Source organism: Carcharodon carcharias, chromosome 17, assembly GCF_017639515.1.
Source record: "Carcharodon carcharias isolate sCarCar2 chromosome 17, sCarCar2.pri, whole genome shotgun sequence".
Lineage (NCBI taxonomy): Eukaryota > Metazoa > Chordata > Chondrichthyes > Lamniformes > Lamnidae > Carcharodon > Carcharodon carcharias.
Window position 1 is genome coordinate 6907882 of NC_054483.1, and position 144179 is coordinate 7052060.

General features: G+C 45.5%; 2 protein-coding genes across 3 annotated transcripts; one reads left to right on the forward strand and one right to left on the reverse strand.

Moving 5' to 3' along the window:
• The first annotated feature begins 21128 nt into the window (after positions 1–21128).
• Positions 21129–100822, forward strand: LOC121290145 (cGMP-dependent protein kinase 1-like). The gene is made up of 18 exons (XM_041210371.1): positions 21129–21436; positions 44042–44208; positions 66240–66353; positions 72797–72902; positions 75954–76017; positions 78053–78130; positions 79892–79986; positions 80717–80782; positions 83110–83184; positions 85944–86040; positions 90512–90651; positions 90942–91031; positions 93014–93155; positions 96995–97158; positions 98285–98407; positions 99485–99547; positions 100247–100313; positions 100724–100822. The coding sequence occupies exons 1-18, from the start codon at positions 21129–21131 to the stop codon at positions 100820–100822; spliced, it is 2058 nt and encodes a 685-aa protein (XP_041066305.1).
• An 8841-nt stretch (positions 100823–109663) lies between these two features.
• Positions 109664–132949, reverse strand: vdac3 (voltage-dependent anion channel 3). Of its 2 annotated transcripts, XM_041210182.1 has the most exons (10): positions 132819–132949; positions 125219–125292; positions 120853–120902; positions 119357–119359; positions 117394–117546; positions 115244–115296; positions 113354–113581; positions 112524–112674; positions 110936–110993; positions 109664–110163 (listed from the first exon to the last, which is right to left on the reverse strand). In XM_041210182.1, exons 2-10 carry the CDS (start codon positions 125283–125285, stop codon positions 110072–110074), a joined length of 855 nt encoding a protein of 284 aa, XP_041066116.1. In that variant the 5' UTR covers positions 125286–125292; positions 132819–132949; the 3' UTR covers positions 109664–110071. The 2 variants fall into 2 exon arrangements, with proteins under 2 accessions (XP_041066116.1, XP_041066117.1); XM_041210183.1 differs by lacking the exon at positions 119357–119359.
• Between the last annotated feature and the right edge of the window lie 11230 nt (positions 132950–144179).

Sequence of the window (144179 nt, forward strand, 5' to 3'; positions counted from 1 at the left end):
TATTTATGGGAATTTGTAAATCTCTATCTTCTTGCCAAGTTCTAAAGAAATCAGTAAGGAACGTCGAACTTTCTTTTCTCTGTGTTTTTTCTTTTTTAATTTTATAAAAGCGATTTAAGAGTGTACGTGTGCAGCAGGCTGCGATCAAAACACAGCAGCAATTTAAATTAATTTTTAAAGTGCACTTAACATAGTAAAATGTCCATAAGACCATTAGACGTAGGAGCAGAAATAGGCCATTCAGCCCATCGAGCCTGTTCTGCCATTCAGTGAGATCATGGCTGACCTGATAATTCTAAACTCCTGCCTTTCCCCATAACTCCTGATTCCCTTACTGATTAAAAATCTGTCTATCTCAGCCTTGAATATACTTTATGACCCAGCCTCTACAGCCCTCTGCTGTAAAGAATTCCACAGATTGACTACTCTCTGAGAGAAGAAATTTCTCCTCATCACTGTTTTAAATGAGCGCCCCTTACTCTGAGATTATGCCCTCTGACCCACAAGGGGTAACAGTTTCTCAACGTCTACCCTGTCAAGCCCCCTAAGAATCTTATATGTTTCAATAAGGCCACCTCTCATTCTTCTAAACTCCAGTGGGTGCAGGCCCAACCTACTCAACCTATCCTTGTAAGAAAATCCCTCCATCCCCGGGATCAACCTTCTCTGGACTGCCTCCAATGCCAGTATATCTTTCCCTTAGATAAGGGGACCAAAACTGTTCACAGTATTCTAGGTGTGGTTTATGCCTTGTATAGTTTTAGCAAGACTTCCCTATTTTTATATTCCATTCCCTTTGAAATAAAGGCCAACATTCCATTTGGCTTCCCTATTATCTGCTGAACTTGTGTTAGCTTTTGGGATTCATGCACAAGGGCTCCCAAATCCCTCTGCGCTGCAGCTTTCTGCAGTCTTTCTCCATTTAAATAATATTCAGCTCCTCTATTCTTCCTGCCGAAGTGCATAACTTCACATTGTCCCACGCTATATTCCATCTGCCAAGTTTTTGCCCGTTCTATACCTCTTACCTGTCTATATCCCTCTAGACTCCTTGTGTCATCCTTACTACTTGCTTTCCCACCTATTTTTGTATCATCCACTTAATGAGTGATATCAATGCAAACGTTTTTGACATTTTTCTGACATTGAGCCCTAGAAGAAGACATCAGGACAGATGACCAAAACAGAGGAAGAATTTTAGAAGCTTTTTAACAGAGGAGAGAGAAGGAGAGGTGGAGACGTTTAGCCAAGCTTAGGACCATGGCAATTAAAGGTATGGCACCAGGGGCAGGAACGTAGGAGCAGGAGTAGGCCATTCGGCCCTTTGAACCTGCTCCATTCGATAAGATTATGGCTGATCTGGTTGTGGTCTCAGCTCCACTTTGCCCCCTGTAACCTTTGACTCCCTTGCCTATCAAAAATCTTACCTAACTCAGCCTTGAACAAATTTAAAGATGCAGCCTCCACTGCCTTTTGGAGACAAGAATTCCACACTCTAATGACCCTCTCAGAGAAAAAACTCATCTCTGTCTCAAGACTTATTCTTAAACTATGTCCTCGAGTTCTAGTTTTCACCTTAAGAGGGAACATCCTCTGCGTATCCACCCTATCCAGTCCCCTCAAGATCTTATATGTTTCAATAAGATCACCTCTCATTTTTCTAAACTCCAATGTGTATAGGCATAATTTGTTCAACCTTTCTTCGTAAAATAAGCCCCTCATCCCAGGAATGAGTCGAGTGAACCTTCTCTGATCTGCTTCGAAAACAATTATATGTTTTTTTAAATAGACCAAACCTGTACACATTATTCCAGATGTGGTCTCACCAAGTCCCTGAACAGCTGCAGTAAAACTTAGCCCCATTTTTATATTCCATTCCTCTTGCAATAAGTAACAATATTCCATTGAGTGATTAAAATCAGAGACGTGCAGCAAACCAGAATTGGAGGAGTGCAAATATCTTGAAGGGTTGTAGGGCTGGAGCAGATTACAGAGATAAGACTGAGGCTTTGTTAAACAGGGCCATAAAGACAGTAGATGGGACTTTGTGCTTGAGCAGTTGGCTGGAATTCCACCTTTGCCAGGTGCTTTTCTGCTTGCTCAGCAATCAGTGCCGTTTTTGAGCTCAACTATGTCAGGAAACTACAGGAGAGGGTCAAAAGCAGACAGGGAGATGTACGTCTTGTGGGAGCACAGCTCACTGCAGTGTTCAACTCAGTGGTACATCTGATTACTTCTGTTGATCAGTACTTCATCTGCCAATTTCATGGGACAGCTTTAGTGATGGTCGGACCAAGTGCTCGCTTGATCCCATCATACATACCACATAGATTTCCATTGTCACAGGCAGTTTTGACTTCTTGACATAGGGTGATCCAGTGTTTATTTACGCAGTATCTCACTGCCTTTTGCATGACTGCCTTGACTACTTTCAAGTCATACACTGGTCCAGCTGTGTGGTTTACGTTGTGCATCAAGTTTGTGTTATTTTTTGCTTCAAGGACAAATGTCACCTCTGCTGAGTCTCAAAACAGTTTTTGTTTCAGGTTCTGCCTTTACTAAAAGTTGATGCTGTGGTTTAATAAATGATTGAACTAGCAACTTCCAAGCTTCACTAATATCACATCGGCGTTTCATGGTAAGCCTATAGCAGGTAGCAATTGCCTGATTACCAATGCAAACTGGTATTTGGCATTATTTCTTCTACCAGAGATGTTGATGCATGGTGGGCCATTGTGTTTGAAGCCGTGAAACTTTCGGGCTTGCCCTTTCACTCGAGTGCTGGCAAAGGAGTGGTCAGTATAGCAATCTGTGCTGTGGTAGGTGATGGGTATGGAGAACACGGCAGAATCACATCTTCCAGTGATTATCAGGTCAGTTGGGTGCCAGTGGCCAAATCTTGGATGTTGCCATGATACTTTATGGTGTTGTAGAATTCAGTCAGGGCATTCTCTGGAGGATAGGATCCATTCTACAGAGCCTTCGTGAAGCAAAAGTCAACACATTAAACAAAAACAAAGGCATCGGATGAAATTGCAACAACTACAGGGGCTTCTTGGTTCTTAGCGTCACTAAGAAGGCCTTCACCAGGGAAATGCTTGAAAAGACTCCATCTTTTTGCAGACCAAAGGTTCCCAGAAGCACAGTGTGGTTTCATTTCTGGCAAATCTACTGTGGACACGATCTTCATACGGCAGCAATAAGACAAGTGTAGTGAACAGGATATACCTCTTTACCTTACTTTTGTAGATCTTACATTTGACACCGTCAGCAGAGCAGGACCCTACAAGACTTTGGAGAAAATTCTGTAGGGGAATAGGCCACACAATGGCAAATGGCATTCAATGTATATAAATGTAGCATTATGCTGGTTGGTCAGGCCGACACAATGTACATATCATTTGCAGGCTACAAAGCAAGAGTGTGGAGAGAAAAAGATCGTGGCTTTAGCATTATTTTTTCATATTGTTCAAGACCCTTTACAAAGGCAACAGGATATTGGGTTTATTAATAGAGCTATTCAGAACAAATCAAAGGTCATCATTTTGTCAATATACAGGTCATTGGTCAGACTGCACAAAGAGTCATGCGTGCAGTTTTGGTTCCCCCGCAACATGATGGGTTATAATGTGGCCTTGGAAAAGTTCCAGAGCAGAGCCACAAGAATGATTCCTAGCTAAAAGAGCCTTAGCTATTTCAGCTTGGTCCACACAATAATGAAAGGACTGGAAACTGTCCAGGTTGATGGATTATTCAAGTTCCAGTTTAACAGATTGAGGAGGAGTGGATGGGGGAAGGGTGCAGCAAGTTTACACAGAATAGTAGGATGAATGTTGGGCAGTTCTTCATTCGCAGAGAGTAGCGAGCCTCTAGAATGGATTGTTGGCGGGTGTGGTAAATGGTGATTCTTTGTACGCACTCAAGAGGGACCTGAGCTGGAAAAGAGATCACATTATACAGAAAGTATGTGTCTCTATGCATAATACTTCATCTGCATGATCTGGACTGGGCTGAGGGAATCGGAGAGGAATTATCAAGCGATTTTCCTTCTTGCTGGAATGTTATTTTTTTCCATATTTTCTTTTCTTGCCTCTCCCAGCTACAGGGGGAACCATTGAAACCATGTTGCTCTGATCATCATGAAAAGCAGCTGGAAGTGACTGTGAAGGAGTTTGATCCAATTGGGATTGTGTGTTCCAGCTCATGCGAGTCATCTGGAGCCAATCCATTGCACAATCCCAACTTTTGAATAATGTCTTGCAGTCAGTGACACCTACTGTTTCTGTAGAAATGCTTATGTTCCGGGGTTTCCAGTTGTTTGACTACATTATTGAATGAAAGGTTAAAGAGGCTCCATGGACAGAGTCAGTTAGTTTTATCAGGGCTTGATTAAAATTCAAATTTGGCTGCAAAATTGTGACAAGTTTCACACTGAACAGGATTAAGTTATATAAATGGTTGGCTCGTGATGAAGTGTGAGTTGGTATTTGTATGAGTGAAGAGTTGTGCAATTTATAGCAAAGGATGAAGATTTTGTCATTACAAATTTTCAGATTTGGTCAGAGTTTAATTGTCCTGGTTTTCATGTTTAAAACATCATGTTCTGAGTAAAAAAGTGCTTAACAGTAATGTTTATCAACTTGAATTTATTGCAGCACCTTCAAGGTAGAAAAATATTTTGTTTCAGAAGCAGAACCCAAAGAAGCAAAATTTTAAAAAGGCACTGTCTGAAGAGGAATGGAATTGGTGGAGGGGAAGGAGGGTGTAGGGGGTCAAAGGCAATAATTGTGGTTTTCCAAATGTTCAACTGGCAGAAATTGTGGCCCATGCAAGACTTGGGGAGGAATTTTTTCTAGGGACAGAGTACATGAATGGTGATGGATGCAAGGAAGTGGTTGGAGATGACCTTGGTTGTGATGGGAGTGGAGAGGTCATGAGACCTGGCATGGCTGAGAGGGTTGCCCATGAATATGGATAGGGGGTGGGGGACGTTTATATGAAGGGAGAGGTCTAAATAGGGAAGTCAATTCAGAGTAGAGAGGGCAGGGGGGGGTTAAGATGGACATTTAAGTCACTAAGGATGAAAGGGGTGACAGTAGGCTTCAGTAAGGAGCAAAGTGTTACTAACCATGAACCGTGTTTCAGTCATAGCTAGGATGTCAATGAATCGATACACGGTAAAGTCAGAGAAGGCAAGGACCTGAATCACAACTTGGCCATTTGCAGGGAAATGTATAAAGAGGCAGTGATTGATCTGGTGGCAGAGTTGAGGAGACAGTGTCTGCTAGAGTGAGCAGAATGAGGTTAGTTCCCAGTAGGTCTATTGGATGGTAAGGATGGCAAAGGAGCAGCATGGGCCAATGGAGACTCTTTTGGCAGGCAGGCAGCCATTACTTCCTTGATGTGTCATCTAGAGTGTGCTAAGAGAGAGACAAACAGGAGCTGTGGGTTTTCCAAAGAGAATTCAAGCCTGGGCAGCAGAATGGAAAAGAAGCATGATAGGCATCGGGGCCAGGGGCAAAGTACCAAAAAGGGATGAATTAAAGCGGGTATGACTGGGCAACAGGAAGTAGAAGAGATCGGAGGGGAAAAGGGAGATAAATAATAGGCTCAGACCTGGAGAGGCAATAAAAAGTGTGCACATGACTAGCTGCTGTGGATTCAGGTTACACAGGCATGATAGAGATTTTAAGAAGAATGCGCTGGGCTTAAATAGAGGACCTCTCTCTCTTTAGTCCAGTGCTTTGTATCAGATGGATCAAAAATTGTTACTTAATCCTGTAATGATACGATAAATGCGATAATATCTGATTAATTGACTGTTAACCGACAAATGCCAAATATCACTGGATTAGCAAAGTCATAAAACTTTATTTTAAGTAAGTGCCCTTTTGGTGATTTTTGCAGACTGAACCTGGTCTATGCTAATTCTCCAATGGTTTGCCTCTGTAGCTTCTCTCCCTTCCCCTAGTCCATCAAGTCTAATTTCCTCTAGGATTCCCCCATGCCCTACCCTGAATCCACAGGATCTAGTCCTGTGCACACTCTCTGAGCTTATGTTATCTGTGGGACCTACATCCTCCTCCCTTGACCCTACTCCCACCAAACTGCTTACCACCCAACTTCCCCTCCTGGCCCTCGAGTACTGTTTCTTCACCCCCCCCCCCCTTCAAATTTGCCATCACCATTCCTCTCTTCCCAACCCTCGACCTCACTGTCCTTGCAAGCCTCTGCCCCACCTCCCTTTCCACCAGTGTGGCCAATATTTATCCCTCGATCCCAAAAACAAACTAGATTATTTAATTATTGTTACATTGCTGTTTGTGGGAGCTTGCTGTGGGGAAATTGGCTGCTACGTTTCCTACATTGCAACAGTGCCTACACTTCAAAAAGCACTTCATTGGCAGGACGGCACTTTTGAGACGTCCAATGATGATGATATGTTATATAAATGCAAGTCTTTCCCTTGTAAGGCCTCAAGCATGTTGTCACCTCCCAAATCTCTATCCATTTTACCTGAAGTTCCAGCCCTCCAATCAGGTTTCTGCTACAGCCACAGCATTAAAACAGCCCTTAGCAAAGTCACAAATGACAGCCTAAGTACACCATCACACTGCCTTCTTAACCTGATTGCAGCCTTCGATATAGCTGATAACAGTCTATGACTCTGGCATTCATTGCCTAAATCAGTGGTTGAGGCTGAAATGCTCAACTCATTTAAAAGCTACTTGGATCTGCATCTGAAGTGCTGTAACCTGCAAGGCTATGGACCAGGTGCTGCAAAATAGGATTGAAATGAGCAGCTAGTTTCTTTTTCATCTTTTTCCGGCCGGCACAGACATGAGGGGCTGAATGGCCTCCTTCTACGCCTTAACTTTTCTATGGCTCTAACTTCACTAGTGCCTCTCCACCCTCGTGCAGCTATGTGGAAGTGCCCGTGTGAATTTCTTTTGAAACCATTGGCCGTCTCTGCTTCCACCAACCTTGTGGGCAGTGAGTTCCACGTCATTAACAATCGCTGCCTTAAAAAGTTCTTCTTCACATCCTCATCATCTCTTGCCCAAAACCTAAATTCGGTGTCCTTTGCCATAGTTAATGGGAATAGTATTTCCTTGTCTATCTTATCCAAACCTGTCATAAGCTTGCACACCTCTGTCAAATCTTCCCTCAATCTGCTTTGCTTCATATTTGATATTTTTTGATACTGAACCACACGAGGAGAAATGGGGAAAGGTAACCAGTAGCTTGATCAAAGAGCTAAGTTTGAGGAGCATCCTAAAGAGTGCCAAATCTTACCCTTTGACCAAGTTTTTGGTCACCTGTCCTAATAAATACCCCTTATGTGAGTTGGTGTTAAATGTTGTTTGATAGCACTCATGTGAAGCACCTTTTGCTTTACTTCTTAAAATTGTGTCCCCCGGCCCCCTCCAAGAACCTAGCAGCAGCAGTGTCTCCCAAGGCCTGCTATTTGTTTTCTCATTTCTGGAAGTTCAAGTGCCCTTGAGTGCTGTGCTCTGATGTACAACTGGAGTGCAGGCAGGCTGCAGTGAAAAAATAGTCGTCAGTGCTGATGCTGACGTTGATGCACAGCTGCCACTACGTCATGCACTGAGACACAAGGACTGCTCTTGGTGCTAATGACTCGGGGTTGGGGGGGTAGTCCTTGATGGGATGAGATAAATGCTGTCATTGGGCTCTGAGACCTGGTTGAGATACAGGTGATGCAGGGGCTTGCTATTCTTATGTGTGCGCGTGCAAGGCTTTTTTTTTCTCTTCAAACTCACCATTCCATTTTCATAAGGGTACCTGGACCATGTTTCACAAGCTGGGTCCTCATGTGTAATGAGAATTTATAGTTTGTACGTTTTAATCCAGAGGAGGTTGAAAATGATTGAGATCACGCAGGGCTCCGGGGCACTGTTAACCCTGAAGGAGGCCCAGATTCGAGAACTGGAGCTTCAGTTTGTCAAGAAGGAGCAAGAGATCCAGAATCTGAGGATTAAGCTCCACAAGTGCCATTCTGTGCTCCCGAAGGTCCAGCTCACACCCAGGACATGGAGAGCTCGGAGCATCTCGGCAGAGCCACTGTGTTGCCTGTCCTCTTCTGACTTGCACACTGCTAAGCTTCAAGCATATAAGAAACCAGATGGGTAAGGGCGCATTTTCACTTCTATGATCAACCTTTGTGTGAAAGGAAACAATGGCTGTGCTAGGTAAGAGTCAACATCCTGGTCAATATTAAGATGCTAATGTTTTCACAAAGTGCTTAGCAAGTTAGACTTTCAGAAAGTAACAGAAAGCTATTTGAGACATGGTGTGAGTATAGAGCTTGATGACATGTAACTCCCAAAGCTCTGCTTTCCTCACCTCATAATCTGGGTTTGTTGTAGGCTAATTGTTAGAGATTGATGGCTGTGATTAGTCTATAACTCCATTGTTGTTGTTTCACACAACTACCAGGTGAACTAGTTGGACTTTTTTTTCCCCTCGCCTAGTAATTCCTATGCTTTTTAATTAAATTCTCAACAGAATACAGGGCTCCCATGTTGTTGAATTGGAGACCAAAGCAAGAAGCCATAAATATAAGATTGTCACTAATAAATCCAATAGAGAATTCAAGAGAAAATTCTTTACCCAGAGGGTTGAGAGAGGTTGGAACTTGCCACCACATGGAGTAGTTGAGGCGTATAGCATCATTGCAATTGTGGGAAAGCTAGATAAACACATGAGGGAGAGAGGGGTAGAAAGTTATGTAGAAGGTTATGCTAATGAGGTTAGAGGTGGGTGGGAGACCATTCATATAGAGCATAAGCACCAGCATAGACCAGTTGAGCCGAATGGCCTGTTTCTATTCCATTCTTGAACCACTACCGTTTTGAAACAATTAGATGACCACTTCAGTTAAGAGTCAACCATGCATCGTGATCGGATTCCCTTTTGGGTCAGTCAGACTGGACAGGGATGGCAGATTTCCTCCTCTAAAAGGAATTGGTGAACCCAGTTGCTTTGTTATTCTGTCCGACAGCTTCATGGTCACTTTTATTAAGAGCGGTTTTTAACTACACATTTTTAAAAAAAAAACTCAACTCTTATGGGTCAAATTTTGTTAAGACTCCCGTGAAGCAGCTTGGAAGGCCTGGCAAAAAAAGTGCTTTACAAATGTAAATTGTTGCAATATAAACACAAAGGGGCCACTGTCACTATGCTGAAGCCCCTGACTTAGTGACATTTTAGATGTAGCATTACACATGTGGCTGCCTTTGGGTGGTGGGACAAGGGTCGAATCTTGAGACAAGTTTCTGAGGGTCGCCAAGAGATTTTTGGGGACTAGTGGAATCTGAACATCCATTTTCTGGATTAGTAGTCCAGTATCGTAACCACTGTGCTCCCACATCAATACATCCATAAGCCTAAAACCCCCTTCTGCATTTCAACAGCCTGAGACCTTCACCTCTCCCGTGAAGCACACCCCTCAACAAGCTTGCCTTCTCCTCCATCAGTCTGTTGCCATGCCTTGTCACCACAAGCAGGAGCACAGGAACGAGGAGAAAGCTGTGCAGCTGGTGGGGAGGCACTTGGCTGTTGCAGTGTTGATGCCAGCAGCAACGATTTTCATTTATTTGGCCCCTTTTCCACAATGACTATACTTCAAAAAGTGATCCATTGACTGTAAAATACTTTGGGATGTGCTGAGATCATGGAAGGCGCCACAGAAATTCAAACCCTATAGTAACAAGGGAAAACAACTCAGTGGCATCTTGCTGGCAGCCGGTTAGCATCATTCCAGCAGGGACCACAGGATGGCGATCAAGCAAAGGACCTGAACCTGAACTTGGTGTCAAACTTGGCCTGCGTGACAAAATTCACCACAGGTCAGTGAGCTTAACAGTTGAACCACCAGAGAATTTGTGGTGTTTTCTTCATCTATTTAACAGACCAGTGGCAAGAAGTTGGGGGAGGGGAAGCTGAAGTTATGGACCTTTCCTCTCCCAGGGGCGATGCCAATTGTTAGCAGCTCCTACTTCTCCCCTCATGATCAGCTCACTCGGCGCACATTGAGGATTGAACTTGTCCCTCTCTTATCACTTACTTGATGCTTTTCGTAGCTGACCTACTAGTTGAGACCTCTAACGTCTCAACGTGAGATTTGCCTTCATTCACTCAAATGAGCCATGAAATTCATTCAGGGTATGAAGCCCTCCCGTTAAAGATTTCTCTGCTAATTACCCTCTGAAACACGACAGCAACTTGCATAAGGCGTAGCAACTGGAGTGATTACTATGGAAACGCAGTGGTATTGGACAATTGTTAAGCACAGTGCCCTGTTAGTGATTGAATGGAGATTGAAAAGGCGCACACTTTTCTTCTCAACAAAAGCCCTCTTAACATGGTCCATAAGTGTCTATTGTGCTTAAATTGGGTCGTTAATAATTCTGAGGTTGTTGCATGAGGTATAATGCTGAGCTGGAGCTGCAACATGTCAATAAGGTTTGAATTCTGCCCACGGTATGACTGCAGACTGAAAAGTAAATCATTTTGCCTCGGGTTACACGTGCTCCACCACTGCTGAAATCCTCAGATGACTGGAGGAGCATCACAGCCTGAAGTGTCAGCGTGTTCATTTGTAAATTTTCACCAGTGTTCTCGTCACACTTCTCTTGTTTGAGACTTGTTGATGAAGGTTATCACAGCACAGTCGGAACCACTGAATGCCTGTGGACCTCTGACAGTCCTATCTCCCATTGGTACCTATTCCTCTGGTTCCCAAAACTCTCTTGGTTGGGGATCACAGAATTGTTATGACGCAGAAGGAGGCCATTTGGCCCATCGTCTCTGCACTGGCTCCCCACATGAGCGTTATGACTGAGTGCCATTCTCCTGACTTTCCTCCTGCACATTGTTCCTATTTAAATAATCATCTAATGCCCTCTCGAATGCCTCGATGGAACCTGCCTCCATCACACTTCCTGGCAGTGCATCCCAGACATGAACCGCTTGCTGTGTGAGTTTTTTTGTGCACTGTGAAGTTCAGACAACAATGGCTTTCATCCTTTTGAAGGAATAATCACTTGTGCTCCCCACAGTAAGATACCTTCCCTGCTGGTTATTTCGTATTGTCTCTGAAAGTACAGTTTCGTTTCGTCAGATTCCTGATTCTTGTGACCAACCATGAAGAACTTGTTCTCATACTTTGGACAAGTCAAGACCCAGTCTTATTCAATCTCTAACCTGCCTAGCGCATATCGGTGATGAATCCAGGAAGTCGAATGATAAAACGAATTCTTGAGAAATTGGAACATCCTCATCATTTACTTGCCTGGGCAAACGATTAAGAGCATCAGAGTTTGCAATTTGATTTCCGGGTCTATGAATAAAAGTATACTCATCCGCTGCCAAGATCAATGCCCAGCTTTATACTCTTGCTGAGGCTATAGGCCATAGACAAGCCTTGTCTTCATTGAACAATCCCAGTAAGGGCTTGTGGTCCGATATCATAGTAAAATGACAACCGTGTACCTACTGGTGAAATTTCTTAACACCAAAGACGATTGACATGCCTTTTTCTATTTTTGAGTACCCTTTTTCTGCTGTATTGAGTGTTCTCGATTGATATCCTATAGGCCGTTCTGATCCATCATCCATTTGATCAGAGAGCACCGCTCCTACTCCTTAGAGAGATTCATCACATGTTAATACTGTCATGACTCACTGGGGATAGTACAATGTACCAACAGATTGCCCCAATTCTACCTAACTGTTTAATTTAGGTTAATGGAATATGAGACTAGGTTCGTAAGCTTAATATGTAAATAACTCTATTGAACAAATTGTCTTTAACTAGTGGCAAAAGAAAGAAATATGAACTCCTGACTTCTAACCCAATAACTTAAACTCTACCCCTTCTTAAACCCCAACGCACACACACACATGACACACAAAACATGGATTTTAAGGGTGAGATAAAACAGTTCAATAGCACCAATCTGGAGTACAGGATTAGCTGGGTTGATTTTGATTGATGTCTTCCAAATTCCTTGCAGTTTGTTGTTGATGACACGAGGTGGTCTCCCAACACTTTCAGTCTGTGGTTCACTGGTTGAAAAACTTGCTTTTCAATGTCTCTTCTGGTGATTTTTTCCCCTTTTCCTCTTGACAGGGGTTTTCAGAGAGAGCAGGTTATGGAGATATGAGGAGAAAAGCCAACTAGCTTTATTGTGGAATTACTGGACTCTTCCACACACACGAGAAAGAGGTTTTAGGTCTTGTTCCTTTCAGGCTAGGAGCTATTCTGCTGCATTCACACAAAATCTGGCCACCTGGTCAGAAGCCAATTAAAATGCTGTTGTCAGGCAGCTTCCTTGGTCCAGGACTTCTCTCCAGCACCATCCTGTCTTTCATGGCGCACTCTGTTCCAGGACAACATTGTATACATATCTCATCCTATTCCAGTGGACATGTCTTTCAACTACAGCCATTGTAATTTTACCACAGTCCAACAGAAAATAAAAAGATATGTTCTTTACAATACCAAGTCTCTTTTTTGGGTCAAAAGGTACTAGCAGGATAGATGATTGTAACAACTGTTTCATTTTTGTGAAAGCTTCTTCCTATGGTATTTGCCAAGACCATTGTTGGTTTCTCTTGAGCAAGCAATACTGTGGTGCCAGTTCTGTCGACAAATTAGGCAAGAAGCATCCATAGTAATTGATCAACCCCAAGAATGATTTGAGTTCGGATGTATTCTTAGGTGCTGGTGCCGTTCTAATGGCTTTCACTTTTTCTTCAACTGGGTGTAGGCCTTGGGAATCTACCTTGTGACTAGGTAGGTTACATCTTTCGATTGAAATGTGCATTTTACTTTTTTCAAACATACCCCCACCTGCGAAAAATGTCTTAAAACTTTTTCCAAGTTTATGAAGTTCTTTTTCAGTGAGTCCTGTCACTGGAACATCATCTAAATAAACTACAACATGGAGCAGTCCCTGCAGTAAACTTTCCACGGTTCTTTGGAATATGATGCAAGCTGAAGATAGGCCAAAAGGTAAACGGGGTATATTGATGCAACCCTTGTATTAATGGTGACTAACTTCCAGGAGGCCTTCTCTAATTCAATTGTCGATAAACGTGACTCGTATCAAGCTTTGTGTAGGCAGTTCCACCTGCCAGTTTGGCGTACATCTTCAGTTTTTGGTATGGGGCGTCTGTCCAACTTAGCCACTTTATTGACTGTTAATTTGTAGTCTCCACAAATTCAAGCGCCTTGGTCAGGTTTGGGAATGGGTACAATTGGTGCTGCCCATTCTGAAAACTGCACCGGTTGTATCACACCAGTTTTTCTAATCTGTCCAGTTCAGCATCTACCTTTTCCTGCATTGCATAAGGTACTGGTCTTGCCTTCATGAACCCCAGTGTTGCCTCTGGATCCGCATGAATTTTTGCTTGTAGCCCCTCAATTTTTCCAAGCTCGTCTTTGAAGACTGAGGCATATTTTTGTAGTAGCTCTAAGCCCATTAGTTCTCAGTTGGAAGATTTCAGCCCATTCCAATTTAATTTCTTTCAGTCAGTTTCATCCAAGGAAGCTAGGTCCTTACTACCACCATCAAGGGTAATTTCACTGTTTGACCTCCGTAGTGTACTGTGACTTTACTTATATCCTTGACTTGTATGTCTTCTCCCCTGTAAGTTTTCAATTTGGCATCTTTTTCTTCCAAATTTAGTTTATGTTCCCCATGATTCAGGTATTTAAAAGTATGCTCACCTTTCACCTTAGGGGCTGCTGCAGTATCCACCTCCATTCTGATTGGCCTCTCATTCACTCTCATGGTTACATAGGCTCTGTTCTTCCTACCTTTAAATTACATGATGAATAAATATCTGAATCTAATTCTTCAGGCTTTTCAGCACTGCAGATGTCTTTGTGTTTTTGCCTTTGTTTGAAAGTCTGCCTGATTCTATCTTTACAATGTCTCATGAGGTGTTCGTTTGGATGTGACAGAAAAAACATTCAATATTTTTAAACTGTGGTTCATTACAAGGTTGTCTGCTTCCCATTATACTATGTTTTTGCTGCTAAGGTATCTCTTATTAGTCTGCTGGCGGTGGCTGCTTCCCACCTCTGAGTAAAGCCTTGCACTTTTGCGCTTTTTGGCTGAGGCGCTCCCTGCCCAACATGGAGGATAGTCCATTTTGCGCTCCCTGTATGGTTTTTGAGTCCCGCACTGTGCCTTCCATTGCCAGAGCAATTTCTAATGTCTTCTGAAAATCCAAATTTGTTTCAGACAGTAATCTCTTCTAAATCACATCTTCATTTATATTGCACACCAAACGATTTCTTCGTATCATCGAAAGATGTACCAAATAGTGGTACATCTATTCTGTTAGTTGTTTCAGACTTGCCACATAACAAGCAACTGTCTCCCCCGCGGCTCTATTCCATGAGTTAAATCTGAACCATTGCATCGTCATCAAAGGCTTGGGCTGGCAATGATTCTTTGAGGTTCACTAAGTCATCCAAACTTTTTGAATCTAGGTGCCAACAAATTTCAAATTAATCCATATGTCTTACTCCCACGCGTAAGAGGATTGCACGCTTCTCCTCCTCCCCCGCAATGTCGTTCACCTGGAAGAAGAACGCGATGCATTCTACATAATTACACCAATCGTCCGAAGCTGGATCGAAAGGTTCAACTCTTCCAAATTGTGGCATGCCCTGAGGGTATTGCTTCGATGATCAGGACAGAAATCTTTCTTTACTTAAAATTACTATGCGAGGTACCTTTGTTCGTTCTTTCTTTTCCTCGTCCTTTCGTGTATTTTACTTGTTTTTTACTCTCGTCGCCAGTTTGTTGGATCCTGCACCCAGCTTTGTTGGGACTTAAGGATCTGGGTTGCACGCTTGTTTGAGTGACCGAATTGGCACCAAAGGTAGAAGATCAGTAGATCGTTCTAAGAAGAAACACATTCTGTTTATTTACAAAGGAACTGAGCAGCTATACGTGTGTGCTTATAACTCAAAACTCTTTTTTTTACTCTTCAGACTCTAACTCTAGACTACAGACTACAGAAGTAGCCCGTGCTACTCTGCTATTTCATACCAAGATCATATGATCTTTCATTACACATTCATCTTAAAGGCATATTACACATCAGGTTACTACACGGTACCACCCTTTCAATCAGTGAGTACAGGCTCCCACCTGCTTGGAAAAAATCTTTGCTCAACTCCCCTCTAATCCTTGTACCAAATTAGCTTAAATCTTTGTCTCTGGCTTTGGACCTCTAGGAAACTAGGTCCTTCTAATCCACTATGTCTAGGCCCCTCATCATTATATACAACAATAAATTCTCTTCTGTTCCAAAGAAAACAAACCCCAGCCTTATCCAAACTTTCCTTATAGCTAATAGTTTCCAGCCATGGCAACATCTTCGTAAAAGAGGGTGCAGGCCCTCTTGAGTGTGATCACATCCTTCCTGTAATGGGCTGGCCAGAACTCTGTGTAGTATTCTAGCTGTGGTCTAGCTGGTGTTGTGTACAGTTCTGGCATAATCTCCAAGATATAAGCAAAACACTGCAGATGTTGGAACTCTGAATTAAAAACAGAATAAGCTGGAAAAACTCAGCAGGTCTGGCAGGATCTGTGGAGAGAGAAACAGAGTTAACATTTCAAGTTCAGCTGACTCTTCCTCGAAGCATAACCTCCCTGCTCTTGTTCTATGCCTTGTCTAATAATGTATCCTGAGTGCTGCCTTAAACCCACCTTAGATAAGCACTCCAACGTCCCTCTGTTTCTCTATTGCTTAGTATCCTACCATTTGTTGTGTATTCCCTTGCCTTTTCCAACCTCACCAAATTTATTACTTCACATTTCTCCCCATTACATTCGCTTTACCACTTTTCTGTCCACCTGATATCTTCCTGCAGTCTACCACTTTCTTCCTCACTGTCAACCACAAAACTAATTTTTGTATCATCTGCATACTTCTAAATTGTGCCCCTTACATTTAAGTCTAAATCATTGATATATATATATACTATGAAAAGCTAGGGACCTAGTGCTGAATCTGCGGGACCCCACTGGAAATGGCCTTCAGTCACAAAAACACCTGTTGGCCATTACTATTTGGTTCCTGTCATTGAGCCTGGCATCTGTGTAACTAAGAGGACCTGTCTGTTCACATATTGCCATTTACCTCACCAACAATGTGTGGCATCTCTATGTAAATCTGCTTGCATAGTTTGCCTCTTTGGATCCAACTCCAATGCACACTGCATTCTGACATAACCTAAAGACATTGTACTCCAGACCTTTGCAGCTCAGAGAGCATTTTTCATCGGAGCATTCTGACTTGGATCTGAGCACAGGCTGTGTTTTCAAGTAATGAATCACTCAAGTTTGAGCAAAAGGAAACAACAGTGTATTTAATGAATTTGGACAGTCTTGCTGGAGACAATGTAATCTGCCTCCACCAAGTTGTGGGGATACGTATTCGATCCATTGTCCAACTTTGTTTATCTGCTCGTGGTAACCTGCAGGTCTGAACTAGGCCTCTAGTTGGTGCTGTGCATTAAGACTTGCTGCTTACCTCAAGCATGGGAATGGTTTGTGTTTGACAGTTCCAGTAAAGCTGGATGAATGAGTTAAGTGTGCTTTGCTTCCAGGATAGGTGATTAGTAGTAGCTGTACATGTGCAAACATCACGAAGAATTAGTGCACAGATACAAAAAATAATTTAATAGTTGAATGAAATGTTGGCCTTTATCGTGCAGAGCTAGAATGTAAAGAAGTGGAAATGATATTACAGTTGTATACATCTCCGAGCACTGTATTCAGTGCTACCCTACCCTCAGGAAGGGTATTTTGGTTTTGGAAAGGGTGCAGTGCAGGTTCACAAGAATGATATGAGGGCAAAAAAACTTGAATTATGAGGACAGTTTGCACATGTGGGCTTGGATTCCCTCGGCTTTTTCAGAAAGGGGAGCGCAAATCTGGAATTCTGTCCAGAACTGGTGAGGCTTAGGGGTCAATTGAAAATTGCAAGATTTGCATTGATGGATTTTGTTGTATTGAAGGTCAAAGAATCAAATTGAGTAATTGAATCTAAGATACAGGTGAGCCATAATCTAACTAAATGGCTCAATGATCACCACCTGTTCCTGTTATTGGATGAATGTGAAACAACAAAGGGACAGGAACCATTGAGAATTCTTGCAAATATATGATAGTATGTACGTTTTGGTGATCTGGTGACATTACATCAGTCAAACTTCAATCTGAGGCAGTCGTACTTTGTATATCATTCCCAGGATCTGTGAGCCTGTGAAATGTGGCCATGTGCCACGCAAACACTAAGATTGCCTGTTTCCACCTCTTTGAGGTCACTACTCTTCCCCTGCCCTGGGACATCTGCTACTGAATCCATGCTTTTGTTACGTCTAGACTTGACTATTCCCAAGTAATCCTGGCCAACCTCCCACATTCTATCCTCTGTAAATTTGAAGTCATCCAAAACTCTGCTGCCTGTGTCCAAATCCCGTTCATCCATCGCTCCTCAGCTACATTGGCTCTCAGTTAAGCAATGCCTCACTTTTGAAATTCTCTCACTTCAAAATTCTTGTTTTCAAATTCCTCCCTGGCCTCCCCATCTCTGTAATTTCCTCCAGCCCCACAACCACCTGCGACCTCTGCACTCCTCCAATTACGCCTCTTGAACATCTTTGATTTTAATTGCTTCACCATTGGTGGCCATGCCTTTAGCTACTCTGGAATTCCCTCCCTAAACCCCTCTGTCTGTCTCTCTCTCTCTCCTCCCTCCTTTAAGACACTCCTCAAATCCTACCCCTTTGACCAAGCTTTTGGTCATCTCTAATATTCCCTTACGTGGCTCAGCATTAAGTTCTGTTTTATAATGCTCTTGTGAAGCACCTTGCAATGTCTCATTACATTAGAGGCACTACACAAATATGAGTTGTTGTAGAATGCTCACTCCCTATCTGTCTTGAAGGTCACATATTTGTTCTTGTGGTTCTTATGTGGTCAATTTCCAGACCAATCTGCATCAGTTGCTGCTGACACCATTAGAAAACATATAAAGAACTGTAATGGTAAACTGCTGGAGCTGTACAGCAGGTCAGTCAGTATCTTAAGAAAATAGGCTAATATTTTGGTTGAGATCCTTGGGCTCCCGTGACATTCTCGTTCACTCCCGCCTCCTGCTTACTAAATGTGTATTTCCTAAAATACATTCTCCATATTTCAGATTGCCAGGATTTGTGAGCTTCCTAATAGTAAGGCATCAAATTTCAGAAATAGAAATTTCCAGAAGCTCAAAGCCCCTTCACTCAACTCCTTGGTAAGGAAATTGGGAATTGAATGAGTAGCATAGTGAGTAGGCAAATAGATAACAATCCTGAACATTGACCTAAAGAAAGTAATGCCCAGCTTAGTGGGTTTGGATGTCTTCTGACCAGCTGAGATTTGTGCTTTAATGTCTTGTCTCTCCCAGCCAGCTGTTTCCCTCTGTATAATCTATACATTTGAGCAGCATGCTCTGTAACCGTGGACCAATGGTTTTTCTGAGAATTTCTAGAATGTAAAGTGGGCGGTTAGTCTCTTGTCGAAATTAAATATTTCTACCTGTGTATTTTTTTTATTGTGGGTTGGGCCATCTCTGGCAAGGTCAGCCTTTGTTGACCAGCCCTAATTGCTCTTGAAAAGATGGCAGTGAGCCGCCTTCTTGAACCGCTGCAGTCCACATGGTGTAGTTGCTGTATGTGCAAGAATGCTGTTAGTCCCACAATGCGGTTAGGAAGGGTTTTGATCTTGTGACGGTGAAGGAATGGTAATATATTTCCAAGTCAAGATGGTGTGTGTATTGGAGGGGAGCTTCCAGGTGGTGGTGTTCCCATGCACCTGCTGCTCTTGTCCTTCTAGGTGATAGAGGTTGTGGGTTTGGGCGGTTTTGTATCCCTTGGTCTTAATTGTAAGTGTTGATATTCAAAGAGATTTGAGTGTGCTTATACAAAGGATGCAGAAAGTTAGCATGCAGGTACAGCAAGCAAATCGGAAGCCAAATGTCATGTTGGCCTTTATTGGTGAGTTGCTGCAGTGCCTCTTGTATACGGTAAACATTGCTGCCACTGCATCAGTGTTGGATGGAGGGAGTGCGTGTTGAAGATGGTGGTTCGAGTGCTGATCAAGTGGGTTGCTTTGTCCTGGATGATGTCAAGCTTCTTGAGTGTTGTGGGGGTTGCACTCATCCAGGCAAGTGGGGACTATTCCACAACATTCCTGACTTGTACCTTGTAGATGGTGGGCAGGCTTTGGGGAGTCAGGAGGTGAGTTACTTGCTGCAGAATTCCCAGCCTCTGACCTACTCTTGTCGCCACACTATTTATATGGATGGTCCAGCTCCGTTTCTGGTCAGTGGTAACCCTCAGGTTGTATGAGGGACCATGGATAAATTTCAGTATTGCCTAGTTTATAAACACTTGGGCAGTTGTGCCGACGTTTTTTTTAAAAAAGTGCAGGGCATCTTGAGTCATTCGAGACTGGTCTTTTTTATGTAGGTCCCTGGGAATCACCTCTAACTCTTGGCACACAGTGAATGACTTTGAAATTGCAGTGACTGCTGACATATTGGCAACTGATTTGCTTTCGAACACGTACCCAGGAATATCTTCAAAATCATTCTTTATATCAGTTTGGAAAGAGCAGGTCGCGAAAGCGCTGTGTGTTTCAGTCAGCATCTCTCAGAATGATTCTGCCGGGAGTGGAACTCCGCTCAGTGAAAAATGCGTTTTTTTTTCAATCGGAAACTCTGAAGTCTCTGGGTCACGACCGCGCTGCTCTGTTGCTTCGAATGCATCGAAGCGAGCCCTGAGCTGGCGTGCGAGAGGACCGGGAGAGATCCAAACCGCACATACTCTCGATGAGGTCCCCCAGACCTCGAAGACGCGATCTGACGAACCGTCGGCGTGAACTTCAAACCGATTCAGCAAATAATTACAGATTTGATCCGTGCATCAGCGTAGGTGGTCAGCTCGCCGATACTCCCCACCGCCCTCACTCCAGTCCACTCCACTCCACTCCAAGTGCGGATTGCCCCCACTTTTCAAGAGCCCAGGAGCTGGAAGGACGTGTTTGGAAGAGGGTGCCCGGACCTGACTTGCACCTCTGGCGGGAGAGGCGGTGGGATGTTGGGGGTGGTTGGTGGTGGTGGTAGGGTGAGAGTGAGGAGAGAGCTCACTGTTTTATCTCTGTGAGGAGAGAGCTGCCTGGGGCGCTGTCCCTCACTCAGTGGTGCTGAATCCGCACTGGTCCCAGCTTCAGAAGTCCTCACTGCGCTGTGTAAACATACACTCTGTGTGTAGCAGCAACACCACACCCTCCTTCGCTTGGCGACCGGAGGCTGCAGCTTCATTCTCAAGATCAGTTCATTCACCCTCTAGTTATTTATATATTTATATGTATTTTTTTTAAAAAAAATAAGCCTCAAAAATGCAACGGCGGTGATGTTCATTCAAAAGCTACTCCCTTTAACCTGTTCTAGTGTCTTGTAATCGGAGCACCTCTGATCCCAAAATGATCATTGTTCTCCCCCCCCCCCCCCTTCCCTTTTTTTTATAATCCCACTGGCCCATATTGTTACTGAGCCGATCTCTTGGGGGTTTGGCAGGAGCCAGGCTTGAGGTTAGAGTGCATGGTGTGCCTTCCAGAAACCATCATCTGACTAAGCTCAGGAGTTAGGCAGGCTCGCAGCTTTGAAGCCTGGGCACTGGAGCCATCTCACTGGACTGGGGTCCACCCACAGCTCCCCCACCACCCCGCACCCCCCTCCTCCGTCATCACAAGAGATTTTTTTTGTTTGTTTTTGTAACCGCATACCGTGGAAGTTTTTGGATTCAGAAACTGGAGAGGAGGACACCCAGTGGGTTGCCAAGGACTGAAGCTGCCTGGAGCTACAAAGGGGGATGGTTAGAGGCGACACTCTGAAGAGACTCGAGATCCAGGTGGAAGGGGGTGAGAATGTTGCGGGATGCTCAGTAATTCGGCGCTAGACCTGCCCAGTGTTTGCGGAGAGTGAGAGGCGAGCCACCCACATCTTGGCGCCAGGAGTTAACGGGAGAGATGGGGACACTGCGTGACCTGCAATATGCCCTCCAGGAGAAGATCGAGGAGCTGAGGCAGAGGGACGCCCTGATCGACGAGCTGGAGCTGGAGCTAGATCAGAAGGACGAGCTAATTCAGAAACTCCAAACCGAACTGGATAAATACAGATCCGTCCGACGCCCGGTCGCTCAGCAACCGAGCCAGAGCGAGTCCAGCACCCAGGAGCAGCAGAGGACCAAGAGACAGGCCATCTCGGCAGAGCCCACCGCTTTGGATATCCAGGACATAAGCCACGTCACCCTGCCCTGCTATTCCAAGAGTGCGCAGTAAGTTACAAAACCCTCACCCGCCACCAATGTCGTCTTCAAACTTCAGTTAAAAAGTGCCTGAGCAAATTTTGCCACGCCGTTTGGTAGGGGAACTGGCACAAACTGTGTCCACCAAGTGCAAATGACACACCATGTTGAGTGTGAAAGAAAATGCTGCATGCTGTAGTGGCCACATAGTGAAGGCCCCCCCCCCTCCAGCACACAAGCGTTTTCCATTGTCTAGCTGAAGCCTTGCTAGCAGCGCCAAGATACACCTGGGCAGAAACCTGTGCACTTCGATGCTGCTTGTGATCTTGGATGCAAATTCAGGATAAACAAAAAGAATCAGTGCACAAGCAATGGAAAATGTGCAGCTGGAATGACTAAGATATTTACCTTAATGTGGAAGGTCATCTTTTGGGTCATCTAACCAGGTTCAGGCTAATCACTGTTTTGGAGGGAGAGGGGTAGGCAGCATACCCTGTGAGCAGATGCCCAACCCATTTCAACAGTTTGTTACGTAGTCCATGTTGATGATTAACTTGTGAGTGTTGATGTTTAAGAGACTTTAGTATACTCATACGAGGAATGCAGAAAGTTAACATGCAGGTACAGCAAGCAATTAGGAAGACAAATGTCATGTTGGCCTTTATTGCAATGGAATTGGAGAACAGGAATAGCAACGTCTTGCTACAGTTGTGCAGGGTTTTGATGAGACTACATCTGGAACACTGCAGTTTTGGTCTCCGCATTTGAGAAAGGAGATATACTTGCATTGAAGGCAGTACAGGAAGGTTCACTAAATTGGTTCCTGGGGTGAGGGAGTTTTCCTATGATGAGAGGCTGAGTACATTGGCTCTGGAGTTCAGGAGAATGAGAGGTGATCTTATTGAGACGTGCAGGATTCTGAAGGAGCTTGATAGTGTAGACACTGAGAGATTGTTTCCGCTTGTCCGGGACTCTGATACACAGGGGCACAGTTTCAGGATAAGGGGCCGATCATTTAGGACTGTGATGAGGAGAATTACTTCATCCAGATGAATCTTTGGAATCCTCTACTCCAGAGGGTTGAGGATGCTCTGTTGTTGAAAGCATTTAAGGCTGGGATAGACAGATCTTTGGTCTTGGGAAATTAAGGGATATGAGGAATGGGCAGGAAAATGGAGTTGGAGCCCAAGATCAGCCATGATCGTATTGAATGTCAGAGCTAGCTCGATGGGCCATGTTGTCTACTCCTGCAGCTATATCTTATGTTCTTGTGTGTTAAGCTTGATTTACATGGGGATGGTGCATTTCCAGCATTGAGGTTATCTGTCAATTCAAGGGGTGGAGTGCGCATAGAAATTCAGCAGACCATCCATGTGGCCAAGCTAACAGGGTGATGGGTGAAGAAGGTCAACATTAGCGTGGAGGTGCAGGAAAAGCCCTCCCCCAATGTTCCCCAACCTGAATTGGGGCCTGTTCTAAGGGGCCTCTAAGGATCCTGTTTAAGAGCCACTTGTTTGGTAACTTAATTGTCAGTGGTCAAAGCCTGCAGAGTCTGGGTACAGTCCATTTTAACTTGAAAATAGCTCCCTTGCCTGATCTACAGCATAGGAATTCTCACCTGTTTCTGCCTAATTTAAGGCTGGGACTCAAAACTGCACTAGACAGGAAAACCAGCAAGAACAGAGTTAATGCTGTCAAGAAACAACTGCTTGAGTTTCTAAAGTGATTGCAAAATAAGGATGCCAAGATTTCGGAGAAGCTGCAGAGGAGATTTACCAGAATGATATCTGGGGTATCAGTCATGTGGAGTGACTAGTGGGGCTGGAGTTGTTTTCCCCGGAGCAGACGAGGTTAAAGGGAGATTTAATTGAGGTGTTCAAAATTAATGGGTTTCGGTAGAGTAGATGAGAATTTTTTTTTTTTATACAGGGTTATGATCTGGAATGCACGGCCTGAAAGGGCGGTGGAAGCAGATTCAATAATAACTTCCAAAGAGAGTTGGAAATGTTTACTTGGAGAAAGAAGTGCTATGGGGGGGGGGGGGGGTGCGCGCGCGGTGGTGCGGTGGTGTGTGTGTGTGTGGGTGGCAGTGGTTGGTGGGGGGGGAGAAGATTGGGGGCAGTGTGGGACGATTTGGATAGCTCTCTCAAAGAGCCAACAGAGGCACGATGGGCTTTTCTTTATTTGAAAAAAAGATCTGATGAGAAAATTGAGCTTTTTGCCTGTTCTAAAAGTTTTTATGTATTTTTGTTCACACAAAGAAACTCCCACACTACAACAGCACGCAAAATTCCCCCTCAGTGTCAAAGCCTGTATTTTTATTCTTTCATGGCCGTGGGTGTCGCTGGCTAGGCCAACATGTTTAGTTCATCCTAATTGCCCTTGAGAAGGCGGTGGTGAGCTGCCTTCTTGAACCGCTGCTCTTCATGTGGTGTAGGTACACCCACAGTGCTGTTAGAGTGGGAGTTCTTGGATTTTGACCTAGGAACAGTGATACGGCTGCAAGTCAGGATGCTGTACGGCTTAGAGAGGAACTTACAGGTGCTGGTGTTCCCATACATTTGCTGCCCTTGGCCTTGTAGGTGCCAGGGCTCATGGATTCGGAAGGTGCTGTCTAAGGAGCCTTGGTGAGTTGCTGAGGGACACTTCTTGGATTCTATTATTTCATCAGGAACTAATATTGCTTTTTGTATCACCTCGCTTTTAAAAAAAAAAACGAGCATTTGAGAGGCCAGTACTGGATTTTTAAAAATATATAATTATTCTTTCAAGGGATGTGGGTGTCACTGGCTAGACCAGCATTTATTGCCCATCCCTAATTGCCCTTGAGAAGGAAGTGGTGAACTGCTGCCTTGAACTGCTGCAGTCCATGTGCTGTAGATAAAGCCACACAGAGAGGGAGTTCCAGGATTTTGACCCAGTAACAGTGAAGGAACAGCGATATAGTTCCAAGTCGGATGGTATGTGCCTTGGATTGGTGTTCCCATGCATCTGGTGCCCTTGTCCTTCAAGATGGTGTGTTTGGAAGGTGCTGTTGAAGGAGCCTTGGCAAGTTGCTGCAGTACATTTTGTGGATGGTACGCATTGCTGCCTTTCTGCATCGGTGGTGGAGGGAGTGAATATTTAAGGTTGTGGATGGGCTGCTGATCAAGCAGGTTGTTTTATCCTGGATGGTATTGAGATTCACAGAATCACAGAATTTTTACAGTGCAGAAGGAGGCCATTCAGCCCATCCAGCCTGAACTAGCCCTCTGAAAGAGCTTTACACCTAGTCTCACTCCCCTGTCTTATCCATTAATCTGCACATTCTTTCTCTTCAGATAGCAATCCATTACCTTTTGAATATCTTGATTGAACCTGCCTCCACCACCCTGTCAGGAAGCCCATTCCTGACTCCAACCACCTTCTGGGTGAAAAATATTTTCTGCACATCACTTTTGCTCCTTTTGCCAATTATTTTGAATCTGTGCCCTCTAGTTCTTCATGGTCTCTTGAGTGGGAATAGTTTCTCACTATTTATCCTGTCCATACCCTTCAGAATCTTGAACACCTCTATCAAGTTTCTCCCAGCCTTCTTTTCTCCAAGGAAAAGAGTCCCAACCTCTCCAATCTATCTTCATATCTACAGTTCTTTATTGCTGGAATCATTCTTGTGAATCTCCTCTGTACTAGCTCCAATGCCTTTACACCTTTCCTCAAGTATGGCGCCCAGAACTGGATGCAGTTCTCCAGATGAGGCCTAACTAGTGTCTTACATAAATTCAACATGACCTCCTTATTCTTATACTCAGTGCCCCTACTAATAAAGCCTAAAATACTATACGCTTTATTAATTCTCTCTCAACATGCCCTGCTATCTTCAATGACTTATGTACATATAGACCGAGGTCCCTCTGTTCCTGCACCTCCTTTAGAGGCTCTCTTTATTTTGTATTGCTTCTTCATCTTCTTCCTGCCAAAATGAACCACCTCACACTTCTCTGCTTTGAACTTCATCTGCCACTTGTCTGCCCAATCCACCAGCATGTCTATGTCCTTTTGAAGTTCAAGATTATCCTCATCACAGTTGACAACATTCCCAATGTCCATAATATTGTGAATTTGAAATCATGCCCTGAACATCAAAGTGTAGCTCATTAATATATGTCAGGAAGAGCAAGGGTCCTAACACTGACCCCTAATCTCCTAACATAGACCTTCCTCCAATCTGAAAAACAACCACTTATCACTGCCCTCTGTTTCTGTCACTCAGCCAAATTCTTATCCAAGTGCCTACTTTCCCTTTTATTCCATGAGCTAGAATTTTGCTCACAAGTCTGTGGTGTGGCACTGCATCAAATGCCTTTTGAAAATCCATATACACCACATCAGCAACGTTGCCCTTAACAACCTTCTCTGTTGCTGCCTCACAAAACTCCAGCAAGTTAAACATGATTTCATGATTTTCCCTTAATGAGCTCATGCTGGCTTTCCTTAATTATCCTGCATTTGTCTAAGTAATTATTGATTTTGTCCTGAACAATAGTTTCCAGAAGGTTTCATACCACTGAAGTCAGACTGACTGGCCTGTATTTGCCAGCTTTATCCTTGCATCTGTTTTCGAAGAAGGGTGTAACATTTGCAGTTCTCTGGCATCACCCCTGTGTTTAAAGAAGACTGGAAGATTATCACTAGTGACTCTGCAAATTTCCACTCTCACATCCCTCAGTACCCTTGGATGCATCTCATCTAGTCCTAGTACCTTATCCGTTTTAAGTAAAGATAGCCTTTCTAACACCACCTCCTTTTCAATTGTAAATTCTTCGAGTCTACCAGTTACCCTCTCTCTCACCTTGGCCTGGGTAGCATCTTCCTCCTTTGTAAAGACAAATGCAAAGTACTCGCTTAATACCTCTGCTATTTCTCCTGCCTCCACATGTTGCCCCCTTTTTTACCCCAGTTGGCCCTACTCTTTCTTTTACCACCTTCTTATTAGTTGTATGCTTATCAAGGACCCATTCTCTTTTATTTTAGCTGCTCAGTTCTTGAGTGTTTTGGGAGTGTTGTTACATGTGGTATAAAAAGTAGATGCATCCCCCAAAGGTGCTTAAGAAACAACATCAGAGTGTCCATGTGAGTGGATGGAGGATTACACATGTTTATAAATTGCTTTTGGGATTTTTTTTATCTTTAGGTGTTTCCTGTAACTCTTCAAACTGACAGCAGATGTGAGCAGGTTATCTGAACATTGAAATTCAGATGTTGCCCATCAAATGCTGAACCGACAGCACACGAGGTGATTCTACAGAGCTCAGCAGCAATAATATGTATAGTGACAGGAGGAAGCCATTCAGCCCCTTGAGCCTGTTTTATCATTCAGTTAGATTATCATTGACCTGCATCTTAACTCTGTCTATCCAGCGTGATTCCATAACCCTTGTCCAACAAAAATCTGATAATCTCCATTTTATTTTTTTCCTGTTGATCTTGCCTCAGTAACCTTTTAGGGGAGAGAGTTCCAGATTTCCATTACCTCTTGTGTAATATTCTATTACATGGGGAAATGAATGACATTAAACCAATCAATGCTTGTGTTCAAGAAACCTTTTCCTTTTTAATCTAAATTTGAATGCTTTCTTGGAGAAATATCAGTAAGAATTGTAAAAAAAAAAATGCATTTCCACTGAAAGGATATCAGAAATGATTTCAAATAATTTTTTTGAATTGAGAAGAGCTTCAAAAACAAATTTTTCCCTTTTCATTTAAAAATCCAGCATAAGTGTTCCAAAAATAATGTGTCAGACATGACTACACTTGTCAGAGACTGAACCATATTTGTGAAATGACTATTACACATCTGACTATATTAGGTCAATCAGCAATGGAGATATTATCTGTGATCATAGTTGACCCTGGTGTTGGTCCATATCTGTCACTTGCTGCACAGATAATCTGTTGGTCACTTACTTTGCGGAAAAATAATACATTTATACACACTACCAAAATGGCTCTAATCAAATCAAGAAATGATATCCTGTGTTATTGTAACAAAGAGTCATAGAGGTCTACAGCACAGAAGAAGGCCCTTCGGCCTATCGAGTCTGCACCGGTCAAACAAGTACCTAACCATTCTAATCCCATTTTCCAGCACTGGGCCCATAGTCTTGTGTGCCATGGCATCACAAGTGCCAATCCAAATACTTCTTAAATGTTATGAAGGTTTCTGCCTCTACCATCCTTTCAGGCAGTGAGTTCCAGATTCCCACCACCCTCTGGGTGGAAAAATTCTTCCTCACATCCCCTCTAAACCTCCTGCCCCTTACCTTAAATCAATGCCCCCTGGTTATTGATCCCTCCACCAAGGGGAAAAGTTCCTTCCTGTCTACCCTATCTATGCCCCTCATAATCTTATACACCTCAATCATGTCCCCCCTCAATCTCCCCTGCTCCAGGGAAAATAACCCCAGTCTATCCATTCTCTCCTCATAATTAAAACTCTCCAGCCCAGGCAACATCCTGGTAAATCTCCTCTGTACTTTCTCTAGCCAATCACATCCTTCCTATAATGCGGATTCCAGAGCTGCACACAATATTGTAGCTGTGGCCTAACCAGCATTTTATACAGTTCCAGCATAACATCCCTGCTCTTATATTCTATGCCTCAACTAATAAAGGCAAGTATCCCATATGCCTTCTTAACCACCGTATCTACCTGTCCCGCTACCTTGAGGGACCGATGGATATGCACACCAAGGTCCCTCTGATCCTTGGTACTTCCGAGGGTCCTACTATTCGCATACCTTGTTTGTCCTGCCCAAGTGCATCACCGCACATTTATCCAGATTAAATTCCATTTGCCACTGATCAGTCCATCTGACCAGCCCGTCTATATCCTCCTGTAACCTAAGGCTCTCCTCCTCACTGTTTACCACCCTACCAATTTCCATGTCATCCGCGAACTTACTGATCAATCCTCAAGTCTAAATCATTTATATATACCTCAAACAGCAAGGGACTGAACACTGATCCATGTGGAACCCCATTGGACACAGGCACCCAGTCACAAAAACGCACCTCGATCATTACCCTCTGCTTCCTGCCACTCAACCAATTCTGGATCCAAAAATGAAAACAAAAAAACTGCGGATGCTGGAAATCCAAAACAAAAACAAAAACAGAATTACCTGGGAAAACTCAGCAGGTCTGGCAGCATCGGCGGAGAAGAAAAGAGTTGACGTTTCGAGTCCTCATGACCCTTCGACAGAACTTGAGTTCGAGTCCAAGAAAGAGTTGAAATATAAGCTGGTTTAAGGTGTCTGTGTGGGGGCGGAGAGAGAGAGAGAGAGAGAGAGAGAAGTGGAGTGGGGGTGTGGTTGTAGGGACAAACAAGCAGTGATAGAAGCAGATCATCAAAAGATGTCAACAACAATAGAACAAAAGAACACAGGTGTTAAAGTTAAAGTTGGTGATATTATCTAAACGAATGTGCTAATTAAGAATGGATGGTAGGGCACTCAAGGTATAGCTCTAGTGGGGGTGGGGAGAGCATAAAAGATTTAAAAAAAAATTTAAAAAATAATGGAAATAGGTGGGAAAAGGAAAATCTATATAATTTATTGGAAAAAAAAAGGAAGGGGGAAACAGAAAGGGGGTGGGGATAGGGGAGGGAGCTCACGACCTAAAGTTGTTGAATTCAATATTCAGTCCGGATGGCTGTAAAGTGCCTAGTCGGAAGATGAGGTGTTGTTCCTCCAGTTTGCGTTGGGCTTCACTGGAACAATGCAGCAAGCCAAGGACAGACACGTGGGCAAGAGAGCAGGGTGGAGTGTTAAAATGGCAAGCGACAGGGAGGTTTGGGTCATTCTTGCGGACAGACCGCAGGTGTTCTGCAAAGCGGTCGCCCAGTTTACGTTTGGTCTCTCCAATGTAGAGGAGACCACATTGGGAGCAACGAATGCAGTAGACTAAGTTGGGGGAAATGCAAGTGAAATGCTGCTTCACTTGAAAGGAGTGTTTGGGTCCTTGGACGGTGAGGAGAGAGGAAGTGAAGGGGCAGGTGTTGCATCTTTTGTGTGGGCATGGGGTGGTGCCATAGGAGGGGGTTGAGGAGTAGGGGGTGATGGGGGAGTGGACCAGGGTGTTCCGGAGGGAGCGATCCCTACGGAATGCTGATAGGGGGGGTGAAGGGAAGATGTGTTTGGTGGTGGCATCATGCTGGAGTTGGCGGAAATGGCGGAGGATGATCCTTTGAATGCGGAGGCTGGTGGGGTGATAAGTGAGGACAAGGGGGACCCTATCATGTTTCTGGGAGGGAGGAGAAGGCGTGAGGGCGGATGCGCGGGAGATGGGCCGGACACGGTTGAGGGCCCTGTCAACGACCGTGGGTGGAAAACCTCGGTTAAGGAAGAAGGAGGACATGTCAGAGGAACTGTTTTTGAAGGTAGCTTCATTGGAACAGATGCGACGGAGGCGAAGGAACTGAGAGAATGGGATGGAGTCTTACAGGAAGCGGGGTGTGAGGAGCTGTAGTCGAGATAGCTGTGGGAGTCGGTGGGTTTGTAATGGATATTGGCGGACAGTCTATCACCAGAGATTGAGACAGAGAGGTCAAGGAAGGGAAGGGAAGTGTCAGAGATGGACCACGTGAAAATGATGGAGGGGTGGAGATTGGAAGCAAAATTAATAAATTTTTCCAAGTCCCGACGAGAGCATGAAGCGGCACCGAAGTAATCAACAACTCTTTCTCCGGTACATCGATGATTACTTCGGTGCCGCTTCATGCTCTCGTCGGGACTTGGAAAAATTCATTAATTTTGCTTCCAATCTCCACCCCTCCACCATTTTCACTTGGTCCATCTCTGACACTTCCCTTCCCTTCCTTGACCTCTCTGTCTCAATCTCTGGTGATAGACTGTCCACCAATATCCATTACAAACCCACCGACTCCCACAGCTATCTCGACTACAGCTCCTCACACCCCGCTTCCTGTAAGACTCCATCCCATTCTCTCAGTTCCTTCGCCTCCGTCGCATCTGTTCGAATGATGCTACCTTCAAAAACAGTTCCTCTGACATGTCCTCCTTCTTCCTTAACCGAGGTTTTCCACCCACGGTCGTTGACAGGGCCCTCAACCGTGTCTGGCCCATCTCCCGCGCATCCGCCCTCACGCCTTCTCCTCCCTCCCAGAAACATGATAGGGTCCCCCTTGTCCTCACTTATCACCCCACCAGCCTCCGCATTCAAAGGATCATCCTCCGCCATTTCCGCCAACTCCAGCATGATGCCACCACCAAACACATCTTCCCTTCACCCCCCCCTATCGGCATTCCGTAGGGATCGCTCCCTCCGGAACACCCTGGTCCACTCCCCCATCACCCCCTACTCCTCAACCCCCTCCTATGGCACCACCCCATGCCCACACAAAAGATGCAACACCTGCCCCTTCACTTCCTCTCTCCTCACCGTCCAAGGACCCAAACACTCCTTTCAAGTGAAGCAGCATTTCACTTGCATTTCCCCCAACTTAGTCTACTGCATTCGTTGCTCCCAATGTGGTCTCCTCTACATTGGAGAGACCAAACGTAAACTGGGCGACCGCTTTGCAGAACACCTGCGGTCTGTCCGCAAGAATGACCCAAACCTCCCTGTCGCTTGCCATTTTAACACTCCACCCTGCTCTCTTGCCCACGTGTCTGTCCTTGGCTTGCTGCATTGTTCCAGTGAAGCCCAACACAAACTGGAGGAACAACACCTCATCTTCCGACTAGGCACTTTACAGCCATCCGGACTGAATATTGAATTCAACAACTTTAGGTCGTGAGCTCCCTCCCCCATCCCCACCCCCTTTCTGTTTCCCCCTTTTTTTTTCCAATAAATTATATAGATTTTCTTTTTCCCACCTATTTCCATTATTTTTAAAAATTTTTTTTAAATCTTTTATGCTCTCCCCACCCCCACTAGAGCTATACCTTGAGTGCCCTACCATCCATTCTTAATTAGCACATTCGTTTAGATAATATCACCAACTTTAACTTTAACACCTATGTGTTCTTTTGTTCTATTGTTGTTGACATCTTTTGATGATCTGCTTCTATCACTGCTTGTTTGTCCCTACAACCACACCCCCACTCCACTTCTCTCTCTCTCTCTCTGTCTCCGCCCCCCACACACACACCTTAAACCAGCTTATATTTCAACTCTTTCTTGGACTCGAACTCAAGTTCTGTCGAAGGGTCATGAGGACTCGAAACGTCAACTCTTCTTCTCCGCCGATGCTGCCAGACCTGCTGAGTTTTTCCAGGTAATTCTGTTTTTGTTTTAATTCTGGATCCAAATTGCCTTGGATCCCATGGGCTCTTACCCTCCCATGCGGGACCTTATCAAAATCCTTGCTGAAGTCCAAGTAGACAACGTCAAATGCATTGCCCTCATCTACACACCTGGTCACCTCTTCGAAAAATTCAATCAAATTGGTCAGACGTGACCTCCCTTTAACTAAACCGTGCTGACTGTCCTTGATTAATCCCTGCCTCTCCAAATGTAGATTAATTATGTCCCTCAGAATTGCTTCCACTGAGGTTAGACTGACTGACCTGTAGTTCCCTGGTTTATCCCTATCTCCCTTCTTGAATAATGGTACCACACTGGCTGTCCTCAAGTCTTCTGGCACCTCTCCTGTGGCCAGAGAGGTATTGAAAATTATTGCCAGCGCCCATGCTATCTCCTCCCTTGCCTCTCTCAACAGCCTGGAATATATTTCATCCGGGCCTGGGGATTTATCTACTTTTAAGCCTGCCAAACCACTTAGAACCTCCTCCTTTCTAAGTAAATTTCTTTAATTACACAGTCCTTCTGCCTGATTTCCATACCCACGTCGTCCTTCTCACTTGTGAACACCGATACAACGTGCTCATTTAGAACCCTACCTACGTCTTCTGGCGCCACACATAAATTACCAGTACGGTCCTTAATGGGCACTACTCTTTCCCTAGTTATCTTCTTACTGTTAATGTACTTGTAAAAGAACTTTGACTTTTACTTCATTTTACCTGCCAGTGTTTTTTCATGCCCCTTTTTGCTCTCCTAATTTCCCTTTTAAGTCCCCCCGAGATCCTATACTCGTCCAAGGCTTCCACTGTTTTGAGCCCTCAGTATCTGCCATAAGCCTCCCTTTTTCTCTTTATCCAATCCTGTATATCCCTCAACATCCAGGGTTCCCTGGATTTGTTGGGCCCACCCTTTGTCTTTACTGGAATATGTTGGCCGTGTACACTCCCTATTTCTTTCTTGAATGAGTCTCACTGCTCTGACGCAGATTTACCTAAAAGTAGCTGCTCCCAGTCCACTCTGGCCAAATCATATCTGATCTTATTAAAATCGTCCTTCCCCCAATTTAGAACTTGGATTTCCGGCCCATCCTTGTCCTTTTCCATAAGAACCTTGAAACTAACAGAGCTATGATCACTATCTGCAAATGCTCCCCCGCTGATACCTCTACCACTTGCCCGGCATCATACCCTAAATTAAGTCCAGGACTGCCCTCTCTCTTGTAGGATCTTCTACATACTGGCTTAAAAAGCTCTTCTGGATGCATTTTAAGAATTCCGCTCCCTCTAAATCTATCACATATGACTTACCCAGTTAATGTTGGGGAAGTTGAAATCCTCCACTATTACTACCCTATTATTTTTACACTTCTCTGAAATTTGCCTCCATATCTGCTCTTTTATTTCTCTCTGACTGTTTAGGGGCCTATAGTACAGTCCCAGCAATGTGATTGCTCCTTTTTTGTTTTTCAGTTCTACCCATATGGCTTCATTTGAGGAGCCTTCTAAGATGTCATCCCTCCTTACTGCTGTAATTGATTCCTTGATCAATATTGCAATAGCCCCTCCTCTTTTACCTCCTTCCCTGTCTCATCTGAAGACCTTATATTGAGCTGCCAATCCTGCCCCTCTCTCAGCCATGTCTCTGTGACAGCAATGACATCATACTACCATGTGTTAATTTGTGCCCTCAATTCATCTGCCTTATTTGTCAGGCTCCTTGCATTAAAATATATACCATCCAACCTTGCCAAACTCCCTTGTGCCTTAACTGGCCTATAATTTCTATGCCTTGCAGACTCACTTGTTCTCCCTGCTAATTTTGGCTGTGCATCTCCCCCTGCTGAACCTCCTCTCAGGATCCCATGCCCCTGCCAAGTTAGTTTAAACCCTCCTCAGTAGCACTAGCAAAGCTCCCCGCAAGGATGTTGGTCCCATTCCGGTTCAGGTGCAACCCGTCCGCCTTGTGGAGGTCCCACCGCCCCCAGAAACAGTCCCAATGTCCCAGAAATCTAAAGCCCTCCCTCCTGCACCATCTCTCCAGCCACACATTCATCTGGACTGACCTCCTATTTCTATACTCACTTGCGCATGGCACCGGAAGTAATCCAGAGGTTACTACCTTTGAGGTCCTGTTTTTTAATCTGTTTCCTAGCTCCCTAAATTCTGCTTGTAGGACCTCATCCCTTTTTCTACCTAGTCGTTAGTACCAATATGTACCACAATCTCTGCCTGTTTGCCCTCCCCCTTCAGAATGCCCTGCAGCTTTTCAGTCACATCCTTGTTCCTGGCACCAGGGAGGCAACATACCACCCTGGAGTCACATCAATGGCCGCAGAAAGGCCTGTCTGTTCCTCTTACTATCGAGTCTCTTACCACTATTGCTCCTCCCCTCTTTTACCTCCCCCCACCCCCACCCCCAGTACAGCTGAGCCACTCACAGTGCCATGAGCGTGGCTGCACTCCCCAGAGGAACCACCACTCTCACCATTTTCTAACACAGAAAAACGGTTCTCGAGCGCGATGCACCCTGGGGATTTCCTGACTACCTGCCTGACACCTTTCTTCTGACCGATGGTCACCTGTTCCCTCTCTGTCCACAAATCCGTAAGCTGTGGAGTGACCATGTCTAAAAACGTGCTATCCACGAAACTCTCAGTCTCACGGATGCACCTCAGTGCCTCCAGCTCTGAAACTCGGAGCTCGAGTAGCTGCTGCAGCTGGTGGCACTTCCTGCACATGTGGTCAGTCAGAGCGCAAGGAGCATCTAGGACTTCCCACATGTTGCAGATGGTACATAACACAGGACTAAGATGCCCTGCCATGCCTCTAGTTGAAAAAAAACCCTTACTTTAAGTTAAGTACAGTGAAAAAGTTATTTATGTACTTTAAATAAAAACTAGAACCCTTACCTTCCCTTAGCTTAATCTATTTTAAACTGGAGAAAAACACTTACCCACTACTCATCAATCAGTTCCCACCTTTGTGTTGATGTCACTTTTTGATGTGACTGCTTCCCAGACTGCTTCACCGCAATGCTGACTGCAGGACACTCTTCCCAGACTGCCTCACCGCAATGCTGACTGTGGGATGCTCTTCCCTAATCTCCTAATCTTTCAATCTATCTGCAGCCTTTGACATGGTTGACCTCACCATCTTCTTCCAACACCTCTCCACTATTGCCTAGGTGGGTGGAACTGCTCTCACCTGGCTCCATTCTTATCTATGCGGTCATAGCCAGAAAATCAGCTGCATAGGATTTTGCTCCCATTCCTGCTCTGTTATCTCTAGTGTCCCCAAAGGCTCCAAACCTTGCGATTTCCACCCCCCCCCCAACCCCCACCATCATTTCTCATCTACACGCTGTCCTCAGTGACACCATCTGAAAACACGGCATGAGTTTTCACATATACACTGACAACACCCAGTTCTACCACCTCTCCTAAACTCTTCCACTGTATATAAATTGTCAGGCCACTTATCTGATGTCCAGTATTGGATGAGCAGGAATTTCCTCAGCTAAATATTGGGAATACCAAAGCCATTATTTTCTGTCTCCACACAAACTCCATTGCCCAGCCACCAATTCCATCTATTTCCCTGGCAACTGGCTGAGGCTGAACCAGACTGTTCACAACCTCGGTGTGATATTTGACCGCCAGATGAGTTTTCGACCACTGTCCCAACCATCACTAAAACAACCTATTTCGACCGGGAATTCCCTCTTCCACTTTTCCACTTCCTTAATGTTTCCTTCTGCCCTTGCTTCAGCTGCTGAAACCTTCATCTGTGTCTTTGTTATTTCTAAACTTGACTACTATACACTCCTGGCCAACCCCCCACTTTCTACCCTTGTTACACCTGAGGTCATTCAAAACTCTGCAGACCATGTCTTAACCAACCTTCCAAGAGGCTAGTGTTCCTCCAATTCTGGCATCCTGTATATCCCTGATAATTGCTCCATTATTGGCAGCAGTGTTTTCAGTTACCCCAGACCCCCAGCTCTGGAATTGTCTCCATAAACCTCCCTGCATCTTCTTCTCTTTCCTCTTTTAAGATGCCCCTTAAAACCTACATCTTTGACCAAGCTTTTTGACATCTGCCCTAATACCTTCTCATGTGGCTCAAAATTTGCTTTATAACACTCCTGTGAAGAGCCAATGATTTATCATATTATAAATATCTTGTTAAACAATTGTCTAGGTGAGACATCAAGGGAACAGTTATCCTGCAGCTTTTAGTTTGCTCTGCATTTGGGGATAACTGCATCCTGCACATGGACACAAATGTGTGCAGGGTTTTTCTCTGGTATCCAAATATTGGTTCAGCTTTAATGTCTGAAATTAAAATCATCTGAGGTTCAGTTCAATAAATGAACTTTCAGCAATAAATTCAGAAATGCTTTGAAGTTCTTCTGCTGTTTTTGATATTTTCCCCATCTGCCCTTTTGCACTGGAGCTTGCAAGGTCCCTGAAACCTCAGCCCAAGTGAACCTGAACAGAAAACATCACTTGTGCCCCTCATCCCATTGGCATCACTGGGTAATGGAAAGGGCAAGAAGTCCTGGAGATCTTACCACTTCTAAAAAAAAAAGGAGGCTGAGGCAATTGCAGCAGCCCACTGTTCTTATCTAAGGTTCATCTGTCTTTGGATTTCAGCATTCTTTGGCCAAAAGCATAGGTGCACAACAGGCTTGTGTTAATGTCACGTCCTCAAATGGTGTTCCAGAATGATGCAGGGAGACGTATATTTCGTCAGTTTCTTTTCTCTCCCCTACTTCCCAGAATGGATTACTTGAGCCCCCGTTTGGCATCTCTGCCCAATGCTATAGCTTGACTAGTTTCTGTTGTCACCGCCCTGCATCCTTCGTAGCAAGGGAGAGCATCACTGTGCTGCTTCTACCTTCAATTTAAGTGACCAGCTGCTTACAGTTGGTTATTTTTACTTAAAGCTAAGTGAAAGACAGATGTCTTTGAGTTGCTTTGTTTCTACCTACGTCAGTTACAGCGCTGTCTCCTGCAGTCAATGTACCGATCCTTGAAAAACCCAGAAGCTGTCAGCTTTGATCTGCTGTGGAATAATTATCCACACTGTGAACACATTTGCTAGAGATGCTGCCATTACTATACAAAATTAACTTTTTTTTTGCCTGCTAGCAGTACCGAGAATACAGTTGCTGTGCTGGAACAAATAGGGCATTTGCAAGGGGCATGAAATGCAGCAGAAAAGCTCTACCTGTAATGGAGCAGAAAATATAACTGTGGATTAAGAAAATACTGGTGAAATGATGAGAAAGTAACCTAGTGATGATTAAATTGAGAATGAAACTCGTGATCCATGGAGAAAGGTATTTCAGCATAGATTTATACCATCTTGGAGGCCATTCAGTTTGTGACAAAAAATGTGTTGTTTCAGGTAGAAGGGAAAAGGCAGGATTATTTGAGTGAAGCAAAAGAATTTGTACAGCTTCTAAGTGCCAGCTTCGCCCAGGAAATACTGAGAAGGGGAAATACTGAGGATTCTGTTGGGTGGAATGACTGGGACTGTATAGAGGAAACAGCTTTTCAGGTGGAAGGTAAGTTATCAGGCTCCAACACAAGCTTTACAAGGGGGCTGCCATCCCATGAGGAACATTGATGGCGAGAAAATGGATCCGAGGGAGTGTTACTAATGAAGCTCCCCTGAGAAGCTAGGATTGTTCAGGTAACTCGCTCAAGGCTGAAACTTGGCTTAAGGCAATGTTGCTTCAAACTCTCGCATTGAATTTTTAAAAGTTCTTTCACAGCATGTGGGTGTCGCTGGCTAGGCCAGTATTTATTGCCCATCCCAAATCCTTCTCGAGAAGGTGGTAGCGAGCCAACTGGAGGCTACATGACTGAGGAGGCCCATTCCAAGAAAGGCTCACTCTGTGGGGGCATATTCCTAGAATGGAGAAATCATTATGGACTTGATTGCCTTGGATTAATAAATTTCATTAAGGCTAATGTATTATTCTCAATTAAGGAGAACATTTGCAGGCACCATAATAGCTGTTGCTAAAATTTTCAAACAGGTTCCATTCATACATACTCATTTTCACTGCTGATTCATTGCTTATTATAATTATTTCTTGGTACAAATTATTCAAAGTCACCATTGCTTCCAAAATGAAATTTTCATTAAGTCCAACCCCTGTATTCCAGATGGCTGACAGCAGCTCCAACTTATAAAAAGTACATTTAAGGTTGGGGAATGTGCCAAGGCACTGTACTAGCTGGAGTGAAACCTTACTCCTATTTACAAAGAATGAGCTTTGAGTTTCATGAAATGTAGCCTGCAAAGCAAGCCTTCTCTTCAGTCTGGATGTGAAAGGTTGAAAAGAAAGACATAGAGCTTTGTGCGGTGTCATAGGGGATTCTTGCCCATCTCTGTTGTCCAGTAATGACTCCATCCAGCACATTTTTTCCACATTTGAGATGTGAGCCAGACTTGAGCAGAAAGGTTATCTGCTGATGCCATCTATTATCTGAATGTGTTCCTTGTGTCAGAAATGGAAATGGACAAAAATTGGTCGATTGGGATTTCACTTCATTGGGATTGAGTAGGAGCCAGTTTAGTCCATTTGGAATTGCGTACAAAAGGATTAAATGGGAAAGAATTTAGTCTGTTTGAATTCTTCAGAACAGCAGTGAAATAGGAGTCAATGGGAAGGGGTTTAACCTGTGCAAATATCCGTTCAGTAGTTAGAAGCGGGAAGGGGTTTGTTCAACTGGAGTTTGACATAGTGAGAGTGAATGGGAAGGGGTTTACTCTTTGGAGAGGCTTTATAATCGGGGGAATAGGAAGTGGTTTGGTCTATTGGACTTCTATTCAAAGGAAGTTGGAATGTTGTGTTCCATTTAATTGAAGGACACCTACAGGAGTTGCCATTGCATACATTTAGCTGCCTCTTCCTTGTGGTGTGTTATGGAGCCGAATGTTTGTCTGTCTTCACCTGACGTCACTATGCCCGTGGTTAAGAAAATAGAAAAACACAAAAATAATTTGGGGTTAATACTGAATGTGTAGAAAGTACCATAAAGTATGCTTTGCTTGTTGTGTGAGAGGAGCCTGGAGCAAGTGCCCACCCCTTCCCAAATTGCTCTTTATTTCACAGAAATTGTGAAATGTCTTCCGTGGGCATAGTTATGTCAGGCGAAGAAAGAAAGACACTTGGTTCCACAACACACCACAAGGAAGAGGCAGCTAAATGTATGCAATGGCAACTCCTGTAGGTATCCTTCAATTAAATGGAACACAACATTCTAGCTTCCTTTGAATAGAAATCCAAACTTTATTCAACATCCAACAGTTAATGAAAGCGAAGAAATAAAAGTTGGTTCAAGAAAGTGCTGGAAGCACTCAGCAGTATCTGTTGAGAGAGGAACAGCGTTAAGGTTTTGGGTCGATGACCTTTCATCAGAGCTTCTTAATTGTCTCAGTACCATCTCCTTTTGCCTTGCTCCATCATTTAATCTCCCATCTTCCACCCTATCATAGACCTTCCTTTTTCTTTTTCCTCCCTCCCCTTTCCCTACCTTTGTACTTGCTGAAAACCTATTATGTCTTGCATTTTATCCAGTTCTGATGACAAGTCATTGATCTGAAACATGAACACACTTTCTCCACAAATGCTGTCTGACTTGCTGGGTATATCCAGCATTTTCTCTCTTTTATTTCAGATTTCCAGCATCCTCAGTAAATTGCTTTTGTTGAGGTAGACCAGTTCTGCTCTGTCCATAAGGCCATAAGATGTAGGAGCAGAAGTAGGCCTTTCAGCCCATCGAGTCTGCTCTGCCATTCAATGAGATCATGGCTAATCTGATAATCCTCAACTTTCCTGCCTTTTCCCCATAACCCTTGATTCCCTTACTGATTAAAAATCTATCTTTCTCAGTGTTGAATATCCTTAATGACCCAACCTCTACAGCCCTCTGAGGTAGAGAATTCCACAGATTCATGGCCCTCTGAGAGAAGAAATTCCTCCTCATCTCTGTCTTGAATGGGTGACCCCTTACTCTGATATTATGCCCTCTGGTCCTAGACACAAGGGAAACAACCTCTCAGCATCTACCCTGTCAAGCCCCCTAAGAATCTTATCTTCTTTGTTTCAATAAGGTCACCTCTCATTCTTCTAAACTCCAATGAGTACAAGCCCAACTACTCAAGCTCTCCTCATAAGAAAATCCCTCCATACCCAGGAGCAACCTAGTGAACCTTCTCTGGACCACTTCCAATGTCAGTATATCTTTCCTTAGATACGGGGACCAAAACTGTTCACAGTATTCTAGGTGTGGTCTAACTAGTGCCTTGTATAGTTTTAGCAAGACTTCCCTACTTTTATACTCCATTCCCTTTGAAATAACGGCCAACATTCCATCTGTCTTCCCAATTACCTGCTGAACTTGTACGCTAGTTTTTTGTGATTTATGCATGAGGGCCCCCAACCCCTCTGTGCCGCAGCTTTCTGCAATCTTTCTCCATTTAAATATTATTCAGCTCCTCTATTCTTCCTGTCAAAGTGCATAACCTCATATTTTCCCACATTATATTCCACCTGCCAAGTTTTTGCCCACTCAATTATCCTGTCTGTGTTCCTCTGTAGACTCTTTGTGTCATCCCCACCACTTGTCTTCCCACCAATTTTGTGTCATCTGCAAACTTGGCGATAGTACATTCACTTCCCTCATCCAAGATATATATTGTAAATAATTGTGGCCCCCAGTGCTAATCCCTGTGGCACTCCACTAGTTACAGGTTGCCATCCTGAAAATGCCCCCCTTATCCCAACTCACTGTCTTCTATTAGTTAGCCAATCCTCTATCCATGCCAATATACTATCCCCAACACCATGGGCTCTTATCTTATTAAGTAGCCTTACGTGCGGTAGCTTATAGAATGCCTTTTGGAAATCAAAATGTATTACATCTACTGGTTCCCCTTTATCTATTCTGCTTGTTACCTCCTCAAAGAATTCTATTAAATTTGTTGGGCATGATTTCCCCTTCATGGAGCCATGCTGACTCTGCTTGATTATATTATGCATTTCTAAATGCTCTGCTATTACATCCTTTATAATAGACTCTAACATTTTCTCAATGATAGATGTTAAGCTAAGTGGCCTAAGGTAACCTGTTTTTTGCCTCCCTCCCTTTTTGAAGAAGGGTGTTACATTGGCAGTTTTCCAATCCTCTGGGACTTTTCCAGAATCTAAGGATTCTTGGAAGATTACTACCACTGCATCCACTATCTCTGTAACTACTTCCTTTAATATCCTAGGATGTAACCCATCAAATCCAGGGGACTTATTAGTCTTTAGTCCCATTAGTTTCCCCAGTACTTTTTCTCTAGTGAAAGTATTGTATTTATTTCCTCCCCCCCTCGCCGACTCCCCGACAACCACCACCCTTTGCCCCTTGATTATTTAGTATTTTTGGCATGCTATGAGGACCATTAAGACTGATGCAAATTATTTATTCAACTCGTCTGCCATTCACTGGTTTCCCATTATTCCCCCAGCATCATTCCCTAGGGGGCCTATGTTCACTTTAGCCTCTCTCTTCCATTTTATATATTTAAAGAATCTCTTACTGTCCATTTTTACATTACTTGCTAGTTTACCCTCAAAGTTTATTTTCTTCCTCTTCTTTAATTTTTTGGTCATCTTTTGTTGTTTGTTTTTTCTTTCAATTTGATAATATCCTTAACTTCCTTAGTTAACCATGGTTAGTTTATCCCCTTCCTAGAAGCCTTCTTCCTCGCTGGGATATATCTTTGTTGTGAGTCATCTAATTCTTCCCCCTATGCAGTATTCTGAGAATTGTAATTTCAAGCAGCAACAGTGCCCAAGAGTCTAAATGTGTAGCCTTTATGTCTACAAAATAAACAAATCTCTAAACAGTGTGCCTTACACTGAAGCTTAGTTACTGCTTCCCATGGGCTGTTAATTTGTTAAAGTGAGATTCTGCTGTTGCAGAAGTAAAAGGGTTGAATATTGACATTAGGTCCAGTCAATACTTGTGCACCATCCCTTTGAGCTGCAGTGTCCAAGGTGAATAGATTGGTGCTTCTTTCATGTTGTATGCACACGGTGATTCAGAGCTTCCCTTGGGGATGATTTGAGTGTTTCAGTCAGCACCCAATACTGTCACAACTCATAGCACAAACTCCATCAAATCAGTCAGACCATCTAATCAGGAGGAAACTGAATCAGAAAGCTCCACAATATACAGACTATTGAACGTAAAGAAAGACTTGCATTTATTTAGCACCTTTCATGTCCTCGGAATGTCCCAAAGTGATTTACAGCTAATTAAGTACTTTTGAAGTGTGACCACTGTTGTCATATAGGAAATGAGGCAGATAGTTCGCGCCCAGCAAAGCCCCACAAACAGCAATGTGATGCTGATGAGATAATCTGATTTACTGATGCTAATTGAGGGATAAATATCAACCAGGATAACCCCACTGCTCTTCTTCAAGAGAATACCAATGGGCTGTTTAACATCCACTCGAGAGAGTACAGAGGCTTGGATTAACATTTCATCTAAAAGATGGCATCTACAACAGTGCAGCACTCTCTCAACACTGGAGCCTCAGCCCAGATTTTAGTCCTCAAGCCTCGTGGAGTGGGAACTTGAACCTACAAACATTCTGACTAAGAAGCAAGAGTGCTACCCACTGAGCCACAGCTGATAACAGAAGCACCAGTTGACTTGTGAATTGGGAGTGCTGCAATTGAGTGAAATTTGTTTACCATTTCTTGGACAGATAGAATATAAACTGACTGGGTTGGGGCAAATTATCCATATTGAACCCAATAATTTTGCTTCTGCCAGTTCTTCCTGTGTTTCACACACCTATACTCCTGCAAGGCAGAAGACCACGTTAAACTGCAGCAACTGTATCAGAAGTTCAATATCCAGAGTATATTTTCAGAAGATGTATCAAGATGAAGGCACAGAGGCAGGTTTCGAGCAGATCAGGAAACTAAACCAACTCTGTCTCTCTCTTTATTTCGTTGCTGCAACAATAATTCATGTATTTCTGAACTTACTTCTGTTCTTCCTCCTTATCCCCAAATATTCCATCTTACACACCCATCCTGCTTCCTGTCACTTCATTGCATTGAAACTCTGGCTCATTTGCACCATCTGTTCCTCCAACTAATCCTTCCTCAGAACCTCAAAATTCTTGGTGCCCACAATCTTAATATTTTTAACCCCTTAGTTTACCAGCACTGGCTCACTTTTCCTTCATTTATGGTATTTTCTCTCTCACTTTTCTCAACAAAGGGATTGGCAAGATAACCAGTGGTGACACAAGGAAAACTTTCCTTACACGGGCCTGGAAAGCACTGTCTAGGAAGGAGTGTGGTGGATGCAGATCGAAACCTGCCTCTGTGCCTTCATCTTAATACATCTTCTGAAATATTACTAAATCACTTGAGCCAAAGAGGATGGTTTTAAAATAGGAGGAATTTGGAGATGCTGAAGGTGTCTAGGGATAATGCCAGAGCTCTGGACCGTGACAGCTGAAGTGCTAAAGGACAAGAGGCCAGAATTGAAGGAACTGAGTTTTCGGAGGGCTTGCAGAGGTTACAGAGATACCACAAGTTCCTGAAAGACTAGAGTGTCAGTTTTGGATGCTTGTTAAATGCACACCAGTTATAGGCAGTCATGTAGCTGGGTAAACCAGCTTTTCCTCAGTTTGTTGAGTCAAGAATTGTGGATCAATTTATTAACCCCCTTCCTCCAACAACATTGGACTACCATTCTGATCTTTATTACTTGGCCACATTTCCATAATAATGTGTGGGGTCCTTTTTTCTCGTATCGAGAAGGTTCAAGGTATACAATGTTGTAATAGCTGAAGATAAATGAGAGGAAGCAGAATAGGATTTGGTGGCATGAAGCTTGGGGCGTAAGAAATTTGAGTTTTCAGGATGAGGAAACCACTGAGTAAAGTTTCAGAGCTTCGGAAGCCCTGGAAATGAATGAATAAATTTGAGTGGCAAGTGTGAGTAAGAATAGGTTGAGCCTCGATTTTGACACTAAGATTTCCATACTGTTATAGGATATGTTGCAGAGGGTGGATAACCAATTGAGAGAAGGTATGTTCAGGGAAGTGCCCCGCCATCACTCAGGGACTCTCAAGACAGTCCACCTGAGATCGGGAGCTCACTGCACAACATCATTGAGCGGAAGCTTGTGTCTCAAATCCGTCAGGTGCCAGTAGGTTAAGTGGATAAATGTGTGCGTACTGCTGATTTCACAATGTCCATCTCTGATGTGCTTCTTGTTCTGTGCAACAGGTCGAAGGAGCTGATCAAGGATGCCATCTTGGAGAATGACTTCATGAAGAATCTGGAGATGTCTCAGATCCAGGAGATTGTGGATTGCATGTACCCGGTGGAGTACACGCAGGACAGTTACGTAATCGAAGAGGGAGACGTGGGCTCGCTGGTGTATGTAATGGAAGGTAGGAATGCAAACTCAATTCTTTCCAATTGCTGGGAGCTGAAAAATCTGCCACTAAGAAATAGGAGCAGGTGTAGGCCATTCAGCCCCTCGAACCGGCACCAGGATTCACTGAAAGCTTGACTGATCATCTTCTTCAGCTACACATTCCCGCACTGTCCTTTGATCTGTTTATTCCCTTAGTATCCCAAAATCTCTGACTTGAATGTACTTAACAACTGAGCATTCACAGCTCTCTCTGGGGTAGTGATCTCCTAAGATCCACAACCCTCTGGGTGCAGAAATTTCTCCTCATCTCAGTACTAAATAGCAGACCCCTTATTCTGAGACTGTGACCCTATGTTCTAATTTCCCCAGCCAGAGAAAATATCCTCCCAACATCTCCCTTGTTAAGCCCCTTAAGAATTTTATATGTTTCAATCAGATCAGCTCTAAATCTTCTAAACTCTAGGGAATTTAGTTCTAGTCTACTCAAAATCTTCTTGGAAGACAATGCCCCTCTCCTAGGAATCAGTACATACTTTTGTTGCACTTTCTCTCAGATAAGTATAACAGTCCTCTAAGTGTGGTCTCACCAAGACCCTATACCATTACAGTAAGGTTTATTTACTTTTCTGCTCGAATTTCTTTGTAATAACACATACAATTTGCATTCCTAATTACTTGCACCTGTATGTTAACTTGCTATGATTCATGTCCAAGGACTCCCAGGTCCCTCTGAATGCTAACATTTCCCAGTCTCTCACCATTTTAAAAAAAAATTATGCTTTTCTATTTTTCCTACCAGGCTGCATAAATGTCATATTCTCCACATTATAGTACATCTGCCATGTTCTTGCCCACTCATTTTGTATCCTCCTCGCAGCTTACCTTCCCTCCCAACTTTGTATTGTCAAGAAACCTGGATTCATTACACCCAGTCCCTGCATCTGTGTCTTTCATATAGATTGTGAATAGCTGGGGCCCAAGCATTGATCCTTGCAGTACTCCACTAGCTACAGTCTGCCAACCTGAAAATGACCTGTGTATTTCTACTCTCTCTTTATATCTGTTAACCAAATTTCTGTCCATGTTGATATATTAATCCCATCCCCAAGAGCTCTAATTTTGTGTACTAACCCCTTGTTAGGCACCTTATCCAATACCTGTTGAAAATGCAAGCACACTAGATCCACTGATTTCCCATTACCCACCCTGCTAGTTCCAACCTCAAAAAACACCAAAAGATCTGTCAAACACAATTTCCCTTTCATAAATTTGTGTTTGTTGCCTAATCATATTATGATTTTCTTAGTGCTCTGTTATCACATCCTGATAATAGATTCTAGCATTTCCCCTCCTCTTGATATTAGGCCAACTGGCCTTTTGTTCCCTGTTTGCTCTCTCCTTCCTTGATCAGAAACCTGACATTTTCCACCTTCCAATCATGGGAATGTTCTCGAATCCGCAGAATTCTGGAATAGTGAATCCAAAGCATTCACTCTATAGCCACCACTTTTAACACCCTAGAACATAGGCCATCACATCCATGCGATATGTCGGGTTTTAGTCCTATTAATTTCTCCAGTACTGTTCCTTTACTATTAATAATATCCTTAAGTGCCTCATTTTCATAAGACCCTTGGTACCCCACAACATCCAGAATGTTGTTTTTTTTGAGTCTTCTACCCTGAAGGCCAATCCCAAGTTTAATGTCTTTGTCATTCCCTTATTTCCATTATAATTTCTCCTGTTTTAGGTGATCCACATTTACTCTCATTAATCTTTTTATATTCTGAAAGCAGTTTTTACTATCTGTTTACGAGGTCTCTAGCCAGTTTACTCTCACATTCTATTTTCTCTTGCTGCACCAATTTCCTTGCCATTCTTTCCTGAATTTTAAAATCCTCCCAGTCCTCAGACTTACTACTCCCTTTGGTAACATGAGTGCCTTCCTTTAATCTAATGCAGTCTTTAACTTCTCTTGTCAGCCATGCTTAGACCACTTTTCCCAAGAGGGTTTTTACTCCATATGGAAATATATGCTTGTTGCGAATTATGAATTAATCCTTTAAGTGTTTTCCATTGCTTATCTGCCGTCATATTTTTTAATCTAGCCCCTTTAGGACTGATTAAAGCTGAGGAGATTGTTGAATGCAACACTTCACCAACTCCATTCAACGCAGTTGAAAGATGTATCTGCTTCAATGCAGCCTGCTACGTGCTGTGAAAAATACATAAGGGTTATTGACATTTATGGGTCATGCCAATTCTAGTTGGAGTTCTCATGTTGCAAACATAGTAACCAGTGTGTAGATGCTGTTTAGACTGCATTTACATACTGTAGGTCACTTCAATATTTCAGCTCATTGTCTATAAACTTGTTTTGGGGCAAAAGGACATTGCAGGTGAGGGTTGAGTTCTTTGGGGATCTCCAACAATGAGACAGCCATAAAGAACATGTTTTTCTTTTGCATTGACTCCCTGGATATGAAAGGGAAAAGAAAGACTTGCATTAATATTGTGCTTTTCAAGGACATCTCAAAATGTTGGACAGTCAATTAAGCACTTTTTGAAGTGTAGTCATTGTTGTAATGTAGAAAACGCAGCAGCCCAATTTGCACACAGCTAGCTTCCACTAACAGCGAAGTGAAGATTTTTTTTGTGATGTTGATTGAGTGACAAATATTGGCCAGGACACCAGAGAGAACTCCCCTGCTCTTCTTCAAAATAGTGACATGGGATTACTTACATCTACCCAAGAGGCAGGTGGGGCCTTGGTTCAACTTCTAATCCGAAAGATGGTACCTCCAACAGTGCACCAATCCCAGAGCACTGCACTGGAGTATTGAGCTTGATTTTTGTACTTGAATCCTGGAGTGAGACTAGAACCCAGAACCTTGTGACTCAAAGGTGAGAATGCTACCCACTGAGCTATAGCTGGCATGAACTTACATATGAGTTTTGCTAGAAAAACAAGCATTAAGTGCCCATCCCTAGTTGCCTTGGAGAAGCTGGTGGTGAGCTGCCTTTCAGAACTGCGGTAGCCTGTGTGGTGAAGGGGCTGCCACAGGGCCGTTAAGGAAGGACTTCCAGGATTTTGACCTGAACGTGATGAAGGAACAGCGATATATGTCCAAGTTTGGATGGTGTGTGACTTAGAGAGAACTTGCAGCGAGTGGTGTTCTCATGCACCTGATGTCCACAACTTCCTGGCGTGCACTGACACCCAGCGTCATTGTCACCTGGGCGGATATCTGGCAGAGTGTATCACCCACCTTTTACAGGACCCACATTTCAGTTGAGATGTGTGGACATGCAGCGAAAATGAGATCAGTAGAACTGCTCTGCTTGTTTTGGTCAAGCACCTTGAGTCCTGGTTCAGATCAAGCCATTCAGTGACCATGAGCAAGGTAGCAGACTGATTGACAGGCTGCTGCCTGTGGAACTGCACCCAGTGCACACAAAGAGGATAACAAGAACTGAAATAAGCAATCCTTTCACCATCTTTGTGCAGTAACTCTCACACATATCAGGTCGAAAGCTGACAGCTGCAGGCTTCTGCAGGTGTTGCTTTCGGGAAGTGTTGCTTTTAGTTTGGAAGAGTCTATGCTGCGTTTGTGTGCAGTACTGGATTCATAGTGAAATAAATCACCAAAGGAAATGCTGACCTCTTTTGTTGAGGCAGCTAAAGTACTGCTGAGAGACGAAGACTTTGAATAGGTTCGCAGAGAGCTGATATCCCTTACCATGTCGTTGCAGCAAGATTATTCATTTCTAGATATTTAGTTGACATCTAAGATGTGACAAAGGTTTGTCTGTCACTATTTTTGTTTTGCATATATTTTGCCCAAGTGTGTTAACCCTTTGCCTTTCTGAATTTCAGTAAGTCACTTTGCTACCCGGGAGTATTCTTTTAGAACAGAAGGAGTGTAAAATTGCCTCTCTCAGGTTTTGTCCTTGTGTATAGGAGCGATGCATTATTTATATAGCTTCTGTTGAAGCTGAGATGGTAGAGAGTCCAGTTGTGATGATGCTGTCATCTCTCCTTTCAAAAACCTTGTCCTGTGCTATGAATAGCAAGTGCAGTAGTCAAATTATAACACCAGAGAACACAAGCTGAGCAAGGGAGCCATGGAGTAAGCGGTACTAGACCGAGGGAATCCATTTGGGGTGTTAGTGCTCGAGTTGGTCAACACTGCAAGTAAGTGAATGGTTATAATCTGAGGCAGTGTCTACAATTCAGCTACAAGGTGAGACCCTCCAGTATGCTTGGACCATACAGGAGGAGGTGAGAATGTGATTGTTGAATTTGCTCTGTTTTACAGCGTTGTGAATAATCTGTAGCACATTATGTGGCTAATTATTACATTTTCTCCTAACTGCAACTTAAATAATCAATGGACTCGTTATGTCTTACCTAATTAAGATTGGTAACTCCTGAATTCTGAGCTGTTTGACTGTTGAGTCAAGTTGTTGGAGGTGTTGCTTTGGGCTGCAACCTACTGGGGAGAAGCTGTGGAGATTGTGGAGATATGCTGTCGATCCACGCAAAGGATATGGAAGTACAGTACTTTCCAGTCCTGATGTATGATGGCCTCCAGCTGCACAGCTGGCATAGCCGAGGTAAGTTTAGTCTGGAATGAAAAGAGAACATTTTGGAAATTCACAGCAGGTCAGGAATCTTCTGTGGTGAGAGAAACATTTAAGTTTGATAGCCTTTCACCGGAGCTTAAAGAAGTTAGACACTTATCAGTTTATAAACAAGTACAGAGGAAGGGGGATGGGGAGGGAAGGGTGGAGGGCAGGAATGATAAAATGACAAAAGAGATGATGGGGCAATGAAAAAGGGATGATAAAGGGGGAAGTAAAGAAACCAAGGTGGGTCTAGAGGAGGTATAAAGTTGTGACCACAGAACCATTACCAGCAACAAATGTCTGAAAAAATTGGACTTTTTAAAAAATGGTTTCATTCTTCTTTATTTCATAACTTTTGGCAGTTTTAAAAGTCTCTCGATGTTTGGTGTTGTCCGCCAGTAAGTCCCCAGTTGTGCCAGGGAGTAAAAATTCATTGTATTTCTGATGGATCCGGTTGTATTTTGCACATCTATGCCTTGCATTATGCCTCGACTCAAAGCATCTCGTGCTTTGTGCTCTATTAAAGAAGTTGCTGTCAGTGGCTCTGTGCTTCTCCAAAAGGTGCACTGTTGATGTCCACCCAGATGCAATCAATGGGAAATCTTTCAACCAACTAGAACTTCTACTCTTACCCTGTTACTCTCGCTGTAAAAACACTTGAAAAAAGTTACATCTTGTTGAATGCAGTGTAACTGGATTTTTAACAGCTTACTAACTTCATAATTCCTGTTAAACACCTACTCTGGCCCTGAAAATCTCAATTTTTTAGTTTGTGGAATGTCATGATTCCTCTATTATGATTTAAAAAAACAACTTTTAATTTTTATCGAAACCTGTTTATTTTTATTTTGGATTATTTTTAAATTCAATTATAATTTATTTTGCTCTCTGAAATTTCAAATTAAAAGTAAAAGGATTCAGTGGTTTTAATTCCCTGATTTGCTGCCTGTAAGGCTACTTCACTGTGATTGGCTGTTCACCCTGCTTGCTGACATCACTGCTGCTGCATGCCAAGATTGGTGCCAGATTTAAATTGTCATCAGAGAAGAAGTCAGCATTGCAGAAATTGCTAGACCTTTGTGGACAGCTTTCTTCGAGGTCAGGGCCCTTGCTTTACCACTGTCTGGCAAATCCAGACCATTGTCATTCTATATAATGGGCATGAATGGGGAAGGTTAACCCTTTGGGATTCTATACAATGGGAGTGAACGAGATGGGGTTTAATCCATTGATTCTGTGGACTGGGAATGGATGAAATGGTGTGATGCCAGGCATGGGGGCCATAAATCCCAAGGATTGGCCAACCAAATCAAACAGCATGTCCCTTTGGTTGTTTGCAATCGGCTGTTTTTTTTTTATTTAATTTTTCTAAATTTATTCAGTGATGTGGACATCACTGGCGACACCAGCATTTATTACCCATCCCTAATTGCCCTTGAGAAGGTGGTGGTGAGCTGTATTTTTGAACCGCTGCAGTCCATGTGGTGTAGGTACACCCACAGTGCTGTTAGAGAGGGAGTTCCAGGATTTTGACCCAGCGACAGTGAAGGAACCGCAATATATTTTCATGTCAGGATGATGTGCGGATCGTACTTGACAAACCCATGCTTGCAAAACCCAAATTAAAACAGCTACTGTTAGATGTGATTCTGTGGCTAGACAGCACTTGCAGAACAACTTGAGTGCACTAATAGCGACACTAACAACCAGTTTAAGATAATCAATCAAGTTCATAACAGGGCTCATTTATGCTTGCTGTAAGTGACATATATTCATATGCAGGAACCCATTCTCTGCAAACAAAAGGAACATGTTCAAGCCTTGTGTCTTGTTTGAATTGCCTGGGAGCTTGGGGACTCTATAGTTCACCATTGCTTCCTCCATGGCAACACCTTGGCAGTTGACTTGCCACCCAGTCAGCACCCTCTTATCCTGTTGTGTAAATTGTTGTGATGGTTTGAAATTTGGTATTCTTGCGTTTGTCTTGAGTGCAAGATGTCTCTTTTCGGTAATATTCAATTTCTCAGCTGGTAGCACACTAGAGTCTTCGGTTGCTGAAGCATCTCACTCGCTATCCTTCCTTTGTTCAGTCCTGTGCTGGGCGCAGATACCCAACCAGTAGATTTATGTCCACTGCTGCTTCACTTCTATTGATTAAAATCTGCTTAGTTTATTTTCCTTGTCTAAGGGATATTTTATTGAGGAGACTAGTCACAGTGGTGATGAGGACCCTCCATTCTTTAACTATCAAGAACGCTTCTTGACTCACTATTCATGCACTCGATGCTTACAGGCTTTTGTCTTCTGAGTCACTTTGATCTCTTCTCTTTCTCTCTCTCTCCCTGAATTATGGATAAATGTTCACACCAGGGACTTGTTACTTTCCTTCCCCTGCTATCATTCCAATCTATCTAATGCTATCTGCAGCCTGACTACAAAAAAAATTCCAGGCTCAATTATGTGTGACTGTGAATTCTAACACAAAAATAAGTAAATCCTCCTGTATTCTGGTCCTGAATTATCCCTCAAATTGTTCATGACACCTGCCAGTAATGGAGCTGGAGGCAAGAGGTCATACTGTCACAGTGAAGCCATTTCTTTCCAGTAACATCTGAAGGCTAGCTGTATGCTGCACAGCATCAGCAATGCTGGTTGACGTTTTCTCTGTGATTACTATAGATCTCTACAGGCATTGCTTGTGCAGAATACATGGCCAAATGAGACTGTAGCCTGTCAACTGTGCTTTTTTCAGAGTGCAACTCCGGTGGTTTTCTTGCCAGCGTTTTCCCCTACTCTCCTGAAGACATTGAGTTTAGATGTTCAGTTGGCATCCACCCTCCATTACTTTGTTCAACTGGTCATTATTCACATCTTGACCATCTGAAGGCAATTGACCTTCAGGGTGAAGGGTGGGATGAGCAAGCCTGATTGTGGCCTTACCCAACTTCCTTGCTGTTCCAGTAAAGACCAGGAGCGGTACCTCTGACCCATGTTCCCTTTCTAGTCTTCCAAGCCCAGGTGGAGATTGGTGCTGGGACCTTCTCTATCTCAACTGCTCACTGAGCATTTGTGGCTTCTGATTCCCATCTTAAGCAGCAAAACATGTAATCCCTCAACTTTTTGCTGAGAGAATTTCATAATTCACAATATCACTGAAGAAAAGTAATCTGTTTCTCTGAATCTCAAATTTGGAAGATCACAAACACTGCAGTTTCCTCTTCCTACTCCTTGAATTCCTTGTGTCCAGTAACCAACTGGGCAGGTGCTCCAAGCTCAGCTTTTTGACAACCCTGTTCTATAACTGGCTTGCAGGAGATGCCTGAATGGGACCCTCTCTCTGGGGAAGGATCTGGCATTCACTCAGCACTCCCTTTCCAAAAATAAAAGCGGCAACAGAAAGCTTACAGGGTGCAGAACTAGAAGTATGGGCCCTCCTTCCCAACCACAACCCCTACTCTCCATATTCATTGATGTTCTAAAGTGGTCTATTAAATCCCCGACCTCTCAAATGCTACACTTGATAAAGATTCATTTGTGAGCATACCTCATTGTGGAGATTATATATAAATCAGAGCTTGACATGCCATGCTACTAATACTACAAGTAAAATTTGTGCCACCCAAGTGCCAGGCAATGACCAACTCCAACAAGAATCTAACCACGCTACCTTGACATTCAATGGCATTACCATCTAACAGCATTAGCATCACTGAATCCCCCACCATCCACACCCTGGGGGTTACCATTGACCAGAAACTAAGCTGGACTAGCCATATAAATGGCTACAAGAGGAGGTACAGTCAGAGGCTTGGAATACTGTGGCAAATAATTTGCCCCCTGACATCTCAAAGCCTGTCCACCATCAAAATCTTGAAACCTCCCCCCACCGCCCCGCAACAACACTGTGGGTGTACCTACACTGCATGAACTGCAGAGGTTCAAGTAAATGGCTCACCACCACCTCCTAAGGGGCAATTAAAAATGGTCAAATTTGAATGAATGAAAATAATAGGAAAACTTGGCATCACTCTGCATGAGGATACAAACAGGCTGACTTATCTAATTGCTGTGGTGTATATTGTCCATCTCAGGCTCCCAAGTACTTCCTTATGGTGATATGGAACCTGTTGTCTCTACAGAGTCACGTTCAGATCCCATCTGAAGTACTTCATTCTATTCTGGGCATCAAAACTCAGGAAAGATGTTTGCAAGGGGTGCAACACAAGCTAACGGGAACAATCCCATAGCTTAAAGGGTTAAAATATGTGGGCAGGTTGCATATACTTGGCATGTACCCCCTTAAGCTCAGAAGATTGAGGGCTGATCTAACTGAGGTGTTCAAAATGAAAAAAAGTATTTGATAGTTTCTGTCTAACTATCCTATTTCTTCTGTTGGAGGAGCTCAGAACAAGGGGACATAACCTTAAAGTGAGTGCTAGACCAGTTAGGATTGAAAACAGGAAGAACCCCTTCACTGAAAGAGTAGTGGATATATGGACATTTCCCTTTCTGTTTGTCTACCTGGGGGTCAACTGAAGCTTTCAAAATTGAGATTGATAGATTTGTCTTCATCAAGGATATCACTGCACAAGTTTGTTACATGGAACTGAAATACAGATTAGCCATGATCTGTTAAATGACAGAACAGGCTTGAGGGGCTAAATGGCCTCCTCCTGTTCCTAGAAACTAGGACCATTTTATTGAAGCTAGCAGTCTGAACACACTGGTTATTCCCTGGTATCTTACTGTTAAGAACATCCAATTAACCTGCACTTCTGTGGGATAATCATTGTCGTCTAGATGGAAATGTGAATGCTTTTGACACAAAGAAACAGGCTGGCTTTTCTTAAATGCAAACCCATGTGATAATGTTACCAGGGCAGCTGAGAAAAGGTGCTTCTTTTAGGCATACATTACACTCCTGGAAATTTTTTTTTAAAGAAAACTCTTCACGAGTGATCTTATAGAATATCATAAAGCAATGGTTCTCAAACTGTTTCATCCGGGTACCACTTAAATGGAGTAAAAGACCCACGGATCACCTACCGGCAATACCCCACCCGCTTTCACATACCACTGCAAAAAAATTAATCAGAGTTAATGGGAACGTGAAGGGACTATAAATATTTTGCTGCTTTTCACTACTAAATATAACACATTGCTGTACATTAATAATTATTATATAAATAAATTATTAATTCATCCAGAAACAGAAGTATAGGGATTTCCATAATATAAACATTAATGGTAAACATTTTATTTGAAGTATTCCAATTTATGTTCTAACATCATCACAATAATCTTCATCTGAGAAACTAATACTTATCTATACTAATCAAAGAAAAGCAGCAGTAATGTAAATCTTGCTTTTAAAACTACATTGTTGGTCATGCTTATGACAATCCATGCTATGCACATGGCAGCCCATTTGCTTATATGACATTAGGAGAGTGGTGGAGATGTGGGTTCTCTTGTAGGGCCTCAGCTACTGTGTTGCATGTCAGTGACTTGCATTTTAGATCAGATTGCAGACTACCTGGCAGGACCCTCTTGGGCCACTAGAGCCGGTGTAGTAAAGGACACAACCTGTGGCTTAAAGTCTGCCCATCCAGCTCATTGGGCACTAATGATGACTACTACTGAGAGAGGAAAGGAGGGGAGGGAATCACAGAATCACACAATGCAGAAGAGGTTCTTCGGCCCATCAAGTCTGCACCGACACGTGAGAAACACCTGACCTACCTACCTACCATTTACCAGCACTTGGCCCATAGCCTTGAATGTTATGAGGTGCCAAGTGCTCATCCAGGTACTTTTTAAAGGATGTGAGGGAACCCGCCTCCACCACCCTCGCAGGCAGCGCATTCCAGACCGTCACCACCCTATGGGTAAAAAAGTTTTTCCTCACATCCCCCCTAAACCTCCTACCCCTCACCTTGAACTTATGTCCCCTTGTGACTGACCCTTCAACTAAAAGGAACAGCTGCTCCCTATCCACCCTGTCCATGCCCCTCATAATCTTGTACACCTCGATCAGATCATCCCTCAGTCTTCTCTGCTCCAACTAAAGCAACCCAGGTCTAACCAACCTCTCTTCATAAGTTAAATGTTTCATCCCAGGCAACATCCTGGTGAATCTCCTCTGCACCCTCTCCAATGCAATCACATCCTTCCTATAATGTGGCGACCAGAACTGCACACAGTACTCCAGCTGTGGCCTCACCAAGGTTCTATACAACTTCAACATGACCTCCCTACTTTTGTAATCTATGCCTCAATTGATAAAGGCCTTTTTCACCACCCTACTAACATGCCTCTCTGCCTTCAGAGATCTATGGATACACACGCCAAGGTCCCTTTGTTCTTCAGAACTTCCTAGTGTCATGCCGTTCATTGAATACTTCCTTGTCAAATTACTCCTTCCAAAGTGTATCACTTCATACAGGGTTCAATTCCATTTGCCCATTTGACCATCCTGTCTATATCTTCCTGTAGTCCAAGGCACTCAGCCTCTATTAACCACCCAGCCAATCTTTGTGTCATCTGCAAACTTACTAATCCTACCCCCCACATAGTCATCTATGTTATTTATATAAATGACAAATAATAGGGGACCCAGCACAGATCCCTGTGGTACGCCACTGGACACTGGCTTCCAGTCACCAAAGCATCCTTCTGTCATCACCCTCTGTCTCCTACAACTAAGCCAATTTTGAATCCACCTTATCAAATTACCCTGTACCCCATGTGCATTTGCCTTCTTTATAAGTCTCCCATGTGGGACCTTGTCAAAGGCTTTGCTGAAGAATGGGAAGGTGGGGAGCAGGGAGAAGGTGGAGAGCAGTGGGGAGAGTGAAGGGAAAGAGCAAGCCAGGAAAGGAGTGGAAGTGTAGGGGAAGAATTGTCAAGACAAAAGTAAGCATGTGTAAATGTTATTTTGCAATGTGTATTCAGCAGTGTTGCATAGTATTCCCTCAGCGGGACAAGATAAATGAGTGCAGAGTCGAAGTCAACAGTTTCTCCTCACTCAGCTCGTTCGTGAATTGACTTCCGCTTTCGTTTGGTATTTGCCAGTGTTATTGAACATTAATCTGAGGCTGAAGGAGAAAGAATTACACAGTATATGCTTCAAACTGGAACAGGTGACAAATGAGATGAACTTCCTTTCCAGGGATCCCAGATATTACAATCTAGATTGGAGCATTAAAAAGTCTAGCGAGGATTCAAAGCAGAGTGTTAGCTGTGGCTCAGATGGGTCTGGATTCAGGACCCACCCCAGGACTTGAGCAACGAAAGCAAAGCTGAGGGAGTGCTACACTGCTAATGGTGCAGCGCAATACTGAAGAGGAGCAGGGGAGGTTAATATTTATATTGAATGTAAATATTTATGTTTATTTATAGTATTTATCCCTTAATCAGCATCAGATTAAGAAACTGGTTATCAGGCCATTAGCTCATTGCTGTTTGTGGGAGCTTGCTGTGCACAATTTGGCTGCTGCATTTCTTGCATTACAATAGTGTCTGTATTTTGTAAGTATTTTATGACTTTGAAATGTCCTGAGATCCTAAGAGGTGCTATATAAATGCAAGTCTTTTCTCTGCGCTGGAGAGGGACTGTGATAGTCAAGTACGTTCAGTCACGACTAATCCACTGAGGTGGATGCAGACCCCGGCAACTACTGTTGTAGCATGAATTGTGAACACTCCAATCCATTAAGATCCTGTGTACCCCCACCTGGATGGGAAGCGATTATAAGTAATGCTGTAACCAAATTAAGGGGTTCAGATAACAGATTTTAGCACAGCAGAATGCTTTAGCCCCAAACATGTTTGCAGCAGAGTATGATGCAATGCTGGATCCTGGGGGTCTTGGTGCAGGTTGTGTTTATGGGTTGGGCCGTCTGTATCTTTGGTAGTCGAAGAATGAACGAGTGATGCAAGTTTTACTCAAAAGCTTTAACTTTGGTCATTTACAGAGCTTGTGCACGACCAGTGGAGCTTTACCAACACTTGTCTTCTGGTCTCCTTCCTGCAGAGGGTTCCGCTTTTGATTGTCCCTCATTTAATTTTACTGAGATCCTTGATGTGAACAGTTTGATTCATTCCTTGATGTGAATAGTTTGACTCATAGTGACACTCAGAAAACGCAATGATGGTAAAAAGCCCTTTGAAGCTTGTCCCTCTAGTATCCTTGCTCTCCCATCAAAGCCCACATTCCTAGTTACTTAGATCTCCTGTCGAAGCTTGTCCTATTGTAAGGGTTTGTTCAATGTCTCACTAAGAGGTCTGGAGGCTTCTGTGGTTGAACCTTGTGTTTATTGGTAACACATAACTATATATCTTTCCAGGGTATAGCCCTGACGAGGTACAATCTCCATGCAGGCTTGTACTAGACTACTACTGTACTCTGTCTACTATCATGTGACTTTCTACACCATACTGTGGACAGTTCTGTTCGACAGCCCCATGTTAACCCTTGCTATGCCAAAAACCTTTTGACTACAACACCCCCAAGTCTTTACCCACACATGTTTACAATACGATCTATCCATGCTACCCCTTCTTCTCACCACCCCACCCCAGGTCTCTGACTTTACAAATTCAGATGGTCTGGAAGCTTTACAACTCTCTTGCTCTCTTCTCACTCAAAGAAGCAACTGACTTTGTTGGCTCAGAGTTGAAATTGCAGTACTTGGTGTTTCAAATACTCTGGTTTCAATATCCGGTTCACTTCTTGCGCTCTTTAGTGTTATGTTTTTCTTTGTCAATCATCCGTTTTCCTTGATTAGAAACCGTGGGCTTATGCCATTCCTTCCGGAGGGAACGTTCACTCCGTTCATTCGTGGAGTGGGCTCGAGGGGTTTTTCTCATGGTGTTCGCTTTGTTCTTCTTACCAGTTGACATTTCAAAAATGGAACCTTTGTTTCCACTTATTTCAAAATTTCACCCAAATATTTATTTACTCTTATTTTCCAATTATTTTTCAAGCTTATGAATTTTTTTGTTCAGCTCCGCAGCCACACTGGTGAGTTCAGTTGTCTTTGTTTCAGTGCTATCTGCAGAATCCTGAGACAAGCTTAACAACTTCACCTGGGCATTCAGGTCCTTTCAGAATCGTTCTCCCATGGGCACTGACTGCTCCTCAGACTCTCTCAATTCACTCATTAGAGCTTCAGTTTGTTCCTTAGAACTTTGCTTTTCTGCTTTTAGTCTGGATTTGCTCTTCTGTACAGCGCATCTCATCTTTCATGTTCTTCAGTTCAGACCGAGGTTCAAGAAATTCATCAGTTTTGATTGTTAATTCTGCATTCAACCAACTGTTCTGATTCATCAGTAATTCCTTTTCCTGTTCCAGGCATTTTTCACAATACTTAATAGAAACTTCTGATACTTCAGTGGGATCTGGGTGTCCTAGTGCATGAATCACAAAAGGCTAGTAAAGAAATTAGGAAAGCTAATAGAATTATTGTTTATTGCGAGGGGAATTGAATACAAAAGTAGAGAGGTTATGCTTCAGTTGTACAGGGCACTGGTGAAACCACATCTGGAGTAGCGTACAGCAGCGATCTCCTTATTTAAGGAAAGGTGTAAATGCATGAGAAGGTTTACTGAGCTAATACCAGGAATGGGCTTATCGTCTTATGAAAAAAAGGTGGTCAGGTTAGGTTTGTATCCACTGGAGTTTACAAGAGTAAGAGGTGACTTGGTCAAAATGATTAAGACCTTGAGGAGCCTTGACAGAGTGGATGTGGAGAGGATGTTTCCTCTTGTGGGAGAATCTAGAACTAAGGGTCACGGTTTAAAAATGGATCGCTTATTTAAGACAGAGATGAAGAGAATTTTTTTCTCTGATAGTTGAGAGTCTTTGGAACTCTTCTTCAAAAGGCAGTGGAAGCAGGGCCTTTGAATATTTTTAAGGCAGAGCTGGATAGATTCTTGATTAATGAGGGGATTAATGAGACAGGAGGGTATCAATCAGATCAGCCACGATCTGAGTGAATGGTGGAGCAGGCATGAAGGACCGGGTGGCCTACTCCTGATCCTGCTCCTAGTTCGTATATTAGAAGTTCATCAAGTTCTCATTCTTCATTAGCAAACTCATCTTCCGTACATAAAAGCTGGTTCTTTGCACTGAAGAGTTTTTCCTTAGCAGAGCCTAATTCCTCTGTGCTATCCTTCAAGATCATATTTTAAAATGTTGTTTCTGCTATTTCTTCACACTCCTTTGTGAGAACTTCTGATTTCTCTTTGCAACTGTTCAACTTTTTCTTGACATTCTTGATTTTCAATTCAGCCATGTCATTTTTCAACAACTCAATGATTCTCAGTGAGATTGAGGCATCCTATGTTTCTCCTTCTGCTTCCTTGATCTTCAGCATCGGATTTCCAATTTTATTTCTGTTTTTTTCATTCTCCGCCTGCAGCAGAGCTTTGTCTTTGTTTTTCACTTTGGTTTTACTGTCCAGGTCTGCCTCTGGCAAAGTCTTAAATTGTTTCAGTTCTGTAATTGTGCTACTCATGGCTTCGCTATCTGCTCACAGCTTGGAAAGTTCTACAGCTTTTCCTTTCAATTCCCCCTGTTTTCCATTCAGCTGGTTCTTTAGCCTAACAACATCCATGTCCATCTCTTTCAATTGGCTATGCTGCAAAAGTGGTACAGAATCCTTTCTCTGACTATCAAATTGGAGCTGTAGGTTTTCTACTTCTTGTTGCTCCAGCACACAAGAATTCTTCATCTTTCCCTTTTCTTCCTGCAGTCTTTTACTTTGCAGTTCGACCTCTGCATACTTCCTCATCACTTTTTCCATGCGCTCATCCTTTTCATGTATGGTATTAATATAACCTGCTTTCCATTTCCTCATATATATCTTTGGAAATTTAATGTTGGAAATCGTCTAAAACTCTGCGTTCGATCAGATCTAGCAATGGAGATTTTTTTTTAGACGATTTCCAGCTGCATCTTCGATTTAGATGCATTTCTCGCAGGTCAGAAGTTCAGCTGTTTTAGTTTTTCATGCCTTGAGATTCTGGGGTCCTACTCCAGCTTTTTTGGTTCTGGGTTCGTTCATTTGTTGTCACCATGTCGTAAGGGTTTGTTTGGTGTTTCACTCAGAGCTCTGGAAGCTTGTGTGGTTCAACAATAAGCGTTTATTGGTAACATATCACTGTATACATCTCCAGGGTATGGTCCTGACTAGGTACTATCTCAATGATGACTTCTGCTATACATCTTCTGTACTCAGCCCACTATCATGTGACCCTCTCCCTCATACTGTGGGCGCTATGTTCTTCAATCCACATTAACCCTTGCTATTCCGAACCCTTTTATGCTACATGCTAGTTATCCTACTGAAACTCATCTCTCTCACTGATGGCCTGCCTTCCAAGTACTTAACTCTACAATTGATAATTCGTCTTTCCAGCACCCAAGCTTTCACAATGATTAGCCCACCCAAGTATGGGAATAGCGGCAGAATGGTTATGTTACCGGGCCAGGGGCCTGGGCTAATAATCAGAGACCTGAGTTCAAATTCTACCTCAGGACTTCATTCCCAGCTGGGGGATTTAAATCTGAAATAAAAAGCTAGCATGAATGATGGTACTTACAATGTCCTTAGCAGATTGTCTTAAAAACCCCATCTGATGCACTAAGGCCCATTAGGAAAGGAAACCTGCTGTCCTTATCCACTCTGGCCTAATTGTGGCTGCAGACCCACAGTAATGTGGTTGACGTTCAACTGCTCTCTGAAATGGCCTAGCAAGTTGTCACCACCATCTTCTCAGTTAGAGATGGGCTAGGGAAATGTAGGCCTTGCTAGCGACAGCAACGTCCTGTGAGTGAATAAATTAAAAAGTCTCTTTTTTTGTTCCCATTTCAAATTTCCTGAAGGGCCTGACTGACTGGGGCCCTGAGCTGTGGGTGCCAGCTTTACAGCCTGCCCTGCTTCTGCCATCACCCAACATTCACCAGCTAAGAACGGCACAGACCTACAGTTAAACAAGGCCTCATTACATTGGGGTGACACGTTTACTGATGAGACCGGTATCTTTTATTTTAATCTTTACGTTAAATATTCTCATGGTGGCTGAAGCTTCAAAATTTTATTTTCCTTTAGTTGGTACTCGTGTGCCATCACCAAGTGCTGGACATTAGGCCCTCTATCATCTCTGTTGCTTTGTCCCATTCAACACGCAATTAAATGAGTGATTTGCCTGACTTTGTGTTGATTTACAGAATGTTTTCTGTTTTCTTCCCAAGTCTGTTGGTCTTGATGCGCTCTCTCTCTCTCTCTCTCTCTCTCAAATTCACATGGCACCCGTCAGCAATCATAACAAGAAATAGGATTAGGTGCCAGGGAAATGTGAAAAGGGTAATGGTTCTGTCTGAAAGGCTGTTGGCTGCTCCCTGATTAGCTGAAATTCAGAGTGACCTATTTTAAATCCAATTAGACTGTGATTACAGGACAGGGCAGTACATTTGTCACCAGAGCCTGTCCCTTCCCCAGTCAGAATGGATTTAATGTGCAGTACCCAGTCAGACTAACTGAATGAAATGTGATGCATCAATCCTTTGCTTGCCTGTCACTCAGACTGAAGAGCTCTGTGTCTCGCTGCTCCTTGTAAACACTTAGACAGTCTCGCCATGCTTGGCCTAAACAAGTGCACATTCACCGTCTAGCCTGACACTGCTGCTAAACATGTACATACCATAAACCTCACAACCCTGAGAGTTTTAAAAAAAATTTCACGGAAACTCACAAGCTTTCCTCACTCGTTGGGGAATCTGGAACACGGGGTCACAGACTCAGAATAAGTGGTCGGCCTGTTAAGACTGAGATGAGGAGAAATTTCTTTACTCAGAGATTTGTGAATCTTTGAGAGTGGCTGTGTATATTAAAAATCGAGGTCGATAAATGTTTGGGAATTAGAAGGGTATGGGGATAGTGCAGATACAGTTGACGTCAAAGATCAACCCTGATCTTATTGAATGACAGAGCAGGTTTTGTTGGTGGGTGGGGGGAGGCGAATGTTCTCCTCCAACTCCAATTTCTTATGTTCTTTGCAAGGTTATTGGTGAGTACGCTAAGCTCCTAATCTAAAAGCATGGGTTGTTTTTCAAATGAATCGCTCCTCTGACTTGCACGTGAAGATTTCTCAGTTCTCGGCACCGCCTCTCGTGGGATTCTTTACACTTAAATTTAATGAAAAGAATTGTGGTCGGTACAGAAGAGGAGGTGCAGGTGGATGTTAAGCCATTTGACAAGGGATGCCCTATTATTAAGAGAAAGGCAACACTGGTAACACTGTAGATGAACAAGTAGCCTTGCTGGCCAATGAGATTGTCAGCCACATGCTGAGGTTTAAAATGGTTTTATAGTTCTGAGGTGTTTTGCAGTTGAGGCAATGCCCAGCTTACCATATGCCAAAGAATCTCACGAGACGTGAGAAATGATTTTGGCAAGCAATGAAGATGACATCATCTGATCTCGATCTCACTGTATGCCATGGCAAGCCCAAGGAGGCAAATCAGAAATGGCCTTTTCTGCTACAGAAGATGACCACTTCGTTCTAAAACGGATACCTCGCCTGGAAGTCCAGTAGTGTCTAGATTTTGTTCGTCATTATTTTGCTGTTCAGCAAAGGAGATCTGCAGCATTGGCCAAAATTCTGGGGGTACAATAAGCTACAAAAACTCTCTCCGAATAATGCAGAGAAGATGCTTGATCTTTTGGTGATGGAGAATCTGTCCTATGGGAGAAAAATAGCTCGGATTTTTGCCTTGAGGTTCTTTAATGAGTTACAGGGCATAGGTGCTATCTGGCCAGGACAACTGGGCAGAGGTGGAAATGTGGATCATAATATTAGCTTCAGCAAGTCTCCCCTCGGGGAGTAATTTGTTTGAATGTTTCCTTAATTCCCTGTTCCTATCATCTATCCAGCTCTGATCTTTCCACTTTTGTTCCCTGCAGGTCTTCCTGCTATATCCTCACTAGGATTTGTGCCATTCCAGTCCTGTGCAGCTCTTCCAGGAACATCAAAACCAGAGGAGACTATTTACTTTGCCCCTCAAGTCTGTTCCGCCATTCAATAAGATTGTGGCTGATCTGTGATCCAACTCCATATACCCAACTTTGCCCATATCCCTTAGATTTTTGTTAGCCAAAGTTATCATCATTCTCAGTTTTAAAATTAACAAATTACCAAGCATCAATTGCCATTTGTAGAAGAGAGTTCCAAATTTCTACCACCCTTTGGGTGTAGGAGTATTTCCCAATTTAACTCCTGAAAGGCCTGGTTCTAATTTTTTGACCATTCCCGGTCCTACACTCCCCAACCAGTGGAAATAGTTCATCTACCCCATCTGTTCAACTTAATATCTTGAAAAATTCAACCAAATCACCCTTGACCTTCAAAATTCTAGGGAATAGCCTATTCTGTTCTGTTCAGGCCTAGATTGTTCACTTTGCCCTCGTAACTTAAACACAAGAGTCCAGGTATCATTCTGGTAAATCTATACTCTTTCCAAGGCCAGTATATCCTTTATAAGGTGTGGTTCCCTGATCTGCACACATTACTCCAGGTGTGATCTAACCAGGGCTTTGTAAAGCTGAAGTTTGACTTCAACCCCTTCCCTCACCCGCTTTTTATTCTAACCCTCTAGATATGAAGCATTCCATTAGCCTTTTCTGTATCTGTGCATGTCACTTTATTGATCTATTGACGTGAAACCCCCAAGCCTCTTTGACTGCCACTGTTTCTAGCTTTTAAAACGATTCCCTGTGACTGCAGCCGGGAGTGATAGCCGCTGAAGAAGGCAGGTAAAGCGCGCTCCTGAGGTGAGGCCTGCAGTGTCCAGAGCCAAGAGTATTCGGAGTCACCCCAGCCCAGCAATCCCCCAGACAAGATTAGCGGAGAGCAGGCAGACACCCGTGCTCTTGTTGCAGACTGCGCCAATTGGTTAAGCCACCTTGGGGATGGCAGTGTTGCTCTGAGTCAGTAGCTTCCATGTCTTCAAAGCTGATAGTAGCAAAAACAGAAAATGTTGGAAAAACTAAGCGGGCCTGACAGCATCTGTGGAGAGACAAACAAAATTAACGTTTCGAGTCCTTATGACCCTCCTTCAGAACTGTGCTGATTTGTATTTAGGAGCACTCTTTACAGTCTCGGAGCGTGACGAGGATGGGAGCACGCAGGCACTGGACTCTTGCAGTTCAAATGTATGGTGTGGGAGTCCAGGTTGCAGCTGTTTGTGACGGCCTCTCTCTTCTCACACAGTCTTTGTGGAGAAGCGCCTGACAGCTAAAGTTTCATTCTTCTTCACGCTGCATGTGGCCGCAGAAGGATGAGACATATTTTGTTTTTAATGTTACTGAACGTACTTGATTCTGCCCCTATTTTACTCACTACAACAACTATTTATATAGCGCCTTTAACATCCCAAGGTGGGATGGAGCAAAATATGACACCGAGCCACATAAGGAAATACTGGACCAGATGATCAAAAGCTTGGTCAAAGAGGTTGATTTTAAGGAGCAAAGCGAGGTGGAGAGGTGCAGGGGAGGGTATTTCAGAGATTGGGAAACAAAAGTCACAGCCACCAATAGTGAAATGATTAAAATCAGAGCTGCCCAAATGGCTGGAATTAGAAGAGCAGAAACGTCTCTGAGGATGTGGAGCTGGAGAAGATTACAGCGATAAGGAGGAATTTACAAACAAGGATGAGAAATGTAAAATCCAGGCATTGCTTAACCAGGAGTCCATTATAAGTCAGTGAGTGGAGGGGTGATGGGTGAACAGGGTTCGATGCAAGTTAGGGCATGAGCAGCTAAGTTTTGGATGAAATCAGGTTTGCAGAGGGTAGAAAGTGGAAGTCCAACCAGGATTGTTTGAATAGTCAAGTCTAGGTAAAGTAAAGGACGAAAGAGGGCTTCAGCATTGGGTGAGCTGAGACATGGCAGAATCGGGCAATGTCACAGAGGTGGCAGTAGGCTGCTATAGTGATGGTGCGGATATGAGGTCATTACCTCACCTCAGGGTCAAACATGACCCCAAGATTTCAGACAGTCTGGTTCAGCGGCAGATGGTTGCCAGGGAGAGGGATGGAGGCCAGTTGCTAGGGAACAGAGTTTGCTAGTGGAAACTGAAGACAGTGGCTTCAACCCTTCCAATATTTAATTGGAGGAAATTTCTGCTCATCCATACGGGATGTTGGATAATCAGTCTGATAAATTAACAATAGTGGAGGAGCCAAGAGAGAGGTGACAGTGAGGTAGAGCTAGGTGTTGTCAGAATACATATGAAAACTGACACTGATGTTGCTAAGAGGCAGCATGTAGATGAGAAATAGAAGGGAGACTAAGGATAAATCCTTGGAGGATTCCAGAGGTAACAGTGAGGGAGCAGGAAGAGAAGCCATTGCAAGTGATTCTCTGGCTACGATTAGCTGAGAATGGAACCAGGTGAGAGCAGCCCCACCCAGCTGGAAGACAGTGGAGAGGCATTGGAGGAGGATGGTGTGATCAGCTGAGTTAAAGGCTTCAGACAGGTCAAGAAGGATGAGGAGGGATAGTTTACCTTTGTCACAGACACATAGGATGTAATTTGTTAATTTGGTGAGAGCCGTTTCAGTACTGTGGCCAGGGCAGAAACCTAATTGGAGGAATTCAGAATATGGATGACGATGGATTTGGGTGGCAAAAACATATTCAGGGACTTTGGAGACGACGGGAGGTTGCAGATGGGGCAGTAGTTTGCAAGGACGAAGGGGGTCAATGGTCTTTTATTTTGAGGAGAGAGGTGATGACAAAAGATTTGAAGGAAAGAGGGACAGATCCTGAGCAAAAACCGCAAACAATATCAGCTAACAAAGGAGCCAGGAAGGGAATTTGGGTGGTCAGCAGTTTTGGGTGGAGGGAGCGGGACGTGGGTCTCATGGGCAAGGTGAGCTGGGAGAGGGCATGAGGGAAAATAAGAGATTAACGCATGTTCAGGGCTAGGGCATGGGGGGGCCTAGGAGTTTGGCTTTGTGAGCTAGGGGAAGGAAGGAGGGTAGCTTAAAGTGCTTTGCTTTTTGAAGTATGGAGGGTGAGTTTGTAAAAGGGGTCCTGTATGTGTGTGTGTGGTGCTGTTCATACCTACTATGGTTTGTCCACATAAGGACAAACCCAATGGGTGGTAGGTTCCTGTGAGGAGACGAGCTGAGTGTCTGAATTTTGTACTGAGTTTCCAAGCTGAGATCAAGTTGCCGCTTTGCTGCAACATAACTATTTCTCTCCCCCTACCCCCACCTCTAACCCGCAGTGTTATTGTCTTGGCCACTGAAAGCAGTCTAGTTCCCTTGAACTGTCTCTTCCCTACATTGCCTGGCATGTCAGTCTTGGTTGGGTGAGTGACTACCTCTGTTTGCCTCCACAGAGGGAAAGGTGGAGGTGACGAAAGACAATGTGAAGCTCTGTACAATGGCGCCAGGCAAAGTGTTTGGAGAGCTGGCGATCCTCTACAACTGTACCAGGACAGCAACGGTCAAAGGTATGTGGTAACTGGGGAGTTGGGGAAATGGCTGGTGAGGGTTTCAGCAACTATCCTGTTGAGGATTGGTGTCAAAGGGACCTTACTTGTAAGTGATGAGAAGAATATGAAGTAGTTGGTGTCTGCAGGAGCCAGGGTCACAAAGCAGAGGGCACCCAAGGCAAAGGTGCATAGGGCACCAGCGTTAAGTGGATGGGGATGCCAGGGTCACCATGGATAGAGAAGATGGAGACTGGGCTCAGAGGATGGATAGAGGAACTTGGACTGAAATAATTAGCGAGCAGCACCACATTAACATTTGAAGATTAAGAGTAGGCTGCAAGGACTTACTCATCACAACAAGGCCACCAATCAACTACTGACTTTCTAGACTAGTTTATCACACCAAGGCTTCTAGTCACAAGCAATCTCATTAGTTACTTTAGAATTTAAATGTCCAGTCATGTTCCAAGGATCCTAAATCAAACATTTTAAATGACAATCTTAGATTCGGATGTCCAGTTTGTAATTTGATAGAATTGTTTAATGTTAAAACACAGTTGTTCACAGCAGCTTTCCTCAGTTTTTGGCCTGAGAGTGCTACATTTTAGCTGTGGTAATGAGATGACATGTGCTAATCAGGATGAAGGTTTGGGGAATGCCCAAGAATTAAACTGACTCTTGGCATCAAGCAGTCCCAGGTTACTGTGTACAGGGATTACTTTGCAGTGACGTCCCAACTACAGCAATGAGAAAAATGATTGTGCAGCCCCACAGTTGACATTTCCCTTCCTGTTGACAGATTGAGAATGATGACCCATTTGTGCAGAGCACAAAAAAACAATTTTAAGTCATTTTAGAGAAATACAACACATCACCGGAAGAGTTTCATCAGAGGGGATCCTGACGGTGAGAAACACTCTTCACTGTCTGATATTTTTCCCACTGAATAACCCATGTACCCCTCATTATTCCCCATCACCGTATCCAGCAGCTGGATTTTCCCCTTGCACCTGGCCCTAATGATGCTGAGTTTTTTCTAAGCTGGTGTGACTTTATCTGAGACTCCACTTGTGTAAAGCTTTCACCATAAATAGACATCGTGGGTTTCCATGGGAACAATTCTTTTAGCATGCTGATAAGCACTGAATGTTTGGGCTGGGAAATTTTTGGAAGTTATATTCCATTACATGTAACGTCTTTAATAGCAACTGATTGAACAGGCTGACATTTGCAATTCACCTCACTAACATTTTCTAATCCGCCAGACATTGCCCCTTTGGAGATGCACAGGGTTAAACCGCAAGTGGTGTATTCACCACCAGTCAAAGGCTTTGAAAAGCCTGCTGACCTTTTCAGCTTTTACAGTAAGACCTCTCTGACATTTCCTTGCCACTGGAGAGCAAAACTGCTGCACATTCACCAATAAAACAAGGGCTGGCAAAGGTGGAAATTCCAAGAGGAAAATCTAGAATTCCCAGCAGTGCACAGCCAGTCTATTGGCCGAGGATTACCTTGCAACTGGGTCCCTTTGTCTGAATATCTTCCCAACAAGAACCTGTCAAACAGGGTTCGGGACTGGAGTTCAGCCAAGAGAACCATGTCATCTCACCTGTTGGGACTCACTTCAAAGAGGATTCATTAGCGTAAGGATATTTTATTGCCATTATGAAAAGCTTTTTTTATCAATAACCTGTCTAGCGCTGTTGGGTTCATTTCTGTATCAGCTGCAGGACCGAGAGTACTTCCCCTGCTCCAACACTTGGGTAGTTAAGCCCTATTTAAAATGGGTTCCTGACACAGACACAACTCCTTCAAATTTTAAACCGAGACCAGATGTCAAGACTCACTCCAGATGGAACCAGGTGCTAAGACTCCCTCATTACGTAGGGTTCAGATGCTGAGATTCCTTCATTAAATGGACAATGGGCTCTCAGATAAATGTTTAACCCAAACCACTGGCTTAGTGCTTATGAACTGATTTCATTGGACCTGCAGACATGGGCATGCAATGGGATGGAGAGATAGTTGATCCAAGCAAGTTGTACAAGGAGACATGATCAGAGAGTAATTATAGCTCAGAAGGAGGACATTCTGCCCATCATACCTGTGCTATCTTTGTGCAAGAGCAACTTACTTCATCCCACCCCCTGCATTTTACCAGTAGTGCTGCAGATTTGTCCTTTTCAGATAATTATCCCATACCTTTTTGAAAACCTCAATTAAACCTGCGTCCGCCACATGCTCAGGCAATGCATTCCAGATCCTAACCGCTCACTGTGTGAAAATGTTTTTCCTTATGTTGCCATTGCTGCTTTTACCAATCACCTTAAATCTGTGCCCTCTGGTTCTCGATCCTTCCACCAATGGGAACAGTTTCTCCCTATCTACTCTGTCCAGATTCCTCTATCAAATCTGCTCTCAGCCTTCTCTTCTCCAAGGAGAAGTCCCAGCTTCCTCAATCTATTGACATAACTGAAGTCCCTCATCCCTGGATCCATTCCCGTGAATCTTCATTGCATCCTCTCTAAGCCTTCACAGCCTTCCTGAAATGTGGGGGGAGTTGGTAGAGGCAGGAACCAACACATCATTTAAGAAGTATTTAGATGAGCACTTGAAACACCAGAGCATACAGGGCTACGGGCTAAGTGCTGGAAAATGGGATTATAGTAGATAGGTGCTTGATGGCCGGCACCGGCATGTTGGGCTGAAGGGCCTGTCTCTGTGCTGTACAACTCTATGACTCGATGACTTCAGTTGAGGCTGAACCAGTGTTTTATACAGGTTTACCGTAACTTCTTTGCTTTTATGCTCTATGCCCCTATTTATAAAGCCAGGATGATGTATGTTTTATTAGCTGCTCTCTCAACCTGTCCTGCCACCTTCAATGATTTGAAATGAAGTAGCTGGAGCAAGAAGTGATGACAAGCAGTTTTCAGATGACAGTTCTCCAGCCAAATTCCACTCCTGACTCTTGTTTGGCAGTTTCTCACTGTCCCTTGTGATTGGGTTGTAGAATAGGTCAGCAGGAAAGGGCCCTGAAGGAGACGATGTGAATGTGGTAAAAGAATAATTCAATGTGTTACTGAGCAGAAGAGAACTGAGGACTCGCCCAACTAAAACAGGCTGATGTTATTACTTGGTCTGCTGCCTTCGTCAGTCGAACAGATCACTGCTGAAGTCACCCGCTCAGCTTTGCAATCGCTCAATTGCTGGGAAAGATCTTTGCTTGACTGTGCAATGCCTGAAAGCCTCAAAGAAGGAATTCTTAATAAAATTCTTCACGCCAAAACATGTGGTGCAAAGTAGCAGGATATTAATGATTTAGACCTGGGTGTGCATTATTTCAAAATTTTGCAGCTTGACACATAATTTGAATGTATTGTGAACTATGAGGAGGGTGGTGATGGACTTCAAGAAGATATAGACAAGTTGGTGGAATCAGTGGACATGTGACATATAAAGTGTAACAATTTTGGAGGAAGAACAAGGAGAGACAATACAAAATAAAAGATACAATTACAAAGGAGATGCACGAGGAAAGGTATATGTGCACATATCATTGAAGGTTGGAGAAGCTGGTTGAGAAAATGGTTAAAAAGGCATATGTGATTCCGAGCTTTATAAATAAGGGCGAGGAGTAAAAAGCAGGAAAGTTATAGTGAGCCTAAATAAAACACTGGCTCCGCCACAATTGGAGTAATGTGTCCAGAGTTCTGGGCATCACGCTTTAGGAAGGATGTGAGGCTTTAGAGAGGGTTGAGGGGAGATTTGATAGAGGTGTTCAAAATCATGAGAGTCCTGGGGAGAGTAGATAAGGAGAGATTGTTCCCATTGGTGGAAGGATCCAAAACCAGAGGACACCGATTTAAGGTGTGATTGTCAAAAGAGCCAAAGGCGATATGAGGAAATTCTTTTTTTTTAAAGCAGTGAGTGGTTAGGATTTAGAATGCACTGCCTGGGAGTTTGGTGCAGGCAGGTTCAACAGTGGCTTTCAAAGTGGAATTGGTTGAGCACCTAAAGGGAAAAAATCTGCAGGGCTAAGGGTGGTTGAGACTAACTAAATTGCTCTTGCAGAGAGCTAGCAAAGACTTGAGGTTGCAGGGTGTGACCTTTAAGATTGTGTAAGGGCTTGTTAGTGTGGACATCGGGGAGATGATTCTGTTTGTGGATGAAACTGAAGCTAAGGCTCATAAATATAAGATGGTCACCAATAAATCAAACAGAATTCAGGAGAAGTGTCTTTATCCAGACAGTGGTTTGAATGTGGAACTCACTACTAGATGGAGTAGTTGAGGCCAATGGCAGGGAAACTAGATAAACACGTGAGGGAAAAGGGGATAGATGTAGAGGGGTGGGGTGAAGATCATATGGAGCATAAACATCAGAATAGATTGGTTGGACTGAATGGCCTGTTTCTGTGTTTTAAACTCTATGTAATTAGGTTTTTGTTAGTTCAGGATATTAAGGCTTAGAGGATCAAGACAGGTAAATGGAGTTAAAATGCAGATCAGCTATGATCGAATTAAATGGTGGAAAAAGCTCAAAGGGCTAAATGGCCTCCTCCTGTTCCTATATGCTGAACCCTATCATAGCTGGCAGACTATCAACTCATAATAAAAAATTGAATCTGCTTATCTTTAATCGAAGACTGAAAGAATACAGAAAACATCCTGCGTCAAACCAATTCCCTTAAATAAAACTTGGTTGCTGATGACGCATGATTTAGTTATGTAGAAACATCCAACTTTGAATGTACATAATGGGTCAGTCCTTATCTGAAAGTGGAGAGTTATCACTAGGCTTCATCGAGAACGAATCTTGAACAGGGTTTCATATGACTTCGTCTCAGTCATGAATCTGTGCTGTAGAATTTGTACACAATCCATTTTAATTTGCCATTTGCAGATGAGGATCCTGGAAATTCTTGCATTCTTTTCACTTTCTTTATCTGGTGACTGGCTTGCAGCTCCTGATATTCTATGGGGAAAGCATCCAAAGTCCAGAGCAGCAACAGGAATACAAATCAGTTTGGCTTGGAATCTGATTAGGCCCTTCCACAGAGACTCATACTGCCTCTGGCTTAAGGTAACACAAGAATTGGCATCTTGTGTTACCATAACGACAACACTTGCATGGCTGCACCCTCTGGGGAGCAAGAGGGACGACGTGACTGTTGAAAATAAATTAAAAACCTGATAATTCACGCCCCCATGTCAGAAGGAACAGAGACCGAGCTTTCTGCTTTTGGTAAAAACAAAAAACTGCGGATGCTGGCAATCCAAAACAAAAACAGAAATACCTGGAAAAACTCAGCAGGTCTGGCAGTATCGGTGGAGAAGAACAAAGTTAATGTTTCGAGTCCATATGACTCTTCAACAGAACTAAGTAAAAAATAAGAGAGGGGTGAAATACCAACTTATATTTCACCCCTCTCCTATTTTTACTTAGTTCTGTTGAAGGGTCATGAGGACTCGAAACGTCAACTTTGTTCTTCTCCACCGATACTGCCAGACCTGCTGAGTTTTTCCAGGTATTTCTGTTTTTTGTTTCCGGTTTTGGTACCCACTTTACATTTCTGGTACTCTGACTTGGAGCAGGACGATCATCTGCCTGTGTTAGGTAAATCTGACTTTCCCCCTCCACTGGCACAATCGTTCAACCAAATCACGAGACTTTGCTTTTACCATTTTTCTCACTTTTTTTAAAAATCAGCCTCAATGTACCGATGCCCAGCTCTGCTCCTGCCCCAGCTCATCTGCTGCTGAAGCCCTTATCCATTTCCTTTGTTACCACTAGACTTCATTATTCCAAAGCATTCCTGGTCACTTTCCACTCTCCATAAACTTAAGGTCTTCCAAAGCACTGTCACACATTCCTAACTCGTACCTAATTCATGTCATGCTCACCCTTATCACTCCTGCACCCACTGACCTACCTTCCGGATCTGAAAATGCCTCAGTTTTAAAATTCTCACTCTTAATTTCAAATCCCTCCATGGGATCTCTCCCTATCTGTGTGACCTCCTCAAGCCCTACAGCCCTCTCAGATCCTTGTGCTCCACCAATTCTGGGCATCTTGCGCATTACTGATTAATAATTGATCAACCATTGGTACCTGTGCTAAAAGCTGTCCGGGCCCCGAGCTATGTATTTCCCACTCTAAACCTTTCGGCCTAACTCTCTCTTCTCCTTCCTTAAAACCCTTTGTTGAACCCTTTGTTCAAGCTTTTGGCCATCTGCCTAATATGTCCTCAATGTCACGTTTTGGGGAAGTGCCCCGGGATTGTTTTGCTATGTTAAAGGTGGTGTTTTAACGCAAATGCTTGTATTGACACAAAGAGAGTGTGAGTATGAATCACTGGCATGGGACTTAAATGCAGTCCCTCACTCGCCGTTTGCAGGAGAAATGACAGATTCGCTTCCACGTCCTTTTGAGATTCTTTTATCGCATTTGATTTGCAGCCCTCACCAACATCAAGCTATGGGCCATCGACCGACAATGTTTCCAAACCATTATGATGCGGACAGGGCTGATCAAACACGCCGAGCACATGGAGTTTCTCAGAAGGTGAGTGGGTATAACTTCGCCTCGGCAAAACCTGAGACGTGCCCAGCACATTCCGGGCACTTGTCCTGATTGCAGCCCTAGCAGAAAGACCAGGCCCAGTCATCTCAGGGCTTCATTGTTAATCGCCCCCTGTTCTATCCCCTGCAGCTTGTCACTCCGCCCGCCCCTATCATTCTCCACCACCCAGCTGTCATTTTCTTATTCTTTCATGGGCTGTCGGTGTCACTGGCAAGGTCAGCATTTGTTGCCCAACCCTAACTGCCCTTGAGAAGGCTTCTTGAACCACAGCTGTTCATGTGGTGCAGGTACACCCAGTAGTGCAGTTAGGGAGGGAGTTCCAGGGTTTTGACCCAGCAAAGGCAGAGGAACGGTGATGTTGTTCCAAGTCCAGATAGTCTGTCGCACGGAGAGGAACTTAAAGGCAGTGGTGTTCCCATGTGCCTGCTGCCCTTGGGTTTGTAAGGTGCTGTCTAAGGAGCCTTGGTGAGTTGCTGCAGCTCATCTTTTAGATGATACACACTGCTGCTACTGTGTCAGTAGTGAAGGGAGTGAATGTTTAAGATGGCAGACTGCGTGCCAATCAAGCCGGCTGCCTTATCTTGGATGATTTTGAGCTCCTTGAGTCGACCTGCACTCATCCAGGCAAGTGGAGAGTATTCCATCACACTTCTGACTTGTGCCTTGCAGATGGTGGACAGGATTTGGGGAGTCAGCAGGTGAGTTACTCACTACGGAATTCCCAGCCTCTGACTTGTGTTAGTAGCCACAGTATTTATATAGCTGTTAAGTTTCTGGTCCATTGTTCGCTCCCCGCAGCCCCTCCTTCTCAGCTCTCTCCCCCATTGCCCCCCCGTTATTCTGCTTCTCGCCTGCTGTCAATGATTTTAACGTTTTTTTTCCTCATTCCCATCTGGTCATGGTTGGAACAGCTGCTGAACTCTGAAGGAAAACTGACTTCTCCACCTCGGCTCCCTGATTCTGCTCTCCCCCCACCCCATTCCCATTTTATCTGTGCCACTCCCCTTCTCTCACTCCCCTGGATAAACCATTCCTGGTCAAATGCTCACAGTTCACAAGTGCCAAGGTTTGCCAGGTCAGTGTCATGAGGGATGGGGAAGAGTTGGAGAATAAGGTCATGCGCGCACACAAACAGACAGACGTATACACACACACACACACCATAAACAGACACACATGCATGCACACACACGTGCAGACACGCGTGTACATGCAGACACACGCGTATACACACAGACACACGCGCGTGTACACGCAGACACACATGCGCGTACACACACGCGTACACACGCGTACACACACACGCGTACACACACACGCGTACACACACACGCAAACAGACACACACACGCAAACAGACACACACACACAAGATAATCCTCTGGGACACAGGCAATGTGTACTCGTATACCTACCATTAATGTCAAAGACCTCGAACTTTGCAGCCTTTGAAGAGTTAGTGTTTCATTTATATCTGTCCATGTTGAATCCTTCCATTTCTGATTCTTTGCTTTTTGAAGAATTTTTAATGTGGAGATTCCCTTCGCATCTTCACCATAATGAAATATTCACATTCTTCAGCTTCGAACATTCTCCAACTTTGAGCAAGGTCAACATAATGAATGATTCACAGATAGAACAGAGAAGACCCACATGAAAGGAGCTTTACCAAAGAGAACAGACTTTTGACTGTTCGTCACAAAGATGCAGGATCTAATTTGACAGAAATTCCATTACAGATCAGTCAGACTTCCTCAACATCTCTTTTTCACAACATGAACTGCACATTCTATGTCTTTCTCACAGAAGACTAGCTCTCCCAAGGACGCAATCTTGCTTGCAATACACCAATCTTTAACAGCCTGCATCTTATTCTGAAGTCCACAAGCAGCAGATCAGAGTACGCTCCCAGCTAATAGCCTTTGACACAATTTTCACCTTTAATGGTCTTCACATAACAGCAACATTCACAAGGATGAGGGAGTGACCCATTCGTGCACACAGTCTCCTGAGAGGACAAACGTGCTTAGACTAATAGTAGCTCTTCAATGCAGAACCCATTTAATGCTTAACTGAATTAATGATATAGATCAGCATCATTGTTCTTCCAACAACAACATGCATTTTTAAAGCGCCTTTAATGTAGTAAACTTCCTCAAGCTGCTGTGTAATCAAACAAAAAGTGTTGAATCATCTAAGGCAGATGACCAACAGCTTGATCATCGAGCTTGAAGGAGTGTCTTCAAGGAGCAGGAGGGGTTTAGGGAGAGAATTCCAGAGTGTATGAGTCTGCACAGAAAGCCTCAGGTTGTTGAAGGCTGCATTTTTTTTCTGTCTGTGTTCCAACTCTTGAGGGGCTCTGACCTATTAATTACTACTCAGGCCCAAAGACCCCCAGTGCAATGCAATGGAATCAGCAGTCGCTGCTGATTAACTCATGTCAGGAGAACTAGTCTTTTGTTTCCACATGTTCAATAAATAATCCTGGCCCAGCTGGACAGAGCAACTAGTCCAACAAAGCAAATTAGTTCATTTCTCACGCTTTTTCTTTGCAAACCTTTCCCAATTTATTTGAGAGAAAATAATTGCAACTTTTCATTTTAGACTCTCAGGTTTTCTCCCTACACTCCCACCACCCAGTCCCTCCTGTTCGCACAGCTTTTGTGACAAAGATTCTGGCTGAAGTTGGACTGGTTGGAGGAAGGAGATCGACACCGGGTGACAGATCCAGTTACTGACAGCTAACTCCTTGGCGGTTCTAACAGATGGTCTTGAGATTTATCAAAGGGTGAAATGGTTCTGTTACTGGGTGTTAGCAGTTACCTCCATCCAAAAAAAATGTCATGGCTTTGAAACCTGTGATTTCTAATAATGTGGTTTAATTGTGACATTACTAATAGCATTTCCTGTCTTTCCCATTTTCAGTTCCTAAAGTAGTCCCTCAGGTGCTTGTGATAAGAGAGCTGTGGGTGAGTGCTGGTTATGCTCATTCAGACACCCGTCTCACACATCCCATCTTCTTTCTCTCTGCAGCGTCCCCTCCTTTCGAAATCTTCAGGAGGAAGTTCTGAGTAAACTCGCTGATGTGCTGGAGGAGGTACTGATGAAGTTCGGAGATCCCTTTTTCCCTGTGTCCTGTTGCTTTTGTGGATGGGAATTGAACACCTGCCCCTTTCCAGTAGCTTGCTCACAGACAAGAAGTCTCTTAACTTTGTCTTTCTGTTCCATCTGCGGACCCCTCGTGGAGCAGCCCAGCCTCAACCGGGACATTACGTCATGTCAGTAGCACCTTGAGTAGAAGAGCATTCGTAACCATTTCTGCACATTCTGCATGTGTTCCATGAAAGAATAAGCCCTCCACCGACTGAATGAAATTGGTTACTTTTACCAGACATAGACTGGATGAATCCAGATTTATAGAGAACTAGAGAGAGAGATGGTCTCCGTGATATCATCATACCCAGGATGCAACCTAATGCAGTACATTGCATTCTAGATGGCTGTACTTCTCCATAATGTGGTTGCAGATGGTTCAGAATCCAAAATTGAGGGCTGTTTGTGTATGTGGGGAATTAGTTGTGGTGGGGGGGGGGCGGAGGTGGTGGGGACAAATCACTGAAGTGAGATAGCCATGGAAAGCCTAGCTCTCCTGTTAAACATGATATTGTTGTGATCTTGATATAAGTTCTGTTGTTCTAATGTTTTAGGTTAGTTTATATTGCAACTTGGTACATGGGGTGGTATTGTTTATGCATGACCGTATGTGTGCAAAGCGAGAGTATCACACAACATAATGTGCAGCATTTAATTCTGCTGCCATGGTATGTGTGAATGTCCATTTAAGGTCACAAACTGTGATTGCTCTGAAAGTCTGAATTGAAATTCAGGTCAGTTTGATGCCAGATTTGCGCTCTCACACACTCTCCCCTTTTACAATCTCTATTTTTGACATTCCGATTCCTGAGCCAACCAGGTATTTTCTGTTGCTGGAAGAATTTGTCCTGTAGTATATTTTTAAATCTAACACAGAAAGGGCATCTATGAAAGTGGCTCAGCTGAAACGAGATGGATAATGGTGAGCGACTTGCAAGGGTATCATGTGTGATATTTCCACCCACAAACTCTGTCACCACCTCCCTATCTCTCTAACCTCCTGTATCCCTGAAACCTGCCTAGATCTCTGTGTGCTTCCAATTCTGGCCTCTTGTCCATCCATCACTCCTTTCACTCTACCATTGGCGACCATGCCTTCAGCTGCAAAAGCCCTCAGCCCTGGAACTCCCTCCCAAGCCTATGTGCCTCTCTCCTCCTCCTTTAAGAACCTCCTTAATAGCTACTTTTTGTTACCTGTCCTAATATTTCTGTATGTGGCTCAGTGTCTAATTTATTTGATAACACTTCTGTGAAGAGTTTCGGACTTTTTCCTACTGCACTAAATGCAGGATGTTAAGAGATGGGCCAATACTCAGGTCTCATCTGAAACATTAACCTGTCTCTTATCGGACAGAAGCTGCCTGACCTGCTGCTCATTCACAGCAAATCCTGTTGCAATTCCAGCAGCTTTTCAGTTCATTGTGAGCAGCAGATTCTCCAGTCGCATGTTCCTGATGGGGGGAGTGGGGGCAGGGAGTTGGTAAAGGCACAGTTGGGCGAGACAGATGGCCAGATAATTGGGTTCCTATCTTTGCCCCATCATCACTCCAACAGTAACTAAAAATCTATCCATCTCACTCTTGAAAACTCAATTAGTCACACATCCTTTTGGGGGAGTGCTCCAGATTTCCAGTCCCCTTTCTATGGGAAAACTATTTCTCATTTCCCTCTTGAATAGCCTAACTATAAATTTAATAACGTGCCCCTTTGCTGTTGATTTCCCCACCCGAGGATCTACCCTATCAGGTTCTTTCGATACTTTAAACATCTTGATCAGATCACCCCTCAATCTTTGACACTCAATCCCTGTTTATGCCACAAATTGAAAAAATGAGCCATTCTGCTGCTCTCTCATATCCATTATTCAGAATTCCATCATCAGCACTCACTCTGTATTACTCTGGCTAGTATTTTGACCCATTGAGAAAGGGGAAAGTGCTAGCCCAGTTTCACTGTGATATTCTAACGTTACTTTGCAGACTCATTATGAAGAGGGTGACTACATCATCAGGCAGGGAGCCAGTGGAGACACTTTCTTTATCATCAGCAAGGGGAAGGTGAGTGAGTTGTCAGTGGCCAGGCTCACACCCGGGCAACACCTAGCAGATACCAGCTGACACCCGGGCAACACCCAGCAGATACCAGCTCACACCCGGGCAACACCAGCAGATACCAGCTCACACCCGGGCAACACCAGCAGATACCAGCTCACACCCGGGCAACACCCAGCAGATACCAGCTCACACCCGGGCAACACCAGCAGATACCAGCTCACACCCGGGCAACACCCAGCAGATACCAGCTCACACCTGGGCAACACCCAGCAGATACCAGCTCACACCCGGGCAACACCAGCAGATACCAGCTCACACCCGGGCAACACCCAGCAGATACCAGCTCACACCTGGGCAACACCCAGCAGATACCAGCTCACACCCGGGCAACACCCAGCAGATACCACCTCACACCCGGGCAACACCCAGCAGATACCAGCTCACACCCAAACAACACCCAGCAGATACCAGATCATACCCGAACAACACCCAGCAGATACTAGCTCACACCCGAACAACACCCAGCAGATACTAGCTCACACCCGAACAACACCCAGAAGATACCAGCTCACACCTGGGCAACACCCAGCAGATACCAGCTCACACCTGGGCAACACCCAGCAGATACCAGCTCACACCTGGGCAACATCCAGCAGATACCAGCTCACACCCAAACAACACCCAGCAGATACAGCTTACACGTGGGCAACACCCAGCAGATACCAGCTCACACCCAAACAACACCCAGCAGATACCAGCTCACACCCAAACAACACCCAGCAGATACCAGCTGACACGCGGGCAACACCCAACAGATACCAGCTGACACGCGGGCAACACCCAGCAGATACCAGCTGACACACGGGCAACACCCAGCAGATACCAGCTGACATGCAGGCAACACCCAGCAGATACCAGCTGACACGCGGACAACACCCAGCAGATACCAGCTGACACGCGGGCAACACCCAGCAGATACCAGCTGACACGCGGGCAACACTCAGATATCTGGTAATCAAGGGGTCCGGATGATTTTTATACAGAATAACTGATGCCCAGAGTGAGGTACAGACTGGAATCTAATCGAGGGGTTCAGGTGGTTTATATGTAGATTAACAGATACCCGGGAGTGAGTTACTGGCTGGAATCTAATTGAAGGGTTCGGGTAGTTTATATATAGAATAACAAATACCCAGGAGTGAAACACAGACTGGAATCTAATCGAGGGGTTCGGGAGGGGTTATATACAGAATAACAGATACCTGGGAGTGAGTTACAGACTGGAATCTAATCAGGGCGTTTGGGTGGTTTATATACAGAATAATAGATAGCTGAGAATGAGTTACAGGCTGGAATCTAATCAAGGGGCTTGGGGGGGTTTATGAACAGAATAACAGATACCCAAGAGTGAGTTACAGACTGGGACCTAATGAAGGGGTTCAGGTGGTTTGTTTACAGAATAACAGATAACTAGGAGTGAGTTACAGACTGGAATCTAATCGAGAGGTTCAGATGGTTTAATATATAGAGTAGCAAATACCCAGGAGGAGTTACAGACTAGAATCTAATTGATCAGTTCACATGGGTTTGTACACAGACTGGTATGTTTCTGTAGAATTATTAAGTGATGCTGCCAACTTTCATGGCAGCTTAGCTGTTCTCAGTGGTGTTAGGTTGAAGCAGTTTAACAGGGCTCTGCTCACCATCTGTTCATGTAATATTTGCTCTTTCCCCACTGACATCTGCTTTGTTTTTGCCCGCAAGGTGAATGTAACACAAGATGAATTGAAAGATGGAGAAACAGAACTTCCCACTACTCTGTCCAGGGGAGACTGGTTTGGTGAGAAGGCTCTACAAGGGTATGTCATCCTCCATTCTCTTACTTGTCCCAGCTCTTCCAACACTCAACAGTTGTGAACAGTGAATAAATGATTGGTGCTGGAATGGTGTGGCCAAAGCCATGAGCAGCACAATCATAGCCGGCCTGATCTCCAGACAGGTGGAACGCACTCTGCTGGGGTGGTGAGAGCAGGTGTAGGTGAACTTTTAAAGGCCAAGTGGATAAATACTTCAAAAGGAGAAACACTGCAAGGGAATGGAAAAAGAGTAGGGGAAGTGGGACTAATGGGATAGCTCCTTCAAAGAGCTGACACAGGCATGATGGGCTGAATGGTCTCCTGTGTTGTAAGATTCTCGAAAGCGAGCACCATGTGTCTTGGTGCAGGAGGGAGTTAGAACTGGCCCTAGTTCCAGAAATGAAACTCAGTTCTAGGTTTCTGTTCCTGATACTGTTCAGTGACACCTTGTTCAAGGGTGTGCAATGTAGGGTGCACCCTCACTCTCTCTCTATCTTACAGCAGCCTGCTCCCCCCCACACCTCAGTGTATGTCCTCCAGTGAGGTAACAGATGTTAGTGCTGGTGCGGAGTATAAGGGAAGGCTGGAATTTGCATTAGTATGTGTCGGGGAGGAAGTGGAGAGCCCGTGATGGAAAGCAGTGAGACTGCAGAAACTTGTCTTGCTCTGAGTTCATGATGTCGAAAGAATTGATCTCATGTTTTCACTAATGTATCTACTCTTGTACCCTCAGAGAAGACATAAGGTTGGCCAATGTAATTGCAGCAGAGGATGTGATTTGCCTGGTGATTGACAGAGAGTGAGTAGCTTCTATCTGTGTTATTTCATTCACAGGTCATGTTTCAAATAATGGAGCATAGATGCCCACCTAACTGACACCTAGAATTCTGATGGGCCAGCACACTCCCATTGTGGTACAATCTGCCACTTCCTAATTAATCTCATGCTCAAGGAAAAATTGTTAGTATGAGGATGCAGAAAAGAGTCAGTGTGGGTCAGTATGAGGATGCAGAAGAGAGTCAGTGTGGGTCAGTATGAGGATGTAGAAGAGAGTCAGTACAGGCCAGTATGAGGATGCAGAAGAGAGTCAGTGTGAGCCAGTACGAGGATGCAGAAGAAAGTCAGTGTGGGCCAGTATGAGGATGTAGAAGAGAGTCAGTACAGGCCAGTATGAGGATGCAGAAGAGAGTCAGTGTGGGCCAGTATGAGGATGTAGAAGAGAGTCAGTGTGGGCCAGTATGAGGATGTAGAAGAGAGTCAGTGTGGGCCAGTATGAGGATGTAGAAGAGAGTCAGTACAGGCCAGTATGAGGATGTAGAAGAGAGTCAGTGTGAGCCAGTATGAGGATGTAGAAGAGAGTCAGTGTGGGCCAGTATGAGGATGTAGAAGAGAGTCAGTGTGGGCCAGTATGAGGACGTAGAAGAGAGTCAGTGTGGGCCAGTATGAGGATGTAGAAGAGAGTCAGTGTGAGCCAGTATGAGGATGCAGAAAAGAGTCAGTGTGGGCCAGTATGAGGATGTAGAAGAGAGTCAGTGTGAGCCAGTATGAGGATGTAGAAGAGAGTCAGTGTGAGCCAGTATGAGGATGCAGAAAAGAGTCAGTGTGGGTCAGTATGAGGATGTAGAAGAGAGTCAGTGTGGGCCAGTATGAGGATGTAGAAGAGAGTCAGTGTGGGCCAGTATGAGGATGTAGAAGAGAGTCAGTGTGGGCCAGTATGAGGATGCAGAAGAGAGTCAGTGTGGGCCAGTACGAGGATGCAGAAGAGAGTCAGTGTGAGCCAGTATGTGGATGCAGAAGAGAGTCAGTGTGAGCCAGTATGTGGATGCAGAAGAGAGTCAGTGTGGGCCAGTATGTGGATGCAGAAGAGAGTCAGTACAGGCCAGCATTCAATTCCTCCTGGGGTCACAGGTGGGAGAATGATTGTTCTCTCTCCCACTCCACAGCACCAGCCCCATATCAAGGCTTCAAGGAGAGTGAAGCCAAGCTTCAGGCCATAGCCTATCATTGCTGTCAATACCTTCAACCAGCTGAGGAACATCCTCTCTTCACATCTCCCCATCTTTTAAAGCCTTTCCAAAACCCATCATTTTGACCTCGTTTTTGCTTCACATCCTAACACTTAATCTAGACAGCCCGGCACAGTCGGAGGTGTCATGTTTCCAATGAGATGCCAAACCAAGGCCCCATCTGTTGTCTCTGGTGAGTGTTAAAGATCCTGTGGTGCTATTTTGAAGAAGAGCAGGGGAGTTCTCTCTGGCCTCCTGGTCCAAATATTCACCTTCGATCAACATCACAAAAGCAGAAGAGCTGGATGTTTATCTCCTTGGTTGTGGTACCTTGCTGTTACTGTGAAAGAGTAGGAATAAGCTGGGATGTCAGATGATTATTCTTCTTTCAGAGAGGAGTGAGCCTCGAGTGTGTTGCCGAAGTCATCATTTATAAACTCCCCAGCCCTCCCCGTGATCACCTTGGAGAGGCAAAGAAAGAGGAAAAACCCCAGGCTACTTAAGAGGGAAAATATCGAACCACCTCTTGATATGCAAAATATGGCCTTCACATAATATGAGATTGCAATTTCCTTGGTCCACCCTAACCTATTTAATTGACACAAGCTGTCTGCACAGTCTATTCCCTTCATCAGCTGATAAACCTTGATCAGATCTGATAACAGGGGAAAAAGAAAACTACAACTCATCATGCCCCCTTCATCTACTGTCCGTATCTCCTACTCCTGAGCAACACCGGCACGATCACAACTAGACGTTTTACTGTCTGAACGTCGTTCACTTGTAAATGAAGTGCATCTATAGTGTGTTGGGCAATGACTGGCACTCTCTCGTATATTATAACATTGTTCAGTAACTGGTCATCTCTCTACAGCCATATGCTGATCAGTGGTTGGTTATAATTTGGGTGAAATGGCGGCCACTAGATGCCATTCCATTACAATTTGACTGTGATAATGGTCAACAAGCAGCCATCAGGCTACAATGACCAGCAGTATTATTTTACTGAAAGGTTATCCATCTGAATTGTATATTGATCAGTGAGGTGTCATTGAGTGGCTGAACGTGGAAGAATCGGTGCCACATCAATTAAAGTCTTTTAATCTTTTGCTGTCTGTAGCTCATTCCGACAGTTAACTGGAAGCTTGGAAGATGTCTCCAGTAGAGAATATGAGAGTGCGGAGATGCAGGCAGAGTGAGTATGAATATATTGGGTATTTATAGTGAGATCCACCTCTCCACTTAACACTAGTTTTCTGTCGTGCCTGGGTCCTCATTTCTGCTCAAAAATGGACAGGCCCCAACAGGATGAGCTAGATAAATTATAGAGAAAGCTTGGTCAGCTGCGATTGCAATTTCGTATGTGATTACTTTTCCCCATTCCCAATCCAATCACAATTGGGCCATGAGAAATGCACTGACCAGGAGCCAGAAGAGCAGAACAGGCTCACAATCTTAGCTGGAACAGGAAGGACCAACTTCATGTCAGTCCAGTGATATCAGATACCTCTCTGAATAGGTTTGTTATTCACCTCTAGCTTGTCCTTACACCATTGTCAGTGTTGCAGACAGTGTTTCTCAATGAAAGGTTACAATCTGAAAGCAAGGGATTCAGTGCGTCAGTGTTCTCTAACATAATCACATGCGCTGTATCAGACTATTGGACATATTCACTCTGTCCTTCCTGATTGCCTTTCCTCAGCATCGTTGACCAGGTGATTGATCAGCTGGAGGCCCAGTAACAGACTCCATCTTCTGTTGCTGTAGAGTCCTGTCACTCCTCTCCCCACTCTGTAGGGAAAAGACTCACCATCAATCATCTGTGTAGAGGAACAACAGAGCAAACTAAGCTGCATCATCATAGCCTTGGCTTCCTGGCCAGTGAGTAGTTTCTAAAGCATTGTAATAATTATCCTAATCTCCTTCAACCTGCACTAGATGTCTGCGCACCTCCAAATTTTGGTCTATTCAGCATTCCCAATTTTATCGCTCCACTGTTGGTAGCTGGGCTTTCAACTGCCAAGGTCCTAAGCTCTAAAATTCCCTCCCTAAAATTCTCCATCTCTCTTTCCTCCTCTATGTTGCTGCTTAAAACCTACCTCTTTGACTGAGCTTTTGGTCATCTGCCCTAATGTATCCTTAGGTGGCTTGGTGCCTAATATTGTTGCATAATGTTTCTGTGAAGTACACCATTTGAGATTCTCATTCTTGGCTGTACAGGGCACTATCTAACTCCCTAATTATAAAATCCCCTATTACAACCACATTTCTATTCTGCTCTTTCCCCTGTCCCCCCACCTCCTTGGACAGTCTTCTGAGTCTTTGTGCCTCAGTCTGCGTTGTGCTCTGTTGTCCACTCCACAGTCTTTCTCTTTGTCCTCTTTACAATATAGCAAGTACATATTATCCATTGAACAAACATCTACCTCAATGTCTCCTAAGTCCCCACTGCCATGCTCCCTAACAGTTACACTTTTCCTGAGGGTATATTCTGAATGAAAGTATCTAGAAATTCCTTTCCCTCCCTTATGTTTCAGAGTGTGACTCAATGGCCTGAACTTTTGCTACAACAGAGAGGGTCTCCGGTATAGCCAAGATGGCGCCAGAGCCCTGATTCCAGAAATGCGTAAAGTGGATAAACTCATTGGAACTGTCAAGCTGTCAAAACATTTAAATTTCATTGGAATCATCAAGGCATTTAAAAAAAAAAGTCTGCAGTTGGAAAAAAATCAGTGCTTACTATTTCACTGTCTGTTGACATTGCTATCATTATAGGATTTGTGTTGCATGACTGATTTGACAACCTTTCGTTATCGCAGTGGGGTGCCATTCAGTTCAGTTTGATGTTTGTCAGTTCACAATTGTATTGACAGTTTCAAATGATTATAAAGTCTTTGATGTGGGACCAAGAATACAAAGACAAATAAGGTATTAAGCACTTGAATGAAATGTTTTTCTGGGGGATTAAGTAGTTGAAGGAATTTAAATGCAGTGAAAGGTTTTTTTAGGAATGAGAGTTTTTTTTAAAGTCTGTAATAGAACTCATTTTTTTCATCTCATTATGGGTACTGGGGTCTGCCCATGGTGGATACTAGGTGAGTTGGCATGGAGGATGTAAGGGCAAAGTGTGGGTGGGGGCATGAGTTGGCATTAAGTCGGCATGGAGCTATAAAGAGCCATGGGGGTAGGTAGAGCATTGTAGGTTCGCATGGAGGGTATGAAAGGTCATAAGAGGGGTGAGTGCACGGGTTCATGAGATAGCATGAGTTGGCATGGACAAGGCATGGGGAGTGTTTGAGGGGTGAGGGCTGGAGGGCTGTTTTTTGTTTTAGTTTTTTAACAGCTAGGCCAAAGTCCTGGCTCACCCAGATGGGCCTTTCACACAGTCCACCTCCACACCCAGCAGCCCCTTTGGCTGCCTTCCGGGATCAGCAGGTCCAACTCCCGTTAACAACCATGCGCCCAGGACCAAATTTAGAACATCCAGGAAACTTTCTTTCAAGGTGGCCTTGTGGAGTGGGAAATATTTCTGACTCTGCACCCCCGACTTGAGCAAAAATTCAAGCCAATGACTCTGAGCTGGACTGACTGAAGTCAGAGACGTTGTCTTCAGATGTAGGCATCTGGGACAATCTTGCTGTCCACAAATTCCTACAATTACTACAGTCTTGACATACAGCCTGCCCTGCCATCTCTAATCTTTAAAATCACTTATGGTTTACACACATGATTTACTCACCCCCAGAGTTCTGCTTCCATGGGCTCTGTCAATTGTGACATTGATTTGCGAATTTACTCAGAGTTGTTTTCTTGTCTCTGTGTTGCTGGTTAAGTGCTTGGGGGCTACTCCTGGGGTGCTTCTGGGTTCACTGAATCTGAATGGCCCGTCATCAGGCACAACCTTATATCAACAACAAGTGATTTTCTTGTCCTTCTGTTTGCGATCTGGTTCAGGTTTGAGGCGGAAGCTGCATTCTTTGGCAGCTTGGAGCGAACAGATTTCAACGTCCATCAGACCCTCGGAGTTGGAGGATTTGGTCGCGTTGAGTTGGTAAGTCATGAGGCTGCAGTACTGAGCCAAGTAAATCGATAAGATACAGATCGAGTGGTTACAATTATGATGTTGATAAGATTATTATATTTTGGGACTCTAGCTTTAAATTTAGGGTAAAGGGGGTCATTTGTCTGCCTGACAGTAAGCCTGAATGGTTTAATTGTGAGAGATCAAAGGAAGGCTGAGATAGATAGTTTTACTGAGAGCTAGGTGCAAAGCTCTTGGAGACGATGGCAGCAGCCTCTTAGTTTAATGTGGAGACTCTGAGTCTCCCAAAGTCCCAGAAAGGTGTTGTAAGTATGGGATAGTAAACAGTTGTGCTGTAAATTTTCCATTTACTTTCTAAGATGAAAGGGAGTTGGAGTTAAGAACAGCTAGTTAGCCTTTCTGCCTAGATCCAAGGTTAATGTATTTCATGTTGCCATGGGGAAGAGAGCAGAGGAAGCCATTTTTGAGATCAAGTTACAAGCTTCCTTACAAAATGAACGAATACCATAGACAGCAGTTCTGTGTGGTGTGACGATCCAGGGAGTGTGAGTGTTTAAAGAGAACGCCAAACACCCAATCTTTAACTAAAGAATTAGGCCACAAGATTTCATGTTTTAAAATGAAAACAAACTTTATTGAATTTATTTTAAAAATTAAACAAGGCAAGCACTATTAACACTATAGTTTATAACTACATATGCTGTGAATTCTAGTTTTACTTTTACTCACCCCCACCCCACTCCAGGAGTTCCCTTATTTAACAAAATCTTGAAGGTTCATTCAGTTCTCGAGGGACCAATCCAAAGGTATGTCACAGCCCCCCCAGAATTTACTATTTCAGTCTGGCATTTAGACTTCTAGAGTGCTTTCTCTCTGAGGTTTACACTGCCTTCTTGCTCTGACTTTCATTGTAACCACAGCGGATGTTAATTGTTGTGTAAACCAAATCCCAGAGGCTCATGGGCCATATCCTTTTTTTGTATTCTGAAAAAGAGAAGAAAACGTACTGATCTCAACAGCAAAACGTCCAGTAATACTTTTGAGATTTTAAAAACTAAAAGTAAAAGTTTTATTAACAAGATTCAAATAAAACTTAAGCACACAAGATTTACAGTTACACAGTTAAAATTAGTCTCTCAAATATTCCCCGAAAAAGACCCAACTTGGTCAGACCCTCAAGTAAACACCTTCCAGGCAACACTCCCTTATATATGTTTAGCTATAAAAATCCAGTATTGTTACCTACGGCAAACTGCTGTAGCTTTAATAAAGGCATACCATCATAGCCCTCTTAAGCTCTCTCCCACTGCTGTGAAAATCCAAGACTTCAGAATAAAACTGCTTTCTGCACACCAGGCCTATTCTGGATTGACTGGATGGCTGATTCAAACTGCATCTTCTTCCAGCCTACACCTGTTTCCAGGAGAGCTTGCTCTCACAGCCAATAGTCCACAGCTACAGCTACCTTAAACTTTCTACAGTAACTCTAAAATACCTTTTCCCCCTTTCATCTCAGGTTCCATTGTTCTAACACCTCTTTGAAACTCAGATCCTTCCAAATCTTTCATGTCTCTGCTTTTGGGTCAATAAAATGTAATATACCCTCTTCTGTTTACCCATGGAACTCCGGTAAGATGCAAAAATGTCTCTTGTCACCTCTGACTTCCCTTTGATATTCAAATGAACTCTCAACTTATCTAAAAATGTAAATGTCAGATCCAACCTATTCACTTGTACCTCAAACCTAATGCCTCTATCCTTTCATGTCTTGAACCTCGCAGACAACCCGTCTCCTAGTAAATTCTCCCATTAAATCATTTACTCAGACACACAGCCTTCTTCATAGTAAAATAATATTCAAAAATAACATCCATTCTCACACTATGGACAGACAGACTGCTTTTTCCCAGTCTGCTCCCGTGGCTTTACAGCTTTTCTAAGCTAACTCTTCAGGCTGGCTGCTTTCTGCCACAAGGCCGAACTGTCTTTCATTGTGAGGGTTACTGGAGATTTCTCTCCCTAGCTCTGAGCTAGGCAAATCTTCGGTTTCTTTTCACGTCACGCATTCCAAGTAAACTGTAAGCTAAACAAGACCAAATCTTCAGCTGCCCTCTGTGAGAACCACCCAGATAAATTAAACAAAATAATCCTCTAATCCCCACAAGCCCACTTCCTTGACAATGTGGCATGCTTTTGGGAGGTTCCAAACAGAAATGCCAACTAATTATCTCAACTTTAAACTGTTGATTCTGAGACTCACATGAATAATTTAAATTTCTAATGAAGTCAGGGCAATTCTCCTCAGACTTCCTGGTTCCACCAAAAAAACCTTTTTTGACAAACTGTTTTTTTAAAATATAACTTTTAATTGTAGCAATTGGATTTTTTTTGATGTGGATAATTGGAAAAGCCTGATCAAGAAACTGGTAACCCTAATGTAAATGCAAATCAAAGAAGCCTGGATTAATTGCAGTTAAAAGGTAACCTGTGTTTATTAAATGAGGTCAGAGGCAGTAAAGGGAAAATCTAAACAATGAATGACCCACCGGTAAGCTTATGGTAGAGCCAGAAATCTACACTTAAATCGATAAAAGATTGAAATTATTTATGTAGTTTCCAGATGAAAAGAAGCTACATAAATAATTGCAATGTTTTATTGAATGAATTATGAACCTAGATACTCAGAACAATGGTCAGCAGAGGGAAGAGGCTGCTTGACTTTGTGAGCACAGCCAGCTGAAGGATGGAGGCAGCACTCTAAGGGGAAGAAGAATCATTGGAACAGGCTTTGCTGCAGGTGTCGGATTTAAGAACTTCATCAAATGCTGAGGAAAGCACCTGGAGACAGTCGCTCGAAGTTATGACTGGACAGAATGGGTATACGGAAACCCCACGGGAAGCTGGGAACTACTGTAGGCTGCTTGCTATAAGGACTGTAATTCTATGGAGAGTGTGATGGCTGATAAGTATAAAAGGGGAGCGTTCCTCTCTGTGGTTTGAAGTATAAGTCGCCTATAAAAAGAAAATAGTCTTTAATCAGTCATGCTTTTCGTCGTTTCTTACAGAGAGCATTTTAAACTGTGAAATCTGGATGTCATCCTTTCAGCTCTTAACTAGATGTTCAAATTTCTTTTTAAACCTTATCAGTCTCTATGGAGATTGGATGGGCCTATACTCGCTGGAGTTTAAAAGAATGAGAGTTGATCTTATTGAAACATATAAAATTCTTGAGGCTTTGACAGGGTGGATGCTGAGAATCTGTTATCCCCATTTGGAGAGTTTAGAACTGTGGGTCATACTTTCAGGACAAAGAGTTGGCCATTTTGGACTGAGATGAAGAGAGAGAACCCAGCCACCTGTGGTCAAAATTAGAATGCCTGTTAAAATGAAGGCCTCATTATAATATTTAAGTGAATAACCAGGACAAAGCAGCCCACTTGATCAGCACCCCCATCCGCCACATTCAACATCCACACTCTCCCTCACTGACATACAATGGCAGCAGTGTGTACCATCTACAAGATACACGCAGGAACTCAACAAGGCTCCTTCGACAGCACCTTCCAAACCCATGCTTTACCACCAAGGCCAAGGGCAGCAGACACATGGGAACACCACCACTGCAAGTTCCCCTTCAAGCTACTCACCATCCTGACTTGGAAATATATCGCCGTTCCTTCACCGTCACTGGGTCCCTGGAACTCCCTTCCCAGCAGCACTGTGGGTGTACCTACACCACATGGACTAGAGCGGTTCAAGAAGGCAGCTCACCACCACCTTCTCAAGGGCAATGGGGGATGGGCAAGAAATGCTGGCTTAGCCAGCAAAGCCCACGTCCTGTGGAAGAATAAATTCTAAAAGAACATTTCCTGCGAGCAGGTTAGTCGCCAGCACCCTCGTCCACCACCGAAACTGGAAGTGGGTGGTTCCGTTCCTGCGCTGTAATATTGTGTATTTTAGCCTCTGAGACAACTCTAACTGGACCCCAACCCAGCCATTAAGATTCAGCCCTATGTTGCACCCCCATCTATCATCTGAGCTATGAGTGTGGGTTGGGGGAGTGAGTGAGCCTGTGGACTCTGTCCAGGTTTCAAGTACCACAACAAACACACTCCTGAATCACTGAGCTATCAGAGGACCTCAGGTACTAACATAAAAACAAAAAAACTGCAGATGCTGGAAATCCAAAACAAAAACAGAATTACCTGGAAAAACTCAGCAGGTCTGGCAGCATCAGCGGAGAAGAAAAGAGTTCTAGTTCTGTCGAAGGGTCATGAGGACTCGAAACGTCAACTCTTTTCTTCTCCGCCGATGCTGCCAGACCTGCTGAGTTTTTCCAGGTAATTCTGTTTTTGTTTTGGACCTCAGGTACTACTTCAGTTGGAATTTATTTTAGTTAGTGAGCTGTGTGAGCTTGTTGAATGTCTGCTGATTTTTTTTTAGCTTTTTTTCCCACCTTGCTATTGGTTTCCTTCCACAGGTGCAGCTAAAAAACGAAGAGGGCCGGAGCTTTGCAATGAAGATTCTGAAGAAACATCACATAGTGGAGATGCGGCAGCAGGAGCACATTCGCTCAGAGAAGCAGATCATGCAAGAGGCTCACTGTGACTTCATAGTCAGGTACATCTACTCTCTCAGCACAACCCTCCATGGTGTTGTGTGGTGGGAGGCTTGAGACTTCATCCCAGCCATCTCCCCCTTCATCTTCTGAGGGGATTCACTGCCAGTATCATTTTCCATAAACATCCGCCCCAAGTGGACGTTTGGTGGTGTTGAGAAATAGATAAATAAGTAGGATTCACAACGGTCCCGTACAGCAGTGTATCTTCAATGCAACAAGGGAACCTGTGATGTTTGATCTATTTAAGATAGTGTATGAACCAGCACGTGTGTGTGTGTGTGCTTTCCAGGTTGTACAGGACATTCCGAGACCATAAGTACCTTTATATGCTGATGGAAGCCTGCCTTGGAGGTGAACTGTGGACCATCCTGAGAGACAGGTAAATGACATTTACAGCGATTCCCATCACTCTGCGATCAAAGGGCAGGAGTGATCTGAAAGCACTTGTGCTCCTACATCAGCTCCCAGTTCAGAGGGTGGCACACTCCTCTGAGTCAGGCAGTTGTGTGTTTGAGACCTTTTCCATAGACTTCAGCAGAGGGTCTAAGCTGACACTCTCAGAAGGAGTGCTACACTGTCTTTCAGATAAGATGTTAAACCAAGGCCTCGTCTGCCCTTTCGGGTGGCTGTGAACAATCCTATGACACTGTTTGACAAAACAGTAGGGGAGTTATCCCCAGAGTCACGGCCAACATTTATTCCTCACCCGAAATCCCAGAGATTGGATTTCCAGCATCCGCAGTTTTTTGCTTTTATCCCAGAGATTATCTGTTTGTTATTACGGTTTGTGGGATATATAAGTACTAATTGGCTGCCGCGTTTCCTACAACAGTAAGCATATTTCTAAAAGTACATTTAATAGACTGTAAAGCACTAAGCGACATACTGAGGTAGTGAAAGATGTCACAGAAATGTTTTTCTTTCTCCATCTTATATCCCTGTAACTCATGAGAAGTGCTTGACCCTGACCCCTCTCCAGGGTGATATTTTGCCTGTACTGAAGTGAATGCCACCCCCCCAGTGCTCTTTGCCCAGCACCTTGTTGGGGTTGTTGCTATTCAGTTTAGTTTTTTTTTTAGTCGACACTTATTAAGGAATTTAAACGCCTTCCGACAGAAAGAGTTGGAGGAGTTTTGTCTGTTCCAGCAACCACCCATTACCAGAGATGGCGTTGCTGAGAGTCGAGGGTTAGAGAGATGGAAGCTGGATTTTGAACTCTGTTGTAGCCTCTTTGCTCCCTGTGCTTTTTACATTCTGATTTCAGATGCCTCAAATCTGGTTTGATGAGGGACCTTTCATCACCAGTCATATGGCTATAAAATGTGCTTACCCAGAGAATGCCCTCCAGTCTATATAATCTTGTTGCGTAGTGCAGGCTTCTATTTGTATGAGTATAGAATAATAAGGGGTGATTTAATTGAAGTGTTGAGGTGATTAAATGATTTGATAAGTTAGACTATTTCCAATGGTGGGCGAGTCCAAAACAAGGGGGCAGAACCCTAATATTAGAGCCAAGCCATTCAGGGGCGATGTCAGTAAGCACTTCCTCGCACAAAAGGTAGTGGAAATCTGGAACTCTCTCCATCAAAAAGCTGTTGAGGCTGGGAGTCAATTGAGAATTCAAATTAAGATTGATAGATTCTTGTTGGATAAGGGTATGAAGGGTTAGGGAACCAAGGTGGGCAAATGGAGTCAAGATATAGGTTCCAAATCCAGTCCGTTGATCTCTTGAACGCCAACCCTACTGTCTTCCCCATGACGATGTCTGACGTTTTTGAATAAACGTGGCCTGGCCTCGCCAGTCCGGTCCTGGTTATTGGCCTCTGCAGAGCTACTCCCTAACATCAGTCTGAAAGTTTCCCTTCATACTCGGGTAAGGACAGTGTTGTGGTTTGGCTGTGATCTCCCTCAGCTGACTTTTCTAACACTGAGTGAAACAGTATCAGTCATGAACTTTAGAAAGTAGACTTTCTGGCCTCTTGTGCATCCTTGATTTTAATCACTCCACCATTGGTGGCAGTGCTTGCAGCTGCTTGGTCCTAAGCTCTGGAATTCCCTCCTTAAATCTCTCTGCATCTCCTCATCTAAAGTACTCCTTAAAGCCCATTCTTTGACCAAGTTTTTGGACAATTACCCTAATGTGTCCTCTGGTGGCTCAGTGTCAAATTTTGATTGATAACTGCCCTGCTAAACACCATGGGACATTTTGTTATGTTAATATAAATACAAATTATAGGCAGACAGAATTAAAGCTGCCCCACTCCAGGAATTTCCTCTGGCTTTAATGTGAGAGCCTGGGGCTTGGTCGCTGACCACTGAAGGGTCTGAGCTGAGATTTTTCTTTTGTACACTCAATCGTAGGGGCTCATTTGATGATGCCACAACTCGGTTCTACACTGCCTGCGTGCTGGAGGCCTTTGCATATTTACATAGCAAAGGGGTCATTTACAGAGACCTCAAGCCGGAGAACATCATCCTCAACCACAGAGGTTATGCCAAGCTGGTAAGCAGTGCTAGTTGGGCAGGGGCTGGTATGGGGGTATAGGATACAGTGCTGGAAAAGCCTTTGCCTTTCACCTTGTCCAACAGGTGTGCGGTACTTGCTACCTGTACAGACACAAACAATGTCTGTAAAGTGGATAAGCAAACTAGCCAGGGCACTGTGGTACAGGAGACCATTTGAGTGGGGTAGTGAAAAGCACTGTGGAAGCAATAGGAGGCAATTCAGTCGGCGGTGGGGGGGGGTGGGGTGGCGGTTAGATGCTGTTCTCTGCAGTCATGACTGGAAGCCCTAAAGGTTGTGTTTTCTGCTCAGTGCCAGGGTTAAGGATATCTCCTCACAGCTGGAAAAGAACTTGGAGTAGGAAGGGAGAGGATCTAGTTGTCATGGCCCATGGAGGAAGTAATGCCAAAGGTAGAACCTGGAAATGAGGTTTTGCTGAGAGTTTGAAGCGTGAGGTTCCAAATTGTAATGTTGCCAAGAAGCGAAGTAAACCTGCAAAGAATAATCAAAAAGTTGAGAAAGGGGGAGAAAACATAATATGACAGCAAACTAACCAGAACAAGCAAGGTTAAACAAATCTGTCAGAGTTTTCTGAGGTTGTAACCAGCAGAGTGGATAAGGTGGATGTCAAGTTGCATTTTCAAAAGGCATTTGATATGGTGCAACACAAAAGTTTGCTACACAAGAGTTCATGGAGTTAGGGATAATATATTAGCATAGATTGAGGATTGGTTAAAGGACAGAAAACAAGAAGTAGGAATAAACAGCTCATTTTCAGGTTGGTTATGATTCGAATGCCACAGGATCAATGCTGGAACCTCAGCTATTTACAGTCTGTAGCAATGACTTGCAGAAAATTAAAGCTCATGGTGTAAGGGGTAACATATTGGCATGGATGGAAGATTGGCTAGCTAACCGGAAGCAGAGAGTAGGCATAAATGGTTCTTTTTCTGGTTGGCAAGACTTAACGAGTGGTGTGCCACAGGGATCAGTGCTGGAGCCTCAGCTTTTTACTACTTATATAAATGACTTGGATGAAGGGACCGAGGGAATGGTTGCTAAATTTGCTGATGGCACAAAGGTAGGTAGGAAAGTAAATTGTGAAGAGTACGTAAGGAGGCTACAAAGTGACAGGTAGGTTAAGTGAGTGGGCAAGGATCTGTGAAATTGTCCATTTTGGCAGGAAGAATAAATGGTAAGAGATTGCAGAGCTCTGAGATTCAGAGGGATCTGGGTGTCGTAGTGCATGAATCACAAAAGGTTTGTATGCAAGTTCAGCAGGTAATTAGGAAAGTTAATAGAATATTATCATTTACTGTGAGGGGAATTGAATACAAAAGTATGGAGGTAATGCTTCAGTTATACAGGGTATTGGTGAGACCACATCTGGAGTATTGTGTAGCGTACTGGTCTCATTTAAATAAAGATGTAAATGCCTTAGAGCAGTTCAGAGAAGGTTTACTAGACTGACATCAGGAATGGGTGGGTTGTCTTGTGAGGAAAGGCTGGACAGGTTAGGCTTGTATCCGCTGGAATTTAGAAGAGTAAGAGGTGACTATTGAAACCTTTAAGATCTTGAGGGGTTTTGACAAGCTGGATGTGGAGAGGATATTTCCTCTTGTGGGAGAATCTAGAACTAGCGGTCACTGTTTACAAATGAGGGAACACTCATTTAAGACAGAGATGAAGAAAATTTATTTCTTTGAGGGTCGTGAGTCTCCCTCTTCCTGAAAAGGCGGTGGAAGCAGAGTCTTTGAATATTTTTAAGGCAGAGCGAGATAGATTCTTGATTACCAAAGGGGGTGAAAGGTTATCAGGGGGTAGGCAGGAATGTGGGGTTGAGGTTACATTCAGATCAGCCATGATCTTATTGAATGGGGGACCAGGCTTGAGTGGCCTCACTCCTGCTCCTAATTTGTATCTTCACATGATTTAGATGAAGGGACAGAAGTAACATTTGCTGATGACACAAAGCTAGGTGGGAAAGTAAGGTGTGAAGAGGACATAATGTGTCTGCAAAGGGAAATGGACAAGTTAAGTGGTAGCATATTGTGGGGAAAGATGAAGGATTCACTTTGGTAGAAAGAATAGAAGAGTGTTAAATGTGAAGAAACTATTAAGTGTCAGCATTTGGAGGGATTTAGGTGTACTTGTTAAAGCAGGTACAGCAAGAAGGTAAATGGTATTTTGGCCAAGGGGATGGAAGCATAAGAATAAGCTGTCTTCCTTAACAGGGCTTTGCTGAGACCACATCTTGAGTACTGTGTACAGTGTCAGTTCCCATGGCCAAGGAAGGATATATACTTTCCTTGGAAGGCTTTCAACGAAGGTTCACTAGATTGATTCCTGGGATGCGAGGGTTGTCATACAAAGAGAAATTGGTAGAATGGGCTTATTCGCTCTTAAGTTTAGAGGAATGAGAGGTGATCTCATTGAATTATATGAGAGTCTGTGGGGAATTGATGAGGTAGATGCAAAGAGGCTATTTCCTCTGGCTGCAGAGTCTAGACAAAAGGGTTACAGTCTCAGGCTGGGAGGTTGGCCCTTCTGGACTGAGATTGGGAGAAATTTCTTCATTCAGCAATGTGGCTTTGACTGTTCCAGCAATGCTGATATCACTAATATCGATCTATCACTAATATCTTTAAATGTAATTACTTTTTAAGCAAAATTGTATGACTGTTGTGTAAGATAAATTAAAACCTTTTTGTTTGGATGTGTAGATAATCTGCTTAGCCATAATAATTGAGGGTAATTTTCTTGTACAATCACTTAGACAATGGAGGTGCACACTAGGCAAGAAAAACTGAGCATTGAGGTTGCTTATTGAGGATATACTTTGGAGCGTGTGTGAGAGAGGGGAAAATTAAGTACTGCAGGTGGTGGAAATCTGAAATAAAAGCAGAATATGCTGGAAACACTCAGCAGGTCAAGCAGCATCTGAGAGAGAAACAGAATTAACATTTCAGGTCAATGATGTTTCATCAGAGCTGGAAAATGTTAGATATATGTCAACTTTTAAGCAGTCAGGGAGATGGGAAGGGAGACCAAGTGCAGCTTTATGGAACACCTTTATTCAGTCCCCAAGCCTGACTCTGAGCTGCCAGACATTTGATATTTTAATTCTGAGCCACAGTCCCACTCTGTCTTTGATCTCCTATAATGTTCCAATAAAGCTAACTGGAAGCTCAAGGGACAGCACCTCATCTTCTGGATTCAACATTGAGTTCAACAATTTCAGGTCGTAACAACTGTCGTTTTCTGTTGTTCCCAGTTACACCTCCTGCAGACCCATCTTTTGTTCCTTTTGCCTTAGACCATCAACATTTTCCTCATTTAAGCTCTTCTGTCTTCCACCCCATCTCAGGCCTTCCCTTATTGTTCATTCCACCCATCCTCTTTTGCTGGCTCTGTACTTCTTTAAAACCATCACATCTCCAATATTTCCCCGTTCTGATGAAAGATCACAGACTGAAACGTTAACTTGGTTTATCTCTCTGCAGAGTTGCTGCCAGACCTGCCAAGTATTTACAGCATTATCAATTTTGATTTCAAAGGGAGAGGGTGCACCATCCTAGGTCAGCCAATTTAAGAGACTGGGAACTCACTGTGTTAGAATCACCTGTCAGACTGCTGCAAGTAAGACACAATCTTGAATGCACATGTGCCTACACAGATATATGCATGTGCGCGAAACACACACACAGGAGCACATTGTCTTCTGTGTCAGGTGATGTGTCCAGAAATGCTTTGGGTTAAAATGGGCAGGATGGTTTGTGCAGTGCAGCATTGCCACAGATGGTACCCAGGAGTTAATGGATGTCGTTGGCACAATTTAGGTGGATTTTGGTTTTGCTAAGAAGATTGGATTTGGGAAGAAGACCTGGACATTCTGTGGGACTCCTGAATATGTAGCTCCTGAGATCATCCTAAACAAAGGTCACGACAGCTCTGCAGATTACTGGTCCTTGGGGATCCTAATGTACGAGCTCCTGACGGGCAGGTAAGCAGCTGTGGGGAAGCTTTTTAAAATTCAGTTTGAACAACAGCCCTCTTACCCAGCCACGACCACGGGTGTGACTGCTCTCTATCTCTGCCATTCTTCCCCTCCCCTACTGACCTCGGATGAGTCAGTGCCTTCTCACCCAGCGTCACTTTGTGGCCCTAGCCAGTGCCTATTAGGTGGCAATTCGACCAGGAGGGCTCTGAACCTGATCTGGTCTTCATTTAAGGTCTACACAAGGGAACTTGTAGGAGGAAGAGGATTTATTGGCTAGTGATCAAGAGTAGAATCTCTGGCTAATTTTTCGTATGTCTAATCCTGGGGCACTCTGACGTTCCAAGCTGAGATCAGCACAAGTCTGGGTATTGAACCGGTTCCACGTGAGGTATTGCCATTGCCACAAGGTGATTGTCTCAACTGAAGAGAAAAGCATTTGTTGGTGCTGTGTGCTTGGACTGTGTTAATCATCAGTATGGGGTGTCTCCCACATGATGGGACACCATTGTCAAACACTTGCTGCTTTGTGCTTTTAGCTTGGAAAGTGTGGAGACAGGCAGTATTTAGAGAGAGGCTGGGGATGCTTTCTATTTGTTGCTTATTTTTATGAATTTGGCACCATATTCTTTTCACAGTTCTTCTCCCCAGCTCTCCTTAAGGTGACAAAACGCTGCTGGAGACTACGGAGCCTCAAAGAGCATTAGAGCTGAGTTTGACCCTATGCCATACCACGTGTTTGTTTCTGTAGGAATCCCCAGTTCAGTGACCCACTAGATCACTGAGGGATACCAAATCACCTTTGTCTCAGACTACTCCCAGCCTGGGATAGATCAGCCCTACTCGTGGGTATTGCAATTGGCTTTTCACCCAGGCTATAATCAGATCCAGCACACAAGGAGGCCATCTCCCTTGCTGTTTCCCCAGAGCCCTGCAAAGTTCTCCTTTTCAAATGGAATTATTGCCTGCTGTGACTGGGTGTCCTGTACGAGTCTGAAGAGGTAGAGTCTGTTGTAAGCAAAACACCACCAGCCTGGTAAAGCTCGTTCTTCAGTCAGATGAGACGGTTTACACACACTGTGGAGCAGCCAGAGAAGGCAATGTCAGATTATTCTTTGTCATTTCTCCACAGCCCTCCATTCTCTGGCTCTGACCCTATGCAAACGTACAACATAATCCTGAGAGGAATTGATATGATCGAGTTCCCAAAGAAAATCACCAAAAACGCAGGCACCCTCATCAAAAAGCTGTGCAGGTGAGTGGGGATTATCTCTCAAGTGGCGGTGTGGTGAGAGCAGAGAAGTAGTCCACACACCACTGGCGTGTTCAAATCCAACCAGGGCCAGTTGTGAAAATGAATTCTGGGGCTGTGGCAGAGAAATAGCCACGATAGCTGTTAGGTTGTTGTGAAGACTCAAACTTAATATTCACGAAAGGAGAGTTCCACTCAAACCCAGCCCATGTGATTGACTCCAGATGCCCTGACAGATGAGTGAACCAGACACTCGTACTCTGCTGCTATTAATGCAGTATGGAATTTAACCTCTGGTTGAGTTTTTAGATGTTATGGGCGTGAAAGCACACAAAAACAATGATTGAGATAATGACCGGATTGTTTTTTTTTGAAAAAGTTATATCGGTTGAGGGAGAATTCCCCTTCCCTTAGTCACATAGTGTTGTTTGGATATCTTTTGTCCATCTGAAGGAGTTTCAGCTAAGATTTTGTGCTCCAGACTCTGGAGTGGGCCAACTTTTTGACTCAGATGTGAGTGCGCTACCCACTGAGACAATAACTGATGAATGTGTTCACATTGCACTGAAAGAGCACAGAGGAACCTAAATCCAAGGTGGTTTCATGCACTTTGCCAGAAAAACTATCAAGATTCAGCAGACAGTATCAATTCAATGCAGTTACACAAGGTGTTCCAAAGAAAAGTCATACTGGTATGAATGTTAACTCCTATTTCTCTCTCTACAGATTCTGCCAGACCTGCTGAGTTTCTCCCAGCAGCCACAGTATTTTGCTTTTATTAAAATCAGGAGGATAATAGTGAATTAATTAATTCATGTTCCTTCATCAATTGGCTCACAATAGAGCTGAATTTCTTGTAAAGGTTCTGTGCACGACACACACTTACACACAAAGCAATGCTGCACCGAACTGACCAAATCAAGATTATTTCAATGAGTAGAGTGACACTGTGGAGCTAAACAAAGCTGCAAATTGCTGAGCCTGTTTGTGGTCTTGCAGTAGTAACAGTAACCCTTTGTACTGCTCTTCCATCCTGTGCTGTGTGGTCTGTCATTGCTCTATTTTGGTCACTCTTAACAGGGACAACCCTTCTGAGCGACTGGGCAACCAAAAAAATGGAGTTAAGGACATCCAGAAGCACAAGTGAGTGGTGTGTAAACAGTTATATGGGAACTATGGGACTGCTTGGAAAAAGAGGGAGCTGGAACCTAGTGTGTGAATGCATGGCTCACTGATTGCAGTATGAAAGGTTAAGGAGCCAGGGAGAAGGTTAGTCATCTCTAGAAAACTCCCAGTGCATTGTATTAGTGATTATGGGAACAGTAGTGAATATGTGGCTGGAGAACCAGTGCAGCCTTCCTGGGTTACACCAAAGTGTTGAGTCCCAATGTTCCTGTGAAGGTGATGTAGCACTGTCAGTAGGCAACACAATGAAATAATAAACAGAAAGGATCACGTGCAGGAAAATGGAGAGGTGACACATACTGTGTCAATAATAGCAACCTTACCTGGCTGAAAGAAGGGGAGGTTGAGAACTTAATGTTCCTGATTACAAGGTATTCAGGAACGAGAGGAAAGTAACCATAATAGCACCAAAAAAAGGGATGGATTGGAATCAAAAACTGGAAAGCAAGTCAGTAGTTAATGGAAGGCCTTCAACGAGACTTTTATGTACAAGAGTCCTTCCTTTCTCCCTCATAGGAGTGTGGTGCTAGAACACTGTTTTTCCAGACTAGAGATACTTTGGGACCATTGAGGAGGAAAATCAATAGAAATGCTATGCAGGAGTTTGCTTACCTACTGATTTAGTCACTGAGCAGGTTACTTGTATTTTCTCTGTAGGTGGTTTGAAGGCTTTAACTTTGAAGGGTTGAGAAAAGGAACACTTACTCCACCCATAGTTCCAAATGTAAGTATAGGGAGGGATGGGGGAAGGGGGGATGGATTCTCCTGTGGTCACTGTGTGGTATCTGCAGTACAAGCACAACAGGCCCTGTCCAGGTTGGTGTGGGAGGGTTGCCAGGGGAGTGGAGGTGTATGCACGCACAGTCTGCATGGTGCACCTTGTACCTGAGTTCCAACTGCTACACCCACTGACATTGTACTCACCTCAATCATGATTCCCCAGGTAACAGCACTAGAACCATAGGGGAATCAAATTAGTAGCCTCCAGTACCCCAGCCAAGGCCTGAGCTGTAGACCGAGAATTGAGGCTGAGTGCATCAGTTTTCATTTGATTCCATTTCTGCTGTTTACTGTCATAACCATGTTAAAGGCACTGACTCAATGCAACTTAGAAACTGTGTTTCTCCACTCCAGGTGACTGGACCTCTGGATACTAGCAATTTTGACACCTTCCCAGAGGATGCAGAGGAGGAAGCTCCGGATGAGGAGTCCGGATGGGATGTTGATTTTTAGTTCTTCCAAGTTGCTGCAGATGAGAGAAAGCAAGAAGCACCAAATAAGAACTGGTCCAGGAAGTGTAGCCACAAGACAGGGATGCTGCACTACTAACACAGGAGCTAAAAGTATTCATTTTATACAATAGAGATTACAATGCAGACATTGGATAGATGTGAATTAAACCCATTCCAGCATAGTATTTCTCCATATTAAACACACAAACACACACCCGCTACCTTTTAAGTGTAAGATGACCCCATTTCACAGATGGGAAACTCAGATGAGAGTCTGGGTGCTTTTTTCAGGGCCACACTCTGAATAAAAATGCCCTCGTTTGAGATAGACAGTGGCAGGATGGTCTCCAGTCTATGGTAATCATGCTGAAGCTATACCAGGAAGGTAAAGGCATTGCAACCTCTGCATCTTGTCACCTCCACAGTGCGCTGGAAGGTGACAGACTATTGCAAAAGTCCATGCTCACAACAGAAAAACTGGTAGAGCTTTGCAAGCACTCGCAACGCTGAGATCGCTTTGGAGCAATGTGCTGGCTGTAACCTCCGCCCATCACTGGCATCAGAAAAGTACGCCAACAAATCCATACAAAAGGAGCTCAACCGCTTCGAGTCTGTGCCTACATTTTCCTGCAGATACCCATTTATCCCATTTCCTTGCACTTTCCTTGTGAGCCTGTAATTTTTTTTTTCTCTTCTGGTGCTTATCTAATTCCTTTTTGAAACTTACTGCCCTTTAAGGCAATGCATCTCAGATTTCAACTTGCTGCATTAAAGGGTTTTCCTTTAGTTGCCTCAGGTTCTTTGGCCAATCACCTTAAATCTGTCCCCTCTGGTTACTGATCCTTCTGTCATTGGGAACAGTTTGTACAGCATTTAACACTATCAAATCTTCTTTTAACTGCTTCTCTATTATTTCCCTAACTGAAGTTTCTAATCCCTCTCATAAATTACCTCTACAACCTTTCTAAAGTGTGATGCCCATAACTGAACACAATACTCAGGCTGAGGCCATACCAATGTTTTATAAAGGTTTAACATAACTTCCTTGCTTTTGTACTCTATTCCTGTAATAATAAAGGCAAGGATCCTATACGTTTTTTCAACAAACTTCTCAGCTTGTACGACCATCTTCAAACAATTGTGTACAATCATGCCCGGGTCTCTGTGTTCCTGAATCCTCTTTACATTGTACCATTTAATTAACGTTGCCTCTCTTCATCCTCCTGCCAAAGTGAATCAATTCACACTGCAGCCCATTTTACCAGTCTATGTTAAACCAGTGAAGAGGACAAAGTGGCAAATGGCTGAGTACCTCAGGGCACAGACTCTAATAATCCGAGAGAAATAATGCTCTGGGATTCTTAAGCAGACGTGGGGTTGGAAGCCAGAAAGAAAAAAAAAACTAGAAGTCTAATTAAGAGGAATTTGCACAACACCCCCCTCAACTCATCCCGACTCCCCAAAACCTGCCCACCATCTACAAGGCACAAGTCAGGAGTGTGATGGAATGCTCTGCACTTGCCTGGATGAGTGCAGCTCCAACAACACAAGCTCGACACCATCCAGGGCAAGGCTGCCCACTTGATCGGCAACGCATCCAATACATTAAACATTCACTCCCTCCACCACCAGTGCACAGAGGTAAGTGTGTACCATCTCCAAGATGCAGTACAGCAACTGATCAAGGCTCCTTCAACAGCCCCTTCCAAACCCACAGCCTCTTGGGAGGGGATGAATTACAACAGCTAAATAAAGTGGAGCAAACTGGCTGTATCCAGAAGAATGCAGCAGAGTATAACAAGTGAAGGGAGAAGTGCAGAGGAGCTGGACAAGAGATGAAGGCAAGCAGGGGTAGATGGAGATCAGAGAAAGGTGTGCAGAGGAAGGCACACATGCACTGTTACATTGGGTACACTTCAGTTTCCATAGAGCCAGGCACTACAGTGACAGTGTGTCACTGAGATCATACAGAGCTACAAACAATTGTACCCCATTCTGATACCCAATTCTAGCCCTCAGGATAATTCAGAAAACTCTGATTTAACATGACCTTAAAAGTGTTTGACAAATAAAACAATTTCATAGACTAGCACCATGGGAACATTGAGCTCCTCAAGCTTCTTCCGACATTCAACAACACCATGACTGATCTGTGTCCTAACTCTGTTACCCACCTTTGCCCCGTATCCCTTAATAACTTTGGATTTTAAAAAATCCATCAACCTCAGATGTAAAATTGACAATCGACCAAGTATCAATGACTGTTTGCAGAAAAGAATTCTAAACAACTACACTATGTAAAAGTGTTTCCTAATTTCACTCCTGAAATGCCTGACTCCAATTTTTAGACTGTGTCCTCTAGTACTAGACTTCACAAGCAGCAAAAATAGGTTCTCCCTTTTTTACCCTCTGTTCCCCCTAAGATCTTGAAAACATTAACCTTCCATATTCCAGGGAATGAAATACTTGTTGGTGTCAACTGTCCTCCTGATTTAATCCTTGGTGTTGAGGTATTGTTCTGGTAAACGTACACTGAACTCCCTCCAGTATATCCTTCCTACACTGTTTATAATGCCACATTATCTTTGTGTGATCGCTAAATTTAAGTATGTAGCTTTCTATCCCATCATCGATAAATATGAATAGTTGAGTCCCCGCCACAGCTCCCTGTGGGACACCACTGGTTACATCCCACCAATTAGAGTTCCTACCCATTATCCCTATTCTCTGTCTCCTGTCACTCAGGTAATTTCCAAACCGACTCAATACTCTGTCTTCAATCCCATGAGATTCAACTTTAGCAAAGTCTCTCCTGAGGGACTAAAATGAATGCCCTCTGGACATCCATATAAATAGTATCCCTGGACATGCTCCTGCCAGTACTTAAGTCAAAAAAATTCAACCAGCTTCGTCAGACTTTTTTTCCATTCCAAATACATGTTGGCTCTCTCTCTGATCAGCTTAAAGTTTTCAAGCTGTTCAGTCGCTCTCTCTGTAATTATAGACTCTAGTAATTTACCAGGCCTGATTTATTCACAAGTGCTGTTACAAACAGTGCTATGTTCCAAGTATGTGATCTGCAGCCTTTTAGCATGCTTGTCACAGCCAGGACTACAAATTGCTTCTGTGGCAAGATTTTCAGAGTTAAATGGGTACCTAATTCTGTGCTGCTGGGCCCATAGCTAAAACTGCAGTGTAGCCCTAGCTTAACACTTACAAATGTTTTTGTCCCTTAGGCCCAAAATATGTTCAAGAAAGAACTTCCCCTTCTATTATCTTGAGCCGAGGTCTGCTCAGTAGGATTGTCAAACCTCCTAGGTTGTCTGGAAGTCCCCAGGAATGCAAGACTGATCTCCCAGGTGAATAATGTCTGCATTTGGCATTCCCAGATATAGATGTAAAAGATCTAATGGAATTGCTAGAACAGTAGGCAAGTTTTATTTGGCATCAGTGTTGATGTTGAGAGAGACTCGGGTGTACTCGTGCAAGCAACACAAAATTAGCATGCAGGTACAACAAGCAGTTAGGAAGGCAAGTGTTTTTTTGGCCTTTATTTCAAGGAGACTAAAAACGTAGACGTCTACTCTCTCAAAACCCCTTTATAACTTTAAAAACCTCTATCAGATCACCCTCAGCCCCTTTTTTTCCAAAGAGCCCCAAAACGTTCAATCTCTTCGGATAGTTGACCTTAACTGAGGTGCTCGGACACTCTCAGCAAACAATAGTTTCGGTCACATGAAGCTTCCTCTGGACGTTTGATGCACCAGTTACCCGGAGCACACTCAACCTGCCGAGAAGCCACCGCTCATCAGATGAGGGAATATGAGCAAAACATACATCAATAGTCAGGAGGGAGAGATGTTCTGGGGCTCTACCATTTTCGGCTGCGTCTCAATGCACAAAAATTAAAAGTGAATTTTTGCCAGGCCACAGGAGCTAATGCATGTTTTTCAAAACCGGTTACATCACCAACAGCATCAAAACAGTACGTTCAGAGTTATTGCCGGTGGAGGGCTACAAGTACAAAATGCCTGCAATTCACAGTCACGCTCTCCGTCCTAGTTTGGAACATACCACCAGCAGCTGGCACCAATTCCTTTTGGTTGCTCTACGATTCAGCTAGTTTCTCAGCTTCTGTGCTCATCTAGAATATGATGTCACAAAGCTGAGAGATTGAGGTTGGGGGGTTGGCAAGGGGAGTATCCTGTGTGGTGGGGGGTGGAGGGGGAGATGACCCTGGCATCGCAGGAAGCTGGCGTTGTAAGATTACAACCACAATTCCTCACACAGGGATTTCCACTCCCAGTTGGAAAGATGTGCACAACGCCACAGAAGGGTGGGTGAGCTTCAGCGAGGAACGACAGGCAAGAATTCACGTGCATTCGGTCCAAATTAAACTGCATGAAGAGCACAAAAGCAAGAAGAAAGGTCATCCATCACAGTGCACAGCAGCAGGCCCAAAATAACTAAAGTCATACTCTTTGCTACTGTCCGAGTTTCGATTCTCAGACACGTCAGCCTGTTGAGGCATTAATGACGGCAAACATGGAGTGATGGGGAATTCTGCAATTGTTACATGTCTGGGAATGGGAAAGGAGCAGAAAAGTAAAATGAACACTAGTGTGCGAGAGGGGGAGAGTGTCACAGTGGCACGTGGAGAGAAGCAAATACAGAACCATCTATACATATCTGGGCACTGCAGTCAGCTCAATACTGTTAAGAGATGGGGTAGAGAATTCCACAGGATTCTGTTCTTTGTCTCCAATAGTTCCATAGGAAGAGTGATGGAATAGATTCAACCACTCTATCCGATTATCTAAATGTCACGGTATTTAATAATTACACTGGGACTAATTTTTGATACTTGTTTTCAAGTATTAACAGGCCAGTAAACAACCCTTTCACTTAACAAGGGGCCCAAATGTCAGCAGCTGCACATTTAACACCCCCAGCCAGTTCTCAATGGTTGTTCTGGAACATGTGTCCTTAAAAGATCATTATTGCAAACAACAAATTCTATTTTTAACCACTGTGCACTTTATATACTCTCTTCATTATAAATAGGGAGATAAAAACCTTTGGAAAAGTAATTGCAGCATCTGTCACTTAAATAACTAATCTCAAGCCTCCACATACAGCAATTATAGTGTGTCGTGAGGATAGCGAAACATCCAACCACTTTTCATGGAGGAGCTGTAGAGAGAAATGACACTGAAGTGGAGTTAGGGAATACGAAATAGACCATGGTTCAGGTAAAACACTGAGGGTGCATCACCTTTTTTTGTTCATATGTAGTGATGTCAGAAATGCTTTGTATTCATCAGCTATTGAAACCCTCACCCATGCTTTTGCTACCTCTAGACTTGACTATTCAATGCTCTTCTGGCTGACTTCCCATCTTATATCCCCCTTAAGCTCATCCAAAGCTCTGTCGTTCACATCTCCAAACTCACACCAAGTCCCATTCCCCCGTCAACCCTGATCTTACAATCCTTTGTTGGCTTCTGGTCTGGCAATACTTTAACTTTAAAAGAGTCAACCTCATGTGAAAATCCCTCCACGGTCTCAACCCTCCCGTTCTCTGTAACTTCCACTGACCTAACAACCCTATGAGATAGCTGCGCTCCTTCAATTCTTGCCTCTGGTCCTGCAGTTTCTTTGTGGTGCCCGTGCCTTCAGCTGGAACTGCCTTTTTAAGGCCCTCCTTAAAATCTACCTCCACATCCAAGCTTTTGGGCACCTGTCCTAATATCTCCTTAAAGGAAAAACTTGCATTTATAAAGCACCTTTCTTAATCTAAGGATGTCCCAATGCACTTTATAGCCAATTACCTTCTGAAGTGTACAGTTGTCTTGTAGTTTGGTGACAAATTATATCTGATGACACTCCCGTGAAGCACCTTTACAGCCGCTTTATAAATTCAAGATACTGATGCACACCTGTCACTCTACTTGACTCTGAGACAGGAGTGAGTGCAAGAATGGTAGGACAAGCAGATACTACACGTTTAAACACCTTGGAACAGACAGACACTACTGAAGAAAGATAGCGTTAGCTTAAGTGAGTAAAGAGACTGCAAGCCGTTTACACTAGCAGCACTAAATGCCCTTTCCCACAACGAGCCATACTTAGTTTCCAGCGTCAAGTATGCATAACTGAGAAGTGGATATGAAGGCTCTCAGTCTCTCCTTACAGGAGCTCTGACCATCAGCCCTTACACACTCACAACTGTGGACCAGCCAAAGTACAACACTCTCTCTTTGTCCCTTACCAGTGAATTCCTCGTTTCTGTCCAGCACTGTCTCTGCTCCACACCTTCCTGATCTGACCTTCGTTCCTTCGCTCCGGGTGCAGACAACAGGTAACATGATGCAGCGAATGGCAGGTTTGTTGAGCATGAGGCTGGAGAAATTGTGATTACACAGCCTGCAATTATGTTCTGTATTTAATTGCTATCTAAAATATATTAAAAACAGAGCATAATTTGTTGAATGAGATAGAATCATAGAATGGTTATGACGCAGGAGGTGGCTATTTGGCCCATGTCAGCTGTCTGCAAGGTAAATAAAAAAGGATTCAAGACTCACTGATGAATAAAGCTTATGAGTAACAGACCGGAAGGACTCATGAAATCTCTCAACTCGGGGCCTCGTGATCAGCGCTTGGTGTTTTCTCCAGGGTCTGACATATCATAGGGAAGCTTATTGTGTGTGAAGCCAGAAGGAGGCTAGCATGCAAAGAAAGAGGACAACATGGTCACTGTTAGGCATTCCTCTTCACGGGAGTGCCAGCAAACATAATTTGTCACCAAACTACAAGACAACTGTACACTTCAGAAGGTAATTGGGACATCCTGAGATTAAGAAAGGTGCTTTATAAATGCAAGTTTTTCCTTTAAGGAGATATTAGGACAGGTGCCCAAAAGCTTGGATGTGGAGGTAGATTTTAAGGAGGGCCTTAAAGAGGCAGTTCCAGAACTTAGGGTCTAGACGGCTGAAGGCACGGGCACCACAAAGAAACTGCAGGGCCAGAGGCAAGAATTGGAGGATCGCAGCTATCTCATAGGGTTGTTAGGTCAGTGGAGGTTACAGAGAACGGGAGGGTTGAGACCATGGAGGGATTTTCACATGAGGTTGACTCTTTTAAAATTAAAGTATTGCCAGACCAGAAGCCAACAAAGGTCTGTAAGGTCAGGGTTGACAGGGGAATGGGACTTGGTGAGAGTTTGGAGATGTGAGCCACAGAGCTTTGGATGAGCTGAAGTTTATGGAGGATATAAGATGGGAAGTTAGCCAGGAGAGCATTGAATAGTCAAGTCTAGAGATAGCAAAAGCTTGGGTCACTCAGAATGTTGTGAATCTTGGAAATTACCCCACAGGGCTGTAGATGCTTAGGTGCGGAGTGTATTCAAGGCTGAGATTGACTGCTTTTTCTTTAACTCTAAGGGAATCAAGGGATATGGGCTTGATGGTAATTGTAGAGGTAGATGGTAATGCTGGGTTCCAAGTTCCCAGGTCAAGGTTCGCAGACAATTCTACTGCTGCTGACAGCCTGTAGGAACCCAGGGTTGCCCAGTTTCGAGCAGCTACATCTGTTCTGAATTTATAACATTTAGCACGGTGATAGTGCCACACAATACAGTGGATGGTGTTTTCAGTGCAAACACAGGATTTCATCTACAGGAGGAGGAACGGATGCGTCTACAAATGGTAGATTAATGAGGACAAGGTCAAGTAGGTCTTTCCTTCTTGCTAGTTCTCTCACCACCTGCCACAGGCTCGGTCAGACTGATATGTCCTTCAGGATTTAGCCATCTCAGTCTGTACTGATGCTACTGAGTTACCCTAGGTGATGGACATGAAAACCTCCCCCACCTAGAGTACATTCTGTGCCCTTGCTACCCTCAGTGCTCCTACCAAGTGGTGTTCAACACGGAGGATTACTGACTCATCAGTTTAGCCAGGGTGGGAGGTGGTAATCATCAGGGAGCAACCTTCATCATGTTTGACTTGATGCCATGTGACTTCATGGGGTCCAGAGTTAATATTGGGGACTCCCAGGGCAACTCTCTCCCAACTGTATACCACTGTGCCGCCACCTCTGGGCCTGTGCACCTCAATGTCGAAGTCCACAAGAAGGCAGACTTCAATTTCAAAATATACTTCTGGAGTCCAGTTTCCACCCCAAAAACCTCAGGGGAACATGTCAAAAGTAGGAAAAAACAACCATTCTGCTTTGAGTAGAGGAGGTGCATAGTGCAGTGTGTCAGAACTGTTGTGCTTTGGCTCTGACCTAGGCTCTGGGATACATCTCTCTCTGGAATTCACCTTTGCTCAAGTGGCTCCAAACGTCCCTGCTTAGGTCTCAGCTGTTATTTCCTGCATTCCTCACTGTGAATATAGAAGTAACTCTTCAAAGCAGCAACAACCGGCAATAGTTGACCTCCTCTATTGCACCACTCTATTGGTCCCTTACGTTGTGCTGGCATCCTGATTTGGCAACAGAGGTATGGACTAAGACCTGCCCATTATTTGAAACCAGGTCTGGCAGCAGATTGGGGGGGGGGATAGTGGAACGCACAAGTCAGTGATGTTGAAACCAGCTGTAAGAATAAGTTGAGCACCATCCTGCTGATAGCCAGTATGGGAGTAGTGGGGGGGGCCTCTGCTGTTAGCTGGTGAAACCAGCTGCAGTGAGCATCACACAGGCAATTCCTCCAATATAGTTCTTGCCATTGATGGGTGTTACAAAGTGTGTAACCATTGCCGAATGGAGGCAGTGCCAAGACAGCGTAATGCGTAAAGACGCAGCGGACTCTCCATCAGCGTGACAACAGACAAACTCAACCATTTCCTTTTATTTTCTTGAGATGCTTGATACAGTGAACTGATTTAAAAATGGCAACGAAAGTCTCTACCACATGCAGTCACACAGAAAAGAAATTTAAACGTGTGATTGTTATACATGATTTGAAGCTTGGTTTTTCAGGAAATAATTTAGAACATTAACATCTGGCAATGAGACAACTTCCATGTAGTGTTGACTGGGAAACCAATCCAGTGCCGAGGACTGAGGTCCAAGCTTGCAATCTCCCAGCAGGAGAGGCTGACACAATTAGGATCCAGAAATTTAAGGCCAAATATTCTCAAGATTCTTCAGTGCCTTGTCCTGGAGGAAGGGGGGCATTTTATTTTCACCATTTTGTATTTTAGCAGCTAACCCAAAAGTCGTTACCATTCCTTCCGCACTACTAAGCTTCGAGCTCGAAGCCCATGCCAACCTTGTGCCCCCCTGCGTGGAAATTCTTCCCGTCAATCAGTCCAGACAGTGTCAACTTCACACCTATGTAAGAGAGAGTGAACGTGTGTGAGAGCCAAGTGGGCTGTTAACCTGTACATACACATGGAGCACTTTCTGTGCCAGTCATTCCTTGGGAGCTACCATGTGCTCCCCTATACAAACATACACAAACACACCCCTCCTTTCTGTAATGATCACTCCAGGCAACCACAGAAAGCATCCCTTTTTTGGAAATAATGTTGTGCATTTGACAGTTGCCGCCCTAGGACCTTGGCCTGTAAACACACTGTAGGAAAAGGCATTAATTCCAACAAGCCCCTTGCTTTAACAGATCTCAATCCCATCTACACATGCTTTTTACTGTATTCTTCAAACTATTCTCTCGCCAGGTTCCATCACCGGTCGATGTAGAGTCAGCTGAATGCAAGCATCACAGCAGTGACTTTCCACTAGCCTCGAAAGCCTGTGTTGAGCAGCAGGTTGGGAGGTATCACTTACTCCTTCCAGAAAGAGATAAGGGTTTGATGCAACATCCATTAGAGGAGGACAGGCTTGGCCATTTGCCAAGATATTAGAGGGTAGCTCCCAGTGTCCAAAGGTAGCATCAGGAAAGGACTGAGTGGGAAAGGTACAAGGGATATCAAGGAGAGAGACATACACACTCCATCTTTCTTCCACAACATTAGAGAATTTACTGTGAGTACAATGTGAGCCATCACTGTAGCAAAGTGAGGCCAGAGCACAAAGCAGAGCTGCATTATCAATGAGGGGCATTTTAAAGCATTGGGAATCTAAGAGGAACTTCCATACACACCTGGTCTGAGGGTATGAGTGTATCCCAGTCCGATCAGGCTGGAGTTATTCACCTTGGCCTAGAAAAGAGCAAGCATAAGCATAAACCAATAGGCAAATGGTCCCATGTCTCAGTAACATCAAGAAGGGAACTCCCTTCAACAAACCAGTTTCCCAAATCTTTACTTATCTCTCAGCCCCTTAGCTGAAGGTCAACGAGTGACAAAATGACAATCTGTCGCTGTACTGACTTGAATTTCCCTCAGAGCTCAGCGGTGGGCACGTACAGCTCGTTCCATTCACTACAGTCTTGTTTTTAACAAGAAGCCCCCATCATTACTGTTTATAATGCTGGGGCAGTTCCTTGAAGCTCCTCATCCTCCCTATATCCTGAGTGTCGCCTCCAATTCAATCTTTCCCAGAAGCTTGAGATGATTAAATTTTCTTGCCGTGTCCCCACCACCCAGACATCTAAAACAAGGAAATGGCACCACCAGCTCACTACCGCCAGATCAATCAGCTTTCTGTTCAGCTTGACTTAGCCTGACTTCAAGTCAGGAGGTTGCAGTTTCAGCTCCACAATCCCATCGCTACTGCACCGAGGCAGCACTGCATGGTTTTGCAAGATGAGGTGGGCGCTGTCATTAAGGTTTTAATCACAAAATGGTTGCCCAGCTGGCCTGCAATAACCAGGTTCCCTAAACTTACCTAAGGCGTTTGTGATGTGCTGAGGTATCTGACTCTGCTTGGTTATACTTAAGTTATTGCATCACAAGCCCAGCATCCAATCCACAGCCACAGCATTTGTACATGCAACGGTCCTTTGCATTTCGATGAGTGCCAGCCCCAGCTCCGGCCCCCCCACCTCAGCTGCTCAGTTATGGAGACAAAAGGTACTGTGCAGACTCAATAAAAGTCACATTCCCAACCTTTTTAAAAAGCATCTGTTGACAGATCACGTCTCGCCCCCATCAGGGAATCAGGCTGCATTTTGAATAACTGAATGTTTGTGCCGATAAAAAACAAAAAAACTGCGGATGCTGGAAATCCAAAACAAAAACAGAATTACCTGGAAAAACTCAGCAGGTCTGGCAGCATCGGCGGAGAAGAAAAGAGTTGACGTTTCGAGTCCTCATGACCCTTCGAAAGGGTCATGAGGACTCGAAACGTCAACTCTTTTCTTCTCCGCCGATGCTGCCAGACCTGCTGAATGTTTGTGCCGGTTAGTTTGAAATATGCCGAACTTCATTTCTTTTCCACAATTTTTATTTCCTCTGATCCCACTTTTCATTTGCTTTGCGCACATCATTTAATATTACATGCTTCCTCAGGCATTCTTTTCGCAAACGATTCAAATCAGAATCATTCAATTTCAGAATTTTACAGCAGGAGACCATTCGGCCCATCATCCCCATGCAGCCTTTTTGAACCAGTCATTCAATTAATCCCACTTCACCCATTCTTTCCCAGTAGCTTTGCTAACTTTTTCCGCTTCAACTCGCTTTCATCTCTCTACGCGGAACTTCCACTTTAGTTAGAATTAGTCCTGTCTTCTTCAATCGTCTTTTTTTGTGGATGTTCGACCAAAGCACAGCAAGGACGTTACTCACTGATACGTAGGTGTCACTGTCGATCTGGTACTTGGCAGCGATCCCAAAGCGAGTGTTGTTACTACCGGCAGTCCAAGCCAGGTTCACGGCCGTTTCTACCTTGTCGTTCACCTTCTGATAAATCGAGCCTCCGAACTCAGCACCGTCATTACTGGAAGATAAGCGAGAAAGGGAATTTGAATGGAGTACTGTCCAATAAACTAGTAACCACTGAAGAACAAGCTCTCCACAGATTCAACAATACAACAGCCTCCCGATATTAACTCACTATCATCTACAATCACCCGACTAAAATCATTGGTGCGACAGACCTGGACTACTGCGTACGGTTACTGTTATCACAAAATGTTGGAAGGATACAGAAGAAAGGACACAGAATTATTGAGGGGATTAGATTAAGAGTGATTATTAAAACTGCACGTGTTCTCACTGGTAAAGAGGCTAAGAAGCGAGGCTATCCTTCAACAGCACAGCTGTGACTCAGTTACACTCTCACCTCCAAGTCACAAGATTCTAGGTTCAAGTCCCACTCCAGGGCTTGAGTACGAAAATCAAGGCTACCACTCTAGTGCAGCACGAAGGGAGAGAGGGGACAGGTAGATGTAAAAATTCCCCTGGCAATATTTCAAAGAGGAGAGCTATTCCTGGTGCCCTGGCCAACATTTATCTCTCAATCAACATCGCAAAAAACAGATTATGTTTCAACACGGCTGCACTTCAGAAAGTACTTAACTGTGAAGCATGTTGGGACATCCGGTGGTTGTGAAAACTTCTCTATAAAGGCAAGACTTTCTTCTAACCTTAGCTGGCCTCTTCACTGATGTACTTACACATGGGTGTGCAGCTGGAAATCCCCGGCCTTGTAGCCCAGAGAGAAGTTGTTCTGCGCCAGCTTGGATTTGGCGGTGTCAAAGGCTATCTGGTGCCCGATGAGCCAACCCTCGTAGCCTAATACAGCCATGCAGTGGATGGTGGGGCCAGCAAAGTCAAAATCAATATCGCAGCCCAAGTTAACATAATCTCGCTTGTAGGCAGTCTTCAGCTTTCCACTCCTCTTGCTGCGGGCAGACAAAGCACACGTGTCCAAAACGTTATTTTTTACAGTGCGTGTGTAACAGTGAGAAGCTAGCACTGCTCCTCAACTCCTGAACAAGGCTCCGACCTTTTGCTAAGTACAATGCCACAGATATTGCCACTACCTGGCCCAAAGTGCCCATTCATCAAGCACAGGTACAGTGTCAGCTGGCTCTCCAATTACAGAAGGGCATCAGAGCCCAGTCTGATCCTATTCTTACACCAATCCCACACACACACGCACTTACTCGCAAGGTCAGGGCCACTGGACAGGCACCTCCTTCCTTATCCCCTTAACATGTTGCACCAACTGCTGCTAAAAATCCCACAGTTACACCACTTCCACACCCAGCTCCCTGAAACCACAAAATCAACAGTGATGCTGAGAATCTAACCACTTAAGGGGAACCTCTGAACTGTGCTCTCTCCCCCCGAGGAGGTTCTGTCATTCTCTGGCCTGCCCTTAAAGAAACAATCAATTGATCAAGAGTGTGTACAGATTTCCTTCCGTTCTGCCTGTTTTCTACTTGAATCCAATTTGGCTGCTACTTCAGCTTCTCTGATCTTGAAGCTATACATTAAATTGTTACAATCTCTGCATTATGGTAAAAAGCTATTAGGAGCCATCAATGACTTCACAACAACTAAAATTACGACTAATCAGTCTCTACACAGCAGTCTCACTGGAGCTAAGATACTGAATTAAAGTCAAACAAGGGCCAAACTTCACCTGTACTCACTGTTGCAGCAGAGCTGGCGATTGTTCAATCATCTCTAAGACCGCTTATTTCCACCTCCATAACATTGCTCAACCCCACCCTGCCTCAGCTCATCTGCTGCTGAAATCCTCATCCGCACCTTCGTTACTGATAGGCTCGACTATTCCAACGCACCCCTGGATGGTCTCCCACATTCTATGCTCCGTACACTTGTGGTCATCCAAACTCTGCTGTTAGTGCCTTAACTCGCATCAAGTCCCATTCCTTCATCACCCCTGTGCTCGCTGACCTACACTGGCTCCCGGTCAGGCAACCACTTGACCTAAACATTCTCATCCTCGTCTTTAAATCCCTGCATGGCCTTGCCCATCCCATCTCTGGAAGCTCCTCCAACCCTACAACCTCTGAGATATCTGCGCTCCTCTAATTCTGGTCTCTAGTGCATTACCAATTGTAACTCCTCCACCGCTTTCCTCTAAGATGCTCCTTAAAATCTATCTTTGGCCGAGCTTTTAGTCATCTGACTTAATATTTCCTTATGTGGCTCGGCGTCATACTTTGTTTTATAATGCTCCTATGAAGTGCCTTGGGACATTTCATTATGTTAAAGGCGCTACATAAATACTTGCCATCATACTTGGTAAAAGGCAAATTCCCAATAGAAGCATCACCTAAACGTCACACCAGCCGCACTGGATCAGTCTCTCTCATCCAGCAACATCAGTTTAATTTTTCACCCTGTTACAAGCTCTCCTCCACTCCCCGTCTCACTTCTGCCTCCTCGAGGGAGTTTATACAAGCAAGTGTCTCTTGAGCAGTGTACAATATTACTCATTGAAGTTAGCCAGCTTGCACACACAACAGCTTGAAGCATTGGGTGGACTGTTCAAAACCTGTGCTCACCACAGGCAAAACAAAAAACCTTACCCTGTATTTGGTACAAATGTTGTGTCGAAAGTCAGCTTCAGTCCTTTAGCAAGCTGTGCGAAAAGCAGACCAAAGGAAGGTTAGTGCTTTTTATGTGCTGTGTTTTAACTATATAAACACACACTACCTTCCAAACAATATTTATCAAATAGATCTGATGTGAAACATTTGTACTGGGATAACCTTTTGCCATCTCCAAGGCACTTAATCGTAAAAGCCCGCCAATTCGTACAGCAGTGCTGGCTCAGTGGATTGCACTCTCACTTCTGAGTTTAAACTTGTGTTCCCTAGGCTCAAATCAGACATAAGCACTCTGTCTGCCCGGGTGGATGTAAATGATCCCATGGCACTTCAAAGAGGAGCAGGAGAGTTCTCGTGGTGTTGTTCCTCACCCAATAGCACCAAAAGCAGATGATCTAGTTATTTATATTCTGGGAGCTTGCTGTGTACTATATCACCGCTGTGTTTCCTACACTTCAGAAGTATTTCACTGGCTGCAAAGAGGTTGTGAACAATTCTACAGAAATGGAAGTCTGTTCTTTTTTCTTACAGGATTCCCTTCCTAAAGCCCAGCCAGTGAAGTTCAACATGCTCTCGCTCTCTCACAACATTGCAACCGTACCACCCTCAGCAAAAACAGATCCAGGTTCCCACCAGACTCCACGAAAACAGCAATACTGCCCTCCCTGTGTGACCAACACTTGGACAGTATTTTACAACAACATAACATCAATAAACGTCAAAATCTGACCAAAATTAAAGCAGTACGTTCAGGCCATCCCCATTTCCACTATTGCCATGCTGGAGTTGTTGCACTGCCAGGCAGAGTTCCAGATACTGGGCCGTCCATCCCACACTGCAAAGGCAACAGCCCCAACCCTCCAGCAGCACAGCATTTGGCACTTAGTGTCAGCGCTCAGCTCTCCAGGATAAGGCACAGCATAGATATGGAGTAAAACATCTCCAACACGGCCCCATTAGAACTACAAAACACAGTCTTAGAATAAGGGACAGGCCATTAAAGGCTGGGACGAGGAAGGATTTCTTCCCTCGGGATGGTGAACCTTTGGATTTCTCTACCCCAGAGGACTGTGGAAGCTCAGTCATGGAGCATCTTCAAGACAAAAATCGAAGGATTTCTGGATACAAATCACATCAAGGAATGTGGGGAGAGTGGGGAAAAATGGCACAGAGGTAGGTGATCAGCCATGATCTGTCTGAATGGGCAGGCCCGACAGCCAAATGGCCTATTCCTGCTCCTACTTCTTATATTGCTATGCTAAACACCAGGCAATGAATGATTAAGCACTGCCACGGGTTAGATACAGTAAAACTCCCCCTTACTCTGCTTCAACAGTATGCGGGAGGGAATTGTACCAGGGTAGATTTTTTCCATTTCCCACACCAGGTGTCCTTGTAGCTTGTGGTTTCATCTAGGTTTCAAGCTCTAATGAATACAGCAGGATTTGGATTGGGCAGCCGTAGCCACTGAGAGGCAGTGCGTGGTTCATTTTACAAGAGGACCCCCAACACCCATCTTACAGCGGAGGCAAGAGTCCCACAAATACGAGTTGGAATTAAAGCCAAGGTTCCAAAGTGAAACAGCAACATAATGAACAGGCTGCTGTGAGCAATGTGAATGGATCATCACTAAAATCCAGTCAGCAATTACTGAGCTGACATAAGAAACGCTGGTTAAAATAACGACGATAGGGTGAACATCCAGTGTGAAGGAATGTCTTTATACAGATCACGGAGTTTTCAATCAAAGCTATTGCTGGGAATTAGGTCACTACTTGGGAGAAGCGGAACTTTAGAAGAGTACAGGGAGTGAGTAAGAAAGTGAGATGAGACAAATTGCACACATCCAGAGGTACAGGTAAACAGACTGCTTTGAGTGCTGAAACTTTCTACAATGCCCCCCTTCACAAAGTCAGAACAGCTCCAAATGTCAAATATATAAGAGGGAAGTTGATCAAGCTGTCCATTGGTCACTTCAACCTCAGGTTGAACTGTTGCCAGACCGCACACGGTACAAAACCATTCCCGTTGGACAGGCTGGGCTAACATTCCAACACAACTCGGCGAAGCTACCCTTTGCTCCCCTTGCCTAATGCCAGGCTACAATACACAGCTTCTGCATCACACACCTGATCTTCGATGGTGATCTCACTGGCCAGAACATTGTCGGTATTCCATTTCTTGGAGAAGGTGAGTCCATACTCTTTCAGCTTATACTTGGATTCCAGGCAGCCTGTTGCTTTGCCTGTATCAGTATTTGAAGACCCGGAGGTGGTAAACTCCTGTAAAGGAAAGCAAACGGAGAAATGTGATCAATCTTTCAAAGCTTCCCTTCCCCTTGACAGTGCCATCAATACAAAACAAAACCTAATATAGAGGCAGCTTATCAAGAATCTTCCATATTTCAGTTCCGTTATGCATACGTTGAAATATAACACATTCCAAAATCCAACACTTCTTCCCCATTTCACCAATGAAGAACAGGGTCTGGTTGTGCCAAAGCCAGCAAGATCACATAAACAGGAAATATTCTCGGGAGGTGACTCAATGTGGGCTGGCAAGTCAGTCACCCATCCAGGGTGTAGGCAGTTGTGATTAAAAGGTTCCTTCCTCGCTCTTGGTCATTGCTCATAAAACATTTTATTTCCGCAGTTTGGCTCCCTCATCGGGAAGAATCCCGACCTTTGCAGATGCTCTGGACTTTTCAGTTCGGTTCACCTTTGCGGACCAACCTTTCTGCAAGTCAAGACACGGGACGTGGGGTGTCTCCTCCCCAGAGAGGATGATTAACAAGGTTATGTAGGCTAAAAACACAACAGGAATCAGGTCAGGAAAGTATGCACAGTATTTTTCAATTATTAAATGCTAAAGGAGCAACACTGCGACAAAACAATTATTAACATGCTAACCAACTACAATGAACAAACTACTGGGTTCTCTTCATGGCAGTCCTCCCCAGCCCAGCTGCAGATATAGCTCCATACTCACCAACACCCTTTCAATAGCTCGCCTGTTCTTCAGGTGTCAGCCTGATCTAATGGAGGTGCATGAGATGATTAAGGAATTTGATAGCCTAAGATTGATTTTCCTTTTAATTTTCCATTTATAGTCTCACAGAAGGGGGGAATTGAGCGGCAGCTTATCCAATAAGCTCTGCTCACTGACAACTCTAATCTATACCGATTCTCCACACTAAGATCGCAGTTTCAGATGCATCACAGCTAGTCTCTAAGCACCCAGCTTGTGTCAGTCACAAAAAAGTAACAAGTTTCTCACAAACTGCGCAAACACCCCAGAAAATTTAGTATAACTGACTGCTACTATCATGAGAACTGCAGGCTGTAGAACAACATGGGGCCTTAGTCCTCTATGGTAAAATGTGACCATTACTCTCACACTTAAGCCAAAGCCCTGAATTGTGCCAAGAGTCTTGGCTGTTTGCCCAGATGGTTCAGAAACAAAATAAAAAGGCCAACGGCAAGAGCACAAAGCCAGAATGAGGAACATGACGAAGTCAATAGGGTCTACGCAAAGAACAGCACTGAGCTCTGACAGTGGCCTCAAATACAATACCTACAATAGCTGAATCTCTACAGTCACGCCTACAAGGAACAGCCCCATGGACAAATATACATGGCAAAAGGATGGGAACCAACCATTCTGTAATCTGATATAAGCAATTCAATCTTGAAAAGAAACAACCATTTCCACAAGACAGATCAACTCCATCGATCGGTCTTGTTTCAATAGTTTTCAGGGAGCATTCATTCCTCATATTACCCCTCCTAAAAAAAAGTTTTAAACAACGCACAGCCCAGATGATTAAAAAAATCTAATCTGTACAAATGAACAATATACGAAGGCTTCCAATTTATTCCATTTCCTCCTGACTCCCCACATCCTGGGACTATCAGTTCCTCGTGACAAAATGCTGGAAAGAAAAGGACTGCAAACACAAAGCTCCCTACATCAGACCAAATCAATTAAATGCTCCTCCAATCCACGACATTGTGCTTGTTAAATACAGAGTCGGGAACGCAGGGAAAGAGAAGGACTATGGTAGGCACATGCATTCAGGCAACACTATCTTACCATCTGATGGAGCAATCCAGCACAGGGCGGGTTCAAGCAGCAGGACAGAGAAAGCAAAGAGGAAGGAAGTACGTTAGAATCTAGCTAGCAAGATCAGGTCTCTACACAAGTATTGACAGACACCGTACAGTATAACAAACGCAAGGGCTGAACTGAGGGCTGGCAGTACAGTGAGCAACTTCTGGGCATGCAACAAAAGGGCTTTGCAAATATTAGATACACTAATTGACACTGGGCTCCATTTTACCAATCCATCTATAAATTCCTGAGTATAGCCATCACATTTCTCAGAGAGAGTTCCTATTATATGGAAGAAACTAACACAGCAGGAGGCTGGAGAAGCTTTAATAAGTTAAAGGATCAGGAAAGCACAGATAAATATTATTGTAACTTTAGAAAAAGCATCTATAAAAGACACTCAACATTCAAGTCTGAAGGAGTTATTGTTGCTTTAATTAATAAACCAAATTGACTTAATTTGTGCCATATAATGTTAATGGAAAATTTTAAAGCAGTCTGACAGAACTACACTGTCTTTGACATCTCCGTATATGCGTGTGGCTCAGCGTTATATTCTCCCAGACTTTCTAACAGCATCCATATGGCTCTCATACAGCATGGTAAATGGAATGCTGGCCTTTATTGCAAGGGGGATGTGTCTTGCTACAGCTGTACATGGCATCTGGAGCACTGCGTACAGTTTTGGTCTCCTTACTTAAGGAAAGATATACTTGCATTGGAGGCAGTTCAGAGAAAGTTCACTTGGCTGATTCCTGGAATGAAGGGGTTACCTTGAGGAAAGGTTGAGCAGGCTAGACCTATACCCATTGGGGTTTAGAAGAAAGAGAAAGTATAAGATTCTGAGGGGGGTTTGACAGGGTAAATGCTGAGGGGGTGTTTCCTCTCATGGAATAATCTAGACCTAGAGGACATAGTTTCAAAGTAAGGAGTCTCCCATTTAAAAAGATGAATAGGAATATTCAGAGGGTCATTAGTCTTTGCAATTCTCTTCCACAGAGAGCAGTGGAGGCTGGGTCACTGAATATATTCAAGATTGAGTTAGAGATTGACAAGGGTTATGCGGGGCAGGCAAAAAAGTGGCAGTAAGGCCACAATCAGACCAGCCATGATCTTACTGAATGCTGGAGCAGGCTTGGTGGGCCAAATGGCCTACTCCTGCTCCTATTTCTTATGATCTTAGCATCCCACCTCACCGCCCACCCAGGTCTTTCTCTCAATACTGTCCTCTGGTCATGTGAAATTATGATCTAGAGCAGCTCTACCAGCATGCGGAGAAGCCTTCTCTGTCGATGAAACATATAGCCATTAGCTTGTCTACCATCAACATGTTGTGTGCTCTTTATTGCACCTTTTCATGTTGTTTCTCGCTCTGATTAAAACATTGCTGTCCTCTCCACTCATGTGGGTTTTATTGCTGTCAATACCTCAAACAAACTTGGTCCCCCCATCTGCTGTCTTGTAACTATAACACTTACCACTCCACTCGATGATTTGGTCTTGAGTTCCAGCTTTACCAAACCAAACCCTAATGAACGAGAACAAAAACATATTAGGGCAAGTCAGCACAGAGGACACTACATCTCAAACAAGACACTAGAGAGAGCTCTGCAAAACTTGGAAACACACAACGGAACTCCAGGAAAAAAAACTCACAACCTCACATTTTCCTGAGTGGAAATAAAGTCCAGTGATGCTCGAAATATAAAATCAATCCTTTATCAACCCAGGCAGCTGAGGGATTGGTCACCAATTGGAGGGGTCCATAGTGAATATGGGGAAGAGCTGAATCTGGGGGGGGTTGAAACTGTTTGTGCCAATATGTTATAGTCAAAGTTATCACTTAACCCAATACAATGAATAATGTCTAACTCTCATCTTAAGATAAAGCAAAATACTGCGGATGCTGGAAATCTGAAAGAAAAACAGAAAATGCTGGAAAAACTCAGCAGGTCTGACAGCATCTGTGGAGAGAGAAACAGAGTTGGTGTTACGAGTATGTATGACCCTTCTTCAGAGCTCATCAACTCTGTTTTTCTCTCCACAGATGCTGTCAGACCTGCTGAATTTTTCCAGCTTTTTCTGCTTTTCTAACTTTCATCCCGTTCTGATGCTCTTAATTCATCCTCGCAACCTGCTCCCACCTCCAGTGACTACTTTACGCAGTTTTGCCAAGCTTAATGCGCTCTCTCCGCACTCAACCAAGAATAGTCCTGTGGGCAATTTTCACAGTTCAAATGAACAGCATTATACACCTGACTTAAATCCCAGTGACAAAAATACACAGTGTGTACTGCAAATACCACAGGACTCTGTAGACAGCCTGGCTCCCAAGCCAGGATTTGCTGCACCAGCTAGGTTCTGCTCACAACCAATTCTAGCCAAAAGCTCCTACTGGGTTCCTCTCCATACTAAGTCCATGGCAGTCTCGAACATTCCAAGGGTAGAGTAAGACCGGTAATGACAGAACTCCTTGTAGGAGTGGCTTGTCCAGTCACTAGGAATGACTGGAAAGCCAAGAGTCACTCTCGGGGATCTCTTTTCAAGATAGGTTACTGTTACTATATCAGGAATGATTACATCAGCACTATTGCCACCGGCGGACTGGAATTCCTGAGTCCAAAACTGGCTCACGTGGTCTTAACTAAGCATGAAGCACTCATCGACCCCCTCTTGCTATTATCAATCAGGTTCAGTATTCTGTCCTCTTTCCCCTTCTCAATGTCAACACTCAGGCCAAATGTCATAAGTCAGGAGGACAAACCACACAGAGACAGTCACAATCTAGCTGCCTCCAAAAGTCTAGAGGGACAGTGAGTTGCTTCATTACCCAGTAGGACTTTTTTTTAAAAAAAAGAGGGAAGGGAAGTGGGATGTTGGTCTCTCTGCTCACACTCTGAGGAAGGGTGACATTGCGAAGACTAGCTGACAGGAAGCAACTGAGCCTGCCAGTTAGGGAGTTCATATAAAGGGCAATGATATCGATGCTTTTTCACGGGGACTGAGAATTATCGATTGCCTTCTGGGCCAACCCAATAAGTGGTTCCAGAGCAAAAACAGCCCCCCCCCTTCTGGTTGGCATTACTGGAGCAAAAGAGGGGCAGGCAGGAAAAACATATAAAAATGAAACGAAATGGAATGATTTTTTAAAAATAATACCTTTCGCGAATGCTGAGTAGTTGGAAAAAGAAAATACTGTCCAAAGATCATAACTATCACCCCAAAACTGCATAAAGCTTTGTCTTCCCGATTTAAGGTACCTGAAACCCTGAATATCATTAGTCGTTTAACATTTCTGTCCATTCTACCCTCTGTGACCGTGAATAAATTTTCACAATTTCCAAAACGTAACAGAACAATTTGCCATTTCCAAGATAAAAGCAAAATATTGCAGATGCTGGAAATCTTCAATTAAAAACAGAAAATGCTGAAAAGCTCAGCAGGTCTGGCAGCTTCTGTGGAGAGAGAAACACAGTTAACACTCGAGTCTGTACACTCTGAAGTCATACGCACTCGAAATGCCAGCTCTGTTCCTCTCTCCAGGGGTGCTGCCAGACCTGAGTTTTCCATTATTTTCTGTTTTTTATTGTTATTTCCAAGATTAGGCGGGATCATGTCTGCATTGTAAACCGAGTAATTAGAAAAAACATGAGCAATTAGAGGCCACTGAGTGCCGTGTCAATCGCAGGGAAGCTGCCAGAGTCAGGGACTTACTGAGTGAGCAATCACTTAGAAAGGTTTAAGCTGATTAGGGAAAGTCAGCATGGCTTTATAAAAGCAATGCCTGAGCTGAATGACTGAGCTGGTGAAGGAGGAGGATCAATGAATGTCATTTGATTAAGGTCCCAACAATACAATGCTAGCTAAAACTGAGGCACATAATGGTTTGAATAAGAGATAGATTGGGGGACCAGGTGTAGGATGCAAAAAACAGAATTAAAAAGTTCTAGCAAACGGGCCAAGTGGTGTTCCCCAAAGATTGGTGCAGGCTCCTGGCTTTTACACTTACTCACACGCAGTGGATTATGATGAGCGCAGAAGACTACAAATGGACAGATTAATAAATGGGTGAAGAGATGGCCGATGCAGTTTAAAGCCAGATTGTAACACAATGCACAGGAATATCAAATGGGACAATAATCCAAATACAAGTGTTGGGGGACAGGGCGATAGATGAACAAAGGGATCTATGATCCATGTATCCTCATATACCAGTTATTGAAGGTGTGCAAGAGAGATCAACCAGCAAACGATTGCGGAGCTTCATCGAGGTCAGATTACTCCTGAGCACTGTTTAGCCCTCATTTATGATATTATGGTCCATATTGGCATCCCTCATTAGATTACACTGGCCTTGCAGAAAATCAACAAATGAATCACCAGTGTACCTGTGGCAAGGGGCTATCATGGGTTAAAATTGGATTCTATTTACCCACAGAAAGTTAATGGATGCTCTGATCGAGATAATTAACATAATGATAGGAATAGGAAAGAGAGAGGTGATGTAATTCTATCCTCTCAAAGGTGAATCCAGAGAACAGGGTAAAATCTCAAGCTGCTTGAGAGCGAGTCCAAGACTATGTTCTCCACACGCTGTCACAGACGCAAAATCAACTGAGTCATCTCAAAGGGAGATCAGCAGTGATCTCAAAGGGAGATCAGCAGTGATGTAGGAAGCAAAAGCATTAGCAGGTATGGAGAAAGGACAGGGAACTGATCGAGATGCCGTTTCCAATGAAGCGGTGGAGCAAGCTCGATGAGGTCAATGACCAACTCCAGTTCCTCGAACATGAAGCAGGTTTCATAATGAATCTGGTTGTGGTTCATGTGCCATGAGAGCTTTTCCTGGATAGTGAAAGTTTGACAAAGTTACCCTGTGTGGTCTCCTGAAGCAAGTATGAAGAGTCACTGCCACAGAAAGCGAGCAACATGAACAGCTGATTAGTAAATTCAGGATTCCAAGCATCAACAATAAACTGAAATCCAAGAAGCACAAGTGATGAAAACGACCGAACACATACCAAGTCAGCTTGGAGAGTCACTAGAAGTCAAGTGATTTTCCCTCTACTATCATTTCCAGGACATATCAGATTCCAATTGCTCTCTCAGTTCCACTACTGGGTGTGTCACTGTCACCAGTGTGCCCAGGTACAGAAGTTTCCATGCCACAAATGCACCATTTTATCTCCTTCGGTGATTACTTGGGTGGTACGGTGGCGCAGTGGTTAGCGCTGCTGCCTCTCAGCTCCAGGGACCGGGGTTCGATTCTGACTTCGGGTGTCTGTCTCTGTGGAGTTTGCATGTTCTCCCTGTGATTTTGTGGGTTTACACCGGGTGCTCCGGTTTCTCCCCCCTCCCCCACTGTCCAAAGACGTGCTGGTGAATTGGCTATGGTTAAACTGCCCCTTAGTGTGAGTGTGTGTTCTGTGATGGACTGGCCAGGGTGTACCCCGCCTAGCACCCATTGCCTGTTGGGATAGGCTCCGACTCCCTGTGTCCTGAATTGGTTAAAGCGGTGAAGTGAGTGCTTACTTGGTGCATAACTAAAATGTTTCGTGGGGAACTGTAGGAAATTTAACCCATGTTTCATTCATTGACAAGGTTTTCCTATGTTACAGTACTCACTGTCCTTTATTATATAGGATTTGAGAGACATGTTAAAGTGTTGCAAGAATGTAAATTATATTTCTTTTTCAGATGAAACGAGCTGCCAGATTCTAATGCCGTTCTTATTCTCATAACTACATCCATCATGTAACAAAACCAAAATTATGACATACCCAACTCACGCATGACCTTTGATGAGAGTTTCTAAATAATTCAGGGGCAAAAAAGGTTGCTCACCATATCCTTTGTTGAAGAGGTCCCTGCTAGATTTCCCCAAGTCTGCATATGACGGTGGCACAGACATTCTGCCTCTGAAAAGGAGACAAATCATTAGGTTGCAAACACAGAACTTTCGACAGCTCAACAGAGTCCCAAGTCTTCCTGCAGTCACCGCAACACAGCACTGTGATTCGTGATTTTACCGTTTGTCACGGTAGGGTTCCAGAATTCAAGATCAACAGGCAGCTACTCAGTGACCAACAAATCTGAATGCTTCGAGTGGCACATATCACACATCTTTCTCCATATTATGAACAGACTTGCATTGGTACCAATGAGCCTTTTAAAAATCTACGCACTGTGGAATTGTAAACAAACGGTATCAGTAAAAAAAAAATGCTGAGATTCCTTCACATGCAGCAGTAACAGACATTGACCCATGTAGAATAATGCTCTGTAATACACCTCTTGATTAAGTTGCCTCTCGCAATACAACACCAGTCACTGATGTGTACTAGCATTACACAGTACCAGGACAATTTTACCCTTGAAGCTATCGTTTACGAGTTGCCATTTTGCAGTAGGGCAACTCGACACACCTACATCGCAGTGCTGGACTAACATTAAAGCAATGGGCCTAAAGCCGAAAGATCTGATTAAATCTTTCAGCACCTCACACTGCTCAGCAAATGGAACCCAAACTATCAATGTCGTCACCTCCTGGCTTCAAAGGGAGACCAACTTGAGCAAGGCCCATACCCACCGGCAGAGAAATGTTCAGTTTTCTCACGAGGCCTCGCACAGCACATCAAACCCCAGCAACTCAACCCTCTAGAGCAGGCAAGAGAGCCTTGGCCCCAAGGACTCAGACAATTTAGCTCTCTGTCATCTCAAAGTGGACGAACTTGCAGCCACGGGTTACCTGGCTTTCCTCACCAAATCTCACCAGAATATTCTAACCAACTAACAAGTGATGATTACACTTCTCGAGGGCTATGTTAAATTAAGTCGAAACTAGGTTGGAAACAACACACATTGCTGTCAGTGCTTTCACCTGGACTTCTGTAAGTGTAAAAAGTCTCTTTACTCAGGCATGTCCTTGGTCTGGTATTCCAGCAGTGGGATCAAAGTCTAAGTTAAACACACTGGCAAACCGCGGAGAAACACCCTGAAACAGGCAGAGGCTGTGATGTATCCCATGCATCCAGGTCTAGTGAACAAATTATAGTAGTGTTTCAGGTAGCGACAACAGATTAAAGAATAACTGCAGGTGAGTGTATGGCAGATTGCGGTTGACACCAGTCTGCTACTCCCAGTTCAAATCCAGCGCTGACTGCCCGCAAGGTGGGGGGTCCGGACGGAGGGGTGAAAGGGGAGTGGGTCCAGACGGATAGAGGAGAAGTGGGGGAGTCCGGATAGAGATGGGGGTGCCTCCGGACAGTGGGGAGAAGAGGGGTCCGGAGAGAGGAGGGGAGGTATGGACAGCAGGGGGCCTGGAGAGAGAGGACAGGGGGAGGGGGAGGGGTGCGGACAGGGGGAGGGGGGACGGGTGCGGACAGGGAGTGGGGGGAGGGGTGCGGACAGGGAGTGGGGGGAGGGGTGCGGACAGGGAGTGGGGGGAGGGGTGCGGACAGGGAGTGGGGGGAGGGGTGCGGACAGGGAGTGGGGGGAGGGGTGCGGACAGGGAGTGGGGGGAGGGGTGCGGACAGGGAGTGGGGGGAGGGGTGCGGACAGGGAGTGGGGGGAGGGGTGCGGACAGGGAGTGGGGGGAGGGGTGCGGACAGGGAGGGGGGGGAGGGGTGCGGACAGGGAGGGGGGGGGAGGGGTGCGGACAGGGAGGGGGGGGAGGGGTGCGGACAGGGAGGGGGGGGGAGGGGTGCGGACAGGGAGGGGGGGGAGGGGTGCGGACAGGGAGGGGGGGAGGGGTGCGGACAGGGAGGGGGGGGAGGGGTGCGGACAGGGAGGGGGGGGAGGGGTGCGGACAGGGAGGGGGGGGAGGGGTGCGGACAGGGAGGGGGGGGAGGGGTGCGGACAGGGAGGGGGGGGAGGGGTGCGGACAGGGAGTGGGGGGAGGGGTGCGGACAGGGAGTGGGGGGAGGGGTGCGGACAGGGGTGGGGGGAGGGGTGCGGACAGGGGTGGGGGGAGGGGTGCGGACAGGGGTGGGGGGAGGGGTGCGGACAGGGGTGGGGGGAGGGGTGCGGACAGGGGTGGGGGGAGGGGTGCGGACAGGGGTGGGGGGAGGGGTGCGGACAGGGGTGGGGGGAGGGGTGCGGACAGGGGTGGGGGGAGGGGTGCGGGAGGGGTGGGGGGAGGGGTGGGGGGAGGGGTGGGGGGAGGGGTGGGGGGAGGGGTGGGGGGAGGGGTGGGGGGAGGGGTGGGGGGAGGGGTGGGGGGAGGGGTGGGGGGAGGGGTGGGGGGAGGGGTGGGGGGAGGGGTGGGGGGAGGGGTGGGGGGAGGGGTGGGGGGAGGGGTGGGGGGAGGGGTGGGGGGAGGGGTGGGGGGAGGGGTGCAGACAGGGAGGGGTGCAGACAGGGAGGGGTGCAGACAGGGAGGGGTGCAGACAGGGAGGGGTGCAGACAGGGAGGGGTGCAGACAGGGAGGGGTGCAGACAGGGAGGGGTGCAGACAGGGAGGGGTGCAGACAGGGAGGGGTGCAGACAGGGAGGGGTGCAGACAGGGAGGGGTGCAGACAGGGAGGGGTGCAGACAGGGAGGGGTGCAGACAGGGAGGGGTGCAGACAGGGAGGGGTGCAGACAGGGAGGGGTGCAGACAGGGAGGGGTGCAGACAGGGAGGGGTGCAGACAGGGAGGGGTGCAGACAGGGAGGGGTGCAGACAGGGAGGGGTGCAGACAGGGAGGGGTGCAGACAGGGAGGGGTGCAGACAGGGAGGGGTGCAGACAGGGAGGGGTGCAGACAGGGAGGGGTGCAGACAGGGAGGGGTGCAGACAGGGAGGGGTGCAGACAGGGAGGGGTGCAGACAGGGAGGGGTGCAGACAGGGAGGGGTGCAGACAGGGAGGGGTGCAGACAGGGAGGGGTGCAGACAGGGAGGGGTGCAGACAGGGAGGGGTGCAGACAGGGAGGGGTGCAGACAGGGAGGGGTGCAGACAGGGAGGGGTGCAGACAGGGAGGGGTGCAGACAGGGAGGGGTGCAGACAGGGAGGGGTGCAGACAGGGAGGGGTGCAGACAGGGAGGGGTGCAGACAGGGAGGGGTGCAGACAGGGAGGGGTGCAGACAGGGAGGGGTGCAGACAGGGAGGGGTGCAGACAGGGAGGGGTGCAGACAGGGAGGGGTGCAGACAGGGAGGGGTGCAGACAGGGAGGGGTGCAGACAGGGAGGGGTGCAGACAGGGAGGGGTGCAGACAGGGAGGGGTGCAGACAGGGAGGGGTGCAGACAGGGAGGGGTGCAGACAGGGAGGGGTGCAGACAGGGAGGGGTGCAGACAGGGAGGGGTGCAGACAGGGAGGGGTGCAGACAGGGAGGGGGGGAGGGGTGCAGACAGGGAGGGGGGGAGGGGTGCAGACAGGGAGGGGGGGAGGGGTGCAGACAGGGAGGGGGGGAGGGGTGCAGACAGGGAGGGGGGGAGGGGGGGAGGGGTGCGGACAGGGAGGGGGGGAGGGGTGCAGACAGGGAGTGGGGGGAGGGGTGCGGACAGGGAGGGGGGGGAGGGGTGCGGACCGGGAGGGGGGGGAGGGGTGCAGACAGGGAGGGGGGGGAGGGGTGCAGACAGGGAGGGGGGGGGAGGGGTGCAGACAGGGAGGGGGGGGAGGGGTGCGGACAGGGAGGGGGGGGAGGGGTGCAGACAGGGAGGGGTGCAGACAGGGAGGGGTGCAGACAGGGAGGGGGGAGGGGTGCGGACAGGGAGGGGGGGAGGGGTGCGGACAGGGAGGGGGGGAGGGGTGCGGACAGGGAGGGGGGGAGGGGTGCGGACAGGGAGGGGTGCAGACAGGGAGGGGGGGGAGGGGTGCAGACAGGGAGGGGGGAGAGGGGTGCAGACAGGGAGGGGGGGAGGGGTGCGGACAGGGAGTGGGGGGAGGGGTGCGGAAAGGGAGTGGGGGGAGGGGTGCGGACAGGGAGTGGGGGGAGGGGTGCGGACAGGGAGTGGGGGGAGGGGTGCGGACAGGGAGTGGGGGGAGGGGTGCGGACAGGGAGGGGGGGGAGGGGTGCGGACAGGGAGGGGTGCAGACAGGGAGGGGGGAGGGGTGCGGACAGGGAGGGGGGGAGGGGTGCGGACAGGGAGTGGGGGGAGGGGTGCGGACAGGGAGTGGGGGGAGGGGTGCGGACAGGGAGTGGGGGGAGGGGTGCGGACAGGGAGTGGGGGGAGGGGTGCGGACAGGGAGTGGGGGGAGGGGTGCGGACAGGGAGTGGGGGGAGGGGTGCGGACAGGGAGTTGGGGGAGGGGTGCGGACAGGGAGTTGGGGGAGGGGTGCGGACAGGGAGTTGGGGGAGGGGTGCGGACAGGGAGGGGGGGAGTGGTGCAGACAGGGAGGGGGGAGGGGTGCGGACAGGGAGTGGGGGGAGGGGTGCGGACAGGGAGTGGGGGGAGGGGTGCAGACAGGGAGGGGGGAGGGGTGCAGACAGGGAGGGGGGAGGGGTGCAGACAGGGAGGGGTGCAGACAGGGAGGGGGGAGGGGTGCAGACAGGGAGGGGTGCAGACAGGGAGGGGGGAGGGGTGCGGACAGGGAGGGGGGAGGGGTGCGGACAGGGAGGGGGGAGGGGTGCGGACAGGGAGGGGGGAGGGGTGCAGACAGGGAGGGGGGAGGGGTGCAGACAGGGAGGGGGGAGGGGTGCAGACAGGGAGGGGGGAGGGGTGCAGACAGGGAGGGGGGAGGGGTGCAGACAGGGAGGGGTGCAGACAGGGAGGGGTGCAGACAGGGAGGGGTGCAGACAGGGAGGGGTGCAGACAGGGAGGGGTGCAGACAGGGAGGGGTGCAGACAGGGAGGGGTGCAGACAGGGAGGGGTGCAGACAGGGAGGGGTGCAGACAGGGAGGGGTGCAGACAGGGAGGGGTGCAGACAGGGAGGGGTGCAGACAGGGAGGGGTGCAGACAGGGAGGGGTGCAGACAGGGAGGGGTGCAGACAGGGAGGGGTGCAGACAGGGAGGGGTGCAGACAGGGAGGGGTGCAGACAGGGAGGGGTGCAGACAGGGAGGGGTGCAGACAGGGAGGGGTGCAGACAGGGAGGGGTGCAGACAGGGAGGGGTGCAGACAGGGAGGGGTGCAGACAGGGAGGGGTGCAGACAGGGAGGGGTGCAGACAGGACAGGGAGGGGGGGAGGGGTGCGGACAGGGAGGGGGGGAGGGGTGCGGACAGGGAGGGGGGGAGGGGTGCAGACAGGGAGTGGGGGGAGGGGTGCGGACAGGGAGGGGGGGGAGGGGTGCGGACAGGGAGGGGGGGGAGGGGTGCAGACAGGGAGGGGGGGGAGGGGTGCAGACAGGGAGGGGGGGAGGGGTGCGGACAGGGAGGGGGGAGGGGTGCAGACAGGGAGTGGGGGGAGGGGTGCGGACAGGGAGGGGGGGGAGGGGTGCGGACAGGGAGGGGGGGGAGGGGTGCGGACAGGGAGGGGGGGGAGGGGTGCGGACAGGGAGGGGGGGAGGGGTGCAGACAGGGAGGGGGGAGGGGTGCAGACAGGGAGGGGGGGGAGGGGTGCAGACAGGGAGGGGGGGGAGGGGTGCAGACAGGGAGTGGGGGGAGGGGTGCAGACAGGGAGGGGGGAGGGGTGCAGACAGGGAGGGGTGCAGACAGGGAGGGGGGGGAGGGGTGCAGACAGGGAGGGGGGGGAGGGGTGCGGACAGGGAGGGGGGGGAGGGGTGCAGACAGGGAGTGGGGGGAGGGGTGCGGACAGGGGGAGGGGGGAGGGGTGCGGACAGGGAGGGGGGGAGGGGTGCGGACAGGGAGTGGGGGGAGGGGTGCGGACAGGGAGTGGGGGGAGGGGTGCGGACAGGGAGTGGGGGGAGGGGTGCGGACAGGGAGTGGGGGGAGGGGTGCGGACAGGGAGTGGGGGGAGGGGTGCGGACAGGGAGTGGGGGGAGGGGTGCGGACAGGGAGTGGGGGGAGGGGTGCGGACAGGGAGTGGGGGGAGGGGTGCGGACAGGGAGGGGGGGGAGGGGTGCGGACAGGGAGGGGGGGGAGGGGTGCGGACAGGGAGGGGGGGGAGGGGTGCGGACAGGGAGGGGGGGGAGGGGTGCGGACAGGGAGGGGGGGGAGGGGTGCGGACAGGGAGGGGGGGGAGGGGTGCGGACAGGGAGGGGTGCAGACAGGGAGGGGGGAGGGGTGCGGACAGGGAGGGGGGGAGGGGTGCGGACATTGAGTGGGGGGAGGGGTGCGGACAGGGAGTGGGGGGAGGGGTGCGGACAGGGAGTGGGGGGAGGGGTGCGGACAGGGAGTGGGGGGAGGGGTGCGGACAGGGAGTGGGGGGAGGGGTGCGGACAGGGAGTGGGGGGAGGGGTGCAGACAGGGAGTGGGGGGAGGGGTGCGGACATGGAGTGGGGGGAGGGGTGCGGACAGGGAGTGGGGGGAGGGGTGCGGACAGGGAGTGGGCGGAGGGGTGCGGACAGGGAGTGGGGGGAGGGGTGCGGACAGGGAGTGGGGGGAGGGGTGCGGACAGGGAGTGGGGGGAGGGGTGCGGACAGGGAGTGGGGGGAGGGGTGCGGACAGGGAGGGGGGAGGAGGTGGGGGTGAATGGGGGGAGGGGACGAGGTGGGGGTGATTGGGGGATGGGGGGAGGCGAGAAGGTGGGGCTGAATGGGGGGGTCCGGCCACCGGGGAGGGGAGGGGAGGGGGGTGAAGGGCGGGGCGGGGTCCGGACATAGGGGAGGGGAGGGGAGGGGAGGGGTGGGAGGGGAGGGGTGGGACGGGGGAGGGGGAGGGGAGGGGAGGGGGGGACGGGGGAGGGGGAGGGGAGGGGTGGGACGGGGGAGGGGGAGGGGGAGGGGAGGGGAGGGGGTGAGGGGAGGGGAGGGGGTGAGGGGAGGGGGTGAGGGGAGGGGAGGGGGTGAGGGGAGGGGAGGGGGTGAGGGGAGGGGGTGAGGGGAGGGGAGGGGGGTGAGGGGAGGGGAGGGGGTGAGGGGAGGGGAGGGGGTGAGGGGAGGGGAGGGGGTGAGGGGAGGGGGGGGAGGGGAGGGGGGGGGGGTCAAGGGCGGGGCGGGGTCCGGACAGAGGGAAGGGGAGGGGAGGGGAGGGGAGGGGTGGGACGGGGAGGGGAGGGGGGGAGGGGAGGGGGGGGGGGTCAAGGGCGGGGCGGGGTCCGGACAGAGGGAAGGGGAGGGGAGGGGAGGGGAGGGGAGGGGTGGGACGGGGAGGGGAGGGGGGGAGGGGAGGGGAGGGGGGGGGGGGTCAAGGGCGGGGCGGGGTCCGGACAGAGGGAAGGGGAGGGGAGGGAGGGGAGGGGAGGGGTGGGACGGGGAGGGGAGGGGGGGAGGGGAGGGGAGGGGGGGGGGGTCAAGGGCGGGGCGGGGTCCGGACATAGGGAAAAGGGGTTTCTGACCCCCCACAACCTCCGGGACTTTAGGCCGGAGCCACCCTGGGCCCGGCCTGGGCGAGGCCTTTAGCGAACACCTGCTGTCTGGGCCGGGTTATGCTCCTTCGCTCCCTCCTCCGGGGCCCAGGGATGCCTCTTACCTGCAGCCTGGATACCTCCTGCCGATCGGATCCGAGCGAGGCCGCCGCTCCGAAAGGGCAATGTGAAGGAGAGAGCCAGCAGCACTGCGCCTGCGCCGGACGGCAGGGAGCGACACAGTGCCTGCGCAGGCCTGGAGGCAGAAAGGCGCACTGCGCCTGCGCCGCCTAGCTCACTACCCGCCGGCATCGCGCATGCGTTCTAGCCTAACCTCCAACCGCATTGCCCCCTCTGGCCACTTTGTCCAGGACACACTCCACTGGCTCCTTCAACTCAAGTGAGTCACATTCCATCCACCCTTGTTGTCCTGATGCAACTGCTTCTGACCATCCCATCTCAGAACCCCACTTCATCACACCATCTTAGCAAGTAACAACCCACACCCCTGCTGTACATCGTTGTTCCTTCACTGTCATAGGATCAAAATCTTGGAACTCCCTACCTAAGAGCACTGTGGGTGCGCCTTTTACAGGAACAGCAGTGATTCAAGAAGGTGAATGAAGAAAAGCTGTTTGTTTTAGCTGATGGTACAAAAACAAGGAAACAGATCTAAGGTTTTAGGCAAGAGATGAAGGGAGGGATGTGAGGAAGAACTTATTTTATACAGTGGTTGGAAATAACCTGGAATTTGCTGCCTATGAGGAAGCAGAGACAGAATGATTTAAAAAACATAAGGGGAATAAATTTGAAGGGGCTACAGGGATACAGCAGGGGAATAGGGCTGACTAGATTATTCTAGAGAGCCAGCATCAACTCGATGGGCCAAATGTCCTCCTTCTGTGTCATAATGGCTCTAAGGTGGCTCATCGCCACCTTCTCAAGGGCAATTAGGGATGGGCAATAAATGCTGACCTTCCCAGCGGTGCAAGATTGGGTTTTTCAAAATGAGCTGTGATGCTATTAAACTAAAAACAGAGTGTTTTTAAATGCATTAGCTATTTTTCATTACTCTAAACATATTAGATTCTTATATAAGCAAATAAGAAAGGTGTAAACAGCAACTCTATGGCTGGTAATCACAATAAAGTGTAAAGAACATATCTATTTATTTCTGTTGGACTGTGGATTAAAATTACAATGGCTGCAATTTTTAAAGACATGTCTACTGGAACAGTGTGAGGAATATATGCAATGTTCTGTCCTGGAACGGAATGTGCCATGAAAGACAGGATGGTGCTGAGGAGGAGTCCGGTCTAATGGGGAACTGCCTGGCAACAACATTTTTAATTAGTTCCTGACAGATAACCAGAGCAGTGCAGAAAAAAAGCTCCTAGTGTGAAAAGAGTAAAGGCCTAAAACCGCTTTCTCTTGTGTGTGTAAGTTTCCAACAATTTTACAATAATAGCTAGCTGTTTTTTCTCATATCTCCATAACCTGCTCTCTCTGAAAAACCCCTGTCAAGAGGAAAATGGGAAAATCACAATCAGAGACATTGAAAGGCAAGTGCTCAACCAGTAAACTTAAGACTGAAAGTGCTGGGAAGACCACCTCATATCATCAACAAAGAATTGAAAGGAATTTGGAAGACATCAATCAAAATCAACCCATAGAGTCCTGTACTCTGGAATTGGTGCTATTGAACTGTTTTATCCCACCCTTAAAATCCATGTTTTTGTGTGTCTTATGTGTCTTGCATGCATGTGCACAAGGATATAAGAAGGAGTAGAGTTTAGGTAACAAAGTTAGAAATTAGCAGTTCATGTTTCTCTCTTTTACCACTGGTTAAAGACAATTTGTTCATTGAACAGTTATTTACTTATTAAGTTTACAAACCTGGTGTTCGTATTCTGATAACCTAAATTTAACAATTAGGTGATTTGAACAAACATTTCACATCTGTCACGGCTCAAGGAGCAGTGGGGCTTGATATCGCAGCGCACTATCCCCAGTGAGTCATGACAGTAGAATATATAACCACCAAATGTAGCAAAGAATGTTTCACAAGGCTCTACAATCAAGCTGGTGTAAATTCACACACAACCACTAATCCCACTGAAATCATATTTAAAACGTTGGAACTCTGCCCTAGAGAAAAGGCTGTCTTCACTGGAATTCGCAAGTCAAGTCCAAAATAAGATGAGTATTACAGAACAAATTACAAAGGACACAGCTGCCATAAATTTTTTAATGCAGAAAGTCTGGGAAGATAGCCTTTTTCACAAAGTTAACATTTACTCTCCAGTCCCATGAAACCTTGACTATAAAGCATTATTTATGTACTGATATGTAAAGAGACAATGCTGGAAAAACTCAGAAGGTCAGACAGCCTCTGTGGAAAGAGAGATAGATTTATAAGGGCCCGCATTGTTCCTGGGAGTTGGAGGAGTACATTAAAGGGGAACAAGTAAGGTAGACAGAGGGAAACTGGTTTAGGGAGGAGACTAGGACTAGGGAGCGTAGCCTATAAATTGGAACCAAATCTTTCAGGAGTGCAGTTGGGAGACACAACTGTCCCCAATTAAACCAAAGCCATCATAGTTTTAGTGCCTGTGACAAGCTCATAGCTTTGCCAATTTCATAACATTGCCCACATCCAACCCTGCCTCAGTTAATTCGCAACCGAAGCCTTCATCCATGCCTTTGTAACGTCTCAGCCCAACTGTTCCACTGCTCTCCTGCTGGCGTACCGTACTGTACCACAATTAAAACAGTAAAAAAAAAAACAGCACCAATCCCAGCACAAGAGGGAGTTCTAGCCAAGCACTAAGCAATGTGATTCTGTTCCTCAATTTCTTGTTTCTTTCCTAGTGGTTTGACACATTTCACTCAGTTTAGAGATCCATGGATTGGTGATCACAGACAATATTTATTCCAAATCACTATGTACCTAGCTAATACATCTATCTCTTTGCATCCTGTACCAGTGTTCCTCACCATCATGTGACATTATCCCTCAAAGTCATATACCAGTGTCCCTCAGTGACCTGTGCCAGTGCTGTACCTCACCATTCTTGACTAGCAATGTCCTTCTACAACCTGTACCATTCTCTCTTTGTCCTATACCAGTGCTGTCCTTCTGCATCCTGTACGTGCCCCTCACCATCATGTACCAGTGTCCCTCAGCAACCAGTAACACTGCTGCCCCTCTGCATCATGTACCAGTGCTGCCTCTCTGCATCCTCTACCAGTGCTGCATCTTTGCATCCTGTGCCAGTGCTACCCCTCTGCATCCTGTACCAGTGCTGTCCCTTTGCATCCTCTACCAGTGCTGCCCCTGTGCATCATCTACCAGTGCTGCCCCCCTGCATCCTGTCCTGGTGCTGCCCCTCTGCATCATCTAACAGTGCTGCCCCTCTGCATCCTGTACCAATGCTGCCCCTCTGCATCCTATACCAATGCTTCCCCTCTGCATCCTGTACCAGTGCTGCCTCTCTGCATCCTGTACCAGTGCTGCCCTCTGCATCCTGTGCCAGCGCTGCCTCTCTGTATCCTGTCCCAGTGCTGCCTCTCTTCATCCTGTACCAGTGCTTCCCCTCTGCATCCTGTACCTGTGCTGCCCCTCTGCATCCTGTACCAGTGCTATCCCTCTGCATCCTGTACCTGTGCTATCCCTCTGCATCTTGTGCCAGTGCTGCCTCTCTGCATCCTGTACCAGTGCTGCCTCTCTGAATCCTGTGCTAATGCTGCCCCTCTGCATCCTGTACCAGTGCTGCCCCTCTGCATCCTGTACCAGTGCTATCCCTCTGCATCCTGTACCTGCGCTATCCCTCTGCATCTTGTGCCAGTGCTGCCTCTCTGCATCCTGTACCAGTGCTGCCCTCTGTATCCTCTACCAGTGCTGTCCCTCTGCATCCTGTACCTGTGCTATCTCTCTGCATCCTGTGCCAGTGCTGCCCCTCTGCATCCTGTGCCAGTGCTGCCCCTCTGCATTCTGTCCCAGTGCTGCCCCTCTGCAGCCTATACCAGTGCTGCTCCTCTGCATCCTGTACCTCTGCTATCCCTCTGCATCCTGTGCCAGTGCTGCCCCTCTTCATCCTGTACCAGTGTTGCCTCTCTGCATCCTCTACCAGTGCTGCCCCTCTGCATGCTGTACCAGTGCTGCCTCTCTGCATCCTCTACTAGTGCTGCCTCTCTACATCATGTGCCAGTGCTGTCCCTCTGCAACCTGTACCAGTGCTGCCTCTCTGCATCCTGTACCAGTGCTGCACCTCTGCAACCTGTCCTAGTGCTGCCCCTCTGCATCCTGTACAGTTGCTGCCCCTCAGCAGCCTATACCAGTGCTACTCCTCTGCATCCTGTACCTCTGCTATCCCTCTACATCCTGTACCAGTGCTTCCCCCTCTGCATCCTGTCCTGGTGCTGTCCCTCTGCATCCTGTACTAGTGCTGCCCCACTGCATCCTGTACCATTGCTGCCCCTCTCGATCCGCTACCAGTGCTGCCCCACTGCATCCTGTACCAGTGCTGCCCCTCTCGATCCGCTACCAGTGCTCCCCTCTCGATCCGAAACCAGTGCTGCCCCTCTGCATCTTGTGCCAGTGCTGCCCCTTTGCAGCATGTATCAGTGCTCCCTCTCTGCATCCTGTACCAGTGCTACCCCTGTGCATCCTGTGCCAGTGCTGCCTCTCTGTATCCTGTAGCAGTGCTCCCTCTCTGCATCCTGTACCAGTGCTGGCCCTCTGCATCCTGTGCCAGTGCTGCCTCTCTGTATCCTGTCCCAGTGCTGCCTCTCTTCATCCTGTACCAGTGCTGCCCCTCTACATCCTGTGCCAGTGCTGCCCCTCTGCATCCTGTACCAGTGCTGCCCCTCTGCATCCTGTACCAGTGCTGCCCCTCTGCATCCTATACCAATGCTGCCCCTCTGCATCCTGTACCAGTGATGCCCCTCTGCATCCTGTACCAGTGCTGCCCCTCTGCATCCTGTACCAGTACTGCTCCTCTGCATCCTGCACCAGTGCTGCCCCTCTGCATCCTGTACCAATGCCACTTTTGCATCATGTAATAAAATGCTGTCAATCACCATTTTGTACCAGTGCCTCCTTGCCATCTTGTACTGATGCTGCCTCTCACCATGACAACGTTCATTTGCTGCTCCTTGGGCCTCATTTTTCTCTGTCCAACAATTTTACAAGTTGTCAATCAGAAGCTCACACTCTGACTGTGAGATCCTGTCCAAAAAAATTGCTTCAGCAAACTGATGCAAGGAGAACCAAAATTCATGTCTGGATCTTTGTTAGAGGTCAATTGAAAACAAATCATGCAGATTTACCTTTGTAGGCCGAAACTAGTGTAAAACCAGAGCCGATCAATGAATTTAACTGATGTGACAATTTCACAGGGTCATCACAGCTGCATAGCACAAGAACAATAAAACCAGAAGCAGGAGGAGGCCATGTGGCCCATCAAGCCTGCTCCACCATTCAATATGATCATGGCTGATCTTGGACAACACCATGTTCCCGCCCATTCCCCATATCCCTTAATTCCCTGAGGGATGTAGGGGAGAATTTTCTCCCCGTCGTGGGGGCGGAGGGGGGGGGGGTTGGGTGGGCGCCGGGGTGTGCACAGCCGATCACCACCTGAGCACTCCCTGTGCGGGCAGGGGGTGGGGGTGGGGGTGGGGTTGTTGCCTGGGTCGGGGCCTGCGCTCTTCTGCGCGTGCGTGTGAAAGAGCGCAGAAATCTCCCTGAGGCACAGAGCTGCCTCAGGGAGATTAGCTTAAGTGCAAAAAAAATTTAATAAAGTCACCGCACGTCATTTTATGCCGTGAAGATTCTGCCCCAAAATTCTGCCTATCCCACAGCCTTGAATGTATTCAGTAATGGAGCATGCACACCCCTCTGGGGTAGAGAATTCCAAAGATTCACAACCCTCTGAGTGAAGTAGTGCCTCTTCATTTCAGTCCAAAATGATTGGCTCTTATCCTGACATTGTGCCCCCATGTTTAAGATTTCCCAACCGGTGGAAACACTTTCTCAGTGTCTACTCTATCCAACTCCCTCAGAATTTGGTAGGTTTCAATGAGATTGCCTCTCATTCTTCTAAACTCCAGAGAACACAAAACCAATTTACTTAGCCTTTCATCATAGGACAACCCCCTAATCCCAGCGATCAATCGAGTGAACCTTTGCTGTACCACCTTCAATGCAACCACATCCTTCCTTAGACATGAAGACCAAAACTGCACACAGTATTCCAGATGTACTCTCATCAAAACCCTGTACAACTGTAGCAAGACTTCTTTATTCTGGAGGTCCAACAGCATCTGTGGTGAGAAAGACAGAGTTAATGTTTCGAGTCCATACGACTTCTCCTGAAGACTCATACGGACTCGAAACGTTAACTCTGTCTTTCTCTCCACAGATGCTGTCAGACCTGCTGAGTTTTTCCAGCATTATTTGTTTTTGTTTCAGATTTCCAGCATCCAGAGTATTTTGCCTTTACTCTGTATTCCAGAATTGAGTCTGGAATGAGCAACATTTTCAACATTAAAGATATAGAGTTGTTGTTAATATTTAATCTGTAAGGTTCACTGGGAAAGAAAAGAAATAGAGAGACAGAAAAAGAGATGGAGAAAGAGAAAGTGGAAAAAGATATATAGACAGAGAGATAAAGTGAGACAAAGGAGAATATGAAAGGGGGCTGGGGAAGACAAAAAAGAAAGAAAGGAGAGAGCAGAATAGGAGAAGAGGCAGAGAAGGGGAAAGAGAAGAATAGAACAAAAGAGAGGACAAAAGAAAGAGGAAGAGAGAGAAAGGAGACCATTCAGCATCTTGAACCTGTTCTGCCATCCAATGAGATTCTGGCTGATCTATATTCTAACTCCATCTAAGCACCCTGTTCTTTTTTGAAATAGTGCCACGGGATCTTTTACATCCACTGGACAGGGAGATGGGTCCTCAGTTCAAAGTCTCATCCAAAAGATGTTGGAAAAGGAGAGGTGTTTTCATGACTACCATGTCTTTACAGTCTAAATATTTTAGTGTATGGACTCCAAATTGAACATCCAAGGTGACTAGCATAGCACGCTGGAAAACAACTGATATATAATACAGAGAATCCCTCAGTCTCTACTCTTATCCACAAGAGCTCATAAATTAGTTTCAAAAGAAAAATAGCATATATTTTATTAATTAACTAAATTAATTAATTAACTAAAAGTTGCTGTTAGAGCTGAGAGAAGGTGAGTTTTAGTCCAGCCTTAAAATAGGGCTCATACAGGCTCTGCTTGCAGCTGCAAATAATTAATTAGATAAGTAGCTTAATCAGTTTTTCAGAGGCTAAGTTCAGAGAGTATAAAAGTAGGCTATCTTATAGTGCTGACTTTGTCTGCACTGGATGTGGTTTTGGGCTGCAGTAGAGTGCTTCAGTTGGAGTTTGGTGACTGAGGGAGTTCGATGAGAAGATGCTCCATTCCTTTTCTACCTTTCCTCAGAAAGAAGAGCAGCAGCGTTGGTAAATAGGACCTGGGGAGTAAATTAGAAAAGTAATATTTTTAAAAATGTTGCTATACTTGGATTTAAAGGAGAAGCGCCAGGAATAAGGGAAATTTAGGGCCAATATAATAAAGTAATATAAATAATCCAAATAGAGTTCCAGGATTTTGACCCTGTGATAGTGAAGAAACGGCAATATATTTCCAAATCAGGTAGTAAGTGACTTGGAGAGGAACTTCCAGATGGTGGTGTTCCTATCCATCTGCTGCCCTTGTCCTTCTAGATGGTAGTGGTCGTGGGTTTGTAAAGTGCTGTCTAAGGAGCCTTGGTGAATTTCTGCAGTGCAACTTGTAGACAGTACACACACTGCTGCTACTGTGCGTCGGTGGTGGAGGGAATGAATGGTTGTGGATGTGGTGCCAATCAAGCAGGCTGCTTTGTCCTGGATGGTGACAAACTTCTTGAGTGTTGTGGGAGCTGCACTCATCCAGGCAAGTGGTGAGTATTCCATCACAGTCCTGACTTGTGCCTTGTAGATGGTGGACAGGCTTGGGAGAGTCAGGAAGTGAGCTACTTGTCGCAGGATTCCTAGCCTCTGACCTGCTCTTGTAGTCACAGTATTTACATGGCTAGTCCAGTTCAATTTCTGGTCAATGGTAACCCTCAGAGTGTTGATAGTGGGGGATTCAGTGATGGTAATGCCATTGAACATCAAGGGATGATGGTTAGATTCTCCCTTGTTGGACATGGTCATTGACTGGCACTTGTGTGGTGCGAATGTCACTTGCCACATGTCAGCCCAAGCCTGGATATTGTCCAGGTCTTGCTGCATTTGGACATGGACTGCTTCAGTATCTGAGGAGTCAGGAATGGTGCTGAACATTGTGCAATCATCAGTGAACACCCCCACTTCTGACCATATGATGGAAGGAAGGCCATTGATGAAGCAGCTGAAGATGGTTGGACCAAGGACGCTACCCTGAGGATAATGACACTACCCAGGTTTCAGAGCTTGAGCAGCGGCTGGAGTCACAGTCATGAAGCTGAGAGCTATGTGGATAGAGGTGGTCACACCGCAGCTTAAGGGCCTGGAGACAGAGAGAGAACGGGTGACCACCAGGCAGTCCAAGGCAAGCAGGCAGGAGTCCCCTGAGATCCTGCTCACAAATCGTTTTCAGTTTTGGAAGCTGGTGAGGGCACTGGTTCCTCAGAGGAGTGCAGTCAGAGCCAATTTTGTGGCACCACGAGTGGCTCAGCTGTACAGGAGGGGAGGAAGAGGAATAGTAATAGGGGATTCATTGGTTAGAGAAGCAGACAGGCATTTCTGTGGCCATAGATGTGACTCCAGGATGATACACTGCCTCCCTGGTGTCAGGGTCAAGGATGTCACAGAGCAGATGCAGAACATTCTTCTGGGGGAGAGTGATCAGCCAGGGGTCATTGTCCACATTGGCACAAATGACTTAGGTAGGAAGGGGGATGTGGTCCGGGCAATCAGATTTTAGGGAGCTAGATAGAAAATTAGTAAGCAGGACCTCAAATGTAGTAATCTCAGGATTACTCCTGGTGCCACGTGCCAGTAACTACAGAAATAGCAGGATAAGGCAGGGGAATGCATGGCTGGAAAGATGGTGTAGGAGAAAGAGCTTTAGATTCTTGGGACACTGAGACTGGCTCCGGGGGAGATGGCACCTGTACAAGCTGGACCTGAGTTCCTTTCGGGGCATTCTGCTAGTGCTGTTGGGAGGGCTTTAAACCAATTTGGAAGGGGGTGTGGGAACCAAGAGAAAATATTAGGGAGAATACAGGGTGCAGAAAATACAGAGGGGCAGGTAGCTTTCGTATAGAGAATAGTAACTTAATAGGTAAAGTCAGGGTAAGGGAGAAAGTAACAAAAGCAAAATCTGGGTTACTCTGCATGTATCTGAATGCATGGAGTATAGTAAATAAGATTGGGAAGCTACAGGTGCAGATTGCCATGTGGAAATATGATTTGTGGCGGTAAGAGGTCTAGCTCAAGGAAGGGCAAAACAGAGTGATAAATATTCCTGGGTACAAGGTGTTCAGAAAAGATTGGAAAGGAAGGAAAGGAGGAGGGGTGGCGGTATTGGTTAAGGACAGCATTGCAGTGCTGCAGAAAGAGGATGTCCCAGAGGTTTCAAGGACAGAATCAATTTGGCTAAAGCTAAGGAACAAAAAGGGTGCAATTACATTGCTCGGTGTGGTCTATAGACCGCCAAATAGTGAGAAGGACGTTAAGAACAAATCTGCTGGGAAATTGTAGAGAGATGCAAGCATTATAGAGTAGTTATAATGGGTGACTTTAGTTACCAAATGTAGACTGGGACATTGGTAATGTGAAGGGCGGAGAGGGACAAAAGGTCCTAGATTGCGTTCGGGAGAATTTTCTACAGCAGTATGAGACCAATCCAACAAGAAAACATGCACTGTTGCACCTGGTTCTTGGAAATAAGATAGGCCAAGTAAACCAAGTGTCAGTAGGAGACAGTGATCATTGTATTGTATGTTTTAGGAGATGATAGAACAGGACGATAGGCAATCCAGAGTAAGAATAATTAACTGGACGAGAGCCGACTTCGATAGGGCAAGGACGGAGTTGGGCCAGATAGACTGGAACGAATGATTGGCAGGAAAAACTGTAGCTGAACAATGGGATACCTTCAAAAAAGAATTGGTTCGGGCACAGTCAAGGTATAATCCATCGAAAGGGAAAGTTAGGGCAAACAATTTCAGAGCTTCCTGGATGAAAAAGGAGATAGAAATTAAGATCAACAAGAAATAGTGTCAGGTAGAAAATACAATTAAGAACCAAGAGGACTACAGAAGGCTCAGAGGGGAGGTGAGAAAGCATATTAGAGAAGCAAAGAGGGATTATGAGAAAAGACTGGCAGCCAACATAAAGAGGAATCCAAAACTCTTCTTTCAGCATATAAATAATAAAAAGGTGGTAAAAGGAGGAGTAGTGCTGATTAGGGACCCAAAAGGGAATTTACACATGGAAGAAGGGGCTATGGCTGAGTTATCAAATGAATACTTTACATCCATCTTTACCAAGGAGGTAGATGCTCCCCAGGCCACGGTGACAGACAAAGAAACTCTGTCACTAGAAGGGTTCAAAATTGATAAGGAGGAAGCGTTGAATAGATAGTTGATACTTAAAGTTGACAAGGCACCGGGACCAGATGAGATGCATCCAAGGATATTGAAGAGGTGAGAGTAGAAATCGCAGGGGCACTGGCCATAATCTTTCAGTTTTCCCTAGGCTCAGGGATGGTGCCAGAGGACTGGAGAATTGCAAACATTACGCCCTTGTTGAAAAAAGGTGGTAAGGATAAGCCCAGCAATTACAGACCAATCAGTATAACTTCACTGGTGGGCAAGATTCTAGAAACAATTATCTGGGGTAGAATTAGTAGTCACATTGAAAAATATGGGTTGATAATGAAGGGCCAGCATAGATTTCTAAAGGGAAAATTGTGTTTAGCTAACTTGCTAGAGTTTTTTGAAGAGGTATCAGAAAAAGTCGGTGAGGATAATACTATTGATGTGGTGTACATGGACTTTAAAAATGCATTTGATACAGTGCCACACAACAACTTGAGAAAAGTTATTGCTCATGGAATAAAAGGGACAGTAGCAGTGCAGATATAAAATTGGCTGAAAAATAGGAAGCAGAGAGTAATGGTCAATGAATATTTTTCAGGCTGGAGGAAGGTTTGTAGTGGAGTTCCTCAGGGGTCGGTATTGGGACCCTTGCTTTTCCTGATATGTATTACTGATATAGATCTTGGTACGCAGGGGACAATTTCAAAGTTTGCAGATCATACGAAGCTTGAGAGTGTTGTAAACTGCAAGGAGGATGGTGTGGAATTTCAAGAAGACATAGACAAATTGGTGGAGAGGACAGATAGGTGGCAGGTGAAGTTCAATGCGGAGAAGTGTGAGATGATGCATTTTGATAGGAAGA

Bases quoted from the DNA above. Each gene is read 5' to 3' on its own strand.
- vdac3 (XM_041210182.1), bottom strand. From the start codon at position 125,285: ATGTCTGTGCCACCGTCATATGCAGACTTGGGGAAATCTAGCAGGGAC. The intron at 112,675-113,353 runs GTAAGTACATCA...CTTATCTTCCAG, and splicing joins TTCCAGCTGCACACCCATGT to TAATGACGGTGCTGAGTTCG. The intron at 110,164-110,935 runs GTGTGTATGGAA...TCTCTTACATAG, and splicing joins CACTCATACCCTCAGACCAG to GTGTGAAGTTGACACTGTCT.
- LOC121290145 (XM_041210371.1), top strand. From the start codon at position 21,129: ATGGGGACACTGCGTGACCTGCAATATGCCCTCCAGGAGAAGATCGAG. The intron at 79,987-80,716 runs GTATGTCATCCT...TTGTACCCTCAG, and splicing joins GGTGAGAAGGCTCTACAAGG to AGAAGACATAAGGTTGGCCA. The intron at 100,314-100,723 runs GTAAGTATAGGG...TCTCCACTCCAG, and splicing joins CTCCACCCATAGTTCCAAAT to GTGACTGGACCTCTGGATAC.